At 41.2% G+C, this 140,114-nt stretch overlaps 2 protein-coding genes and 1 pseudogene across 4 annotated transcripts; all 3 read right to left on the bottom strand.

The window, feature by feature from the left end:
• Positions 1–18,492: 18,492 nt before the first annotated feature.
• Positions 18,493–63,629, bottom strand: LOC102908834 (mas-related G-protein coupled receptor member A). 3 transcript variants are annotated; one of them, XM_015986934.3, is made up of 3 exons: positions 63,526–63,629; positions 38,179–38,282; positions 18,493–20,469 (listed from the first exon to the last, which is right to left on the bottom strand). In XM_015986934.3, the coding sequence occupies exons 2-3, from the start codon at positions 38,187–38,189 to the stop codon at positions 19,464–19,466; spliced, it is 1,017 nt and encodes a 338-aa protein (XP_015842420.2). In that variant the 5' UTR covers positions 38,190–38,282; positions 63,526–63,629; the 3' UTR covers positions 18,493–19,463. The 3 variants fall into 3 exon arrangements, with proteins under 3 accessions (XP_015842420.2, XP_042125799.1, XP_076399656.1); XM_042269865.2 differs by having other exon boundaries at positions 18,493–20,466; XM_076543541.1 differs by lacking the exon at positions 38,179–38,282 and having other exon boundaries at positions 18,493–20,466; positions 63,526–63,621.
• On the bottom strand, positions 62,611–64,193 carry LOC102911349 (small ribosomal subunit protein uS3-like; annotated as a pseudogene).
• Positions 64,194–87,282: 23,089 nt separating this feature from the next.
• LOC102911651 (mas-related G-protein coupled receptor member X1-like) lies at positions 87,283–88,266 on the bottom strand. The gene has a single exon (XM_006993445.3). The coding sequence runs from the start codon at positions 88,264–88,266 to the stop codon at positions 87,283–87,285; it is 984 nt and encodes a 327-aa protein (XP_006993507.2).
• Positions 88,267–140,114: the final 51,848 nt, after the last annotated feature.

Here is a 140,114-nt window from a genome sequence, read left to right as displayed (position 1 = left end):
CAGACCCTTCACAAATCTCCTTTTCTTGCAGAGGTGATCTGTGGGCAGTGAACCATAACAGATGGTGCTTGGTTGCAATTAATCATCTTCTTTGAATTATATTCTCAGAGTGTAGAGCCGAGTTGACCTTTTTCTCTCTTCTCTTTAAAATATACCCCATTGCCATTTTCTCCATAGCTTTTTTGCTTTTGTTTCTCTGCACAATCATTGTGGATTCTCTGGCTGCCTTAAGGCTTTCTCTCTGATTTTTCAGTATAGAATATGCAGAGGAGTGACTCTTATGTTCCCAAAATGTACACGTGGACGCCTTAATCCTCAAGGGGAATGTTTTTAGAAATAAGGCTTTTAGGTCGCTCTTCAGGCTGAATGGTGTCCTAAGGGTAGGATTGGTGTCATCACAGGAGAATATGAGGGAGATAGCTCTTTTTCTGACTTGTGTACAAAGAAAGACCTTGCTGTCCACAAGCTGGCACATTGACAGTGGACATCCTGGCCCCCAGAAGTATGAGAAGGAAATTTCTCTTGTCAAAGCTGCTCAATCTGTGATATTTTGTTTGGCAGACTTGCTGACTAAGACTGGAAGAAATCATAGATGTTTTAAAATACATTTATTCTAATTTGAGTGTTGGGAGGTTTGGATGTTCATAGATGTTTTCTTTGACACTTCTATTTTTGGAACATCCTCAAGCATTATTTATTTTAATTATTCTCCTTCACTTCCTATGGGACTCCAGCTACACCTAGATTATATCTCTTACCTCTTAGGTGACCTGTCTTTTTTCCCCCTTACTCTTCAGTCTCTGAATGGTATTTTTGGGTAAATTCTATTGATCTGTTTTAAAATGGACTGCTTCATTCTTGCAGTGTGTCAAATCTACTGATGAGCCTGTTACAGGAATTCTTTACTTTTAATGTCTCTGTTTTGTTTCTAGCATTTTCATTTGCCTTTTCCTTTTATTTGTGTGTGTGTGTGTGTGTGTGTGTGTGTGTGTGTGTGTGTGTGTGTGTATGTGTGTGTGTGTTGAATATGTGTGTATACATGTGGAGGCCAACCTTGGGTTTAAGACATTATACACAGGGGATATCTCACCAGGCCCTACTCCTAGATGAGAAGTACATAATCAACGGCTGCTGAGAGAGGGAGAGTCAGTCTTCTTTGGGGATGAGCTCCCAAAGTGATCAGCCCGAAATACCACTAAATGATCTCAGCAGGTTATTTTTTAAATCTTATGTGTGTGGATGTTTTTGCTTGGATGTATGTCTGTGCACCTCCCAGGTACATGCCCCAAGAGGCCAGACGAGGGCATCAGATCCCCTGGGACTGAAGTTAAAGATGGTTGTGAGCTGCCATATGGGTGCTAGGAATTGAGCCCTGGTCCTCTGCAGCCAGTGCTCTTATCCTCTGAGCTGTCTCTCCAGCCCTCAGAAAAGTAGACTTTTATTTTAAGACTGGGAGATCAGAGTTATGCTGATCAAGATCTTTGAAGGGAGAAAAAGGAGAGTGTCTGCTCAGGACATCTTAATGGGTGACATTTGCAAATTCATTAAGTCACAGGTATCATCAAGGACTCCCTAGAAACTGCATCTTAAGCTGGGCGATGGTGGCGCATGCCTTTAATTTCAGCACTTGGGAGGCAGAGGTAGGTGGATCTCTGTGAGTTCGAGGCCAGCCTGGTCTACAAAGCGAGTTCCAGGAAAGGTGCAAAGCTACACAGAGAAACCCTGTCTTGAAAAACCAAAAAAAAAAAAAAAAAAAAAAAAAAAAAAAAAAAAAAAAAAAGGAAATTGCATCTTAAAAAAAAAGAAAACTATTCCAGGGCAGGCAAGCTGTACATCTGCAGAACCTCATTACTGCTAGGTTTGTAGGGGCTACCAGACCACAGAGCTTGAGAAAAAAAATTGTTTGTTTTGCTGTTTTTTAAAAGTATTTATGTATTTATTGCATGTTCTGTCTGCATGTATGCCTGTGCATGCATGGTGCGTGCCTGTGTAGAAGAACATTTCAGATCCTCTGGGACTGGAGTTATGATAGTTTTCAACCCAATTTCTGTTTATTGGCCTTGGTCTGCTCACCATATCTTCCACTGTTGTTTGTGTTTCTGGGGTTGATCATTCCCAGTGACCCACATTTCATTCTTACTGTGATAAGCTGGGTCTTCTTCCTACCATTCCTCCATCATTTAGTCACATGTTTATCAGTTTTATTGATGCTTAAAATTGTTTAGCTTGATTGGTTTTCTGTGTATCTGTTCTTAGTCCATTGACTTGTGAAGTTGTCTGAATAATTTCTTTTATTTCTTTCCTTTCCAGTAGAATAGCTTTAAAATGGTCTCAGTTTTCTTGCTACTTACTGTTAACATTGTTTGATTGATTACCCGCTTTACAAAGCTTCACCATGTAGCTCAGGCTGGGCTTGAACTCATGTTCTCCAGCCTCTGCCTTCTAAGTGCTAGGATACACAGCTGTACCTGCCTTACATTACTGCTTTTACATCCTTTTGTGCTTCTTAATGATTTAAAGCTGTAGCTTTCCCTGAAAGGTTGTGAATATACCCTCTACTATGGTTCTGGGTTCCGTCTTCTTTCCTAATCCCCAACCCTTCTGCTTTCATACACATAGCACTGAATATTATTCATTTGTAAAGAAGAACGAAATCATGACATTTTCAGGAAAAGAGATGGAGCTGAAAGTCATTAGTTAAGCAAAATAAGCCAGACACAGAGAGACAAATATCACGGTGTTGACTGTTAAGGACATATCCAATGGGGAAGGGTAGGGGCTCTTCACTGCTCCAATCTGCTTCTTGATGTTTCCTTGGTTCCCCAGTGATAACTCTCTCCACATTCATCCACCCCAGGAGTGTCCTGTTGAGCCCTCTGGGGAACTGCCTGGAAGGTCTGCCTGTTGCCACTCCTAAAGGAAGCAACAAGGAAGTGAATTCTGGGCTTTGTGCAGCTGTTAACTGAACAGAATGTGATTGGATGGAGCTGCTGGAAAGACACTGAAGCTAGTACAGTGCTAACCAGCAAATGTCAAAAGCAAGCCACAGATGAGGGAGACCAGCATTGCAGGGAATGGAATCCACTGGGAGCCACAGAGGGTCCTGACCAGCAGGCTAGGCTGGTCTGTTGCCAAAACCTTCCTGCAATAAGCACTCCAGCACCATTGAGAGAGGAAGAGAGATGTTACGGTGGCTGGAAGCCAGAACAGCTCCTGAAAGGCTTTGATGCTAGGTTCATTTTACACCCTAAAACCACAATATGGGCTGGGCAAGCAATCGAGATTTTACCGCAGCATGAGTGGTGGTCAGCAGGTTGTTATGGGCAACAACCCATTGTTTCAGCTATTTCTCCAGGTCGTTCTGTTCCAGGGAGCAAGAGAAGTCATGCTTGGCAAGTAGGCAGTATAAGTAGTGCATTAAGTAAAGAGCTAAATGAATCAATAAATCAATATTTAATAATTGGTCTTAGTTTACTTCACTCCCTTCTCTCCACCACCACCACCACCACCACCACCACCACCACCATCTTCTTCTTCTCCCCCCCCTTTTTTTTTGGTTTTTCAAGGGTTTCACTGTGTAGCCCTGGCTGTCCTGGAACTCACTCTGTAGACCAGGTTGGCCTCAAACTCACAGAGATCTGCTTGCCTCTGTCCCTCGGTCCCCCTAGCGATGGGACTAAAGGCATGCACCACCACCACCCGGCTGCTCGTCACCTTCCTAATACCTTATGAAACTGTCTTGAAATGGGTTGATGCTCCTGGTGTATCATCTGCATTGTGCTCCACTGACTCTTGTTTGTACTTTTAGTTTTAATCCTTTTAATAACTTCCTGGCATTTTCTTCATACTATTGTTGACTGATCAGCATAAAACCAGCATTTCTCATTTAAAACCATGGATGTGTCAGCCTTTCCTGCAGTAATCAAGTCTAACCTTCTAGGATTTCAGAGGACCATTGCTGTCAAGGAATCTATTTCACCCTGAAAGTTGGCTACGTTTTCCCTAACAATAGTTAAGTTTTTCTTGGACTGAGTAGAGATTCAACTATGTTGAACTTGTTGGATGCCTATTGAAGGGGCATCAGCCATGGACTCTGTCAGGGCCATTCCTAGAAGGACTGGTAAAAATGCAGGCATTCTCTCTCTCTCTCTCTCTTTTTCTTGAATCCAAGGGATGTAAGTATTGCTGGACCTCACTTTCTGGGAGCACATCTAAGTCCAGAGACAAGAATGCAATTCTGCAACTCTGTCCTGGGTAGCACATGCAAATATATACCCTTGGGGGATAGATGCGTGTACTGTTAGGAGCTATTGTTGTTTTAGCAGTAACTACTGCTAGTCTGGGATAGCCCTTTTCATCTCCCACACCTGATCAGGTGGTCCAGTAAAACACGCCCCTTTTGTGTTGTTAGTCAGGCTTTGGTTAGTTATTCCTACTCCAATATAAGTAAACTGCTTGCATGTAAACGTATCCAGAAATCCTGATCTGGGTAATGGAGCTCAGGGCTGGCATTTACTAAAGCCAGCATTTTAAGGCATGTCTTTTCCAGATGAAGGGCTTTTAAAAATGGTCAGTTCCCATAGGATTCCTCTCTGGTCTCCCCGACCCCACCTACCCAAGGCCCATTACAGCCTTAACTCCTTGCCTCTCTTAGAGCTCCCTTGCCAGCCCCGTTCATGGTAAAGTCCACACATGACTAGTATTTAAGACCAATAGGTTACCATACAATCCATAATCATTCTTTTGTCCTCTGACCGCTTGTCCATAGGCTGTCTCCATTCTGAGGTAGTTTTGAGCTGTTCAATTTCAGAGGCTGGTCTGAGTCAGCTGTCATAGTCCATTCCTGGCTTAGGTTCACAGCAGCCTTAGTGTGGGTATGGTGCATCTATCTACTGCTTGGGACCTGCAACTGTAAGAGCTGAGGGAGTGAACAGTTTTTGTTCAGTGTCAGCCACATCTTTCAAGAGTCATTGGAGGTAGATATGTCTACACTCTGGGAGGTCCTTTGAGTCCTTGGGGAAGCAGGAGGGCTGGGTAGTCAAACATGGAGAATAACCATATTTGAAGGGCAGCAATACACACTAGACAGTACAAGTGGCAGAATTTATGCCAAGGGAGGTCTGTTTCTTGGCCATGTTTGGTCAGTGCTGTTTTAAAGTCCTATTCATTCTCTCAAACTGGTCTGATGACTGGGGGGAGGTAACATGTATGAAAGTTCCAAGTAAATTATGTGTGTGAGGAAAAGCTTCTACCCAGTTTGGAAAAGCTCACATCACAACCAGCATGCATTGGCGCCCTCTGCTGGGTTGATGTTAGTAAAGTCCACTTCCAGATGTTCAAATGCGTAGGACCCCTGTTTTTGTGTCAGCATGGAGCCTTGGGCCCCTGTTCCAAGCACACTGCAGTTAGGCTTTGTTCACGTGGGTCCATGTTGGCAACCTCAGGATCACCATACATCTTTGCAACAATTCTTGTAGGGCAGTTTTCCCAGATGTGTTGTTCCATGAGATTTGTAGGACTAGGCTGGGAGCCGTCATCTCAGGAATTTTCCTACCTGTGGTAACCAGCCAGCCTTCCTGATTTTCAGTGACCTCTTCATCAGTTATTAAGATATATTTTGGGGGGGGGTAATGGGAGAGGACTGCTGGGCTGTGTCTTTATGGATCTTGGTTCTTTGTGTGAGCCTGGCAGTGTGCCACTACCACAGCCGGGCTGCCCGGACAGCCTCTAGGAGCTTTAGGATTTGGTCTTTGTTTTTAATTTCTTTGTCCCCTGAGGTAAGCCTTTTTCATTCTTGATAAATTGTTGCTTTGAGTCTCTTGAAGAAAGCGACTACTTCCCCCGTTGTAGGCTTTGGCTCCCATCTATAAATGGTTCCATATCTGGATTAGGGACTGGCTTGCCCTTTAAGTCCTGCTGAGAGGAGAAAATCTCTTTTTAAATTTCTCTGCTATTATGGAGGGGCTCTCCTTCTTCTTTAGGTAAGTATGTGGCTGCTATCTTTATGGGTGAAGGGAGGGCCTGGCATTTCCCTCAGTGGAATTCTGTTGGAATAGGCTCCTCACTGGAGCACAGCAAACCAGTGTCTAGCAGAGTTGGCTGGCCCAATGAGGTCGATGAGCATGGTGTCAGGGTGGGTACGGTTGGAGGGGCAGGATCAGGTGGTCTTGCCACTTCCTCAGAGCTGTGTAGCACTGGCAATTGGAGATGGTATGGAGGAGGCATAATGGGAAAATTTCATCCTCTAGAGAAGCTAATGGGCATGCTTCCTTGGTATCTTCAGGCTTAACAGTCTTTGCAGCTCATGTGACTTGGGGCTGAGAAGGTTCTGGTAGTGAAGCCATCCCAGAGGGTCTTGGGCCAACAGACACCATGAATGAACACATGGGAACTGGTCTGGGTGGCCAGGTGGTCCTATATAGACCTCTCAGACCCTGTTAATCAGAGTCACATCTAGAGTGACATCAAAGGAAGTCTGGCCAATTTCACAGAGAGTCTTGAATTTGGAGGGCTTAATCTATATTCTGTAGTCAGTGCTAAGTCCTTTTAAAGTTGTCAAGCATGGTTTGTAGGACAGTGCAAGTCTCACACTGGGACTGTGCAGACCCCCCATAACAAGAAGAGTTCCCTAACCAGGAGCTGGGGGAGTTTGTGCCTAGCCCCATGCAGTGTGTAGGGTGCAGGGGCCAAAAACCAGCTTCTCTCTCAAGCAAGTGCCTGCCTGTCCAGCCACCTCGCAGTGACTTAAGAGGTCCTACCTTAGAGCCACATGTACATCCCTGTGCTTGATCATCTCCTGGTACTAGGAGAGGAGTGCTGGTTCAGGTGAAAGGACTGCAGGGAGCCATAGGTTGGGGCTAACCAGATCCTGTAGCTACAGAGCTGAAGGAACATTACAAGCAGTCACACACTCATTCACCATTCTTTCGGAAATTATACATTCCCAGTCTGTCTGTGTCTCCAGAGACAAATCTACTTTTTCCTTGGAGACCAGTGCCATATCAGTATCCCATCAAGGCATCAGACTTGATCTCCTGTGGGGTGGTAAAGCCTGTCCCTGCTCTTCCTGCTTATCCTTCATGGGTCCTTACCTGGACTGAATGTCCAGCCTAATCTCATTTTCTTCTACTCTGAGACTCTGATCCTGGGTTTTATAGTCCCCCTGGCCACTGGAAGGGACTCCAGAACCGCATCAGGGGCCCATGCTTCCAAATTTCAGAGACCTTCAGTGGGTTGAGAGGCCCTGGAGTGGTAGCCTATCTGGACTAACTGGAAATCTGGTGAAGGAGATCTTGTTTGGAGGCATCCAGAAATGTGGGAATCTTTCTCTTATGAATATTCCAACACCAATGAGAGTGGAAGAGAAGGGATGTTATGGTGGACTGAAGCCAGGACAGCTCCTGAAAGGCTTTGACGCCATGTCCAGTCTGTATTCTCATTTTATACTCTAAAACCTCAAGGTGAATGGGCAAGCAAGCAAGATTTTATATAGGCATGTGTGGCAGTCAGCAGGTTGTTAAGGGGTGATGACCCATTGTTTTAGATATTTCTTCAAGTCATTCTGTTCTAGGTAGCAAGTGAAATCATGATTGTTAAATGCGCAGTAAAGCAGTGTTATAAGTAAATTACCAAAATAAATCAACAAGTCTAATAACAAGTATCTAATAATCAGTCTTTTCTATCTTATTCTATTTTGGTCCTCAAGAGAATCACAAATAAAACATTTAACCCCACAGTTATGATACAACTGAATTTTTAGAAAAATGCCAATCATTTTCAAAATTCCTGGCTAGAATATAACAGTTGCATCATTCCAGGAGGGTCAGTAACATTGACAGGGCCCAGAGCAGGGCACACAGGACAGCTGATGTGCACCCCAGGCAGCAGCAATGATAGCAGATGGGCCACAGGGCAAGTAGGCAATGTTTAGTGTTAATGGCACTGAGTCATGATGTAGGAACAACTGCCCCATTCTTGAAGATACGGTTTGGGGGTCACAGAAAGCTGATGACACCTGGCAGGAAACCAATGATGTGGCATCAGAGGAAGAAGGAGGCTATAGACAGGTTTAGGATATAAACCAGGGTGGTCTTCTGTCCATGCAGAAGACAAAGAGTCAGAGAATAACCTCAGTTCCTGCCAGGCCAATCAGGGCAGTGATGAGGATCAGCATGCCTGGGACCTGGTCTTTATATCAAAGAGGAAAGGCCAGGTAACGTTCATTCATTGATGTGACTTCCGTTCTTCTCTTTAGTGGTTGGATCTGTACTCAGCAATCCTCTACTTATTTCCCCCGGATCCTAAATAAGACCTGAGCATCTGCTGTAGAATGCCTGACTTTCAGTATTACCCTTCAGGATGGACACAGCTGTCTTCATTTTTAAGAGGAGAAAAAGGGGACTGTAGAGACTATGTAGCCCATCAAGACCGAGAATTCTAGGAAAGTTTGTGAAAACCAAGTACCCATCCCAACAGCCTGAGCTTCCTGTTCTAAACTTCAGGTCCTCTGAATGACACAAACACACTAAGATTCAAACACCTATACTTGATGGGACAGACCATGGACTCACAGACACTGGTATCAAGGTAGATATGGAGGTGATCATGGCATTGCCTTGGCTAAGAGGGGTCTATCCAACAAGAAAGAAGACCTTACTCTAAGGCTGTGTGGAGACTCTGACCTCTTGCCAGGAGAAAGGAGAGAGGAGCTGGCCTAGAAATGGTTTAACCCACCAGGGAGAGAAGACAGAAAACTTCATATTGGCAGCGCTTAGCTTGATGTGGGGCCCAGGTGGTCTCAGTCTTTGTTCAGTGAATAAATTCATGAGTGAGGAACAGCACAGTGTTAGATAATTTAGGTTAAAGGGAAAATGAAGATGGAATAAAAGACATTATTAGTACACACAGTGAGAGGGAGAGAATAAATTCATCAGTTTTCTTTGTGTGAGGCAGCTCTGCAGGTATTTAGACTTATTTATGAGTGCCCAAGTAACTGATGTTGATCAGGGAAATGGCTTCGAAGTGAGGGTTCAATACGGTGTTGTTCGCACTTAGAAGCATTTAGGTGCACAGTGAGCAAGACCTGTGTCTGAGTGAAGCACTTTGTGCATAAAGGAGGGTGAAGTCTGAGAGCCTTGACAAGATACATTTGAAGGTTAGGAACGCCCTGGAGGAGTCCCAAGCTCTGTGTTGTGGACTAATAGAGGCTGCTCCACCCTCTCTCTCAGAGGAGCCGTCACAGCGCTTTCTTCGTTGATGGAAGCTTTCTCTGTGATGAGGGTCTATGTGAAAAATGGAAGGTAAAGAGAGGCTCACTGATGCACATTCCCACAGAAGAAAGAGGATTAGTGCACAGTTAAGTGACCGCAGCAGCTGCTGTTTGCCAGGTTTGTTCTCCTTGAATCCTCTCAAGATCCCGTGGGGTGAGATTTAATACTGTCTCCATTCTGCAGAGTGCGGGGTGAGAGATTAGCTCCTGGTCTCACAGTGTGGATTTGAAAGCACCATGTTCCATCCTTTTGGCCAGTCCTTTGTCCTTCCTGTCTACTGTGTGCTGATTACAGGTGGTTGAGGGAAAACAAGACTGATATTTCCCACGTTATATCTAAGAGGACAATAAAAATATGAAATAAAACATAGCACTGAGTTCAGAAACAGAGGGAAGCAAAACCAATAACATAGGGAAGAAGAGGTGGGTGGAAGTCAGGTACAGACAGCAATAGCCCCCCAAAGCACTCACAGCTTTTCAGTGCAGAGGACTCTTGAGGACAGGAAGCCCTCAGGTGAAAGGGGAGCAAATCTCCCTTGGAGTGCAAAGAGAAGAAGCTCACAGGGAATGCACCCACCAGGAGCCCTCTCAGAGGCCAGCTCCAACAGCTCTGGTTGGCTAGGACATGGACACTGGAGGAAAATCATTCATGTGTTGTCTCTGCTCAAAGCCCTTCCCAGCTGGAACATATGCTTTTAGGGTGTGATGTATTTGGGGAAGACAATCTTTTCCTCAAACACGGACCTCTCAGGACCAAGACATGCCTGTTTTATCTACTACCGCATCCCAGTGTTTAGTATGTTTCTTAGAGAATGTTTCTTACAATGTCCTCACCCTGCTCAGGAGGACTTTGAGGTCCAACGAGACAAAAGGACTTTCCTGGGATTGATTTCAGGAGCGATCCCACTGCAGCTCCTTGTCTGCTGGAGCCTTGTCTCATATTTCCTCCTATCCCATTTTGGGAACTTAAAAAAAAAACTTTATGTGAACACAGAATGGAGAGACCATCTCTGAAGACTGCAAGTGCATCCCTGTACCCCCCATTTCCTCCTTCTTTTGTTGTGAGTGTACACATACCATAGCGCTTGTGTGGCAGCCATAGAGCAACTTGTGGGAGTCATTTGGTTTCTTCCTTCTACCACAGAGGTTCTGGGGATCAAACTTTTGTCATCAGGCTTGGTAGAAACTGCTTTTTACCCCACCTCAATGGCTCACTCTAACCTTCTTTGAGTGTGATATTTTTGAGTTTTAAGTTAGAAATGGATCCCTATATAGCCACGGATAACCCTGAATTACTGGTCCCTGCCCTTACCTCCATCCTAAGTACTGGGATCACAGGCATGTAACACCCAGTCCCCATTTTCCTCTTGATGTTGACATTATCATGTAATGAAACACTGAGAAGCTGTACAGTGATGTAACCAACGAGAAATGAGTTGTCCTGGGTCATGGGACTAACAAAGGAAATGTAGTTTCCCCATTCCTTCCTACTTTCCCCTAAGTCCATGATGTGTTGACAGGGCTGAGAGTTACAGAGAACCACAAAGATGCTGGCTCCTCTCTAGTACTGGGGAGCAGCAGTTCTGAGAAAGCCCATGGGTCTGAGGCTTTGGAGTTTCTAATCCAGGTCTAGTAATGTCATTATTATAATGAATATGTCTTTACCTTTAAAAGTGCATTTTTAAGACATTGGAACCCCTAGGGAACAAGAGAGTCAAAGACAGAAGATGTTGAGGGATAATCTCATGTGCCATGAGATTCTCTTGTTGTCATCTTTGGTATCCAAAGAGAGCAGACACCATGAACCCCAGCTCTCAGATCCTTTTGCTTCTGTTTATGCTTGGATTGAGCCACTGGTGACACTGTAGGGCTCTGGAAGGGAGGAGGAGAGGGATCTGGGTTTCTTATTCTCTACCTTTCTTCTGCAAGGCTCTTGTCCTGGCGGTGCTTCCCCACCAGCCTGGTTGTTCTCTTCTGCTACTGCAGCCACAGTCAGGTAAACCACTGACTGGGGACAGCTCTGCCCCATGCCTCACAGCCATGGTCCATGTGCTGCCTGGCTGCTGTTTCTTATGGTGATTTTGTGGGCACTGACATTACTCTTCAGCCTGCCTGTTCCTGTAAATAGTCCCCCTCTGAGGCATTTCTCTTCTATTTCGTCCTGGAGCCTTGAGAAATAAACAAGACAAAGTGTTTGAAAAGGCAGCAGGGCCATGAAACCCTCTTTGTAGCCTCTTACTCTGGGAAACAATAGCTGCACATCACCCTACTTCTTAGAGAATGCAAGAGGCAGCCATCTCCGTGGCCGTAGATCTGAATGGTGGGAATGGAGGGGAGGACAGAGGGACTTGCACAAGAGTGTCTGGGTAAGTCCATTTAGGACACCACAAAGGGTTCTGATAACACCCAGTGTTCGGAAGGCAGTGTCTATGTCCTGCCTTCCTCCTGGAGAAAGCTCCATGACTTTCTGCTTCTCGCACCCTGTGGTGGAGACACAGGGATGTGAACCCAGAGGAAACATCACAAGAGGACACCTGAAAGTTCTGGAAAGCACCCTTACCTTTTCCATTTTCCTGTCAAGGGTCGGGAGCTGACCCTCTCTAGAAGGGAAGATCCATTCTCAGCTTGAGTGACAGGAGAGTGCCCAGTTCTGTAAACTGTGAGATGCCTGGAGAGCCTGGAACAGAGGTGGGGGCTAGCTGGAGCCTATCAGTGCTTCTGATGGCTCATGCAATTTCTTGTGCACTATGTGGGAGCAAATCAGAGACCAGAGTTAACTGAGACACCATCCATCACTGAGGTATTTCTTGGCATCTGCCCTAATTCCACTCATACACAAGCCTCCTGATTTTGCTCTATTTCTCAAAAGTTATTGTGATTCTTCCCTTTAATTGCCAACTCACCTTAGCATCAAGTGAGGTGAGCTTGCACTATGGAGTTTTATAAGTGATGAGTAAAGAATTGAACTGTCCAAAGTTTATCAGGTAAAGGTTTATCTTGTCTTGGCAGCAAAGCATTCATTTTTGTTCCTAATGACAGTATGCAGATGGAGACTCCCCGAGTCTCACACTCTAGAGACCATTACTTCCTACTGTTTCCACTGCCAGCAATTCTTTTTTTGACAAGGTCTTACTATTTATTCTTAGCTGGCCTGGAATTTGTTATGTAGGCCAGGCTGGCCTCAAACTCACAGAGATCCACCTGAGTCTGCCTCCCAAGTGCTGGGATTAAAGGTGTGTACCACCACTGCCTGGCGCCATCATCTATTCTTATTTCTCTTATTGTAGTGGGTAGGGAGAAAACTCCAGCTACATTTATTATTATTGGCTCTGAAGAGCAAACTTATTTTATTATTCACTTATTTCTGTGATTCTGGGGATTGAACCCAGGACCCCACATGTGTGAAATAAACGTCTAACTAGCCTCTTTTACTTGTTTTTAATTCATCACTATGAATAAAAGGATCAGTTTGATTCCTTTATGAAATATAAAGGGTTCAAGCACACAAAGCATATTCTTCTTTCTCTTTCTTTCACTTGATAAAGTTTGTAATATTTATTTTCATGTAATGTAGATACTTAAAGTTTTAAATCTTTGATTCACCTTTTTGTTCTTCCTGCTATAAGTAGCCTAATATTATTGCTAAGTTTTAGGTATTGTATCCTCCTACCTCTCTGAGAGTTCATGTAATTGGCACTTGGTGTTGTGGATATCGCTCTGTATAAATAAAATGCTGGTTGGCCAACAGCCAGGCAGGAAGTATAGGCGAGACAAGGAGAGAAGAGAATTCTGGGAACAGGAAGGCTGGGTCAGAGAGACACTGCCAGCCGCCACCATGAAAAGTGAGATGTAAGGGTAAGCCATGAGTCATGTGGCAACTTATAGACTAATAAATTTGGGTTAATTTAAGATATAAGAACTAGATAACACAAAGCCTGCCATGGCCATACAGTTTGTAAGCAATATGTCTCTGTGTGTTTACTCAGTTGGGTCTGTGTGGCTGTGGGACTGGCGGGTGAGAGAGATTTGTCCTGACTGTGGGCCAGGCAGGACTGGAGAAAACTCCAGCTACACACCTGGTTCTCATGGTGACAGGCTCTGTGGAACTTTACAAAGTGCAGCCTATTGGGATATTCATAGGTGCTCTGGGAATCCCACTCGCAGGCAATCCCTGAAGTTCCTGAGACACAGCTGTAGAAGGGGCAGGCCTGGCCCTTCCCATGTCTTAGGGATTTCTGGCTGCATAAGGGATCCCTTCTCCATGCGCACTGCAAACATCCACTGTGAGACTCACCCCAGAGCCTGGATGATGTTTGAACTTTTAGTTTCCAGAATTATGATCTAAGTGAAGATCTCTATTTCATTAAGGAGGCCATGTCAAGCAACACAAATCTGACAAATAAAAAAAACCACACTCAGAACATTTCTTCAGTGGATTAATTCATCAAATACATAATAAAGACCTTGTTATGACTTAACCATGTCCCTCCAGTAGTTGTTTGCGGGAATCTCAGTCCCCCTTATCTCAGACTGTGACTATTTAGGGAGATCATATCCAGTAAGAGTTGTATACAGGGCCAGATGGGGATAAGAGAGGGTGATGGGAAGTGTGCTGTGGAATAATCCTTTTGTACACTGTAAATATCTATTGTTTTATAGAAATATTATTAACAAAAAGCTGATTGGCTGATAGCTGGGCAGGGAGAGATTGGGCATTACAGCCTGAGACAGACAGAATGCTGGGATGAGGAAGGATGGAGTCAGAGGAGTAGCCAGCCAGCTGGAGAATGAGTCTGACACACAAAATGGGATAGAAGTAAAAACCACAAGCCTCAGGGTAGCATGTAGATGAATAGAAATGGGTTAATTTAAGTTGTAAGAGCTAGTTAGTAATAAGCCTGAACTATTGGTGGAACATTTGTAATTAATATAATCCTCAGTGTGTTTATCTGAGAGTGGCTGCTGGACAGGAAAACTCTGCCTACAGAAGTGGATACAATTAAAGTCCAATATATGCATGAAATTGTAATGGTGTGACAAATTTTTCCTGGGGAGATGAAACACACATCTATTCCCTCCAGGTAGGGAGTAGATGACAGAGCAAAGTACAGATAACACCAAAGTACCTAGTCCAATTCAGTGAACCAATGACTTCTGTGGAATATGGATGAAGGGTGACTTACAGAAGCAGAAATGACTCAAAGACAGCTGCATCTCCAAAACCTACCCCAGCATGGGTCACAGCTCATAAAACCTGGGACCCTGGAACGCACTGCACAATCTGCAGGCATCTCCACAGGCCGGAGAGTGTTGTGTCCAGGTGCCCCAGGTGGGCTGAGCCCCTTCCAGGCAGCTGGTCTGGTCTCAGAGGCTCCTTTGCCTCTTGGCTTGTCTCACAGTCTTTCTCAACAGTCTTTACTCTTTATATGCTCTTGGGGACGAGGGGCCTAGAGAATCTTATCAGTTTTCAGGACTTCCTAAAGCTATTTTGAAACTATTGTTTACTTTCTTTCTTCTTTTAAAAAACATTTTCCCTTCCTTCCTTCCTTCCTTCCTTCCTTCCTTCCTTCCTTCCTTCCTTCCTTCCTTCCTTCCTTCCTTTTCTTCTTTTGGATAAGATTTGAGACAGGAATTTAAGACCTTTCTGTGGAGCCCTGGCTGTCCAAGAACTTGTTATATAGGCCAGGCTGGCCTTGAATTCCTAGTGATCCATCTACTTCTATCTCCCAAGTGCTGGGATTAAAGGTTTCTGTCACCAGGCTGGGCAACTTTCTTTCTTAATGAGCTTCCCTGAAGGATGGAATGTTTGAGTCTCTAGGAAAATGGTATACAATAATTGTGGAAGAATAAAATAAGAAGCACAATAAAAAGATGTGATTAGGCCAGAGAGACAGAAGTTGGTCCATGTGAAGAAGGTCCCATTTACAAGCTGTGGAGACAAGACTCGTAAGAAACTGTACAGCTCATAGAATGGCTAAATTACTCTGGCAAGGATCTGGAGAAAGCTGAGTTTTCACACACTGCCAATGGGAACATAATGCAATTTAGCACCATGGAAAGTACTTTTGCATTTCCTGGAAAATTAAACATGTACTTCTTATTCCACCCAACATTCCACTGTGGCACATATCCCAGGAAATGGAAAATGATGTTCACTTAAAAATCTGTACAAACACATTGGGCTCATCTTTATTTATGACAGCTAGTCAGGAAACAATCCAAATACCTACTTGGTTGTAGAATCTTGCTCTATCACTGAAAAAAAAAATCAGCAATGACCTATTGGTGCACACTACAGCTTGGATGACTCTGAAGGACTGTGCTGAGAGGAAGAGGACAAACTCAAAGTTAGTGTGGGAGTCCATTCACACAACACTTCTGAGACAATGAGAGCTAAAGTGGTGCTGGGAAGATAGATCAGCCGGGAAGGCAGTTGTCTGCAAGCCAGAAGACCTGAGTTCAAATCCCATCCATGTGTGATGATTAATATTCATTGTCTGACAGGGTCTAGAATCATCTAGAAGACATGGGTTATTTGGGTTAGGTTAATCTCTGGGAACGCCTGTGAGGGACTGTCTAGGTTACGTTAAGTGAACTAGGAAGTCCCACCCTGAACATGGGTGTCTCCATTCCATGGGCTGATGTCCAGGACTGAATAAAAAGTTGAAAGCCAGATGAGCATGGAGCATTCATTGCTCTCTGCCTCCTGACAGAGGGTGTGATGTAAGCAGCAGCTCAGGCCCCTGCTGCTGTGACTGCCTTGTCATGACAGCCCTCACTTTGAATGATGAGCCAACACAGCCCCTTCCCTCCTCAAGCTGCTCTGATCAGATATTTTGTCACAATGACAAGATAAGTAACTAATGCACCATATAAAAGGCAGGGTGTGGTGGTGCATATCTGCAATCAGTGCTGCAAGACAGGAGATAGTATGGGAGATAAGATCCCTGGAAGCTTGTAGCTGACCATCCTGGCCGGTGTGGTGAAATACCAAGCTAATGGGGGTGATGGTGTCTCAAACAAAAGGTGAAAAAGCACCACACACACACACACACACACACACACACACACACACACACACCCACCCACCTCTCATGCACACATGCATACACACACACATACACACACACACTCATGTGCGCACATCACTCATGCACACATCACTCATGCACACATGCATACATGCATGTATGCATGCACACATACATGCACGTACACACACCACACACACCTACAAGTAAACCAGAATACAGTGTTATAAAACAACCGACAGGGCAGTTTGTAGCTGGACTACCCATATGAATATCAGTCACCACTAAAGAGGACATTGGTCTTCTGGAGAAATGTTATAACCCAGACACCTAGGCAGGAAGAAAATGTTACAAGCATTTATGGTAATTAAGTAACATGTAAATTTATATCTTTTCTTCCAGTCGCTTTTGGAAAGGAAATAGATGAAAATGTATAGTGAGAGCATAAACATTGCCAAACCACGCCCCTTTCTCCCACTGTTCGGTCCAGAGCTTCTGAAGCTGATCTGCTCTGTTCTGTCACAATGTTGCAGGGGGTTACAAAGAGTTTAGCCTGGATGTCCAGGCAGTGGAAGGCTGGGGATGTAGCTCATTGCAGAGTCCTCATTCACTACACTGTCAAAGAAAAAAGTCTCTGTCCAAAGATCTTCAGGTGACTTTTTTTCAAATATGAGTTTTCTGTTAGGTCATTATCAACTTTCAAGCTGTTATCCATATTGAAGCAATGACAACATTTAGAGTTAAGGGTTAGTCAGGAAATGAAACACTCAATTTACTCCGAGGTCAGAGCTCTTTACTCTCAAGAAAGACTGTACTGGGAAAGTGGGTACATTCTGCTTGTCCCCCACATTTCCTAAATTCCCCCATTCTATTTTTATCTCTCTTTAATTCTGCAGCCTGTGAACCAGCAAGGGTGAGATATCCTTGGGAGGAGAGTTGGGACAAAAGGATCCTGTCTTTTGGCTAGTTCAGGGTTGATGGCTCTGTCTGATGTGACATTACTTTGGAGTTGATTCTGGCTGCTTTTGCAAGTCTATGCCAATACCTGTCTGTTCAGAGCCATTATGGACATTGCTCAGAGCTCATGGCACACTCTAGCTTATGATCCTTGTTGTAGTTAAGATCAACTATCTGGCAGAAGCCCAGGACAGTAAAGATGTGTGTGTGTGTGTGTGTGTGTGTGTGTGTGTGTGTGTGTGTGTGTGTGTGTGTATCTTGATAATCATTCCTTGAAGAATCTTAAAGTATTAAAATTATTATTATTAACAATGCCACAATGAATTCTTCCCCTCTCTCATTTTATTGTGTCTAGACTGTTTATTTTCCCACCCTGCCACAAAAACTTTATGTGGTGGCTAAAATTGTAGAACCATCAGTTTAGATTTCAAGCATCCCAGGAAAACTCCAACTTACCCACTTCAATTGCATAGTTACAAATGAGATATTCTCCTCTGTTGACACATCTGTATTTTATTCTGGATGGATTCAGAGTCAGTGACATCTGTAAGATAGATCTGTCAAAGAGATCTCTTCTTCACTGCTGGGAGCAGGAACTGAGACTAGGAGCAAAGTCACATCTATTTTTATGACCAATGGAGTCATGGTAATATTGATGCCTGACATGTACCATCTCTACATTCAGAAAGAACATGTCACAGCAGCCTCTCCAAATTCCAGTCAGCTGTCAGTCATGTACAAGGCATATGTGCTCATTTGTGTATGTGAGGAAACATTTCTCGGGCTTTCTTAATCAGTATGGTTCTTATAATCAGGTCACAATTACAATAAAGTCACATCCCACAGTGTGTACCCTAATAATGCTTGCCAGAGGATAGAGCCATCCACTAGATTAGACACAGAGGTCAGGCAGTGTTGGCACACACTCTTAATCCCAGTACTGGGAAGCACATTTGCCTTTAATCCCAGGAAGTGACAGCAGAGTGGAGAAAGGTATATAAAGCTTGAGGAAACAGGAACTAAAGCAGTTCAGCTGAGACCCTTTCGAGTGAGGACTCAGAGGCTTTAAGTACTCAGAGGATTCATGGAAACAGGATTGGTTAAGGAGTTGGTGAGGTAAGGTTGGCTGTGGCTTACTCTGCTTCTCTGATCTTTCAGCTTTTACCCCAATATCTGGCTCGGAGTTTCTTATAAGAACACTACTTAAGATTCATGTTACACCATAGCCTTGTTCAAAATACATTTCTTATGGAATAAGATCAGATCAGTGATATTTCCTAACTCCATTACCTGCTGTGTTTCCATGGATGGACATGAGATCTAAGGTGATCATGGAATCAGCTTGAGAATATAGCCCAGCTGCTCTTCCTAATCTAGAACTCACAGCATACACATTCCCAGTTATTTCAAGATTTCTGGCTGTTGGGATCAGCTGGCTGGAGACATAGGATTCTTCTGCTGGATCACAGGGTTGTGAGAGTGTGCAGTGTAGTGCAGTGTCTGAGCCTTGGTGGGCATCTGTCTTTGTAAATTGTACATTAGTCTTATGACTGAGGGCTATCTATTATCAGCATGATGAGCATTACAATTGCATAGGTGTAAAACATTTTTGCTGTTACTGAAGGTATTGTCTCATGAGAATGGTTCACAGGAAACCATGGGGCTCCTTTGTCTTTACTGTGCAGTGCAAACAGATGGTTCTTTCCCACCAGTTCCCAAAAACCACTCAGAGGCTTATATTAATTATAAATGCTTGGCTGATGGCTCAGGCTTATTACTAGCTAGCTCCTACATTTAAATTAACCCATATTTCTCATGTATGCTTTGCCACGTGGTTCATTGTGGCTTGCTACCTCATTTTTTTTTTTTTTTAACATGTCTTGCTTTCTCAGCAATCACAAACAAGAGAGTTGTGGTTTTGGACAGAGGCTATTTCCATGGCAACAAAAGTTGCAAAGAAAGAGCAAGAAAGCTTCAGAGGAAGTTAGAGTGAGAATTTTATTAATGTCAAGAAGGATGAAGACACGATACTTTCAGATAAATCCTTTTACTCAGGAAAAGTAGAAAAGCTAAGTCAGTGACGATCTGTTGGAGACGTTGGTGAACCACTGAGGTCAGAAGGCTCAGAGGAGAGCAGAAAGTTGTCAAGTACAGCAGAGTGTTGGTCACTCCAAAGCCACCTCTGAGGTCCCGGCAGAGGCTCTTCATCACGGTTCCACTCTGCTGCTTGACATCTCTGCCGTGTCCTGAGGAACACTGCTTCCATTTTCACCCGTGTCAGGGGAGTCCTGGAGAGCCCTCTGGAGAACCGTTCTGAGGGTCAGGTGCTTCAGCTGGTGCCTGAAGGAGCCCACGAAGAAGTAAATGATGGGGTTGGCACAGCTGTTAATGGCCGTCAGGACCAGTGACGCCAGATAAAGACCATAAGCAAACACACCATAATCAATCTTAATCCAGATTAACAGGAACCAGTGGATGCCAAAGGGCAAGCCGCAGAGGAGAAAAACCAGCACTGTGAGCATGATGGTTGCATACAGTCTGGTGAGCTTTATCCGGCCAGCGCCACAGAACAACTTGATCAGCAGGGCCAGGCTGGACAGGCAGAGGACCACAAACAAAAATATCAGGCACGCGGCAGTGAAGAAGTTCGATGCCAGACACCGGTTGTCATTTTCATATTTGGTATCTAAGAAGCCACAGAAATACCGGTTCAGAATACTGATCAATATGGACAGGACCCAGATCGTAGCACACATGACAGTTGATGTGTGTTTTGGACGGTGGCAGCGATACCAGATTGGGCACAAGACAGACAGGCAGCGCTCGGTGCTGATGGCACTGAGCATGCTCAGTCCTGCGATGTAGGGAACCATCATGACGGTGTTAAAGCATGGGAGGAAGATAATGTTGGGATAGGAAAACTTGAGGAGAAGCAGAATGGAGTCTATCATGTGGCAGAGGAGGAAGAGGAAGTCAGCCACAGCCAGGTTTAGGATGTAGACGGAGAAGGCGTTTCTGCGCAAGCGGAAGCCCAGGAGCCAGAAGACGATGGAGTTTCCTGTCAGCCCCACCAGTCCTGAGATGACGATCATCAAGTTTGGGATCAGGGTCCTGCTGTTGAAGCTTCCAGGCACGGTTTTGTCCATTGGGTTTGTTGTGACTGGTATCCCCGAGGCTGACGTGTTTAGGCTCAGAAACCCTGCACCAGTGCTGCTGGGAATACAAAGGAGACGTGAGGCCTGCCTTACCGTGTAGGGACAACAGTTCTTGTGTTTGGGGTGGTGGTGGTACAGGCTGGCAGAGTCACACAACTTATTAAAAACCCCAAAGCCCCAGAACCTGCCCCCTCCCCTTTGAGCAGTCCTTTAGAATCATCACCAAGGTGTATTGATTATATGTAGATGGGAGAAAAGCCAGAGAATTAGTGTCCAAATTAGGTTCCAGATGGCAATCAATATCGTGCGTTAAGAAACCATCAGGTTTAAATGAAGTACAGAAAGAGTGAGGAAAAGAAGCCAACAGCATGGAACAAAATAGTCATCTAGGAGGAAAATAAAAATCTGGAAGCTTGCTATCTCTCTCTCTCTCTCTCTCTCTCTCTCTCTCTCTCTCTCTCTCTCTCTCTCTCTGTCTCTCTCTGTCTCTTAAACTCACAAAAGCAGCCATTCTTACAGGAATCCACAGAGGCAGGGGGATACATATTTCTTCAGGGATGCAGACAGGCACCCAGCACTGAATGCACACCATTCTCCATGTTCTCTCTAACAGACACTGGCCACTGTGGTCCCTACTTCCAGTTAGGGAGCTTAGAAATTTGCACAGCTAATTTTAGGGTCTTTTCATCCAGCCAGGAGCTTCATATGAACAAGTTACTTATACCTAGTTTGTTCACTAACCTACTTGGGTCTGTAGAATTCTCACTTAACAGGGGGTGTGGGGATGACGACTAAGACTTAATCAGACAAAGGAATACTCATCTGATCATGTCATGCAAGCCATTTTTATACTCATCCTTGATCTCTTGCAGTGTTGCTTAAGGCTTTCTCTCCTTAGTCACTACACGGTCCTACCATGATGATCTTTACCACTATACACTCCCACCATGATGCTTGCTCTACATCACCATGTAATCCCACCATGATGCTCTACATGACTACACTCTTCTACCATGATGTTGTACCTCACTATATACTCCCACCATGATGCTCCACATCACTACATAATCCCACCATGATGCTCTCCTCACTATACACTCCCACTATGATGCTCCATACCATTGCACACTCCCACCATCACTGTGAACCTAGAAATGTATATACAAATGACCACAGATTGAACTCTAAAATCACATGGCAAAATAAATAATTCTTTACCTTTACTGGTTTGTGTCAGATATTTTGGTTCTAATAATGATAAAATCAACTAGTATAAATATCAATAATGAGATTGGGGTCACTGGTATGACTAAATCTGATGATGTGGGTATTAAGCCTTTTAAACAGGTTTATGGGAAGAATTGGGAAGAAATTGTTGAACTGTACTGTATAAGCCCTAGAATGCTGTAAGCAGAGACAGAAGACCAGATACTAAGCGAGGAAAGACTGAGATTACAAAGTTTTGATGGGAACATTGGACTAGAAGAAATTAATGCCACCTCAGGCAAAGAATTTGTCTACCTTTTTCAGTATCCTGAAACTGTGAACAAGCCTGAATTTGAGATCATAGGTAAACTATATTAGCAGAGGAAGTCTTGGAACAGCAATAGCATTGAGAATGTGGCATGGGTGTTGCTGGCAGCTTTGAGCTAGGTTTATAGTGAGAATTTGGAGACAAAAATAAAACAAAAAGATCAGGAAAATGTGTAGTTTGACCAGAAAAGTCAAGTTATAATCTGTGGTCAATGAGTGCATGGTTGTTAAAGAGATTAACACCATTAAAAAGAAGCCAAGCACTGCACTAGGACAATAGTGTCTTAGTGTTTCTATTGTGATAAAACATCATGACCAAAAGTAACTTGTGGAGGAAAGGATTTACTTCAAGTTTATAACTCTGAGGTCATACTTTATCACTAATCACTGAGTGAAATCAGGGCAGAAACTCAAGGCAGGAATGTGGAGGAAAGAACTGAAGTCATGGGGGAACCACTGTTAACTAGTTTGCTACTCAAGGATTGCTGAGCCTACAGTGGGTGAGGTCCTTCTACATCAATCATTAATCAAGAAAATGCCTACAGACTTGCCTACTAGCCAATCTGATGGAGGCAGACAAGTTGACAAAACTAGACCAAACCAAACCAACCAACCAAACAAACAAAAGATACAGTGGCCAATAGTAGAAAGTTTCCTGAGGGCATTTCAAGATTCTGTTCATTGGCCAGACTTTATCCATTGCAAGTTCAAGGGTGCTAACTAGTACATTAATTTGAAAGGCTTTTCTGTGAGATGAATGAGCCCCCAGAACATCTTGTCACCAGTGGTAGTGCTTTCCCAGGTTCATTTGCCAAGGTTCTCAGAGGCGATTGAAGTCATGGCCCTTGGGAGCCCAGATACAGCTTGAGCTGGTGTTAGACATAGCCGTTGTTTACAAGGTGCACCCAGAATAAAAAAAGTTTCTGGATCATAGAATTTTCCACTGTAATTCCAAAGGAAAGCTAGGAAGTCTGTAGCAGGGTTATATTCTCTATGGAGAACCTCTGAGAGTGTGATAAGTGAACTGTGAAGGTAAAGCCTAAGCTCTAATGGAATCCCATGGATACAGAATTCTGGCACAGTCATCAAGTAGAACCAACTTCAGAGAGAGGCCAAGTCAGCTACAAATGACAAGACTCTAGGAGCTCAGCTGCCCAAGCCTGTTGGTACTCATGTCATGATGCTATGCGTCCTAGATGTTGGACTTGCAGCTACCATGTGCTCCCTGCTGAGTTTTGTTCTTTTTGTGATCCAATCCTTTTTCTCTATTTCTACATTTATCCCCATTGGGATGGCAATGATTACTCTGTGTCACAATTTTATGGAATTGTATCCTTTATATATACGTATATATATTAATTTTTAATTGATTATTTATGGATTTCACATCATGCATCCCAATCCCATTCATTTTCCACCCCTTTATATCTGCCCTCTGCCCTTACAACTTCCCCCACCAAAATAAAATAAAATTTGAAAGAAAAATAAAACAAACAAACAAACTAAAGTCTCAGCGTGAAAGCTGTAGTGTGACACAGTGAGTCACAGCATACCCTTTAGTCTGTACATCTTTACTCATAAGTGTTCATTGCAATGAGCCACTGGTCTGGTTTGAGGCCTCTGGCTTCTGCTATACCCTTGATACTGGGCCCTCACCGGGACTCCTCTTGGATCTCCTGTTGTTGTCTTATGTCATGGAGTTCTTGCAGCTTTGGATCTGCAGGTCTAGCCCCTTCCAGCTGTTCATAGATGAAGTGGATATTGGGGTGAGCCAACTCATAACCCTGGTTTTGGAACTGAATGGTAGGTAGGTTGGTCAACCCACCAGTTTTCCCCCATCATCACCACCAGGGTGAGCTCTTCAGCACTGCCCAGGCTAGCTTACCCACTGCAGCAGGCAGCAAGGAGCAGGGCCAGTTCTCCTGCTCTCACGCCCTCAGGGCTGGTTCCCCAACACTCACACCACCAGGGCCAGCTCTACTGTGCTGCCCAGGCAAGGTGCAGGGCCTGCTCTCCCAATTGCTACAGTTAGTGAGGGACAGGGCCAGCTCTCCCACCCCATGCAGGTGGCAAGGCACGGTGAGGGTGGGAGGGCATCTTTCCCTCACCCATGCCACCACGTGGCAAATAAGGGGTGGGGTGGGGTCAACTTTCCTGCTCCCACACCCTCAGGGCTGGCTCACTTGAGCGCCTGCCAACAGGGTAATCTCTACTGTGTTGCCAGGGTGAGGTATAGGGCCTGATCTCCCGAGTGCTGCAGCTAGTGAAGGGCAGGACCAGCTCTCTTACTCTCACATACTTTTCATATTTTCATAGGTGTTCATAGCTTAAAGTTTGTCTTGAGTCTCAGAGGAGACTGAATTTATAATGTTGGAACTGCTAAGGCTTTGGGACTTTTGCAGTTGGACTGGGTGGAGGACTGGGAATATTTTTTGTGATGAGAGATACACAAGTCTTTTGAGGCCCAGAGGTGGAATATTGAAGTTTAAGGTGGTGTTTTTGGGTGTCAGATTTGGAAGGGGTGGCCGTTGTCATAGTTAACCTTGGCTGTAAACACGATTAGGTTAAAAAACACCTGGGAACCTCATGAAGCATATCTCTCAATATGTGTGTGAGGTCACCTCCAGAGATCAGCTCATGAGAACTGATGCAATAAATATATTCAACCACTGATGGACTCACTATGAAGATTGTGTTGCTGGGAGGTGGGGCCTAGTTGGATAAAATAGGTCAGTGGCAGTGTGTTCCTTGGGGTCACAGCTTTCTCTGGCATCCTCTCTATGTCCCCCTTTTTGCTTTCCACACACCAAAGTTTGAATCTCCTCTGCCATGAACTTCCACCACCACGGTGTTGGTTCTGCTCATAGTGGGCCCAGAAACACAAGGCCAAGTAACCAGGGACGGAGCCCTCTGAAATCATGAAGCGGCACAGATAAATCTTCCACTTACATTATGTCAGGGACTCGCCATAGCAGGGAAAAGTAACACAGGGAGTCATCATTAATGGTTTTGTCTTCTCACTTTTGTGTTGGGCTTACCGTCATTTACCACAAAATTTTAGTTCCAGGGAATTTTCAGTGTTGATTTGTATGCCGGCTCCTTTCATCTCTGCTGTGATAAGAGCACTTGACAAAGCAGTTTGAAAAAGGAAGGGTTTGTTTGGGTTCATCATTTGAGATGACACATCGTGGCAGGGAAGGTGTACTGACGGGACCACGAGGCGGCTTGTCATAGGCGTCTTAATCAGGAAGCAAAGAAAGATGAATGCTTTATTCTTTCCTTTTTGTTCGGTCTCAGATCTCATTCAAACCATCGGGTGATGTCAGCACATTCAGGCCACATCTCCCCTCCTTAATTAAACTGCTCTGGAAATGTCCTCACAGACACGCCCAGAGATGCATCTCCTAGGCTTCTGTAAATCCAGTTAAGTTGCCAATGAAGAGCAACGCACTGTGACAGCCTGTGTTATTTGAATAATTGGGCTTTGTAGTCTGTCCTTTTATGAGTCTTGTGTTATCAATAACGGCCCATTTTTTTTTTCCAGTTTAAAGAACTTCCCTTTCACATTTTCTGTGAAGTCAGTCAAGAGGTTATGAACTGTGTCTTGTTTATCCAGGAAAGTTTTATATTTCTACATCACTTATGGGTGACAGATATGGTTGGTATGGTATTCTTACTCTGCAGTTATTTTTTTAACTACAGTAATTTAAATATTTTATTCTGTGTTCTGGTCTGTAGGGTTTCTGCCAAGAAGTCCACAGATGGTTTTATTGGGATTTCTTCATTTGTAATATGTTAAAAAAAATCCTGGTGCTCCCTGAATTTTTCTTTGATTGTTGATGGGCATGCATTGGTAACCCACTCTTGGTATTGAAATTCACTGGAGACCTCTGACTTTTTGTACATTGCTATGTCCTATTTCACTTGACCAGGGGAGGTTTTACCAATAATTTCTGTAAATATGCTTTCTAGCTTTTTTTTTTTGAGGCCAACTCATTGTAGCCCAGGTTGGCCTTGACCTCATAATCTTTCTGTCTCAGTCTCTCATATTGTGATTATATTATGTGTCACTACACTTGGTCTTCTTTCTTTTAACAATTTATGTTTATTTTTAATTCTGTGTATGTTATGTGTCTCTGTGGGGTATGTGCACATGGGTACAGTTGCTTACTGAGGTCAAGTGATGGTGTTGGATCACCTGGCCCTGGAGTTATAGTCATTTTTTAGCTTCCTGACTTGGATGCTAGAAACTGAATCTGGGTCCTCTGCAAGAACAGTGTGCACTCTTAACAGCAGAGCCACCTTCCTGTGCCATACCTCCTGCATTCAGTAGGTATCTTGATGATAATTCACAACAATTCCCTACACCCTAGTAAAGATTACACTGAATTTTCAGACAGTTTTTGAGCAGTAGGAATATTTTGTACATGCCCTAACACTGAGCTGCATCCAATCCCTAGCATGGACATTTAAACAATACTAGTTTTTCTAATCCAGACTGCCTTTCTAGTTTTTAAATGTCCCTTCCAATTTACTTACTCAAGTCTTCCATTTTAAAGACCTTTCATTTCATTGAATATGTTCCTAGGCATTTTTGATGGATATAGCAGAGGACTGGTCTTGTCTTTTCTACAAAGCACAGCATGCAGCAATACTACTGATTCACTGATTTATGTTTGGATTTTATACTTTGCTGAGTTCGTTTATTAGTTCTAATGACTCTTGGATTTGTTAGAGCTGTGGATATAAGACCTTGTCACCTGCAAAAGTCAGGATTTGGCTTTCTCCTTTCTAATTAGTATTTTTTAAAAAATCTTTTATCTTGTCCAAATTCACCAGCAAGGACTTTCAGTACTATGTTGAAGTAAATGGTGAAAGTGAGCATTCGTGACTTTTTAAAATTTTGTATGGGATCTTAAAGAGAAGGTTTCCAACTTTTCCTATATCATTAGCTGGGGCTTATTGTGTACGGTATTTATTATGTTGAGACACACTTCTTTTGTACTGATCTGTTCAGAGTTTCATGTTTTTGGTATTTTGAAAAGAATGAATTTTAAGAAGTGGTCATTCCTGCATCTGCTTGGATGACTGTACTTGGGTTTTTGTGTGTATGTGTGGCAATGTGAGTGCAGTTGTGTGTGTGTGTGTGTGTGTGTGTGTGTGTGTGTGTGTGTGTGCATGTGAGTGCATAGGGGCGGGGTAGAGATTGATGTCTGTTTTCCCAATCAAGTTTTTAAGACATGCTATCTCACTGAGCCTAGAGCTCACTAATTGGCCAACAATCCCCAAGGACTCCCCTGTTCTGCTTTCTTGGTGCTAGCATTACCGGTATGTGCCACACCTGGCTTTTATGGGCGATGCTGGGAGTTTGAATTCGGGGCCTCATGCTTATTTAGAAAGCACATTACCATCTGAACAATCTTCCCAGAACCTCTCTTCCTTTATTTTGCTCATTAGGGAAGGTCATGATCTCTTGTTTTTTGGTGCTGAGGACTGAAGCTGAGGTTTGCGGATGCTTAATACACATACCACACTTAGGCCTCCTTGAAACCTTCAGCCTGTTGGCAAAGCACACCATCCGCATAGTCAAGGAATGGTGTGTAGATTTAGCGTTCATAATCTGATCTTGTGCACCTAGAGATTCTAAGCAACTTGCTCATTTACTCTGAGCTCCCAAACTTGAGGTTTGCAGTGATTTAGCTGTAGGGGGGTGTCGTCACTGTTTCACCACTAGAGGGCGTTCCAAGCCCGTTTGTATTAAATACACAGGTTGGGAATTGGAGGAACGCCTAAAAGGGGAAATTTGTTTACCGAAGTCTCAGGTTGGTTCTGTGTCAGACACAGGCACCTTATCACCAACATGTGCTCAGGCACTATGTCCTTCGTTCTAGCTCTGGGTGTCCTCACAGAGTAACTAGCTCTCACGCAATGGTTGGATGTCTATTTCATTTTTCTTTCCTCAGTCAATCGCCCCCTATTTTGTACTGCCGGTGGGGGAGGGGGGGTTGGGCGGAGGGTATAGTGGGCTTTGTGGTGGGAAATACTGAGATCTCTAAGCCCACAGAGACCAATGTAGCACTTGCGAGGAACACGATCTTTCTGTCGCAGGCTTCCTTTTGCTGTGGTAAGTTCATGGTTAAAGAGAGCATACTCAGATACAGGTGATGCAGGCCAGCATCGGACTCAACCAACTGGGGCCACTCTTCTTCCCAACTGGCATGTGGATAGGTCCAGAGGCTCTGTGATGGTCACTCTCCTGGGAACAGAGCTCTGTATGGCTCTGGTCCCCACCAGGTTTTCTGGCTCACACTGAATTCCAAGGCAACACTCTGAGGATTCTGCTTTGTCTTATCTCCAGTGGCTGGAATTTTAGTCAGTGGTGTGTTGTCTGAGGTTGGGAGATGGATGGTTGGCATATATTGAAGTCAGTTACACCCGAGTCTAACGGATGAAGGAACCTGCCCTATCTCAGGGGTCCACCAAATTCCAGACTAAGGATGATGATAATGCAGGTGAAACCCAAGTTGGTTCTCTTAGGGGACAGGTATCTGTGGCATGAGAGGGCTGGGATAGAGAATCATTATGAAAATGCTGGCCAGTGGTTGAGGCATTTTAGCTCTGCATAGTGTTGGATCTCATTGTAGTGAATCTAGTATTATGATCCTTGGAACTCACAAGAACTGTAAGGCAAAGTCATGTTCACTTCCCTGCCCCACCTCCCAGCAGGTGGAGTCTTCTTTCATGATGTGGTGTCTAAAGTTGTATAGAGGTGGTGGAGACAGACACTAGCCCTGGGCTGGTGAGTTATAGAGGTTCAGTTCTTGGGTATTTGCTTAGGGGAGGGAGTGACAGGGTTCTGACTGGCACTAGGTATCATAATGAAACACCTGGTACAAGAATTTAAATGGACTCAATCCACTTTCCTTTCTTGAAGTGGCAGGCATCTTTCTCTGCTTTGCTGTATGTGGACTTTGGGGAGAAGTGATGCAGGCAACTTTTTCTCTTTCTGCTTCTATAAGGTGTCTTAAAACATATACTAAAACTAGGCACCCTCGTCTCTTGCCTAGTTTTTCAGCTCTCGTGAAGGTGCTGGGCTGAGTGAATAGGTGTTCCAGAATGAGGACAGATCGGGGAGATGGTGAGTCAGAGATGCTCACACCTGCCTGCATGGCTGCAGGGAGAAGTGGGTTGTATGGAGAGGCAGGAAGGACAACACTCAAGAGTGGACCAAGACAAAGAGACGCCTGGAAATACCGAACTTGAGACTTATAGAAGAAACAGTCAACCCTAACACAGGATGATAAACAAAGGAGGAAGGAAGTGGGACCGGAGTGGGCTGCAATGAAAGGAGAAGAGCTCACAAGCTGCGTCTCTGAACTAATAAGGTGTAAGGCTGTGTTTGTACCCTGGACGCATCTCCTGGAGGAAGGGGCCAAAGCACTTCCTAGTTTGCTCACTATTGCCAAGAAGAGGGTAAAATTGTAAGAGAGGTTGCAAAGACAAACATTTTGGTTTAGGAGAAAACATCACACAGTTTTTATATAGCAAGACCCCATATGTACCTAACCCCCCACCAATGGATGTGAATGTCCAGTCTGAGAAGCAGCATGGGTCTAGGAAGTTGGTTATAATCATGGACCTGGATCTACTTGGGTGAGACGTATTAACTGCTGAAGAAGTAATAAAGGCAAACATATAGGGCAACTAGAGTCTATATTGTGGAGCACAAATTCAGGGTACAAATGCAAGGGATATGGAAAGTAAGGCAGTGTGTGTGATATATTAAAGAACTCAGAAGTCCTCTATAACTGAGTATAAACATGTCAAAATTCTTGGAATGTTGGATAAATAATTCAAAAGTCTACTGTTAAAAATGACCAACAACCTCAAGGCATATTTGAACAAACTGATAAATGAAGTGAGGGTGTCAGTTGAAACCTACATGAGTGTAGTAGAATATTATTATAAGGTGTGTTACTTTTGTTTATGTTGCATTTGTTTAACTCTGTGAGCTGTGTTACTGTGCCTGTCTAAAACACCCGATGGTCTAATAAAGAACTGAATGGCCAATAGCAAGGCAGGAGAAAGGATAGGCAGGGTTGTCAGGCAGAAATAGAATAAATAAAAAGAGATAACTGTGAGGAAAAAAGAAGGAAGTAGCCAGAGAAGGAGGGGACTCCAGGGGCCAGTCATCCAGCTACACAGCAAGCCACAGAGTAAGAGTAAGAGAATGGGAAAAGCCTAGAGGCAAAAGATAGATAGGGCTACTTTAAAGTTAAGGAAAACTGGCAAGAAACAAGTCAAGAGAAGGCCAGGTGTTTGTAATTAAGAATAAGCCTCCATGTATGATTTATTTGGGAGCTGAGTGGCAGGCCCCCAAAGAGCCAAAAAAGCAAGAGAGTAAAAAAACAAACAACAACACGTGAGGCTGGGTGTGGTAACATCCACTTTTAGTCTCAGGAAGGAGAGGCAGGTGGAACTCTGTGAGTTCACGACCAACCTGGTCTATAAAGCAAGTTCTAGGCCAGCCACAGCCACACAGTAAGACCCTGTCTTAATCAAACCAAACCAAACCAATGACAACAACAACAACAACAACAACAACAACAACAACAACAACACTTGATGAGAAAATCAGAAACAGGGATGAGAAACTCAGCAAGAAAATTGAGATTCCAAAAAATTGAGAAAAACAAAAAATCAAATCCAAACCCAAACAAAATGTTGAAATTGAAAAAACTCAGTAAGTTAAATAAAAACCCAGTGGAAAGGATGACTAGCAGGTTACACCAAGTAGAAGAAAATCAGGAACTTAAGACAAGGTCAAAGGCACATTACATTCATGAAGCAATAAAGGAAAGACAAACGGATATGACTACAACTCTCAAGAACTCTGGGCCATAATTAAGAGACCAAACCCAAGAATCCAAGAGCTCAACCTACCTACAAAGCAAAACTCATCAAAATTACACCTGGAATTCTAAAGTGCAGAAACACGTGGCCCTGCAGCCATCACTTGATGAGAAGAAATGCAGGAGGGTGCTGGATGTCTCTTATGTCAACAAAGATTTCTATCTGTGACAATACTATTATTTAAAAAGTGACAGAGAGGTAAATACCCCCAGAGACAAGTACAACTAAGAAATTCATGGCCACTAAGTGAGCACCACAAACTCTAAAGAGATCCTACACATACAAGGAAGAAAGATGGGTACAAACACCAGAGCCTATGAAGGAAGGAATTTCACAAGAGGAAGAGATTAACAGTTAGTTGGAAGCTAGAAAGAGTAACATGTTAAGGTCAGTAAACCAGAAAGCTTGAAAGATGAACAAGAGAAAGAATCAAGTATTCAAACCAACCAATAAAATAGTGCCAACCAATTTACAGGTTTCAGAAAATACCCTTCAATAATAACCCAGTACTGTAAACAGTCTTAACTCTTCCTTTGAAAGATGCAGAATGGCTGATTGGGTTAAAAACAAGATAGCTTGTTGACTACCAAAAACATCCCTCAATGGCAAAAGCATACAGTGTTAGAGGATGAAGACAAAGTGCCAAGCAAGTGGAGGAGAGGAGGCAGGAGCAGCTGTACCCATTTCCAACAGAAGAGGCATAAGTCAAAATGAGTCAGGAGAGATGAAGACTTTCATCACATGTTAGTAAAGGGAATGATCCATAAGGAAGACACAGGATTGAAAAGAGACTAGCTGGGTAGAGGAAGAGGATCAGCAGGAGTTGGGGGATGAGAGAATGTAAGGGAGGTGAATATGATGTAACATATTATATATGTCAAAAATGGCATAATAAAGCACATTATATATAGTTAACATATATTAATAAAAACTGAAAAAAGAGGATTTAAGGATTGAAAAAAATATATATGCACTAAATGTTGTCACATACAATTTGCAAAGCAAATAATGACATAAAATGACAGATAGGTTCAGAACAAAAATAGTGGCTGACATCAACACCCTACTCTCACCCATAGATACATTATCCGGACAAAGTATTAACAAATATACTTTAGACCTAAACTAGACCATAGATCAAAAAGATTTACATCTAGAGAATATTCCATACAATAGCTGTGGAATACACTTTCTTCTCAACAGACAATGGGACTTTCTCTAAGAGAGATCACATTTTAGGTGACACACAAAATCTCAACAATATGGTTGCTTAAGCAAAACCTGTGTAATGACAGCATCAGTTGACATGCCAATGTGGATGGGAGAAATCTCACAAGATCCAAGCCTAGATGAAGAGCTATAGACAATCAATGACTCTTAAGAGAGGAGAGAATCAATTTTCTTTAGGGATAAGATCAATTATCCAATCCCAAGTCATTTGCCCTAAACACATATCCATAAAAGCAACACTAAAGTGATCTTAGTATGGTGTGTGTGTGTGTGTGTGTGTGTGTGTGTGTGTGTGTGTGTGTGTATATGTGTGTATGCAGGTTGTATGGTTTGAAAGAAAATGGCCCCTAAAGGGAGTGGCACTTTTAGGAAGTGTGGTCTTGTGGAATAGGTGTGGTCTTGTTGGAGAAAGTGTGTCACTGTGGAGGCAGGCTTTGAGGTCTCATATACACTCACGATTCTACCCGGTGTCACAGTCCACTTCCTGTTACCTTCTGATCAGGATGTAGCCAGCACCATGTCTGCCTGCACACTGCCATGCTCCCTGCCATGATAACAATGGACTGAATCTCTGGACTATAAGCTGCTATCTCAATTCAATGTTTTCCTTTATAAGAGTTATCATGGTCATGGTGTCTCTCCACAGCAATAGAAACCCTAACTAAGACACATACATACATACATACATACATACATACATTTCAGTGTGTATGTGTATATATCTGTGTGACAATAATAATTAAAGAAGAGATTATGGATTTTAGAGGGAGGACCACATGGGAGTAAGGACACAGAGGAGTTGGAGTGAGGAGAAGAAGAGATAGGAATGATGTAAATACAGCACTCAAGTATTCAATTCTCAAAAAAATAAAAAAACTAAGTAACCCAATTCTTTGCAAATAGAAATCAATGAAAGAATTTCTTTTCTCTTACAAGATCATAGTAGAATAAACCAAGAAATCAATAGCAAAGAAACTATGAAAACTTACAAAAATGGAGGTAGAAACTTTTCTTGGATGAAGAAAGCAGAGAGGAAATAAAAAAAGTACCAAATGGTCAGCCCTGAAAACATATACACAAGTAACATTATATGGATGGAACAGGTTATATTTAGGAAAATGTATATATATATATATATATATATATATATATATATATATATATACTTATATGCATGAAATGACAATTAGTGAAAAAAGAGCAGAGTGGGGAGGGATATATGAGAGTGTTTGGAGAGAGGGAAAGGAAAGGAGATATGTAATTAAATTATAATCTCAAATATAAAAATACTTGGAAAAAAATGACAAAACTTTCTGTTTTGAAAAAAAAAATCCTAGAATCCTGTGAAAATCAGAACAGAACTTACATAAGTTTCATAGACCATGAAAGCAGTGCCAAGTGGTAGTTTATAGCTATGAGTGCTTTTGTTCCAAAATCAGAGCAAACCAAAACTACTTAATGATGGGCCTCCAAAGTCGTAGAAAACCAAGAGCATGACAAACCCCAGTTGGGAGACAGAAGCAATAAAAATCAGGGCACTAAAGGAACAATACACTGAACCACACTAAAACAACTGGTTCTCTGAAAAGCAAAACAGTGTTAATAAACCACCAGCCAAACTAAGCCACCGTGACAGAGGGAAGGTCCAAACAAAATTAGAGATTAAAAATGGGGCGTTATGACAGAGGATTACTAGGGTGTATCAAACAGGTGAAGGAAGCAGTTCAAGACTTGAAAATTGAAATAGAGGCAATAAAGAGAACACAAACTGAGAGAATTCAGGAAAGAAAAACCTGAGTAAGCAAACAGAAACTACAGAGGCAAGCATAACCAACAGAATACAAGAAATGCTATTATCTAACAAATGGAAAATCTATAAGAAACTGATACATTTCCAGGTAAATATGACTCACTAAAGCACAAATTCAATATTAATAATGTAGTAGTTTTTTTAATATGTAATAAGAAACATACTGAAGAAGAAATCAGGGGAATGAAAACAGTTAATGATGGTGGTTTGAATAGGAAATCCCCCATAGACTCATGTGTTTGAATGATTGGCCCATAGGGAATAAGACTATTGTGAGGAGTGACTTTGTTGGAGTGGGTGTGGCCTTGTTGAAGGAAGTGTGTCACTGTGGGGGTGGGCTTTGAGGTCTCAGATGCTTTAGCTCAGGCTCAGTGGCACACAATGCTTTTCCTGCTACCTGCAGATCAAGATGTAGAAGTCTCAGCTCCTTCTCCAGCATTTTTCTGCCTGTGCACTACCATGCTCTCCACCATGACGATAATGGGCTGAACCTCTGAAACTGTAAGCCAGCCCCAATTAAATGTTTTATTTATAAGAGTTGCTGTGGTCATGGTGTCTCTTCACAGCAATAGAAACCTTAACTAAGACAATGACCTAAGAAATTCTTGGAACAGTGAAAATAGTAAGGATCAGAAGAAAAAAGTTAAAGAAGACAGTTAAAAATTTGGAAAGACGAAAGTCAGGTGTGGTAATGCATGCCTTTAATCCCAGAACTTGGGAAGCAGAGGCAGGTGATCTCTGTGAGTTCAAGGCCAGCCTAGTTTGAAAATCAAGTACCCCCCAAAAGCTCCCCCTGCAAAAAAAAAAAAAAAAGATTTGGAAAGACTCAGATCTTTTTTTTGTCCATACTAATAGTGTGAAAATGGCTATGTCCAAACCCTGCACCTTTCCTGGGCAGCACAATAGAACCAATCCTGTTGGTGGAGGTGTGGGTGAGCCAGCCCTGAAGCTGTGAACATTGGAGAGCTCTCCCCATTATTCATCTGTCATGTGGCAGCATGAGTTGGGGAAAGATCTGCACCCCAATCAATGCCTGAGGCAGGTGAGAGAGTCGGCCCTGAGACCATAAAGGTGGGAGAGCTGTTCCTGCCCCATCAGCGGCAGCACTCAGGAGCGTGGCCCCTACCCCCATGCCTGGGCAACTGGGCAACACAGTAGAGCTGGCCCTGAAGGTGTAGGTGTGGGAGAACCTGAGGACATGAAAGCAGGAGAACTGGCCCCGCCCCTTGCTTATCACCTCAAGGGGTGAACTAGCCAGGCCAATGCAGGAGAGCTCATCCTGGTGGTGAGGACAAAGGAGAGTTGGTGGGCTGACCAACTCTGCAACTAGCCAGGCCCAGAACCAGGATTATGTGTTGGTTCACCCCAACATCCGCCCCATCTGTGATCTGCTGGAGCACGTGAAGAGACTGGTTCTGCAGATCCAAAGCTGCAGGACCTCCATGACACAGGGCAACAACAGGATATCCAAGAGGAAGTTCAGTGAGGGCTCGGCATCAATTGTGTAGCAGAAACCAGAGGCCTCGAATCAGTCAATCACTCTTTACAATGATCACTTGCAAGTAAAGATATGGATAAATGGATAAAGGGGTTTGCTGCATCACACTACAGCTTCCATTGACAAGACTGATTTTTCTTTGTTTTTTTTCTCTTAAATTTTATTTTATTTTGGGGGGAGGCTGGAAGGGCAGAGAGCAGATATGAAGGGATGGGGAAATGAATGGGATGGAGATGCATGATGTGAAAGACACAAAAAAGAAAAAAAGGAAGTTTAAAAAAGGAAAATGGCTATGTCACTCAAAGTAATCTGTGGATTCAGTGGAGTCCCCATAAAATTCCAATTACATTCTCATACAAATAGAAAGACCCCAAGATTCACACAGAAGCACAGAAGACCACAAACGATGACAGAAACACTGAGCAAGAACAGTGCTAGAAGCATCACAACTTCTGATTTCAAATGATAACACTGATCTGCACAGTAAAAAAGAGTGATACTGGCACAAGAAGAGATAATGGAGGCTAGTGCAATAGAACAGAGGACCCAGATGTGAACCCCCAGCTGCCTCCATTTGATCTTCGACAAAGCTAAGAGAGCCCATGGGGGAATGATATTAAAACAAGAAGAGATAATGGAGGCCAGTGTAGTAGAATAGAGGACCTGAATGTGAACCCGAAGCTGCCTCCATCTGATCCTCAACAAAGCTAAGAAAGCCCCTGCAGGAATGATGCTGTTAAAACAAGAAATCCACAGGTAGATGGCAGAAACAATGCCAATCTTTCATGCTATACAAAATCAGTTCAAATGATCATCCCAGACGATAAACACCGCTAAAGCAGTAAACAGTAATGGATGCTGGTGAGGACATGGTGAGATGGGATCCCTTGACTACTGGAGGGAATATAAGTTATTGCAGCCAGAAAGGAAATCAGTATAGATATCATTCAAACACCAGAGCTAAAACTGCCTTAGGTTCCATGTAGGCTGCTTTTGGGCATATAGCTCAAGAAATCAGTCAGTGCATAGTAGAGATAATTATATATCTGTGTTTATCATGGTCTTATTCACAATAGTCAAGTTATGGAACTAATTTACATGTACATAAAATGATGGCTGGGCAAAGAAAACATAACCCCCATACACACGTGTACACACACACACACACACACACACACACACACACACACACACACGATAGTTTTATTCAGCTATAGAGAAAAAAGATCAGGGCTGGGGATATGGTTCAGTGGGTCAAGTGCTTGGGTGCAAATCTCCAGCACCATTGTAAAAAGCCATGCGTGGTTGTGAGTGCCTATAATCTCCAATCTTGGAGGTGAAGACAGAGAATCCCCGTGAGCTTGCTTGTGAGACAGTTTGGCCAATCTGTGAGTTCCATATTCATCGGGAGACACTGTCTCACAATGTGTGGTGGAGGCTGGGAAAATGGTTCAGTGCACAATGCCTTTGTCATGCAAACATGACGATTGGAGTTCAGATCTCCAGAATCTGCTTCAAACTTGGGTAGGTGTGGTAGCTACCTGTAATCCAAGCACTTAGGGGGCAGAAACAGGGTGTGATGGCAATTTTATGTCAACTTGACACAATCTAGAGTTATCTGAAAGGAAGGAACCTCAAAAAATGCCTCTATAAGATCCAGTTGTAGGGCATTTTCTTAATTAATGATTGATGTTGGAGGACCCAACCTAATTTAGTGGTGCCATCCCTGGCCTGGTGGTCCCGGGTTCTATAAAAAAGCAGGCTGAGCAAACCATGGGAAGCAAGCCAATAAGCAGCACTCCTCCAGGACATCTGCATCAAGTTCTATCTCCAGGTTCCTGCTCTGCTTGAGTTCCTGCCCTACCTGAGTTCCTGCCCTTACTGTTTTTGATACTGAACTGTTCTATGGAACTGTGAGTGTAATAAACCCTTTCCTACCCAAGTTGCTTTTGGTCATGGTGTTTCATCATAGCAATAGCCACCCTAACAAGACATGGGGAATCCCTAGAGCAAGCTACCATGTTGCTCCCATACCTTAATTAATTTCTTATCCTCATATCCTTGAACTTCATTGACAGTTTTAAAGAGGATGGGCTGGTCTGGGTTTTCTGTCATTTCTGTCCTTGTTTAATATCTGCTGTTGTAGCTTTGTTAGTGTCTTTCAGAAGGCTCACAATTTCTTTTTTTCTCTCTGATTTTGAGCACTTGTGGAGACAATCATTTCTTTTTCACTCTTCATGGTGTTCTTTGGCACCCCCAAGTGTCTAATCTGTGATGCTGAATGGACAGCTGCTGCTGGCCCTGAGCAGTCGGAACATGCTTTCAGTTTCTCTAGATAGCTGGGCAAGGCCCTTTGCTCTGAATTTGGGTGGGGCAGTTGACTGGGCTTTGCTGTTTGGCAAGACCACTGGCTGACATCTGCAACTAGGCTGCGCAAGAGGATGTGCACTAAAGTTGCCTCAGGGCTGGTGGCACACTGAGTGTGCTCTCTGGTTACAAGGTTCTGTGATTTGAGCTAATCTGTGGGGCAGGTTAGCAGCAAAAGCTTTAGTGGCCAGGAGATCAGGATGGAGTCTAATGAATATCAATTAGCAGCTTCTAACCCCTCACTGTCCAGCCTGCCAGCACCAAACTCACCAAAAGGGAGTTGTATGTTTCTCATCTTTTCCTGCTGTGGTCCTCATGACTACTTGAATATTCAGCCCCAGTATGGAGTTATATGGATATATACACAGAGAAGATATAGCAATAGATTTGGAGATAAGTTGTAGATAGAATCTTACCTTTCCCCCATTCTTCTTGCTGGATGTGGCAAGCAGGCTTGTGTAGAAGGGAAGATACAGTCACCAAAGGACACTTCTCTGCTCTGGAGAAGTGCATTTAAAAGCTGGAAGGAAGTAAAGTTTATCAATACACCAGACAGCCCTGTGGTTTCCTGCTCAGAGTCCTTTTGACAAATGGGAACGTAGGGTCTGTTACATCATGTTCCTCCTGAGACATTTCTCAATCTCTGGTTTTGCTATGGTTTTATCTCTCAACTTGTACTCATCCCAACCCCTCTGTGTCCTCCTTTCTGTGGTTGTTGTTTTGGCAGGTGGAGTTTCCTGCCACCAAGATGATAATGCCAAGCAAGGTGAGCTGTGCTGGCGAGCGCTCAGTAAGGATGGAGCAAAGTCTCTCTAGTTACACTGCACTCCCCATACCCTGGCTTCTTCTTTTCTCTGTTAAAGCAGTGATGTCAGCACATTTCCAGCTTCTTGCAAATAGCACAGAAGTGTATCAAACAAAAGGTGAATGTGTTATAAAACATTGTTCTTTGGAAGCAATTGCTTGTTAAAGTGTTTATTCCTAAATATTTTATTAGTTGAGATTATAGTTTTGATTAGCAAACATTCATTTTTATTTTTTAGAATTTGTCTCTGTTAATGATTATATAATCCAACTCCCTTCATGAGATGTAAAGATGTTGTTACACATACTAGACACATTGAGGAGTGACTAAGAGATCATTTATTTATTTATTTGAGACGTGATCTCATGTATTCCAAGATAGCCTTGAACTTGCTATACACCTGAGAATGACCTTGAACTTCTGATTTTCTTGTCTTTTTCTTTTAATAGGAGGATTATAGGCATGTTCCACCATAACTAACTGTATATGGTACTGGGGACCAAACCAGGGATTTGTGCATGCTAGAGAAGTGCTTTACATGCTGAGACACATCCTCATCCCCAGCCAGGAGTGAGAGATTTAAACAGGTAGTCTGTGTCTGGTTAGTAAGTAGCAGTGAATGGAACAAGGGCACCAAGAATGTGTGCAAAGTTGTGATTATAACAACACATTGTGGGATCTGAGTTAGCAAACGTGGATGTGATGGTCAGTGTGCTATGTTGGCAAGAGACTGGATTTCATGTGGGAAGGCCATGGGAGCCGAGGCTCTAGGGAAAACAGCTTATCGGAGGAGGCAGGCAGATGCTGTGGTAATGAGGACTCTGGTAGTCCTATTGATGTAGAAGATGACAAGATACAGAGCTGGTGGTTGTATGGAGTGAATGACAAGGTTAAAGAAAGTTTGAATATAGAGAAGTTAGGACTGACTATCTAGATGGATATGGTAGTTACTGTAAGTGGGGACAGGGCTGGTGCTCAAAAAGTCTGTAAACCAGACAGGTCATAAAATAATATAGTAAACACACACCCACTAGTGATATTAAGAATGTAATACTTTTATTATTTTCTACAGATTTCCTTTAAAAAACGACTACGTGTCTAACTAGTGGCCCAACTGTACATCACCTTTCGAAATCATCTGAGCCAATGACATCACACCATGACACCTTGCCTGGGCCTGGACTTACAGCACTATAGGATTTCCTAATAGCTGGTGGGTGTTCTAAAGGTGTCTTCTATAGCATTTAGACACATGCTGGCTAGTTTTTGTCAACTTGACACACAAAACCTAGACATATTTGGGAAGAGGGAATATCAACTGAGAATTGGCCTTTATCAGAATGTCCTGTGGACATGTCTATGGGGAATTTTCTTAATGAATAATGGGAAGTTTTCTTGAGAAATGGTGATAACGTGTGAGGGCCTTGTCTGAAGTGGGTAGTGTCTGGGCAGGTGAACAAGCTGAGCAACCTAGGGAGAACAAGCCAGTAAGTAATGTTCCTCATGGTCTTCGCTTCAGGTCCTGACACCAGGTTCCTGCCTTGGCTTCCCCTGTGATGAACTGTAACCTGTAAGCCAAATAAACCTCTGCCTCCCCAAGTTTGTGTTGGTCAGTGTTTTATCATAGCAGCAAAGAAAACTAGGACAGAAACATATAGTGTTTGGAATCAGCAGAGTCCTGGACTAAGGAGAGCTTTGAATCTAGAGTCAAGGAACCTGAATTTGCAGCATTGAACCATGTTATAAGAGCCATCAAGTGGGGGGTGGTGGTGGAGAGATGGTTCAGCAGTTAAAAGCACTGGCTGCTCTTCCAGGAGACTTGGGTTCAATTCTCAGCATCCACATGGCAGCTCACAACTGTCTGTAACTCCAGTTTCTGGGGATCTGACACCCTCACACAAATACACATAGAATAAAATTAAATTTAAAAAGAGCCATCAAGTATGGGAAGGGCAGAGGTGTGTGTGTGTGTGTGTGTGTGTGTGTGTGTGTGTGTGTGTGTGTGTGTGGTGAATATATAGGCTATATGATTTTTTTATATGAAAATATCTTTATGATACCCATTACTATGTCTAATGAACATATACCAATTAAAAAAAAACCATCAGTATATTTGGTTGGGAAATTTGAAAACTAGATGGTATAATTTTATAGCTATTTTTAAAAGACTTTATTTTTACTTATGTGTATGTGTGTGCTTTGTGTCTGTGTACATGCACATGTGTGCAGGTACCTATGGAGGCCAGAACATGGCACTGGGTCCCCAGAAGCCAGAGATATAGGCAGCTGTGAGTTGCCTGATGGGGGGGCTGGGAACTAAATTCTTTGGATGGGCACCAAGCATTCTTAATTACAGAACTGTTTTTCCAGATCCTCATAGCTATTAAAAAATTGTGTTCTGAATATTCACAGTCTAGTTGTTAATAAGTAGACTCCTGGCTACAGAGATTCTGCATTGTTTTAGCGTTTCACAGTGGTCCCTTCAGTATGCATGGGTTCTTTGTGGGATGATTTACCACTAGTATCAAATAGTCCTAAACTCTTTGAACTAATTTTTACCTGTATAATTGACACAACTATGGGAGGATTGATTGCTCTAAAATCATTCCCCAAGAAGACTGACCATTCAGACTGAGCAAAAGTCATAGAACAATTGATATAAAGTCTTGAAATATCCATGGTTTCCAACCACGTAATAAACTTGTAAACTGTTAATAAATGGTTTCTAGGATATGTTTTATTTTGAAATAAACACTGAGATTAGAATGTTAAATTGAGATTGGCCTTAAATATTTCTAGAATTCACATTATTCTGGGTGAAAACTAAATAAATACCAATTTTCAAGGGTACAGGAACAGTCTCTACAGGGCTTATGCCAGCTTCTTGGGTATTCATACTGCAGGCAGTGAGGCCATCCTTAACACACTGTATTCTGAAGACTTGATGATAAAATGAGACTCTGGAACTCATTCACTCAGAACCAAGCCACCCACCTGCAGCAACACCCAGTCAGAGAACAGAGTCTGAGAGAAAAAATAAGGGATTGTAGTTTCTAACTGTCATGTACACAACAACTACAAATAGAACTTTTGGGGTTTGGTAAGGGAATTTCCATTGTGGTGAAAGTAAAAAGTGCTCAATAAGAAATGATTTAGAAAGCACAACTAAGATTCTTCCTTTATTTGTATAGGGGAACCCAAGCATTCTATTTTCAGACTAATGCTGTCTCAAAGAAAATCATGAGAAGCCAGAATAAAGTAAATCCATGTTGGGGAACCCCAAGGCATTTTATGTACATGAGGCAGAGAGAAGATCAGAAAGCTGTCAAGTGTGCCAGGGCAGTGCTCACTTCAAAGCTAGGCTGTAAGGCTCCTCATCACTGCTTCACTCTGCAGCCTGGCATCTCCAAAATTCTCTGAGGAAGGCTTCCTCCACATTCATCACCCCCAGGAATGCCCTGCAGAGCCTTTTGGGGAATGGCCTGAGGGTCTGTTGACTCAGCTTCTGCTTCAAGTTCCAGTAAAATAAGTTATGATGTCTGAGCAGTGTTCATCAGGGCAGGACACACAATGCAATGACCTTACAGAGGAATGATCTATAAGAAGTTTGAACCTATAATCTAAAGAACCCTGGATGCCACTTTGTGAGCTGCAAGACAGGAATATGAGGACCAGAGACAGGATAGTCACATGGATCCTGGCCAGTTGCATACTCTGTGATATACAGTTGGAATTGTAGCTACAAAAAACCTCAAGTAAGAATGTTAGCAATGGGCTGATACCGAAATAAAGTGCTTCAAGACCTGCAGAAGACTGCATCAGTCAATACTCCAGCAGGAATGAGGGAAGATACACCCACCCCTAGCTGGAGAACGATAGAAAGTCAATGCTGCTGAGTCATGGGGGTAGGGTTTCCACAGAGACAAGACCCCTGACATGTTGCCCATGTCCAAGTGGTCAGCATAAATACATAAGAGCAACACTTAATGGACTCAGTAGACTATATATGTATGAAAACACAACCAAAGTGTGTAGTTTCTGTTCTGTTCTATTGCTAGAAGATATACCAAGACAAAGGCATTTTTTTTTTTCAAGACAGGGTTTCTCTGTGTAGCTTTTTGCCTTTCCTGGAACTCACTTTGTAGACCAGACTGGCCTCAAACTCACAAAGATCCGCCTGGCTCTGTCTCCTGAGTGCTGGGATTAAAGGTGTGTGCCACCACCGCCCGGCTAGGCAATTTTTTTAAATTAAACTTTTTAATTTATTTTATATACCAACCACAGTCTTCCCTCCCTCCTCTCTTCCTGTTTCCTCCCCTACCTTGAATCTATCTCCCCAACTCCACTCCTTCACCATTCAGAAAGGGCAAGGCCTCTCATGGGAGTCAACAAAGCATGTTGTATCACCTTGAGGCAGGACCAAGCTCCTCCCCCTGCATCAAGGCTGGGCAAGGCATCCAGGCATGGGGAACAGTTTAAAAAAATACAGCTCATGCCAGGGACAGGTCCGGATCTCACTGCTAGGGGTCTCACAAACAGACCAAGCTACACAACTGTCATCCACACGGGGCCTAGGTTGGTCCCATGCAGGCTCCCTAGCTGTCCGTCCAGAGTCTGTGAGCTCCCACAATCTCAGGTCAGCTATCTCTGTGGGTTTCCCCATCAGAGACCTTGACTCATCTTGCTCATACAATTCCTCCTCCCTCTCATCAACTGGACTCCCAGAGCTTGGCCCAGTGCTTGGCTGTGGATCTCTTCATCTGCCTCCATCAGTTACTGGATGAAGGCTCTCTATTGACAATTAGGGTAGTCACCAATCTTATTATAGGAGAAGGCCAGCTCAGGCACCCTCTCCACTGTTGCTAGGAGTCTTAGCTGGGGTCAACCTTGTGGATTCCTGGGAGTTTCCTTGGCAGCAGGCACAAAGGCAAGTCTTACAAAAATATTTAATTAGGGGGTTTGTCCATGATTATCATATGGGAAGCAGATAGGCATTGTGCTGGAACAGTAGCTGGGAGCTTTACACTCCTGATCTGTAGGCAGCAGAGGGAGGGAGGGAAGGGTGGAGAGAGAGAGAGAGACAGACAGACAGATACACAGACACACAGACACACACACAGAGACACAGAGAGACAGAGACAGAAACAAAAACAGACAGACAGAGGCAGAGACAAAGACAGATGGGGGGAGAGAGACAGAGAGAGAGAGAGAGACAGACACACACACACACACACACACAGACACAGAGAGACAGAGACAGAAACAAAAACAGACAGACAGAGGCAGAGACAAAGACAGATGGGGAGAAAGAGAGAGAGAGAGAGAGAGAGAGAGAGAGAGAGAGAGAGAGAGAGAGAGAGAGAGAGAGAGAGAGATAGAGACAGAAACAAAAACAGACAGACAGAGGCAGAGACAAAGACAGATGGGGAGAGAAGAGAGACAGACAGACACACAGACACACACACACACACAGACATAGAGAGACAGAGACAGAAACAAAAACAGACAGACAGAGGCAGAGACAAAGACAGATGGGGGGAGAGAGAGAGAGGGAGAGAGAGAGACGGAGAGAGAGAGACACGGAGAGAGAGAGGGAGAGAGGGAGAGGGAGAGAGGGAGAGGGAGAGGGAGAGGGAGAGAGAACCTGGTGAGGGCTTTTGAAACATCAAAATCTTACCCAAGTAACACACTTCCTCCCGAAAGGCCACAACTCCTAATTCTTCTCAAATAGTTTCACTCCCTGTTGACTAAGCATTAAAATATATGAATCTATGGTGATCATTCTTATTTAAACCATCACATAAAAAAGATGGCATGAATTAATGAGGGGGAATGTGTGTGTGTGTGTGGGGGGATACAGTAGGGGAGGGAGGTGTTTAATAATGAAAATACAGTGTACTCATACATGAAATTCTCACCCTTGCCCCTGCAAAGAAATGAAGTACCAAATACCAAACAAAATTACAATACTCAAATAGGAAGCCATAATAGTTCCCTTACAAGATGTTCAGCAATAGGGATGTGAGTCAGAGCAGGTCACACCAGTTGATGTGTGTCTAGTACCATGGATGGAGAGAGAACTGAAATGGTACTGAGGATGGATGTGAAAATGGAGATGGGACAGAAAAAGTTGAAAAATTTCTCCGGGAAGTTTATGCTTTGAAATCACAAGGTTAGGAAGTCAGCCCTGGCCAAGGCTAGAGTGCATACGGAGAAAGCATTGCTGAGTATTCAGAAGCCCCACAGCCAGAGCGCAACTGCAGTTCTTGCTAGCCCACTCCAGGCAGTGATGCCCAGCAAGCCCAGATCGGCGTCTCCATTTCTGCTGATTCAGTGACTAGTAGGTATCCCTTTTCATTTTAATTAGTCATGTGCTATTATTGTTGTTCCCATCTTACCTATAGGAAAGTGGAGAGGCAAGACAGTTCAGAAGTTGTTCCTGGCCTCACCTTAAAAGTGACAGAGTCTGAATTCAACCTGTGAGTCTGCATCAGGTTCCTTATCCTTCATCATTACAGTAGCTACACTGCCAGGGTGGTGTCCACTGTATTGAGCACAGCAGAGGTAGATGAGGAGATCTTTACACTCAGTGATTTAGAAATTGCAGTTCAGTTGTATTAAAAGAGAGCAGGTCAATTTGGAACCCATCAGGAAGATTAATGCAGGAAATAGGAACAAAGTGGTTGGGCGCAGGGAAACAGAGGCAAACTCCAGAACCCAGGATGCCTTCCTGCCTCTGAAAAGGCTCTAGTCAGTTCAGACTGCCCAGATCTCAACAGGACAGGAGGATCTGAGTGAGAGGTGACGGGAACCTCTATGTATCAAGACTGAAAGCATGCATGCATCATGTGCTCTCCTAGTTTTTGCAACCCTGGTTAGCTTGAGGAGGATGTGGAGGAAAAACCACTTCTGTTATTGTCCCACAGGGAACACTTTTTTTCCTTTGAGGTATTTTTATTAGAAACTTTTCTTGTTACTATGACCATATTCCTGACAAAAAGTAACTTGCAGGTGGAAGGATTTTTTTCTTTTGGCTCGCAGTTTGAGAGAGTACGATCCACCATGGCATAGAGCATGTGATTGGGAAGCCTTACATCTTCTCAGGGATCCCTCACACCTTAGGGGATCAGGAAGCAGGAAGAGGGAAGTGCTAGCATTCAGCTGACTTTATCACATTTCCCCTTTCATTTAGTCCAGGACTCCAACTTATGGGATGATACCATCCACATTCACGGTAGATTTCCCCTCCTCCATTAGACCTTTCTGGAAATGCCCTCAAAGACATGCCATAGGAGAGTCAGTCAGATTGGTAGTAAAGATTAACCATCGCAGCACTGAACATAGGCTGCAGCTTGTTCATGGTGCTGATGTGTGTATTTACTGTACATAGTACTGGCTTTCCTAAGGATAGTTTCTTATAAATTTGAGCATATCCCTCCATACAACAGATGGGGTATGGAGGGATATGTTCAATTTTTATTTTTATTTTTGAAATAGGGTTTCTTTGTGTAGTCTTGGCTGTCCTGGAACTAGCTTTGTAGACCAGTTTGGCCTTGAACTCAGAGATCCACCTGCTTCTGCCTCCAAATTGCTGGGATTAAAGGTGTGTGCTACCATTGTCTGGCACACACACACACACACACACACACACACACATACACACACACACAAAGTGTATGTATTTTTATATTATATAACAAAGTTTCTAGATGATCACAAGGCAAGTGACAGCTGAGTTTAAGATGAAGCCTAGCACTGCTCAGAGCTCTCATTCTCTTATTCCATTGTTCCCTAGGCTAAGGGACCCCAGGCTTGTTCTATTTCAGACAGGTCACTCTGTGTAGCCCTGACTTGTCTGAAACTTTCTTTGTACATGAGGCTGGCCTCCATCTCACAGAGATCTGCCTGCCCCTGTTTTCCAAGTGCTGGGATTTAAGGTGTGCACTACCATGCCCAGCCCTCAGAGCTGTTCTATTTGGACTACCATCAATTTAAATTACTTGCTATCCTTAAAACACTGGGCCATTTCAACCCCAACTCTGTATTGTAAGAACAAAGAGAAAAATCTGGCAATGCTGAGTTCATATCCCATACAACTGATCAAATGGAGCTGAGCAGCACTGGCGCTCAGGGCAGGGTACTTACAGTTCACCATGGTCCTGCCTGTTATCTTCCTTACTAAGCGCCATGGTCACTTGTCAGTTATCTGTGTGTTTTTCACTGCTGTTGTTTTCAAAGGGGAAACTCTAGTTCTGGAAGCCGGCATCTGAACCCCCTCTCATTTGATCCAGCTTGCTTCATTTCTGTGGCCTTTGTGAGCATATGGGCGTGGTCCACCGCTGCTTTTCCGTACTACTCTATATTTGCATTTGCAAAGCAAGCTTTCTGGAGGAGGGCCTGCCTAGTTCGGGCTTCCAGTGCTCTCCAGGTCCGTGCTTCAGAAAAGGAAGAGTTGTGCTGTTGACAATGTGTAATTGTTCCGCAGAGGAGTCTTGAGGGCTTGCTCACCTGAGCCCCTCTGTTCACGACTCTTGATTTAGTCTGTTCCTTGGAAGCAAAGTGTCTTTGGTAGGTTCATCCTTCATCTTTGATTTTTAACAAAACTAGCAGTTTCAAACAATGTAGCAGCTCCAGCTGCTAGAGGGAGACAGACAGTTTGCTTGTGTACCAGGTGAGAACAATATGCATTTATTTTTCCTTTTGTTCTCTTCTCTTTCCTTCATTTTTCTCTTTCCCTAGTTTGGGCAAAGATATTATAATCAACAATTCTTTCCACAAAGACCAGTTTTAGTCCCAATAGAGTTTAGGTTATTTATTTATTTTTTGTTTTTTTGATTTCTCTGTAGTCCTGGGTGTCCTGGCACTTGCTCTGTAACCAGGCTAGCCTTGAACTCACAGAGCTCCACCTGCCTTTGCTTCCTGAGTGCTGGGATTAGAGGGGTGCACCACCACCACCCCTTTTAAAAGAAAGAGCACTTCTAACCAGTCAACAGTTAAATAATCAATGAAATGACTTCTGAAATACAAGGTGGCTCTGAAGCTATGAAGTCACTTGGCCTTGGGCAAGTAATTCAGTTCTTTTCTGGGCATCATTTTCCACACTTGTAAAAGTGGGCAAAGGAGAAAGGTTTGGGGTTACTCCTGTTTCCTTCCAGCCAGAGCCATAGCGTGTCATGTAGCACTGAGGGAGGACTTACACACGACTCTGAGTCTACATCAGCAAGGCCCACTGACCCCTTAACCTTGAAGCAGCAATATTCAGATTTCTTCTGGGTCTCCTCTGGCTGTATGAACTGAAGTTACCAGGAAAAAGCTGTGGCTGTGTTAGATTCCATTAGGTTGATTGACTGGTTAGAACCGGTCAGTGATTGTGGAGAGTAGAAATGTTGCAGGTCTGGAGCCAAATTATGTTGAGTTACATTTATCTTTCTTATTAGCCATTCATTGCCCATCTCTGTACTTAACATATGTAACCCTAGAGCTTAATAGGCCGTTAGTTCTCATTAACCTAAAGGCTAAGAATGCTATGAGAGAACTTCTGAGGCCTATAGCAGAGATTTCCCTGCTTGGCTACAACCTGTCTACTTGATGTTTCCATCAGTGTGTTTAAAATTTTTGTGACTTTTTTTTGTTATGTTGCTATAGACATCTCATTAAGCTGTTTCTAAATTGGAACATGGTGTTTGAGGAGATTTTAACCTTTGTTCCTGGGCCATGACCCTCATAGTTGGCTCAGAATAAACTCTCTCTTGTTTCTTTTAGGTGAGAGTGGTGTTTTGTGTGAATGATGGAAAAAGAACTTTTTTTTCCTCTTTAAATCTTTGTTGTCTTTGTAATTTTTCTTTTAGAATAGTTTGTTGTAGCCGGGCAGTGGTGGCATACACCTTTAATCCCAGCACTCGGGAGGCAGAGGCAGGTGGATCTCTGTGAGTTTGAGGCCAGCCTGGACTACATAGTGAGTTCCAGGAAAGGCACAAAGCTACACAGAGAAAGCCTGTCTTTAAAAACTGAAAAAAAAAGGAGGAAAAGAAAAGAAAAGAAAGGGCTTGTACTGGGGCCTAAATATCTTAAAATTGCCTTCCAATGCTACAGGCTCTAGCAGGAAGGATGCCCCGATGTAGGAAGCACTTATACTTTCTGTGGTCCACGTAAAAACTGAAGGGATTTTCTGCCATTAGTAAATGCATTTGTGATGTCCATATAGTCAGTATGGTCCAAGTATGGTCAAACACCTGGTAGCCAGCACCTTAAAGAAAAGTGAGCCTTTCCCAACTCGCAAGTAGCCCTCTATTGCAGAGAGCTGTACTTCAGCATCCTTATCAAATTTTTAAGAGTTTTATTCAATGGCTTCCTGTCTAGGTTGTTACTTTGTTTGGGGAAGGGTAGGGGTTGTCACAGAAGCCTTCTGTGTCTCTCTTTCTCAACTGTGAACCTGAAGTCATTGATACTACTGCAGAAGAAGCTTCATCATCCTTTACAGCCATCAGGAGCACAGACGATAGATTTCCACATGGTATCTGGCAACAGCCCAGCCTCAGACCCAGACATGGCCCCTGATGGCAGCACTGACTATGGACATTAATGTGGCCCTCAGCATGGTCTCTGATGGCAGTATAGACCACATACATCAACACTGTGTCCCAGGGCAACACAGGCCATAGACACCAACAACAGCCCAACTCAAGGATATCAATATGGCTTCAGGAATCAGTACAAACCATGGACATCTGCATGACCTTCAGTGGTAACATAGCCATGGACAGCTGGTGGCAGCATGGCCCAGGGACATCAACATGTCCTCCACTGGCAGCTCAGGCCTTGGACCTTGACATGGTTCATCTTTTCTCCACAGCATAAGCACCACTTCATCCTTCTATCCTTCTCAACCCTCCATCGAAAATTCATTCATTGCATTGGCATTGGAAACCATAGTGTATCACTCAGTGTACACACACACACACACACACACACACACACACACACACACACACACACACACACTTTGCCCACATAGCTCTACATGCAAATACTCATCACCATGAATCATGTTCTTGCTCAAGGGCTTTGGGCTCTGAAGTACCACAAATCCCAGACCATCACTGAGATTTCTCTGATCACAGCCACACTTCAGGTTTTTATCTTCATTGGTGATGATGTGCTCCCAGATCTGGTTCTGCAGCACCAACTCTTCCTTGAGGTCTAGCAGCTTGTAGATGGAGTAGATGTTGTGGTTGACTGACTTGAAATGCTGAATCTGGGCCCAGATAGCAGCTGAGTTGGTCAGGCCACCATTGCAGCAGACTGTTCTGGGCCAGTCTGAGTATCTTTATTACAGATGATATGATAGTATAAATAAGTGACCCTAAAAATTCCAGCTGATAAACACAGCAAAGTAGCTGAATACAAAATTAACACAAAATCAGTAGTCCTCCTATATACAAAGGACAAATGGACTGAGAAAAAAGAGGGAAACCTCACTCTTCACAGTAGCCTTAAATAATATAAAATATTTTGAGGTAACTCTAACCAAGCAAGTAAAAGACTTGTATGATAAAAACTATAAGACATTGAAGAAATAAATTTAATGAGATATCAGGATATGGAAGGATATCCATGTTCATGGATTAATAGGATTAATATAGTAAAAATGGTCATCCTACCAAAAGCAATCTACAGATTTAATGCAATACCCACCAAAATTCCAACACAGTTCTTCACAGATCTTGATAGGACAATTTTCAGCTTCATATCAAAACACAAAAAAAACCCAGCATAGCTAAAACAATCCTGAATAATCCAAGAATTGCTGGAGGTATCATCATTCCTCACCTCAAACTGTTCTACAGAGCTATCGTAATAAAAATAGCATGGTATCAGCACAAAAACAGACACATTGATCAAAGGAATTGAACTGAAAACCCAAACATAAGTCCACACATCTATAGACACCTCAGTTTTGGTAATCTAGAACCATAAACTGGAAAAAATAGCATCTTAACCAAATGGAGCTGGTCAAACTGGATATCTGTAAATAGAAGAGTGCAAATAGATCCATACTTACTACACTGCACAAGACTCAACTCCAAATGGATCAAAGACCTCAATATAAACCTGGATACACTGAATCTGATAGAAGAGAAAGTGGGGAGTAGCCTGGAACTCATTAGCACAGGAGAAGACTTTCTGAACAGAACACCAATAGTACAGGTATTTAAGATCAATAATTAATAAATCAGACCTCATGAAACTGAAAAGCTTCTGCACAGCAAAGAATACTATCATTTAGGTAAAGTGACAGCCTACAGAATGGGAAAAGACTTTTTTCAACTACACATCTGATAGAGGGCTAATATCCAAAATGTATAAAGAACCAAAAAAATATAGAGATCAAGAAAATGTAACCCAAGTTAAAGAATGGGGTACATATCTAAGCAGAAGAAATTCAAGTGGCTGAGAAACACTTAAAGAAATATTCACATTCTTAGCTATCAGGGAAATGGAAAGTCAAAACTACTTTGAGATTCCATCTTACACCTGTCAGAATGGCTATGATCAACAACACAAGTGACAGCTCATTACTTGTGGGAGTACAGACTCACACAGTCTCTAGAGAAATCAATGTGGCAATTCCTCAGGAAGATAGGAATTGCTCTACCTCAAGATCTAGCTATACCACTCTTGAGCATGTACCCAAAGGATGCTTAATTCTACCACAGAGATGCTGGGTCAACCATGTATTGCTGCTCTGTTCATTAATAGACAGAAGCTGAAAACAACCTGGATGTCACATCCCTAAAACAGATGAATTGGTAAAGAAAATGTGTTACATTTATACAACAGACTATTACTCAGCCATTAAAAAATAAAATCATCTAATTCTCAGGTAAATTGATGTAACCCAGAAAAATACTCCTGAGTCAGGTAACTCAGACCCAGAAAGACAATATGGTATATACTCATTTACATGTATATATTAGCAGTTAAGTCAATGATAATCAAGTTACAAACCATAGAACCATAGAGGTTAGGTATGGAGTAAGAGATAGAGGAGACAGATAGCTCTCTTTAGGGGGAAGTAGAATAGATAATTATGGATGGACACTGGTGCTGGGAAAGGAGGATCAAGTGGGAAAGACAATATAGTATATACTTAGTTACATGTGGGAATTAGCTGTTACGTCAATGATAACCAGGTTACAATTCCATTTAGCACCATGATTTTCTTTAAACTTTTTATCTCTTTACATACTGGACTCCATTACACTTCCTAGTATTTATTTTCTCCTCAAAATTGTACAATTTGTAATTCTCTTGTCCTTATATTCCCGATCTCTCCTAGACCTTTATAATGAAGGGGTGTTGAATGTTGTCAAAGGCTTTTTCAGTATCTAATGAGATGATCATGTGGTTTTTTTCTTTCAGTTTGTTTATAAGATGGATTACAGTGATAGATTTTCATATGTTGAACAATCCCTACATCTCTGGAATGAAGCTTACCTGATCATGGTGGATGATTTTATCAATGTGTTTTTGGATTCGGTTTGCCAGTACTTTATTGAGTATTTTTGCATCAATGTTCGTGAAGGAGATTGGTCTGTAATTCTTTCTTTGTTGCATCTTTGTGTGGTTTGGGTATCAGGGTAAATATAGCCTCATAGAAAGAATTTGACAATGTTCCTTCTGTTTCTATTGCGTGGAACAATTTGAGTAGCATTGGTATTAGCCCTTCTTTGAAATTCTGGTAGAACTCTGTGTTGAAACTATCTGGCCCTGGGCTTTTTTTTTTAATTTTTTTTATTTTTATTTTTTGATTGGGAGACTTTTAATGACTGTTTATATTTCCTTAGGGGTTATAGGTCCATTTAAACTGTTTATCTGGTCTTGATTTAATTTTGGTATGTGATACCTATCCAGAAAATTGTTCATTTGTTTTAGATTTTCCAATTTTGTGGAGAACAGGTTTTTGAAGTATGACTTTATGATTCTCTGATTTCTTCATTGCCTGTTGTTATGTCTCTCTTTTCATTTCTGATTTTGTTAATTTGGATATTCTCTCTGCCTTTTGGTTAGTTCAGATAAGGGTTTGTCTATCTTGTTGATTTTCTCAAAGAATCAAGCTTTGTTTCATTGATTCTTTTTGTACTGTTCTCTTTGTTTCTATTTTATTGATTTCAGCCCTAAACTTGGTTATTTCCTGGCATCTACTCCTCCTGGGTGAGTTTGCATCTTTTTGTTCTAGAGCTTTTAGGTGTGCTGTTAAGTCACTAGTGCTTCTCCAACTTCTTTATGTGGGCTTGAGAGCTGTGAACTTTCCTATTAGTACTGCTTTCATAGTGCCCCATAAGTGTGGGTATGTTGTATATTCATTTTCATTGAACTCTAAAAAGTTTTTAATTTCTTTATTTCTTCCTTGACCCAGTGGTGAGTCAGTTGAGCATTATTCAGTTTCCATGAGTTTGTAGGCCTTCTGTAATTTTTGTTGTTGAATTCTAAGTTTAAGCCCTGTGGTATGATAAAATACAGGAGGTTGTTCCAATTTTTTGTATCTTTTGATATTTTCTTTGTGATTGAGCATGTGGTTGATTTTAGAGAAGGTTCTATTGGGTTTTGAGAAGAAAATAGATTCTTTTGTGTTTGGGTGGAATATTCTATAGATGTCTATTAGGTCCATTTGAGTTATAACATCTGTTAGTTTCCTTATTTCTCTGTTAAGTTTCAGTTTGGCAGACCTGTCCATTGGTGAGAGTGGGGTGCTGAAGTCTCCCACTATTAGTGTGTGGGGTTGATGTGTGATTTAAGCTTTAGTAATGTTTCTTTTTTATACGTGGGTGCCCTTGTATTTGAGGCATAAATGTTCAGGATTGAGACTTCATCTTGATGGATTTTTCCTTTGATGAATATGTAATATCCTTCTCAATCTCTTTACATTAATTTTAGTTTGAAATCTATTTTGCTAGATATTAGGATAGCTACACCAGCTTGCCTCTTAAGTCCATTTGATTGAAAAGTCTTTTCCCAACCCTTTACTCTGAGGTAGTGTCTGTCTTTGAAGCTGATGTGTGTTTCTTCTATGTAGCAGATGGATGAATCCTGCTTTTGTATCCATTCTGTTAGTCTGTGTCTTGTTGTAGGTAAATTGAGTACATTGATATTAAAGGATATTAATAACCAGTGATTGTTTAATTTCTGTTAATTTTTGGTAGTTGTGTGCTGGGGGATGTCTTTCTGCATGCATGCTGTGAATATATGTTGTTCTCAATGGCTAATGAATAAGCTGCTTTGGCCTGTGGCAAGGCAGCACAGGCAGGCAGGAAACCCAAAGAGAGAGACAGGAAAGGGAAAGGCAGAGTCTGGAGAGATGCCAGCCTGCTACCCCGAGGAGCAACTTGCCAGTAGACCAATAACACCATGGAACATGTGGTAAAACACAGATTAATAGAAATGGGTTAATTTAAGATATAAGAGCTAGCTAGCAAGAGGCCTACCATAGGCCATGTAGTTTGTAAATATTATAAGCCTCTGTGTGTTTGCTTGGGTCCTAGTGGCTGAGGGACTGCACGTGAGAGAGATTTGTCTGGACTGTGGGGGGCTGGGTGGGACCCAAGAGACGTACAGCTACAGTTGTGTGCATGTGTTTTTCCCTTCTTTGGGATTTGTTGGTATGGGATGATCTATTGCCTGTGCTTTTGTGGGTGCATCTAACTTCCTTAGGTTGGAATTTTCTTTCTAGTGCTTTCTGTAGGGCTGGATTTGTGGATAGATAATATTTAAATCTGGTTTTGTCATGGAATATCTTGTTTACTCTGTCTATGGTGATTAAGAGTTTTGCTGGGGCCGGGTGGTGGTGGCGCACGCCTTTAATCCCAGCACTCGGGAGGCAGAGGCAGGCGGATCTCTGTGAGTTCGAGGCCAGCCTGGGCTACCAAGTGAGATCCAGGAAAGGCGCAAAGCTACACAAGAGAAACCCTGTCTCGGAAAACCAAAAAAAAAAAAAAAAAAAAAAAAAGAGTTTTGCTGGGTATAATAGTCTGGGCTGGCATCTGTGGTCTCTTAGTGTCTGCATAACATCTGTCCAGGACCCTCTGGCTTTCGGAGTCTCCATTGAGAAGTTGAGTGTTATTCTGATGGGTCTGCCTTTATAAGTTACTTGGCCTTTTCCCTTTGCAGCTCTTAATATGCTTTCTTTATTCTGTATGTTTAGTGGTTTGAAGATTACATGGCAAGGGGACTTTTTTGAGGGTCTAGTCTATTTGGTGTTCTGTAAGCTTTTTATATCTTCATGGGCATTTCCTTCTTTATTTTGGGAATGTTTTCTTCTATGATTTTGTTGAATATATTTTCTGTGCCTTTGAGCTGGTATTGTTCTTCTATTCCTATTATTCTTAGATTTAGTCTTTTCATGGTGTCCCAGAGTTCTTGGACATTTTGTGTTATGACTTTTTTTGGCTTTAGTGTTTTCTTTGACTGATGAATCTATTTCCTCTATTGTATCTTCAACATCAGAGATTCTCTCTTCCATTGCTTGCATTCTGTTGGTTATGCTTGTATCTGTAGTTCATCTTTGTTTACTCAGATTTTCCATTTCCAGAATTCCCTCAGTTTGTGTCTTTTTTATTGCTTCTATTTCAATTTTCAAGTCTTGAACTGTCTCCTTCACCTGTTTGATTGCTTTTCTTGGTTTTCTTGACTTTCTTTAAGGGATTCATTGATTTCTTCCAATTTTTTGTTTGTCTTTTCCTTGATTTCTTTAAGGGAATTTTTCATTTCCTCTTTAAAGACCTCTATCATCTTCATAAAGTCATTTTTAAGGTCACTTTGTTCTGCTTCTTCTACGTTGGGATGTTCAGGTCTTGTTTTAGTAGAACTGCTAGGTTCTGGTTATGCCATATTGCTCTTTATGTTGTTGAATGTATTCCTGCACTGGTGTCTACCCATCACTTCCTCTAATCAGTGCTGTGTCTAAAGAGTCCTCTTTTGGTCTAATCTGCACAGAGAGTGTTTGTATCTCAGGGAGCTCTTATTTTAATAGGAGCTCTTGGTCCAATAGAAGCTGGTGGAGTCTGTGTCTCAAGAAGCAGCTGCAGTCTCCGGGGATGGGTGGGTTTGGGGGATAATGGAATGGAGCTTGTAGGTCACAGGTTTCAATGGGGGTGAGTGGGAGTGGTAGTCAGGCCTGCCTGCAGGATTCTTGCCTGCTGGCCTGCAACTGGGGCTGCAATGGGGGGGGGTATGGGAGCACTGGTTGTGCCTCTGGGACTAAGGCCTAGAGATTGGGGTGACTGGCTGTGCAACAGTGACTTACCTCTTGGTCCAATAGGAGCTGGCTGAGTCTGTGTCTCAGGGAGCAGCTACTATCTTGGGGGATAGGTGGGCTTTTGGGATGGAGTGGGGCTTGTAGATTGCAGGGTCTGATGGTGGGGTGGTGGTGGTCAGGCCTGCCTGCAGGAGTCTTGCCTTCTGGGGCTACAATGGATGGGAGTAAGGGATGATGTGTTTGTTTTTATGCCAATACCATGCTGTCTTCATTACTATAGCTTTATTGTACAGCTTGAAATCAGAAATCGTGATACCTCCAGCAATTCTTCTATGGTTCAGAATTGTTTTAGCTATCCTTTGTGTGTGTGTGTGTGTGTGTGTGTGTGTGTGTGTGTGTGTGTGTGTGTGTGTGTGTTTCCCTATGAAGCTGAGAATTTTGTCCTCTCAAGATCTGTGAAGAGCTGTCTTGGAATTTTGATGGGTATGTGTTTTCTTGGGTGTGACTAATCTGTTTAAATTGAAGCTTTCCTTCTAGCACTGTTTGTAGGGCTGGAGTTGTAGATAGATATTGCTTAAATTTGGTTTTATCATGGAATGTTTCATTTTCTACATCTTTTGTTATTGAAAGTTTTGCTGGTTATAGCAGTCCTGGCTGGTATCTTTGGTCTCTTAGAGTTGTAGAAAATATTGATACCAGTCCTTTTGACTTTTAGGGTCTCCACTGAGAAGTCAGGTATTATTCTAATAGGTCTGTGTATATATATATATATATATATATATATATATATATATATATATATATATATATATATATATATATGTGTGTGTGTGTGTGTGTGTGTGTGTGTGCGCGCATGTATATTATTGATATGTGCTGAGAGGACTTTCTTTTCTGGTCCAATCTATTTGGTATTCTGTATGTTTTTTGTACACTTATAGGCATGTCTTTCTCTAGGTTAAGGAAATTTTCTTCCTTGATTTTGTTGAAAATATTTTCTGTGTGTTTGACCTGAGTTTCTTCTTCCTCTATTCCTATTATTCTTAGATTTGATCTTTTCATAGTATCCTAGATTTCCTGGATGTTTTGTGCCAGGAATTTTTCAATTTAACATTTTCTTTGTCTGGGTATCCATTTCTTTTACTGTGTCTTCAATGCCTGAGATTCTGTCATCCATCTCTCGTATCCTGTTGGTGAAACTTGTCTTTGAGGCTCCTGTTTAAATTCCTAAAATTTTCATTTCTGGATTTCTCTCAGTTTGAGTTTTCTTTATTGATTCTGTTTCCACTTTCAGGTCTTGAACTGTTTTGTGTATCTCCTCCACAATCTGGAGGTTTCACAGATTTCCTCAAGAGGTTTATTCATTTCCTGTTAAGGGCCTCTTTCCTATCCATAAAGGCTATTTTAAGGTCTTTGTCTTGTGTTTCACTTATGCTCCAATTCTTAGCACCTACTGTGGTAGGGTTTCTGAGCTTTACTTGTGACATGTTGTCTTAGTTGTTATTGGCTGTATTTTTTAAATGTATTTTTTAAAGGCATCTAGGTGCTGATATCTGTGTGGTCTTGTATTTGTTCAGTGGGTATATTTTTTTCTTTGACTTCTGTTCCCCTCTCTGGTTCTTAGAAGGGTGTGGCAGCTGTGTGTTTCCTGGTAGGAAATTCTTCTGGGATCCTCTTAGGTGTGGCCACTAGGGGTTCTGGATAAAGTGTGTTTTGGAGTATTAGGAGCTGACACTTAGGAATGGGAATGGTATAGGAGAGAGAGAGGCTGGGTGGGTCCACAAGAGGAAGTAAAGCACGGTGTTAGGAATGGGTAGAGAGTAAGGAGAAGCCACAAGAAGCAGTCTGCTACAGAGCTGGGGAAGAGAGGAGGGAAAGCGAAGATCTGTAGTTAGCCTACTTACATCCTTGGCCAGAGTGGCCTGAGGGTTCCCAGGAAATGCATGCTGGAGTTAGGGGCTGAGATAAAGCAATGAGTGGGAGAAGGAAGGTTGGAGTGGAATGTCTGTTTGATTCACAGGAGATGAAGATCTTCAGCTGGCCAACCTGCCTTCCTGGCTGACATGGCTTATGAAGTCCTGGGGAATAATTTTCTTATCTTATATAAATTATCCCGTATTGAGATACTGTGCTGTGACTTCACTTATTTTATCTTATTTTGCTTCATTTAGTTTGGGTTTTAGAATGTGTAGTGTACAGCTTTCTCCTCCTCCCTCCAATCTTCCTTCTCTTCATTTTAAAGCCTGACTAGTATTTTATATAATTAATTTATGCTATTTTCCCATGATAAATAATGTCACATGAGTGGCACTGTGAGCATTGACTATCTGCTTGTATAGCTGTGTCTCTGGGATAGATGCCCAGAAGTTAGGATTGTGAGTCAAAAGCTTAGCATGTATTAACGCCCATTTAGATATTGCCAATTTGTGATTTACAGAGGTCATGGCCCTCTTTCTAGTGATGATTCACATGAGAATGCCCATTTCTCTGGTTTCACCAACAGAAAGCATTGTACAGTTTATGAATTTTTACCACTATAAAAAGCAGTGGCATTTCAAGGCAATTATAGAACAATTGCATTTACCATGCTGAGATTAAGTTAGTCATGTTCTTTTTCAAAGGACTTTACATTGATATAAACTCATTGTGCTGGGTCTCATAAAGACAGTTTCTTTCAATTATATCATGAAAGTTGACCACACTCACCGCAGTCAATGCTTCCCCTGACTTCTCCTTCCCCCTTCTTAGCAACCTCTTTCCTTCCTGCAGTCTCCCTTCTGCTTTTATGCTGCGTGTGTGTGTGTGTGTGTGTGTGTGTGTGTGTGTGTGTGTGTGTGTGTTAGTTATAGAATTCCAGTACTTAAGCATAAGAGAAATCATGCAATATTTGTCTTTCTGTATCTGGATCACTTGGCTTAATATGATGACCTTCAGTCACATACTTTTTCCTGAAAAGGACACAATTTCACTTTTCCTTATGGCTGAATAAAACTGCATTATGTATCTACACTATGTTTTCTTTATCTATTCATCTGTTAATGGACACCAGTCTGGCTAATGTGAATACTGTTGCAATACATAGGGTATGCAGGTATTTCTGTGTTCTGCTGACTCAGAGTCCTTTGAATGTGTAAAAGAAGTTTTACAGCTGGGTTACATGATAGTTTTCTTTCTTTCTTTCTTTCTTTCTTTCTTTCTTTTTTTTTTTTTTGAGGAAGCTGCATGCTGATTTCCATAGTGGCTGATCAAATTTACATTCCTCCCAGCAGTTGATAAAGGTTCCCTTTACTCTACACTTTGGTCAGCATTTGTTGCTTTGGCTTCTCAGTTAACTGGACTAAGACAGAATCTCATGTGGTTATAATTTGCATTACCCTGATGGCTAAGAACATTGAACATTTTTCAAATGTTTATTGACCCCTGTACTTCATCATTTGAGAACTGTCTCTTCAATTCATTGGCTCATTAATTGATTGGGTTGTTGGATTTTTTGTTGTTTAGTTTTTTTCGTTTCTTTATGTATTTTCAATACTAATCCTCAATCAGATGTACAGTTAGCAGAGACTTTCTCTTACTTTATAGCCTGCCTCTTTACTCAGTCATTTCCTTTGCTGTGCAGAGGCCTTCTAACTTCATGTAATCCTCCCCTACTATTATTTTCTGAGGTATTAATGTCTTGTTTAGAAATTCTGTTCCTATGTCTACAACTTAAAATGTTTTCCTCTAGTAGTTTCAAGTCCTACTTGAAAGTCTCTGATTCATTTTAAGTTGACTTTTGTATGGAAAAAGAGTGAGCTTTAGCCTCATTATTTCATGTGTAGACATCCAGTTTTCACAGTATAGTTTGTTAATTTTTTTGTTTGAATTTCCAATCTATGCCCATTTTACTCATGTGACTCCCCTTAACCCTCAGAATATAAATAGTCTGATGCTCTGATTAATGTAAACTATTGAAAGAGGCTTTAGCCTTCCTTGTTAATCAGCTCCTGCTGTGGGATGGTCTTTCCATATGCTGTGAATATGTGTTGCTACCATTGGTTAATAAAGGAGCTGCTTTGGCCTATGCCAAGACAGATTAGAGCCAGGTGAGAAATCCAAACAAAGATACAGGGAGAAGAAAGACAGAGTCAGAAAAGACTCTGCAGCTGCGGTGGGGGGGGGGGGGCGAGGGAGGGAGGGGGCGCGCAAGATGTAATGAAACACAGATAAAGCCATGAGACATGTGGTGATACATAGATTAATAGAAATAGGTTAATTTAAGAGAAAAGAGCTAGTTAGCAATAAACCTGAGCCATAAACCAAATAGTTTGTGATTAATATAAGCCTCTATATGTTTACGTGGAACCAAGGGGCTGTGGGACACAGGAAAACTTTGGGCTACAAGCTCCATTTCTCCCATGTCCTACCACTTCCAGAGCAGACAACAGGCTTTGGATTCAAATTACTGAAATTACTGCAACTATGATGAAATAACATGTGGCTCAATCTTTGAAACACTGAGATGATTGTGTTGAGTCCTGAGCACTAGCTTAAGTGAGGAAGTGTTAGAGCGATTGACTAAGAGCTCCAGCTGCACAATACTAGATTGTTTATTAGTAGCATCTGATGAGGAGTTATATTGACCTCTATGATTCATTATAATAGAGCCATCAAAAGAACTGAGCAGAGGGATAGAGTTGAATTTTCTGTTTTAAAAGAATCACTGTGACTGCTGAATTGAACATTTAGTGGTAGAAAAATGTAATGCAGAAACCAGATAAAAGGCTGCTTAATGATTATAGGTTATGGACAATTATGACTTTATCACCAGGAAATGGGTTTATGGAGAAAAATGTGGTAATATCTTATATATATTTCAATAATGTACATTATAGAGTACAAGAGATTTGGAAGATGTCACCACCTCTATAATTGTGTCATGTGATTGGCATCATCTACATCTATGTTTTCATTTACTAACTAAATCACTAATTTAAATTTTAATTGAGCTCCTTGCAGAATGGAAATGCTACTGACTAAGATTTATAAAAAATACTAATTTAGTGGACAGTAAACAAGTAGAGGATTGGGTTGACAATAAATTAACTTTTAAGATAGCTAGCATTCTTCTAAGTAATGAGGTAGACAACTGATACAGTGGTTAGGGAGAGGAATGTTTTAGAGAGATTAATATTGCAATCATAAGGATACAGAATTTTGTTTATCACATCCTGAGCTAGGTATGGTTCAAGGGAAGTAATGTTGAGTGCATATATTCAAAGATAAGGCTCAGGAGATATTACTGTATAAAGATTTAAAGATTGAGGAGGAACAAAAAAAATTAGATTAAAAATGCCAAAATTAAGAAACAAACCTGCAAAAATAAACAAAGAATAACATAAAAAATAAAGCAAGCAAGCAAACAACAATAAATAACATGGTTTCTGTTCTGTGTTGGCCAACTACTGGGCATGGGGCCTAGCATGGAGTGTGATTGAAATGTCCAGTGATAATCCATTAGAGAAAACTGATTTTCTCATTACCAACAGGCATCAAATGCAAATAGTTTCTTGGTTCCAGTGGTTGTTTATTTTGACTTTTCTTTTAATTTTGTTTTGTTTTAATTGAGGGAGAGAGAGAGAGAGAGAGAGAGAGAGAGAGAGAGAGAGAGAGAGAGAGAGAGAGAGAGAACTTGAATTTGGGTGCATATAGGGAGATAAGGAGGATCTGGGAGGACTTTAGGAGGGAAAAGAATATGATCAAAATATACCATATGAAAATAATTTTTTAAAAAGGGGTGGGGAGGAAGTATATAAGGAGATTGAGAAGAGGTAACAGATGGAATTTGAGGAAGTCAGACAAGTGAAATGCTTCAGTCCGGAGTGGAAATTATTGGTCCCTATTCATTGATTTTGTATTTCACATACACTATGATTTAAACAGTGAGAAGCAAATTGTCTCATTTTAAAGGCCACTGGGCATAGCAATAAATGTTGGTAAAATTCCATCAAAGGGCAATACCACATTAAGCCATCACATAAGGGTCCCTAAAGTGAAAGGGAATATAAAATTACCTGATACACCACGACTAGGGCAAAGCAATGTGGGAGAAAAGATCGTCAGAAAATCAAATCATGTCTGGCTCCTCTAAAGTCTATTATATCAAGATGAGTATATTGTAAGCCACCATAGAAGGAGCTTTAAACTTAGCTATGACATGATCCTTGATGTTCTTTATAAAGACCTGCCATAGTTCTGGAGAGTTGGTTGATTCATTATCTTGGGAATAAATATCAATGAAGGCTGCTGTTTGGCATCATGAAGACAACATAACTGATTGATTGACTATTTCACATTTTCAGCTCATAATTTTGACATATATATGTATATATATAAAACCTCTAAATAAAAATGGTATTTTTTAGCATAAAAATTTCCAATCTAACTTAATTACCCACAAAATACACATCAATAGCAAATGCTTTCAAGACATTTTATCAAATAAGTGTCATATAATTTCTGATTTTTTTCTTATATTTCAAAACATAATGGCTAAGTATAGGACTTAGAAATGTGGATTCTAACAACTTTACATTTCGGATTTCTAAGCTTTAAGCTCAAATGACATCAGAAAGTTCCTTTTTTACTGTAGGGATGCTGAGAATAAAACTTAGCACAGCATTGCAAAACACAGAGGCCAATTTACTTTCTATGTGCAGGGTGAGTGCATACCACAGTGCACAGGCTTTCAGAGCAAGCATCTTTGGCCACTGAGCCATCTTGCTGGCCCACCAAAGTAAAGAAACACACACACACACACACACACACACACACACACACACACACACACACACACACACACACACACACACACACCTCTCCAGGCTGGGGACATAGCTCAATAACAGAATGTACACTTACTATGCAAGGACCTAGGTTGCATCCTGAGCACCAAAACCAAATTGCTCTTCTAACCCTGATCTGTTCAACACAGGGTCAAGATGCTGCCCTGTAGCGACCAGCCTTCACAGGCCCAAGACTTCTCTGGTCAGCTCTGCTCAAGCCCTCCAGCTTAAACCAACAGGATAAACTGTGCTCCATAGGCCAACATAACTGAGTCAGTTCAACACTGGACGAAATCCAGTCAGGCCTCTAGATGTGTCTGCCAAAATCCTCTTATGCTGCAGTCACTGGATGGCGCATGGCAGGTGGCTCTGGCTTCTCACCCTTCTGTTCTGAGATGGGGGCGGTGGGCAAGATTTCATGTTTAGGGTCCACAATGCTCACATGATCAGGCAGAGTCTTCTTAGGGTCAGTCTTACCACTTGGGTCCGAGGGCAGCATGATCCTCACTTTGATATCCATCATACCCTGTCTGAGGAGTTCATGGCCCATGGCAGTATCAGCATAGTAGTTAACAGGGTCTCCACTGTGGACCATCAGACCATCTGCAAACTTCATGGACTTGGCCCTCTGTCCTCAGAGCTTTCCAGATACCACAATCTCGCAGCCCTTGGCCTCTCTCACTCTCCACAGTGAACTGAAGCACACCATAGCAGGCCCTTCACAGAGCAAGCCCTCCTAGGAGTTTGTAGCATAGAGACTCTACTTGGGCAATTGTAGCACGAATCTTAAATGGTCTTATTAATAAAAACAAACCCAGGGCCTGGTATTGGGGTGACCACTGGAAGATCAGAGAAGCAGAATAAGCCACAGTCACCTCACCTTGCTAATTCCTCCGCTGATCCTGTTTCCTCAGACTGGAGGCCTCTGAATCCTCATCCAAATGGTTCTCAGCTGAACTGCTACTCAAAAGCCTAAAAGCTTAACCAGCCTAGTTCCTGGTTTTCACGACTTATATACCCTTCTGCTTTCTGCCATCACTTCCTGGGATTAAAGGCGTGAGTCACCATTCCTGGCTGTTTCCAATGTGGCCTTGAACTCACAGAGATGCGAATGTCTCCCAAGCGATAGGATTAAAGGTGTGTGTGCCACCATTTTCTGGCCTCTGTATCTAGTGACTGTTCTGTTCTCTGACCCCAGATAAGTTTATTAGGGTGCACAATATTTTGTGGAACACAATATCACCACAGGCAATGGCACAGAGACCTCTTGTGGCCACCTTTTCTTTATAAAGCTCTACGCTGCTCATAGGGAAGCCGAACCTCTTCTGGACTACTGCAGTCAGCTCTCTGACCAGACGACCCTTCTCACCAAGAACACTCTGTGTTTTGGTGGCTGAGATAATGATTTCCGTTCTGGCTGGTGTAACTTGGACTTCGACTCCGGAGTAGCCATCTTCAGCCAGCTCCCCCGAGTGGGAAACTCATTCTGTTCAGCTCTGGAGATGCACCAGCCACAAACTTCCTTTTCTTGGAAGTCTGCACCTCCATCTTGCCGCAGCGCTTCTCTGGAAGGAAAGGAAGTGGCTTACAGGCAGAAGTGGGTACATCCTGTGTTTCCCTTTAGTGTAGGTTTTTGGCATCTTTGTAAACAATCCTGGGGCTGTCTGGTTGTGAGCTTTCTTGTGGAAGATCTGTCTGACCTATATGGCTGACTTCGTGTCAGCACTACACTGTTTTTGCTGCTGTGACGAAGTTGAATGATTGAAATCAGGTATTCTGCTGTCTCCAACATTATTGATTTTGCTCAGGATTTCTTTGAGTAGCCAAAGTCTTTTATGCTTCTATAGGAATTTTAGGGTTGGTTTTTCTACATGAATTGAATTTTGATGGATAGTGCTTTGAACTTGTATATAATTTTTGGTAATATAGACCAGTCACAATATTAATTCTGCCTGTCCCATGGATGGTCATTCCATCTTACAGTGTTTTTTTCAATTTCTTTAAGTGTTTTAATATTTCCAGTTTCTTTCTCAGCATGTTCCTTTTAGATACACAGAAAATTAGTATTTTTTTGTATGTCGACTCTGTATCTTGACACTTGGCTGAAAATGTTTATCAGTTCTAAGAAGTGTCTAGTCTTTTGTGTCTCTTATACATCAGACATATCTACAAGTAGGAATACTTTAACTTTTTCCTTCCTTATTTGTAACCACTTTATTCCTCTTGCCTTATTTCTCCAGCTAAGATTTCAATATAGTCAGGTTGAATAAGACGGGAGAAAGTAGACACCCTTGTCTTATTCCTGATTTAATGGAAAGCTTTTGAGTTTTCTTCATTTAGTATAAAATTTGATTATAATTTTGGTATACATAGATTTTATTGTGTTGTGATATATTCCTTCTATTACTAGTTTCTTCATGTACTTTAAAATGAAAGGGTCTTGGACATTATCAGTTTCTACATTTATTAGGTTAATTATGTGATTTCTGGCCTTGAGCTGATTAATGTGATATATATATATATATTTGATTTGTATGTGTTCAATCATCCTTGCATTCCTTGAAAGAAGTCTACTTGGTCATAGTGAATGAACTTTTGATGTTTAGTTGAAGTTGGTTTGCAAATATTTTATTGAGAATTGTTTGCATCTATGTTTGCCAGTGAGATTGTCCTATAAATTAATTTGTTGTGTCCTTGTCTGGCTTTGGTATAAAACTAACTTCATAAAATGAGTTTGTCCATTTTTCTCCCCATTTTGAGTAGTTTGAGAAGTATTGGTGTTAATTTTTTAAGGGACTGGGAAAAATTAGCACTGAATTCCTTTGACCTAGCCTCTTTTTTGTGGGGGGAGGGGGGCATTTGAGACAGGGTTTCTCTGTGTAGCTTTGAGCCTTTCCTGGAACTCACTTGGTAGCCCAGGCTGGCCTCGAACTCACAGAGATCTGCCTGGCTCTGCCTCCCGAGTGCTGGGATTAAAGGCGTGCGCCACCACTGGCCGGCACCATCTCTCTTAATTGGGAAACTTTTATTATTGCTTCAGTCTTGTTGCTTGTTAAAGGGCTAATTAAGTTGATTATGTCTTCTTGGTTTAATTTTGGTAGGTCATATATGTCTAGAAATAATAATTTCTTCTAGATTTTTCAAATTTCTCAGGATATGGGTTTTTAAAGCATTCTGTAAAAATCTGAATTTCACTGGTGTTAATTGCCATGTCTCCCACTGAGGTGACTTGGGCAAAAATGGCCTCTATGGCCTTGTGTATTTGAATGCTCAGTCATCAGGGAGTAACACTATTTGAAAAATATCAGGAGGCTGGAGGACATGTGTCATTAGGGGTGGGCTTTGAGGTTTCTAAAAGTGTCTTTCTGTCTAAGCCAGTGGATCAGGATGTAGCTCTCAGCTACTTCCCCTGTGCAGTACATGCTGCCATGATGATAACGGACTAGATCTCTGAAACTGTAGGCAAACCCCCAGTTAAATGCTTTCTTTCATGACAGTTGCATTGGTCATTGCATCACACAACAGAACAGTGACCAAGACATCCTCCTCATTTCTAATTTTATGAATTTGGTGTTCTCCATCCTCCTTTTAAAAAATACAATGTCTGTTGTATCTCAAACTGGTTTCAAACTCACCATGTAACTAAGGCTGGTATTGAACTCTTTACAGTTTTGCCTCCTGGTGATGTAGGGTCACTTTGTATATTGGGACCATGATTTATTTGGAATTATTACCAGAATATCAGAATTCATGGTACCCATGAACACTAACACTGTGGGAAGAGAGAAATTAAATCTTTAAGTTGTGTTATATTAGAGAGCTGGCAATCTGAGAAGGCAATGGGTTAACATACTAGAAAGTAAGCTTTTTACATTGTCTTTCGTGTAGTGGGATTTATAGGGATAGAGATAAAGATAGTTAATCATTGTGGAGTTCAGTCTTGCCCCTCTGGTGAGCTAGTCAGCCACATTCTTAAAACTTGTAAAATGTGTGTTCTTTCATTATTGTCCATTACACTCTTCACTTCTTCTCTGGACATTTGGGCTTAGCAACTCCTTGGAATACTGAGTCTAGTTATTGTCTGCCAGTATCACCCTGTGCTCCTCCAGGCGATACCTGGGCTAGAGTTAACTAAGAAGAAACAGGCCATCAAAAGTACATACACTTTAAGATATCAATAACATGTGTACTGGCTGGTTTTGTGTCAATCTGACACAGGCTAGAGTTGTCAGAGATGAAGGAGCCTCAGCTGAGGAAATGCCCCGTGAGATCCAGCTGTACGGCATTTTCTCAATGAGCGATCAATGGGAGAGGGCCCAGCCCATGGTGGGTGGTGCTGTCTCTGGGCTGGTGGTCTTGGGTTCTATAAGAAAGCAGACCGAGCAAGCAAAGGGAAGCAAGTCAGTAAGCAGCACTCTTCTATGGCCTGTGCATCAGCTCCTGCCTCCAGGTTCCTGCCCTGTTTGTGTTCCTGTCCTGACTTCTTTTGGTCATGAACAGTGCTGTGGGAGTGTAAGCCAAACAAAGCCTTCTTTTTGGTTATGTTTTTTGGCTAAGCAATAGACAAACCCTAAGACAGCATGGGAGTGCAGATTCCTTCCCATAGTAAAGTACAAAAGTCTTCCCAGAGCATGGAATGGAACAGTATCCTTATCTATCCTGTCACTCCCCATGGTTAGCAACAAATCTTCAATCATAAGATCAGTTTCATTTGGAAGATGGCATCCTGCTGCCATGACTCTTGTTGATTGTTAGCATCACTTCTTACCAGCAAGGGAATTCTCTACCATGTAGTTTTGCACATTGGAACACACTATATGCACAAACAAACTGGTACTGTTACCCAGCCTTGATGCAGAGGGAGGAGCTTGGTCCCACCTCAACTTGATGTGCCATGCCTTGTTGACTCCCACGGGAGGCCTGCCCCTTTCTCAATGGAGGAGGAGTGGATGGGGGGGCTCGGCAGGAGGTGTGGGGAGGGAACAGGAAGAGAGGAGGGAGGGGGAATTGTGGTTAGTATGTAAAATAAATAAAAAAAATTTAAAAAAGCATAAAGAGTAGGAATCTCAGGAAAGCTTTGTTGAGGCAGGAAAAGATCAAAACTGAAGAAACCCTCTCTCTTCATTACACTAGAGACAATCTTATGAATTATCTTAACTTATTGCTAGATATAAACAATTTTTAGAACATACTGTGAAGAATAGAGTGTAGCTAGAGTTTTCCTGCCTTGCCCACAGTCAGGACAAATCTTTGTCACCCGCCAGTCCCACAACCGCTCAGACCCAACCAAGTAAGCACAGGGATTTATATTGCTTCAAATTGTATGGCCGTGGCAGGCTTCTTGCTAACTGTTCTTATAGCTTAAATTAATCCATTACCACAAATCTATACCCTGCCACGTGGCATGTGGCTTACCAGCATTTTCACATGCTGCTTGTCCTGGCAGTGGCTGGCAGTCAGTCCTTCTGCCTTCTTGTTCTTTTATTTCCCCTCTCTGTTAGTCCTGCCTATACTTCCTGCCTAGCCATGGCCAATCAGGTTTTATTTATTGACCAATCAGAGCAACACATTTTCCATACAGACCATCCCCCAGCACAGCCAAGTATAGGCCATCTCAGATACCTGCACTCAGGCCCGTGGTCCTAATCATCCTCTATGTGGACCTGCTGGGTAAAGCCACGAGGAACCCGAGAACGGGCTCCCACAAGACATTCAGAACATCCCACAGCAATAGAGTCTTTGGCAGGGTAGATAATTCATCTCCCCAGTGGGTAACAATGCCCCTACTTTGTTTTTGGAACTACAATTTGAGGGATTGGGGCTGATGTTTTAGACTTGGTATGAACATTCTCAAATTATGCTTGTGTCTGAAACAAATGTCATAAGTAGAATACAAATAAGAGCCAATGTTAAGGAGCTATGCAGTTATTGCTAGGTAACCATAACCATGCATAAGAAAGATTTCTCCTTATCGCTCAGCTCTAATTGCTTTGCAAGGGCAGGCATGAAAGATTCCATTTTTATTGTTGGTTTTGGGTCTTGGTATGTAGCTCAGGCTGGCCTCAAACTCAGAGTTCCCCTGCTTTAGATAGCACACACACACCACTATGCCCAGGGTGAGTTCCCTCTGGGTTTTGTGACTTCCCTCCTTGTCTCAGGAAGCTCTCTTTGAAGACATCACAGATGAAGCATCTGATGATTTGGTTTTAACTGTTCCTCATTGTTGAGATGACAGCTGTTCTGGCTGATCTGACACCACACTGGGGTGTGTGTAAGTGACAGACGTCAAGGAGTTAGTGGCAGTAAATCCATTTATGACCAAACGAGCAACTAAGAAGTATGAGAATGGTGCTTAGTACAACTCCATCTGGTGTTCATTCTAAACTTCATTTGGTGTGTCGTGTGGGTGATGCCCTCGAATCTAAAAAATTGTAGCCCAGGCCCTTTGTTAGAAGCTGCACTCTAAAGCATGTCAGTAGACAACATTTACTAGAATTATAAGGAGCATTTACTCCTTTGAAGAACCGTGGAGCTAGCCAATGCTTTTCCCTCACCATGGAGGATTAAGGGGAAGAAAACAGAGAGTGGTTCAGAAGTGGTTGTTAGACAAGACTCACTTTTGGCATAAATGATGGTAGGCTGGCCCCAGACAATTTATATCTTCATTAAGAACCCCAACATATCTGAAAACAATGAAGACTAAGAAAAATTTTAATGACATAACATTGCATCTATTTATAACATATATTAAGGGTTAATGAATAAAGCTATATCAATATGTGTGTGTGCTTGTGTACATGTATCTCACAAGGATATTTTCTGTTTCAGTCAGAAATTTTGAATGCAAGGAGTCAATGAACATAGAGACCTAGATTTAATATTATCTTTTTTATGAATAATTCAAGTTTTATCTTGGTAAGTTTGTAATGTACATAATACCTAGTTATATACTAAAATACCTCATCTCATCACTTATAATAGATTATAGTATTTATTAAGAATGGATAAATGTTGAGTGACAACTTCATCTTCCCTTCTTAGCAATGACAAAGTTTATGTACAATTCATGTGGGACAAAGTCTAGAAACAATGCAAAAGTGTCTCAAAATGTCAGTCAGTCCTTTATTTTTAAAAATCTTTTATACCTACATTTTATGTTTGCCTTGAAAAATATCAGTTCAGAAATTTTTTGAGCATTTAACAAATGGGTATCTTAATATAATGAATGTTTAAATGCAAGATATTATTTTTCTCATTTGTAAGCCTGTAGCAAGTTTTCTTTTATTTTGCAGTCTGTTTCCAGAACTGACATTTGATGGCAAAGTCCTTGCATGACCAGTTTTTTTCCCTTTGTCCCAAACATTAGTTAACCTTTAATGCAACTCTAGTACACACATGCATGCATGCACACACGCATGCACGCATACACCACATCTCTGTTATCCATTCACTCCTTTATGGAACCCAGGCTGATTCCATGAATGTGCTATAGTGACCATTAAAGCAATCAACATGTAGTTTTCAGAGAACTCTACTGTATCCTGACATTGATTTCTTCCAGTGTGCACTCAGCAATACTATAGCTGGCCCCTAAGATAGATCTATTTTAGGTTTTGAGGAAGTGTTTTACTGATTTACATAGTGACCACACTAGTTTGAACTTTTAACCAAAGGCTACAAAGGTTCCTGTTTCTTTACATCTTTGCCAACATTTATGTGTTTTGGTTTTCTTTCTTTTTTTTTGTTTTCCTTTTATTCTATTTTACAATATCATTCAGTTCTACATATCAGCCACAGGTTCCCCTGTTCTCCCCCCTCCCTTTCCCCCCAGACCACCCCCCCCATTCCTATCTCCTCCAGGGCAAAACCTCCCCCAAGGACTGAGATCAACCTGGTAGACTCAGTCCAGGCAGGTCCAGTCCCCTCCTCCCAGACTGAGCCAAGCGTCCCTGCATAAGCCCCAGGTTTCAAACAGCCAACTCATGCAATAAGCACAGGACTTGGTCCCACTGCCTAGATGCCTCCCAAACAGATCAAGCCAATCAACTGTCTCACCTATCCAGAAGGCCTGATCCAGCTTGGGGCCATAGTTTTGGTTTTCTTGATGGTGACCATTCTTGATGAAATCTCAATGTAGTTGTAATGTACATTTCCATGATGGCTATGGGTATTGAACACTTTTCCACCACCATTTGTGCTTCTTTTGAAAAATGCTTGTTCTAATCAATTGTCCATTGTCTTAGTTACTTCTTTATTGCTGTGACAAAACATCATGGTCAAGGCAACTTATAAAATAAAGCATTTAATCGGGCTTACAGTTTCAGAGGGTTAAAGTCCACAGTGAAAGGGCAAAGGCATGGTGGTAGAACAGCTGAGAGGTCACATCCTAATCCACAAGTTGGAGAAAGAGAGAACTCAAAATTGTGTCTTTTGAAACCTCAAAGCCCACACTCAGTGACATACTTCTTCTAGCAAGGCTACACCTCCTAATGCTCTCCCAGAAGTTACTAACTGGAGACCAAGTATCCAAACATATGAGCTTATGGAGGCTGTTTTCATTTAAACCACCACACTCATGCTGATTGGATTATTTTTTTCTCTTGGTGTCTATTTTTTTTAGTTCTTTGTGTATTCTGCAAACTAATCACCTGTATGATGAACATCTGGCTAAGCCTTTGTTCCATTATGTAGTGTGCCTCATCAGTTTCTTGTTTCTTTGTCTATGTGGGCACTTTGTAGTTTGATGCTGTACCATTTGTCAATTCCAGCACTTGAGTGGTGCAGGCAGGGAGACGAAGCCTGAGGTCAGCTTGGGTCCCCTGTGGCAAGAAGGAGTCTAGAAAGAAAAACAGAAAAAAAGAAAGGAAGATATAGAAATTAGGTGTTAAAAAGAGGAAAAATGAGAGGGTATTATTAAAGACAAAGAAAAAAGTTGCATGAATAAGAATTTATATCTAAATATTTATATCTGATTAAAAGTTTATATAGAAAAAATGTACATGCTCCAAAATAAGACAGAAAAGAGAGAAATAAAAATAAAAAAATAAAAATAAATAAAAAAGAAAACAGGTTTGTGATTCTTTAAGGTCAGTCAATTGGCAGCTATGAAAGATTTTGACCTAGCCTGTCTCTTCCTTTTGTGACCACTCAAGTGTGTTTTACTTGGTGAGAACAAATTTGTTTAATATTTGGCTCCCTCTCTCTCTCTTTCTTTCTTCTTTTTTTGTGGTACTTGCCCAACAACCACAAGGTGCAGTTTGTGGGCAGAGACAACTGTAATTAGCTCTTCATGAACAGGTACAGTAGACAAGTTTCCACTGACTGGTCCTAGCCTCTCACACGTTTTGATATCTTCATGGGTGAAGGTGCCTATCAGAGTGCAGTGCTTTCCACCATCGGAGACTGCTCAGTGTCTGTGTTTTCACACCTTGGCTACTACGGGTAATTACTGGCAACTGCTTCCCCTTACTCCTTACCTCTCCTTGTTAGCTTCTGTAATTGATGGCCTCAAACAGGAAACATTATTATGTCTCTCATGACTACATCTGATTTCCCACCATGTTCAGTTCATATCTCTGACTCAAAATCTTTCCCTTGTAGTTAACTTGAGACAAGGACTCAATGGATTAAAACAAGACCTTTCCTGAGAATTCTCAGAGATATGACAGTGCAGGGAACTTGGACTTCTTAAGCTGGAGACTCAAGAATCTTTCCAAATGGATTACTACTGCCACCCAGCAATGGAATAGGAGGAATAGTGGAGAACTTTGCTAGTGCCATTACATCATACAGTCTACAGGACCCTTGTCTGGTTATAATGCAATTTTGGTTGGCATTGGGAACAATGCTACTTTTGTTTTTTCAGTCTTTCCTTTCTTTTCCCCTCTGCTTATTCCTTTTATTCCAGCACTTCTGTGACTTCCGTGTGCTAGAGCAGTCTAGTCTGATCTCTATTTTCTCTTTTTAAAAGAGATTATTTCTATTCACAGCTTAAAATGTGTTTTTTTTTTTTTAGGCTTATTTTCTTTATTTCTTGTATATCAGTCCCTGCTTTCAGTTGCACACTCCAGGCATCATTATCTTTTCTTGCTAATGTTATTGAATAGTTTAAGTCATAATTTTTAAAATAAATAAACTTACTTATTTAACATCCCAGTTATGGTTTCCCCTCTCTTCTCTCCTCCCAGTCCCTCATCCTCATCCCTACTCTGTTCCTATCCTCCAATACACTCTCCCTCCACTTATGTTCAGAAATGGGCAGGTCTCCCATGAGTGCTGTGGGATGTTCTGTATGCTGTGAATATGTGTTGTTCTGATTGGTTGATAAATAAAATGCTGATTGGCCAGTAGCCAGGCAGGAAATATAGGTGGGATAAATAGACAAGAAGAATTCTGGGAAGACGAAGGCTGTGTGAGGAGACACCAGCCTGCTGTCCAAGGAGCATCATGTAGTGGCACACAGGTAAAGCCACGGAACATGTGGTGACATATAGATTAACAGAAATGGGCCGAGTTTAAGTGTAAGAGCTAGTCAGTGGTAGGTAGGCCTGAGCTAATGACTGAGTAGTTTTAATTAATATAAGCCTCTGTGTGTTTACTTAGGTATGCAGGACCAGGCAAGACACGGGAATTTTATAAATGGCTATGGGACCTTGGTGCCGGGCGAGCACAGGAAAACTTCAGCTACACATGAGTATCAACAAAATATGGTATATCAAGTTGCAGTAAGACTAAGCACCTCCCCATGTATTAAGACTGGGCAAGGTGACCCAGTATGAGGAATAGGTTCTCAAAAGCCAGTAAAAGAGTTGGAGACAGCCCCTGTTCCCAAGGTTAGGAGCCCCACAAGAGGACAAGCTACACAACCATAACAGTCAGTCCTACGCTGGCTTCCTGGCTGTCAGTTCGGTCTCTGTGAGCCCCTGTGAGCCCACATTAGTTGATTCTGTGAGTTTTCTTGTGGTGTCCTTGATCTCTCTGACTCCTACAATCCTTTATCCTCCTCTTCTCCAGGATTACCTGAACTCAGCCTAATGTTTGGCTGTGGGCCTGCATCTGTTTCCATCAGTTGCCAGATGAAGCCTCTCTGATGACAATTGGCTAGGCATCAATCTGGTCACAGGAGATGGCCAGTTCAGGCTACATATCCATTGTTGCCAGGAGTCTTAGCTGGGATCATCCTGGTAGATTCCCTTGTACCAGGTTTTTACCTGACCCCCAAATGCCCCCATCCCTTTCCAGCAGTTTCTTTCAATATTCTCCCTCTGTATCCCCATCCCCCAACCCGATTGCTTGTGTTCCCATCATCACCCACTCACAGGCCACTCTCGAAATCTTTTCTAGTTCCCCTTCTCAGGGAGATCCGGGTGTCCTCCCATGAACCCTCCTTATTACCTAGTCTCTCTGGGTCTTTGGATTGTAGCATAGTTATTCTTTATTTTACAGCTAATAGCCACTTACGTTAAGTCATAATTGTCATCCCTAAACTGTAGCAGACTATAATACCAAGGGTCAAGAAACAAAAACTTCTGTCCAGGTGTACTTGGAGAGATGGGAAAAAGGAAGGGGAGGAAGAAAAAAGAAAAACTTGGTCAACTTTTCGGGAACCAAATTTTTCTAAACTGCTGTGCTAGTTAGCTTTTGTGAACTTGACATAAACTGGCATCACCTATGAAGAGGGACCCTCAATTGAGGCGCTGCCTCCATCAGACTGGTGTGCGGCATGTTTCTGATGGATTTTCTGATTGTAATTGCACACTGTGAGCTGTGTGGGGGAACCTGGGCTGTATAAGAAAGGAGGCTGAGCAAGCCAGTAAGCAGAGTTCCTCTATCGCCTCTGCTTTAGTTTCTTCCTCAGGTTCCTGTCTTGGCTCCCTTCAGTGATGGAAGCTAAGCTGTAAGATGAAATAAGCTCCCTTCCTCGCTAATTTGTTTTTAGTCAGTGTTTTACCACAGCAGAAACTAAACTAGGAGAGCCGACGAAATAAAGGCCTTCAGGAGAAATTCAGAGTTTCATATTACGATTGAAGTGTAGACTAAAACTCAGCCAACATCTACTCATTCCTTGAACACTGCCCCATTTTAGAAGTGTGACACCAATGATCCTTTTTTCGTATAAGCACCAGATCACAGTGGTGAAATCGAGGCATTTTATTTTCCCACTTTGCGAGGCCAGCATCAGCTGGGAATGGCAGGTGCACTGGTTTCAGTCCAGAAAACAGTTTTAAACCGTGAAGCAAGTCACCTCCCCTCCTTCCTCTTTGGGTGACTAGTCAAGAGGATTGTCTCAGTCACTTAGGTTTTATTCCTTCTGCCAATTATGTTTGTCTTTTTCTTGACAAAACCATGTTTTATATTTTGTTTGCTGTAAAGCTTGTCAGGTAGGTACATGACCTTGCAGGCAAGTATCTTAATAGTACCTTTCTACTTTAAACCTTTACTTTGGGGGGCCTAGAAGGATTTGGGTGGGGGCTGCTAATTGATCAGGCTGCCGGCCCTAGAGATCCACTGTGTCCTGTTCATTTATAGTTGGATATAGGCTGACTCAAGATGTTTTTATTTTGAAAAAGAACTCTCAGACTTTCTCTCTTTCTCTCTTTCTCTCTTTCTCTCTTTCTCTCTTTCTCTCTTTCTTTCTTTCTTTCTTGTTTTGTTTTGTTTTATGAGACAGGGTTTCTCTGTGTAGCTTTGCGCCTTTCCTGGCGCTCCCTCTGTAGACCAGGCTGGCCTCGAACTCAAAAGATCTGCCTGCCTCTGCCTCCCGAGTGCTGGGATTAAAGGCGTGCGCCACCACCGACCGGCCAGATTTTCTTTCTTATGGCAAGTGTGATACTTGCTTCCCACGTGTGAAAGGAGAACAGCAAACATGGTAGATGAAGGTATCAGACATATTTAATTGGATTTTACCGAGTCAGACCCATGGCCATAGTAGCTAATTCTTAAGTTATTTCAAACTTCCTTTTGCAATACACTGTCAGTGCTTGCTAATGGTTACACTCGGCAAGAAAAGTACAAAATCAGCAGAGAAAAGAAGGGGGAGAGGTACAGGGTTCTCCCGAAACAAACCACAATGTATAACGGGAAGGCCAGCTCTTGCCCAAAGGAACCGCCACTACCTTTAAAAGAACCTGACCAAAGCAAAGCAACAAAAACCAATGAAGTGCTAGATTCTGAGTTCGCCATTCCGCCCACGGACCAGGCTTTCAGAATTCCAGAGGGAGCCTTGGGTGTTGCCAGATGAAGTGTAAGCTGCCACGGAGGCTGGGTGACAGAAAAGCCCCTTCCTCTATCCCTTAGAGGACTTCCACACAGACGCGAGCAGGGCTGACGCCCTCTGGCAGCCCATTGCTCACCCACGGGCCCCGCCTGCGGCGGAAGTGGCGGCGGCGGCAGGGCTCGCAGAAGCAGCAAGGGGTGCCGATGAGGAGGGCTGGTGTCCGGGTGAAACCCATCTGCTGGCGGGGTGATCCCAGGGCGAGAAGGAAGCTGCGACGGGGAGGAAAAGTGAGGAGAAAAGGCAGGATGGAGCGTGGAAGCCTGAGGAGAAGGAGCGGCGTCACCGCCTGCGCTCACCGGTCTGTTGTTAGCAAGTAACCTCTCAAATCCTTAGTTCCAGCGTCTGCTCTAGAGTCTTTCATTGCTCAGATGTCCGGGTCTGGCTCTGGAAGGATGATCCAGGCTACCTGGAGTTGGGGAGAAGCCACTGCGGAGGCCTCACAGCTGGTTCCTGCCCGGGATCAGGAACAGAGTTTTACCTTTGAGGACGTTACAGCATTCTTTTCGTCAGGTTTCTGGTTAGGGTGGGCTTTACTATTTAGCAGCTGGAAACAGAACAGTAATTATCTAAGTCTGGTAGGTTGGGGCAAAGGTACTTGGATGACCAGGTTTTGTTGCTTCCGTGGCGGCTACAACACTGTGATGAACTGGAAACTGGGCTTTCAGCTGCTCCAACTTCCGTTGTATACTTCATCTTTTTCTGAGCCCTGGACCAGGTATTTGTTTAGTTCCCCGGGAAGGGACACAACTTCTGTAAAGCACAACTCTTTGCAGGCATTGAGAAAGACCACAAAGGGTACTAGTTTTTATGAGCTTTAGCTCATGCTCCTGGGGTCTTGCTGGCCCTGTAGACATCATGTGTGAGACAAACTCAAGTCTCATAGACATTTTAGCCAGAAGTTAACAATGGGGTAAGGTTTTCCCTTTACACGATAAATACACAGTTTTCTAGAGAAACTAGTTCTTTGCAACTTGGTTGATCCAGTCACTTTGCAAAATGCCTCAAGAAATCAGGATCTCTGTGTTCAAGTTTTATCAAGGACCTCTCGCTTCCATTCGTTGATATGAATTCCATCTCCTGGGCCAAAACGATGAATTCTGCTGCTCAGAATCCTCACTGATGTTGCAAGGGAGCAAAAACAATGCTTCAACCTCTTATTCAACCTTTAATTCTCAGGACCATACTGCGGTGTGAGAATGTCCCTTACGTTACAGAAGAGGAGACAGGCTGTCACAGAATCAAGAAAACTATCCAAAATCGGGGAGCCTTGGTGCTTCACATCCAGCTTTTCCTGATTCCAGTGCTTAGGGGCGGCACAGGTCCTCTACTGAAGTGTGGATATTTTGCAGCCTAGTCACAAAGCATGTCCCCACACCATTCCACATCTATATGTTATGTCATGCCCCTAGAATTTCTTGAAGAAGGAAAAGTAAGCCTGAGATAGGATCTGAGAGTCTTTGAGGAGAGAGAGTAGACTTTGTTCAGTATTATTCTCTATTGTGACAGATTTCTCTGAAGTTCAGGAATCAAAAAGAGATGATCTCAGACAATACTGGCCACTAAAATCAGTCCATCATGGAAGAGATCATGATTTAAGGCCAAGAGGACAGTGTGACCTCTTGGAAAAATAGGAATGAGGATTACTGTTCCTGGTGTCCTGGAAATGTCTCAGTATTTCAACTACTAAAGACATAAACCCTGGAATTTAGGAGATGGCTCAGGGGGCCTGAATGCTTTCCACGTAAGCATAAGGAACCGAGTTCAAAGCTCTAGCATCCATGTAAAAGGAAGGCATGGTTGTGTGTGTGCCTTTAATCCCTATTGAAGGGTGGAGACAGGCAGATAGAACCCAGGAGCTCTCTGGCTATCCCACCCAGCTAAAGTAGCAAGTTTCAGCTTTAGTGAGCAATTCTCTTTCAAGAGAATAACGTGGAGAGTGATAGAAGCAGACATCTGACATCCTCCTCTGGCTCCTTTATGTGTACATTTATGCATGTATTACCATCATAAATAAATGACATAAATGGTTTAAAAAAACTAAAGGACATAAATGCTCTCTCTCTCTCTCTCTCTCTCTCTCTCTCTCTCTCTCTCTCTCTCTCTCTCTCTCTCTCTGAGAGTGTCTAGCTCTACAGATCAGATGAATCTCAAGTTTATGATCCTGTTTCAGCATTCTGAATGCTGGAGTTGCAGGCCAGTACTAACACACAAACAAGTTTGAAAATACTCTTGACATCAAGAGTATTTTCTATATGTGTGTGTGTGTGTGTGTGTGTGCGTGCAGAGCACAGTGCTCTCATTTATTTAAAAGAAAAAACAAATACAAAGATGAACAGGCTAATTTTAATAGATTGGTTTAAATGGGAAGTAAAAATGAAAACACATTTAAGGCTTTTAGAACATGTATTTTAAAATGAAATGAAGAAAATGTCATTAATTGTTTTGAGGGAAGCTCTCTGTGCAGAAGTATTACTTATATATGCCCAAATAATGGAAGTTGATCACAGATATGTCTTTTTTTTTTTTTGAGACAGGGTTTCTCTGTGTAGTTTTGCACCTGCCCTAGAACTCACTTTGTAGACCAGGCTGGCCTCGAACTTACAGAGATCTGCCAGCCTCTGCCTCCTGAGTGCTGGGAGTAAAGGCGTGAGCCACCACTGCCCGGCTCACAGATATGTCTTTAAAGAGAGGAATCAGTTTAGTTTTGCTGAGCACCCAGAAACAATTTGGTGCACTGTGTGGGACTAAACTTGCCTGTGCTGAATCTCTCAGCAGTGTATAGAAGGAGGGGAAAGGGGCTGGGGACTGACACTGAGAAGAGGCATTTGAAGTAGGAGAATAATTCTGAAATGGTTGGCTCCATGTACAACACACACCTGTTTCATTTTCTTTCACTGGATATACTTAGTGGAATTTGGTTTATAGATGAATACTCATGTGAGGGGATTCCATGAGGGGAAGATGAAGCAGTTTGAGGCTTGGAATGTGAAGAGATGCTTATGCCTGTATCAACTGGAGAAAGAACCATTGTAGACTTAGGTGACTAACAGCTGCTGATTGAAAGTTTACCAGATGTCTCTCCCTCAAGAACCCTCCAGAACCTAGGAGATCAAAAATGAATATTTCCCCCATTTAACAGTAGGTGGAATGGGAGGAAAATCAGAATGAATGTTTAACTGCTGGTCCCACAGTATGATTTGAACCCAGCAGGACTGCTTGAAAACCCCACTTTACTCCTTCTGAAAAATTTTAGATAAGTCTCATTGTATAGCCCTGCTGACCTGATACTTGTTATGAAGACCTTTCTGGCCTCAAACTCACAGAGATGTACCTGCCCCTGCCTCCAGAGTGCTTATTAAACACATGTACTACTATGTCTGGCCTACTGTATTTTTTTTTTTTAAATAATCCCTTATGACCCACTGCTTCTGTGTGTAGACTAAATGGGGATGGGAAAAGCAGAGATGTAGTTTTCAAGTTACAGCAAAATTGGCAGTCAGAATTGTGGAGAAAATAAAATCCCTGCAAACAAGGAGAAAAGTCAAGTTTTCAGGACAAAAGAAGTTGGAAGCTAGTTAGAACAGATAAGCATTAGGGAGCTTTTTCTTGGATTCACAAAGGCAGCCATGACTGTGATATCTAGAGAACTTGCTTGGGAAGGTCTGAAATTGAAGAGGAAATGTCTTCCAGGAGTTCGGAGAGACATCCAGCAGTGGATGCATCCATTTTGTACTGTCAGACAAGCTCCCACAGTCTTGATTGACCAGCAAAGGAAGCTGAAGGAAACCAAGAAGCTCTGTACACAGTGCCCTTTGTATTATTTTTTCTTATCAAACCTGATGGTCCACAAGCACCAACATTCCTACTTCTAATGACGGCTTTACCCCAACATCTCAACCATTTGTTGTAATCTCACATAACACGGGAAAAACTGGGGGTTAAGTAATGAAGGAGATTTCTCTGGAGGTCTTATCAGGAGCAGGTCTATTACCAATCCTGGTTACCTCGAGGCCTAGGTAAGTTGTTGTCACTGTTTTCTACTCCATCCCTTTTTATTTCCGAGGAGCTTCTGACAAATGTTCTTGTACTCTCCATCAGGGGCTGTAGAGACTGCTGGTTCCGCTCAGAATCCATTCTCCTTTTTCTGTCAGATAGTGGCTCTCAAAATTTTAATCCAGAAAAAAAGCATGCAATGAATGTTCTAGTCCCTCTTGTCAGATGACACCATGTAGCCAATGGGATGTGAGCAGAAACCGTGCAACCAATTCGTGGGTCATGGGATTAATGGTAGCGTCTGTGATGGTTATTACTCTCGGCTGTCAACTTGACAGGGTCCAGAATCAGTGTGAGGGGGCGATAAGCCACTGGTAATGCCAGTGAGATTATCTAGGTTAAGTTAATTGTGGTGGAAAGATCTATTCTCTAGGGACACCATCTCATGGACTGGTGTGGTTTGAATGAGGATGTCTCCTATAGGCTCATATATTTGAACACTTGGCTCCCACAGTGGCATTGTTCGAGGAGGCTTCGGAAGTGTGGCTTTGTTAGGGGAAGTGTGCCACTGGGGGTGGGCTTGGAGAGTTTAAAAAGTCATGTCATTCCTAGTTTGCTCTCTCTGCTTACATGCTTATGGATGTGACTTCCAATCCTGTTCCAGCCACCATGCCTCCTGCCACTGTGGACTTATATCCCTCTGAAACTGTAAGCCCAAATAAACTCCCTTCAATTTCCTTGGTAGTGATGTTGTCACAGAAAGAGAAAGTATCTGAAATAGCTGGGCTCCCAGACTGACTGAAATGGAGGGAGCGTGCTGAGCATGACGATTCACCGCTCTCCGCTTCCAGAGCGCAGGTGTAATGTGACCAGTTGGGGCAAGTGTCTGCTGCTCATGTCTTCCCTGCCATCATGGGCTGTACCCTCAAAGTTTGGTCAGGTGTTTGTCACAGTAATGAGGCATGTAATCATGCTCCTCCCATTCCCCCCACCTTTTCTAGGACAGACTGTTGATGTTCCTCGTAGTGTGCCATTTTTATAGTGTAGCCAATTAGTCAGATGTTTCCATTTCCTTATTTTATTTTATTTTATTTTATTTTATTTTATTTTATTTTGGTTTTTCGAGACAGGGTTTCTCTGTGTAGCTTTGTGCCTCTCCTGGAACTCACTTGGTAGCCCAGGCTGGCCTCGAACTCACAGAGATCCGCCTGGCTGTGCCTCCCAAGTGCTGGGATTAAAGGCGTGCACCACCACCACCCGGCCGAGTATTTTTTTTTTTTAAACATGGATCACCAGGCAAATAATTAAAAAGTCAGTGAAATAATCACCCAGATTTAAGTCACAGTCCTTCCACTATAAAGTCATTTAGTCTTGTGGAAGAAATTTAGTTTTTTTGAGCTTTAGTTTCCCTATCTGTGAGAAGGATTGAGAAATGTCCCTGTTGTTCTGACTAGATCTAATATTTCGCAAGATTACCATGGATATGGGGAGTACTGCAGCATCAACATGTAACTTCTGTTTGGCTCTGATTCTAGATCAGGAAGTTCCTGAGACCCTGGAATTTTGAAACCATGACATTTTCCTGCAGGTTTTGGCTTTCCCCTGGGTCTCTGTTGGCTGTCCAATATGTGACTTAAAGAAGGGTTTATTTTAAAAAATGTGATTTTTCAAAATTCTTTGTGAATTTCATACTATGTATACAATGTGTTTTGATCATATTTGCCTCCAACTACTCCTAGGTCCTCCTCACCCCACTCCCAACTTCATGTTCTCCTTTAAAAAATAATTCATTGAGTCTAATTAGGATTGAGTCTAATTAGTGCTTCCCATATGTGCCTGGGTATGGGATTATCCAGTGGGGTCTGGTCAACCTACCAGGGGTTACACCCCTAAAGAAAACTGACTCTCTTAGTATCTAGCAATTGTCAATAGTTTCTCAAATAGGCGTGGGAGTCATGTACTCTTCCCTCATCCACACAGGAATGTTGACTGGTTTGATTTTATGCAGGTCTTGTATAGGCTAAAGAGGGATTTCTAGTCACTCTTCTCACTAGATGGCATGTACCAAGTGTTTGCCACATTTGGGAACTTCCCTTTGAGAACAGTTGCTTTCTTTAAAGAAAGGTCTAGTGACAAGATTTAAACATCTCTGATGATTGAGTAGTGTGTGTGTGTGTGCGCGCGCGTGCGTGCGTGCTCGCGCGCCCACGCACGTGTGTGTGTGTGTGTGTGTGTGTGTGTGTGTGTGTGTGTGTGTGGTTGTTGTTGCTTGAGAATTCTATACCTGTGTATTATGTGTTTTGATGAAATATGTCTCCTTCATTCCCCTCCATCACTTTTCCTCCTAACTTCATGTGTCTTTTTTTTTTTTTTTTTAAAGAACAAAACACCGCATCCACATAGTGCTGCCTATATGTGCATGGGGATAGGGCAATATACAGGGACCTGGGTAGCCTCTCAGGGGACATATCTCAGAGGAAAACAGGCTCTTTCTTGTCCAGAAGCCGTCAATTGCCCATATCAAGAGTGTGAGACTTTATGATCCCCTGCCCTACCCAGGATGGTATTTTTGTTGGCTTAATTTTGCACAGATTTCAAGCATGCAGTCACAGCCACTGTGAGTCCATGTGTACAATGGTCCTGTCATGTCTGACAAATACTGTTTTACTGTAGGCTTCCATTAGTTTTGTCTCTTGAAAATTTTGCCCCCTCTTCTTTGATGATTCCTGAGTCTTAAGGAGGTGTGATAAAGATTGTAGCTGGAAGTTTTCCTGTGTCCCTCCTGGCCTGTGGTCGGGACAAATCTCTCATCCACAGTCCTGCAACCTTTTATAAAATAATCACACAGAGGCTTAATATTTATAACTGCTTGGCCATTTACTCAGGCTTATTACTGACTAGCTTTCACACTTAAATCAACCCATAATTCTTATCTATGTTTAGCCATGTGGCTTGGTACCTTTTTTCAGTTTTGCCCCACATCTTGCTTCCTCTGTGTCTGGCTGGCGACTCCTGACTCTGCTCTTCCTCTTCCCAGCATTCCTTTAGTCTGCTCACCCTGCCTATACTTCCTGCCTGGCTACTGGCCAATCAGTGTTTTATTAAACCAGTGTACAATAGCATTATCCCACAGCAATAGATGTTCTATTTAGAACAAAGCCCACTGTACTATTGTATTCTCTGCATGTTTACCAGTTGTGAGTCTCTGTATTAATCACCATCTATCTACTCTAGGACATGGAGAAATCAAGTTAGCACCAAGTTGGGATCTTCAGCTTTCATAGTATTAAAAGGTTCTAGTCATGATACTGGGGGAAGAAAGTTATCAACACTCTCACCCAACTATGAATCCTGCAAGCTACAATGATGTCTAGCCTGGAAGGATATGTACCTTGGTGCAATAGTGGCATAAATTCTATGGGAGTAACCAAACACTTTCTGATTTCAAGACCATTTAATAAGATGGAACTTATGCCTGGTCCTATTAATTGAGCCAACCCGCTGTGGTAGGCCCCAGAGGAGAACTTATTACAATTCTGCTAAATGGACATAGTAATAAACTTTCCCTAAGTTCTTGTCTATATACCTACAGATTATTGTATCTCTCATTCCTCATCTGATGCTTAATTCTGTAAGCTTAGTCTTCATGTTCTTTGCTAGTTCCCATTAGCAGAGATGCAACCATTTAAGGGATACGTCAACCTCCTGGTAACTTGTTTAAAAGTTTAAGAAAATGTACTGACACTGACATCAGTATAGTGGAATAAATCCTTTATCTCAATCACAAGGAGGACAAAAACCAACCAACCAACCAACCAACCAACCAACCAACCAACCAAACAAACAAACAAAAAAGTATGTCTTGTAAAGCAAGATATAATTACAACTTGGGAAGAAATTGCCTCTAAGTCTCTGTTATCTGACTCAGAGCTGAGCTTTTCTCATTATCTATTCCTTTCTGTCCTCAGATGTTGATTTATCAGTTGTGGTATATGTAGATTCCACATGGATTTCCTCTAGCTATACATGTCTCCTAGTGAAATATTGGGCTGGAGTAGTCCAGTAGGCAATATGCTCTTCATAAGCTCTCAGATGCTAGATATATAGAAGCAGATAAGGTTTGAGTGCTTCTTAATAATGCTCCAACTTGGAGTGGTGAGGCTAGCTAGACTCATTCATTAAAATGGCAGCTATTCCCAGAGTATCTGCTGATTCTGAAACTGTCCTAAGTGACAGGATATATAATCATTAGCCAAGTGAAGCCCTTGTTTTATAAAGTTACATTTTATTATTGAAAATGACCTTTAATATTCTTTTTTAACCAGAAACTGTGATTCATCATTTCCATTTGATGAAACCAGCTCGGCCAGAATTTTTAACAATACTGATGGCAATCTCTGGTCTCTAAGGACATTTGTTCATCACAGTGAAAGCAGCTGTGAGAAAGGAGCTGACTTACTGGGAGCTGTTCTGCATCCTGAAAGTAGCCTGTGAAGAAGGCTGCTGGTTCAAGATCTTTATTCTTGAACAAAGACATGTGACTCTCATTCTTTTCTTTCTTTTTGATCATTTTTATCTATTTTATTGTGTCCTCTGTCACTATTATATACTTTTCTAAAAGTAAAATGGTTCTAAACGTAAGATGGAGTATCTGTACCCATATCTGACACAGTAGACTTCAAGCCAAACTTAAGCAGAAAGAACTCTACTATATACTAATAAAGAGAAAGCTCAACAAGAAGACATAATAGTTGTAAACATGTGTGTACTGAGTATTGGTATACTTACTTTTATGAAGCAAACTTGAAGGGATAGGCTGGTCCAGAGATAATAATAGGACTTCAGTAACCCATTATCATCAACAAATAGGTAGATCATCCAGACAAAAAGTTCACAAAGGAACCTTAGAATTAGATTATACTATAGATCAAATGAGCTTAACAGACTTCTATAGAATATGCTAGCAAATCTCTGTAGAATGACTATCTTCTCAGAAGCCTAAGCCCAAGAAACATTCTTCAAAATAGCTCACAATTTAGACCACAAAACAAATCTTAAGAAACCCTAAACTGAAATAATTTCTTCTGTTGTATCATGTCATAATGGAATAAAACTAGAAATAAACAGCAAGAGAAATGTATAGAATGTGTATAGAAATATATAAACACACTGAGACTGAAAATATAACTTTGAATGATCAAGTAAAGGAAGAAATCAAGGAACAGTTAAAAGTTTCTAAGAATCTAATGAAAAGTGAAAACCCCATAGTCTAAGTGTGTGATAGGCTCATGTAAATACTCTATGTTCACATAAGAATGTATTTCTTGGAATCTTTCCCCATCCATAAGTAAGGAATGTTATTATAATAAAATCAACATACCCACCACTAAAATGGACAATATACTACAAATTTTATCATATATTTTCCCAATTTCCATGAACAAACAATGCTACAGAAATAAAATGAATGCATAATATGTTAAAGGCTCAGACCTGCATTTATTGTCATCTATACTCTTTGGAACATCTGAAATGGGTATGCATTAGTCTGTCTTAAGTGTTCACAACATGTTATATGTTAAATATCAAGTGCTGCAGACATCAAATTTCAAAAGAGGGACAAGGTTATATGCAAATGGTGACCATGAGATTTTTGGTAATTGGTGGCCAACTCTTAAACTATCATGGATAACAAGGGTATTAATATGTCAAGAATAAATATGTTCATTTTAATTAAAAATGCTTTCTCTTCAGTTCCCAATTTTGGAACTATTGTTTACAGAGAGACTTGACTCAAGGAAAGAGGGCATTTCACTATTTCTCACCTTTTTCCTCGACTCTATTTCTTGTTCCACCTCCCTATTGTTTGGATCATTGTCAATCAGTTTGTCCTTGGGAAGAGGGTCAAGAATACAGGATTTTGTTTTTCAGTTGTTCTGCTGGTTGACCTGGATAGCTCTCTTGAGCTTGCAGAGATTACAGAGTTTGCTACAACCGATTTTACAAAATTCATGCCAGTCATTTTTTTTTACTTCAAGATCTTGATAGACAGTGTTCTCTATGCTCCTGTCTTAGAATTTGTCTTAAGAGGTATCTTGTCTGATAACAAAATCCTTGAAATATGAGAATAGTATTCATTTACATACTGCTTACCATTCTCTGAGGTACTTGGTTTTATTAACAATGTCAGTATGAATTATCTCTTCTCCCATCTTCATCTGTCTCTAAGTTCCTTAATGTTTCTTTGATAGTGTAATTATATTCTAATTAAAATATATTGAAAAAAGAAAAATAAATAGAATTAAAAATGGAAAAAATTAATGTGGCTCACAAAAGTGAATTAGGTAAATTGTGAAGTTATCAGTTCAAATTCTAAACATTTTAGGGAGCCTTAAGCTAATATGCTGGTCATTGTACACACACACACACACACACACACACACACACACACACACACAAATTTTTCTCCAGTCCCTATCACGCTCATAAAGAACAGTATCATCAATTTTATAATCAGCATCGCTATATTGACATTATCAATATGGTATACACCATAGCATCTTATAGAAAGAGCATTACATTAACAGACTGCTGCCCAGAGATGGGAGGAGATTGTGATCAAGGTGTTTGTACTCACAGTGCACAAATAGACTCTTCTGGTTCTGCTTAGCTTATGATGCCTTCAGTTCATGTCAATGGCATAGTCAAATTTTGATATCTTATTCTAAAACAGACTCCAGACCACTGCTTGATCTTTCCAATCCAACTTCCAGGTTCTACACTTTTTTTTTTTTAGTTTTTCCAGCATTCAATGGATTGATCATATTTCTGTATTATGATTGAGAAGTAAATGTCTGTTTACCATTCTCAAGGACAAAGGCCTTGATTTTTCACCCAAAACACAAGAAAAAAGCTGCCAAAATACTTCTCAGAAATCTGACTTCCTACATTGTTCTTAGACAGAGCATGTCTTGAGGAAGCTATTCTCCTTAGATTGGAGATGTCAGTGATCCTTAGATGTAAATTTTTTTCAGGTCTGAGCTTACTATCTCCAGTGCTGGGAGAATCATGGAGAATAAATTTCTCTGGGAAATGGCCCATAGGAAAAACATTTTATACCTTAATGTTCTCAGTTTCAGATTTATGGTTTAAATAAGAACTTTCACATTATAAAACTGCAAGAAAAAAACTTTCAATGAGAAACACACAGAGGATACTTGAGAAATTCATTGAAAATGCAAAGAAAGTTGGAGAAATTATTTCTGACTACTTTAAGAATTATAAGAAATTTAGATTTAAAAAAACCATTTGAAAGCACTTCAATCACTGGGACATTTCTGTCTGACTAAAGGAAGGACTGATTGATGTTCACCATTCTCTGCTTTCTGACATCTCAATGGTTTTCTGAAGATGGCTTTTTGTGCATTCATCCTCCTCAGGCGTGTCCTCCAGAGCCCTCTGAAGAACCATCCTGAGGGACCGATGACGCCTATGCTGCCTAAAGGAGCCAACGAAGAAGTAAATGATGGGGTTGGCACAGCTGTTCACACAGGACAGGACAGTAGTAATTCGGTAAAGATGACAAAAGGGATAATGCAAATGAAAGTCAAGCCAGAAAAACAGGAACAGGTAAAGCCCAAGAGGCAGGCCACAGATGAGGAAGACCACCACTGTGAGTGAGATGGTAACATACAGCCTGGTCAGTGGATTCCGCCTGGATCCACAGAGGATCCTGACTACTAGGGCCACACTGGACCCAAAGAGAAGCATAAATAAAAAGATCAGAAATGCAGTTACAATAAAGTTAACATTTTTCCACAAATGATGACAAACATCACTCAGGAATCCTGAGAAGTACCACTCGAGGATGCCCATCAGAAAGGACAGGGCCCAGATTAGGGCACATATGATAGCTGACATGTTTTTTGGGCGGTGACAGTGGTACCAGATTGGCCACAATACAGACAGGCAGCGCTCTGTGCTGATAGCACTGAGTATGCTCAAGCCTGAGAAATAGGGAATGATTGCTGCATTGCCTAAGATTTTTTTGCCTAATTTATGGACATAGATGCCATAGAAATCAATGACCCGTAACAGAGAGTCAATAAAGTGGCAGCAGAGGAAGAAGGAGTCTGCCAAAGCCAAGTTTAGGATGTAGACTGAGATGGCTTTCCTGCGCATATGAAATCCCAAGAGCCAGAGCACAATGGCATTTCCTGCCAGTCCAATCAGGGCAATGATGAGGGCCAGGAAGTTCAGGGTCAGGATTGGATCGCAATTTGGATTCTTGGGCTGGTCAGTTTCATTCGTTGGTGTAGATTCTGTGTTGTGGGATGAGATGGTTGGATCCATGCTCATAAGTCTTCCAGTAGTGTCCCTGAGAACATAAACCATGTTTGAGCATCTTAATATAGTCCCTTCTCCTCAGGACCACAATGTTATACTGTTGTTAGCATTTCTAAATAAATTCATTTATAAATAAAAGAACAACATGACTGCATGGATTAAGTCACCAAGAAAGAGCTGGAGAGTTCTGGACTGTGGATTCAAACCCAGAGTTTGTTGACTATAGCCTGAGTCATTCTTCCTATGTATAACTCAGGACCTCCAAATCATGTGGAAATAATCCATACTTTTCTATGTCATATCCACATATTCTGTGAGACAAACTTCTCCTTTCAGGGGCTACATAGACCAAGCACTACTCCTTTCTGGACCATAATTTTTTTCTTGTGTGAAAGGATTGAGAAAAATACAGAGATGATTATAACGTCCCCATGATGAGATGGTTCCGTCATCCATGGAGAATTACTACCTTGTTTTAGGGTACTGTGGACCTTTTCTAGGACATTTGTTAGGATGGCTGTGTCTGGTGATCTAAATAGGACCCAGAGGGAGTAGTTTAAAGACAAGAATGCTTTCTATATTTTCCAGGGCTTAGCTTTTTCTATATTTTGTATATCATAGTTTGTTTTTTTATTTTTTAAAAGCACATAAATTTAAAAATCACATTGAAAAAGTGTGTGTGTGTGTGTGTGTGTGTGTGTGTGTGTGTGTGTGTCTGTGCATGCGCAAGCATGTGCACATGCATGCATTCTTGTAGAGATCACAGTTGAAAGATTTGGTTCTCTCCTCTAATTTTGTTTTTCCTGGGGATTGAATTTAGGCCATTAGGTTTGGCAGCAAGTACTTCTGCCCACTAAGTCATCTCATTGGCTTACATTGTGGCGTTGATATTTCCTCAATGAGTGAAAGAACAAACAAATGAGATTCTCTCTAGTAGTAGGTAATTTGGATTAAGTAATAAAGTGTAAATTAAAATAAATGAAAAGAATTACACCACACACATGCAGGCATGCATGCGTGCGTGCACACACACACACACACACACACACACATACACACACACAATTTAGTTATAAAGAAAAAATCTCATTCATTGTAATTACTTTTGTAGATAGGTCTGTATATTTTGGAATGATGTCTATGCCCAGATAATTGAATGTCTTTGTTATGAGAATTCAGGATAACTTTGACTAGCATCTAGAAGCATTTTGTTGCACAACATGAATTCAGGATTTGGGCTGGAGCTGCATTTGTTCATCATCAGTACAGACAATGAAGTAATAAGTTAGAATAAGGTCTATGTAATATTATAAGGGGATATGAAAATAATGATGGAGGAGTATCAAGAGTATGTTGTGGAGTGCATGATATAATCTAATTCCTGTCTCTCTAAAGATATCTTTAGTAGAGTTCATTTGCCAAAGAAAGTTTTTGTATAAAATAGTTCTTTGATTGAGAGGTACAGAGAGGCACACACAGACATTAAATAGAGAAAAGAACAGCTCACATCTGGGGGACTAATACCAGGTCCCAAGAGGAGAGAAACTGAGGGACAAAGTCACAAATACAAAACCTACTGCTTGTGGCATGTGGTGAGGTTAAACATCATGACAGGAGCACATTGTGTAGCAAAGAGGCTCATCTAGTGGAGAGGGGGAGATGGAGATGGGGGTGCCTGTGTTAGCTTTTCCCCTCTTCCTGTTTTGTTACATTTGGGCACTCAGCTTCTTGGATGAGGCCACCCACATTCCTTCTTGGACTCCCTGCTTGTCTCAGACATATTAAGAAGTGTGATTTAGTAATTTTGTAGAATTTTCTTAATCCATATCAACTTGACACCCAAATACACCTCCTAAAACCATTCAGAATTTCCAAATAAAAACAATAGCATGGTCATAATTCTACTTAACACAGATGTCCTGTATACAAACTAAAGATGCCGTAATCCACTCCTTTAATCTCAGCAGTTTTACCTTGCTCAGCAGCCAGCATTCACAAATATCTTTTGAGACTCAGACTAATTTCTTAGCTGCCATTCCCTATAAAAACAATATAAAAAGTCAAATATAGAAACTCCCAACATACCATTGCATAGAGAAAACATTCTCATTCTAAAGTAGAGGACCAGGAGAATGTCAAGAAAGTATGGGCCCAAGGAAACCCACTGGTGTACACATTAAATCTTGCGTCTTCGTATCCATCAACAAGATCACATGGTACTGTGATGTGACCTCAAAGGGCTTGGGAGGCCCTGCCTTTGTGGATTTTCCAATTGCAACCTATGTAGCCTTTCTGATGAGCTGTCTGTGTTCTATACCTGCAGCAGTTTCCAGCAGATGTTCCATGTTTCTGGCATCTCCAGTTTCCTTGGATTTTCATCTTGCCTTAAGCTTCATTCTTACAGCAATTTAATCAATAGATTTAATATGTGCACATCAAAATACCATCAGATATTTCTGTAGTAGTTTAAAATGTTTATTATATAATTTATGAGCAAATGCAAAAGATCTAGACAGTTAAAATCATTTCAAAAGTAAAAAACCAAGTTGAGGACACAAACTACTGGACGTAGACTTCCCACTAAGCTCCGGTCATCATAGCAGTAGGTGTGGGTGTAACTAGACCAGAGACTAATGTAAATGTTTTGATGAAGTGAAAGGCAGTATTTTAGTACTTATAGCTAGATGGTTTCTGTCACAAATACTTAACTTTGCTGATGTGTGACGGTAGCCACAGATAATTCATAGATAAATGTTTCTTTCTCTTCCTTCTTGTTCCCTCTTATATTTGTTTTTCTCCTCTCTCTTCACTCATTATCTACTTACTTACATACACAAACTCACATACATACACAAACACACATCATATATGTCTATATATGCTATTATATACAATTTTCATGAACTGATATTTCAAACTAACCTTGGTAGACAAAAGATCACATTAGCTTGATTCGAACTTTTCCATAGTTTCTTAAGAAAAGCTTTTCTCCATCTAAGACATGTTGTTTAAGATCTGGAGAGTCAGCTTTGAAGACTGCCACTGTTTTCACTGATGCTCTTCCTGGACAGAGGATTCAAAAGGAAGCAGAAGATGACTTGATGCTGATAATAGTAGACAGGATATGAGCAACACTAAGGTAACTTCAAATCATAAAGTTAATCTGAATATAGAGTGACAGAAACCATGTTAGATGGCAGGATGCAGAGGAAGAACATCAACACTGTGAGCTCAGGAGTCATATGCGGCTTGTTCAGTAGTAGCATCTGTTGGGAATCCAGTCCAGGAAGGCAGGATTGACTCAGAGAACACAACAAACAAAAATACAGTAGTGATGAAATGCATTGCGCAACTCCAGTCGCAGTCAAAATCTCTAAACAGAAAGCCACAGTGGTGCTTTTGCAGGTTGCTCAGCAGCAGAGACATTAGCCAGAGCAGGGCCCACAGGACACCTAATGCATGTCTTGTGTCAGTAGTGTCAACACAGATAGGTCCTGCATAGTGCTAACGGTGCTGAGTGTGTTCAGGCCTACTATAGCCTACCTACCATGTAGGAACAGCTAGTCACAATGAGCAAGTCACTCGGGACCGGGAGAGAGGCAGGATAAAATATGTAGGTGAGTTAAACCAGGGAACCTACAATGAAGCAGCACAGGGAGAGGAAGATGGTCCTTCTGGGTTGCAGATATTGATAAAGAATGTGTTCCTGTGCATTCTGAAACTCAAGGTTTAGAACACTACGGTCTTTCCTGCCAGCCTAAACAGGGCAATTATGAAGGCTTATAAGCTCCTTAGCAGAGGAGCCTTATAGAAACACGAATGTCTTAGTTAAGGTTTCTATTGCTGTGATGAAACACCATGACCAAAAGCAACTTGGAGAGGAAGGGTTTGTTTCAGCTTACTACACACAGGTTCCACTCCATCACTGAGGGAAGTCAGGGCAAGAATTCAAAGGAACCTGGAGGCAGGAACTGAAGCAGAAGCCATGGAGCGGTGCTGCTTACTGGCTTGCTCCTTATGACTTGCTCAGCCTACTTTTTTGTAGCACCCAGGACCACTGGCCCAGGGGTGGCACCACTCACAATGGGCTGGGCCCTCCCCCATCAATCATTAATCAAGAAAATGTCCTACAGACTTGCCCACAGGCCAATCTGGTGGAGTCATTTTTCTGAACTTAGGTTCCCTTTTCCCAAATGACTCTAGCTTGTGTTAGGTTAACGTAAAATAAGACAGCACAATAGAGAATGTTCTTAGTTCCAGTCATTGCTATAGTTTGGGTTTCCCCTATTGAGTTTATTGGAACCTCCAGTAGTGCCCCTGGGAACCCAACTAAGACACTAACACCTACAAAGCATGATCTCTCATTCTTAAGACCATCATGTGGTATTGGAATTACTAACTTTGTGTCACAGGGGAGGAAACAGGTACAAAATTATTTTTAAAAGATGGGATGCCTACAGTTGGCGTTAAATACCATATTTTCTCTCCTTGACTGACAGAGGAATATTCTCTAGGCTAGACATTCATATAGACTCCAAGAGTCCTTGCCAGACACCACACCATGTCTCCAGAATTTCTTAACATAAGAAAAATTAGTCCTGGATAGATTTTGAGAAAACATGACTGTGGACACAGGCATTGCTTTGTCCTGGGCTAAAAAATTTCTCTCAGCTACTGAAATTAAAAATGACAAAGAAGACCTCTGGCCACAGTCATGACTACTGATGTAGGAGATGCTTTGGGGATGTAAGGGAGTCTGACTTTTAGGACAGATAGTGAGGATGGCTGTCTGTCATGTATCCCTTTGAAGACAGGAACATGTCTGTTTCTGAGGGTCTAGCTGTGTGTGTGTGGCATTCTGTGTTTTTGATATTTGTCCATCAAATGAGTGAGTGGAAGAGGAGCATGACAGTAGTGGACGATTTGGGTTGAATGCAAAAGTAAAAATGAAACACAATTATAGGTAATAGGATATTTAAGTAAAGCAAGGCGAATAATAGTTTATTCTTCATGACTCTCTTGGACAGCTCTGTGTGTTTAGAAGAATTTCCTGAGTATTACAAGGATGGACCCCTCTCCTATGGTCAGCTTTGGATTCACTTTCTGCTCCTAGAAAGGGAAGCATCACATTTGCCTCCCCAAGACTTAAAATATCACAGAAAAGGTGGAGATATCAGGGTTTTGTTGAGGTCCATTGAAAGAGAAGTCCTTCCTCTTGGTCAAAAGAATGGATTCTGAGTTCTCCCTCTAACCTTGTGTAGAGATACGACACAGATCTGCTCAACAGATTAAAACATTGCATACTTTTAATCTCCTCCCTTAAGAGCTGACCACGCTGTGCTTGCGAGTCGCCTGGCTAGGAGATTGCTAAGGTGGTGTAAGGAGTGGCAATTCACTTATCCCTCACAGAAGCACCATCCTTACTGCAGCCGTCTCTGAGCTTCTCTCACACGGTACAGTTCAGCTTGTCTGCTTCTCCGAGTGTACTCTAACACAGAAAAGCGTTACCTCCCCACCCCATGGGACAAAAGCCCAAGCATGCTTTTCCTGACACTCTGGACTTTCTCACTCATCTCTAAAACCCCACCCCCTTCTCCCATGGAGTTTCTTTCCAGCTTCTGTTGCTGGACATGCCAGCTTGCTTGGAATCTAACTCAAAAGGCATGTGTTTTTCTTGTCCCCTTCTCCATCTTCCTCCTGTGGCAGCTGCCCAGATTTACAGCTTGCCTACTTTGTTGTTTTGCTCTGAAATTCTAATAACACTGAGCTTCCTTCCGAATCTGTTTTTATAATCTTTCCTGGGGGAGGGGTTGTTTCAAAATTCTTTTATTACTGAGGGAACCCTGATTTTTCCCACAACACAAGGACTCATTATGACTTGGCTGAGCATGGAGACCTATTTTTGCACACAGATTGTGTGTGTCTGGGTGGGCTGGGGTGGGAAAGAGGGACAATGTAGGCTGAATTGCCCAGCAACATAAAGAACGAAGAAAGGAGGGTGAAGTCTGAGTGCCAGGAAAAGATGTAGTGGAATTAAAACCAAACAACAAAAGGAAGACTTAGTTGGTGTGTGAGTGAGTCACAGGAATGCATTCCATTCCTTCTCCCAGGAAGTCCTTAGTGGTGTTTCCTTTGCATTTGATTAAGAGGAGCCTTTGAAGAGAAGCAGAAGTATAGGACTTAGAATAGAAAGAAATCCCGCCCCCAGCTGTAGAACTAACAATTGATCTGAAATCAGCAGGTACTTTCTCTTTTGGGGTCTTTCAACAGTTGGAGAGGTAGGGATTAACATTCTTCTCAGCTTTTAGAAGATGGCTTTGGAGCAGAGAGGGTGACTGATTTGCTCTTAACATTGTGGGTGGAGTCCAGTGATGTAGCCTCCTTCACTGTTCTCTCTTCTGCACAGGCCTACAATCCTAGCTTCCTAGAACTATTTATTATACATAGAGGAAGTAAAATCCTGTGGTTAATTTTCATGTTAAACCCACGTTTGACATAAATGTTGTGGGTTAAATAAAATACAGCAGAAACAAACTCCAGAGGTGAGGAAGGGAAGCCAGTGAAGTAGAAGAGAGATATGGGTAGAAGCCAATTAAGGACAAATGTCTCACTCCAGCATCTCTCTCCTGCCTCACAAAGTAGACGGGACTCCCTTCAGAGGACACACCTAGAAAGGAGCTGTCCAAGTGGACAGAAGACACACCCTCCTCCTATAGGATGCAGAGAGGCACCGGGAAGTGAATGTAGCCTTTTTAGATAATCATTCAAAGCCTTAGATGGCTGGAGGGTGTGGGGAGGAAATTAGCATCTTTGTTGTCTGGACATAGTACCCTTTAGTTTGAACATGTGGCTTTAGAGTCTCTGGGAGACATCACCAGGAGAGTAGAGGGAGGGAGGGGAGAGTTGAGTTTTTGGCTCCTAGCTCTGGACCTGTGAGGCTGTGAGTTAGTAACAGCAGTGACTTTCTGCTTGCATGGGCATCCTTTTCTACAACTATAGCTAGGTCTAATTTTCTCTCTGGGAACTGCTTCTTCCCTGGCTGCATATAGGGATGGACACAGTGCCTTACTAGACCTGCCTTAAGGTGATTGAGTATGCATCGTCAGTGTCCCTCAATCCTGTCAATCATTGTAAACAGTCAACTCAAGGAATATTCCTCAAACATTTCAATTTGGGCTAACATTTTTCTTCTGGTACCTTCTCAGGTTTCAGATATACAAAGGAGAATAACTTGAAAAGCAAATAAACAATGAAATCTGGTTTATAGCAGTAAGTCTGAGAAGCAATGTCTGAATGTCATCTTGACCCATTCTTCCCTTTTAATTATTTATTTTTGAGACAGAGTCTCTCCATGTAGCCCAGGCTGGGCTGCAACTTACTTTGTAGCCCAGTCTGACTTCAAGATCATTCTCCCACACACTGAGATTAATGGGGTGTGCAATCATATCAGCTTTCGCCTTGAAATGAATGTAAGATGCATTATTCTCCATATAGCAACATATCTAAATAACCAGAATAAAAGAAATGTCAATGGCCTTGGTAATCTTATTGAGATCCCCCTATTCAAGGTTGCCAACACTGTTTTCAGAAGGAAGCCTCATGTCTCTTTCCTTTCCCTGAAGAAAGTCCCATGGTCCCTGCATGCAGCTTCTTAGCATAGAAGCAGAAGGATATGAATATATCCTTGACAAACAAAATTTTTAACAAACCCTGGAAACAAATGTATCTTGACACAAATCCTTACCTTTCTTCCAATCTTCTGTCAGGAGTCGGACGGAGAGCTATTTGTCCTGAATACAGAGAATCTTCTGGGGTCGACGATGTGGAATATCCTTTATGTCTGCTAAGAAATGCTTGTAGGAGCTTTAGTAAGACCTAGTGACCAAGTGAGACTTACTTAGATGCTGGGCAGCCCATGTGATTTCTTGTACAAGGGCTGTGGGTTAATAAGAGGCCAAATCAATGTGAGACACAATTCCTCACAGAGATATTTCTGGATGACTTCCCAGTTTCCACTCATATATGAGCCTCTCCCATCCCACCTTATGTGGTATCCCCCTATCTCCGTTAGTAAGTGCCATTCTGAAGCTTTAATTGCCAATTGTGAGCCTAGGCAGTAACAATTTAGGTAAATTGAGCTGCTTGAGAGATTTATAACTAAAGTAGATTCTAGTGTCTCTAAAGAATCCTTATTGCTCAACTCTCTTTTTTGTTCTTCCCTGTGTTCTTCACCTAATGATAATTGACTGGTAGGTGTTTTTTTTTTTTATTGTAACTGACAAACAAGTACAAGCAAAGTGAATTTATCCTTTATTCCCATTCTCCAGATGACACACTTGCTGTCCTTTCTATTTCCATTGTGTTTGTTATCTCTGAATAGTAAAGTTATATTTCTGTTTTTAGTTAATCGTGTTGAAAGGTGAACCAACTGAATTCCCTTTTAAACGAGTCTAACTTACCTAGTGTATACTCATTTTTCACTCCATACATGCAATTTATTATTCTCTACTTTTGTTCAGCATAGATAGCAGCATTTGCAAGGGTTACGTCCTGTGGTATGTTTTCTTATGCCACACTTTATAGGCAGATTCAACTATTTGCCATTTAAAAATGTCTTTTAAAATTGCTTTAAGTACTTAGAAAATTACTCAGTGGATTTCTTCTACATAATGCAAAACACCAATCTGTGTTCTTTTCAGACTTGCATGTAGAAGCCTTAATCTCCAGTACCTCTGAACGGGATGGTATTTTAAGATGGGGCCATAAAGAAATGATTGAATAAAGATACATTCACCAGTGTGCATCCCAACTCAATATGCCTGGTGGTTAGTACGTAGACACCCAGTATTGAAACAGGAAGAGTCACTGTGTCACCTCAGGAGTCACTAAAATTCCTCAGGAAAGCCATCATTGCCAACTCCTTTCCCTGAGATATCTAGTGCTCAGAAAATTGAGAAAATAAAATCCTGTTCTTTAAGGCATCCAGTCAAGGAGACTATTTTAGCATCCCAACTAGACCTACAGTGTGGCAGGCAGTTTTTTTTTTCTTTTTGCAAGCCTTTGGAGTTACAGTGTGAAAAAAACTAGATGATGGTTTATGTGTTTATACATTTATTCATTTGCTTAATTTTAATGATTCTTCTAAAATATTAAATGTTTTTAATTGAAATAGAATTATATTACTTCCCTTTCTCATTCTACCTCCAGCCCCCCCAGAAATCCTCCCATAAACCCCATTTGTACTTCTTCACTCTCAATTTTACAGTCTTTTATCTTTATTACTCTTATGTGTAAGTGTGTGTATCTACGCACAAATTTACATAAATACAACCTGCTGAGTGTGTTTTTATTGTTGGTGTATGTACGATATCAGGGCCGACCACCTTTCATTGGAAAGCCAAAAATGGGGTTTATCCCTGAGAGAAGCTAATTCTCCTCCCAGTAAGCATTAGTTACCCATAGGTCTTTTTAGGGGCGGGACCTCATGAAATTTCCCCTTCCACACTAGCATGTCCATTGATATGGCCATTGTCCCCATCTTGTTTATGCAGCCATTTCTAGGAGAGACGCCCCACAGCGGATTTTTTGGGATTTTGGCTCTTACAATCTTTATGCCCTTCTTCCATTATATTTCCTGAGCCATAGACGCAGGAGCTATGATGTAGATGTATCCATTGGTGCTGGGCTCCCCCATGATCTGTTGATCTCTGCATTGTGTCCAGTTGTGGGTTTCTGCGACAGTGTCCCTTTGCTGTAAAGGCAGGCTTCTTTATTTTTTTTATTACAGTTTTCTTTTTTTCATTTTACATACCAACCACTGTTCTTCCTCCCTCCCCTTCTTCTGCTCCTCCCCACCTCCCCCCAATCCCACCTCCACCCACTCCTCATAGGGGCTAAGGTCTCCCTTGGGTATTCAACACAGGCTAGCTAGCATACCAAGTTGGGGCAGGACCAAGCCTCTCTTCCCTGTAGCAAGTCTGAGTAAGGCACTGCACCACAGGGAATGGGGTCTAAAAAGCCAGTTCATGTACCTGGGATAAGTCCTGGTCCTATTGCCAGGGGACCCACAAACAGATCAAGCCACACAACTGTCACCCTCATTCAGAGGGCCTAGTGTGGTCCCATGCAGGCTCCCCAGCTGTCAGTCTAGAGTCCATGAGTTCCCACTAGCTTGAGCCAGCTGTCTCTGTGGTTTTTCCCATCATGATCTTGACTCCCCTTGCTCCTATAATCCCTCCTCCCTCTCTTCAACTGAACTCCAGGAGCTTGGCCAAGTGCTTGGCTGTTGATCTCTGCATCTGCTTCCATCAGTCACTGGATGTAGGTTCTATGATGACTATTAGGGTATTCACTAATCTGAGTACAGGGGAAGGCTAGTTCAAGCACCCTCTTCACCATTGCTATGAGTCTTAGTTGGGGACATTTTTGTGGGTTCCTGGGGATTTCCCTTTCACCAGATTTCTCCCTAAACCCATAATGGCTCACTCTGTCAAGATATCTCTTTCATTGCTCTCCCTCTCTGTCCCTCACCCAATTCTGCCATCTCAAACCCTCATGTTCCCATTCCCCTCCCCTCCCCTCTACTCTTCCCTCCCAGTTTACCCAGGAGGTCTTACCCCTTTCCCCTTCCTGGGGCAATCCCTCTTAGAGTTCGCCTCGTTATCTAGCTTTTCTAGTGTTGTGGATCGTAGCCTGTTTATCCTTTGCTTTGCGTCTAATATTCACTTATGAGTGAGTACATACTGTGTTTGTCTTTCTTCATTGATGAGGGGTTGTAACTACATTTATCTGTGGGTATAAGAATGGATAGAATTTAGAATGTAGTAAGTAATTATGCTGGTCTAGGAAGGGGTCAGAGTAGATTCTTTTTAAAAAATATGTATACACAATTTGTTTTAAGTAAGCTATAGAAATGTCAAATAAGGGTAATCTGATCACAAAGTTCACTAGAAGAACTCTAAAAGGTGGAGTTTTGTGAAGTGAATACAAAAATTTGGTCACATATGAGAATGGGTTTGGAAAAGCCATTTTTGATTGCATTAGCAATTTATGAGAGATTTGAGACTCTTCTCTAATTATAAATGTTCCAGTTTCTTTAAAGATACTTCATACAAGTTCAAGATCACTTTGAAAACAAGGAGAAATGCCAATAAATACTTATAATGATACACTGTAAAAAATAATTAAACTCTTTAAGTTAAATCACTGTAAAGTGCTTAGAGTATTATCAGTTTATCAAATAAGAATGAAATCCATGTACACACTAATGATATTTAATAGTGATATAATCAACATAAATTACAATAAGAAACATAAATTTATGCAATGAAAAGCATAAAAAAGAGTTCTAATACATTTAGGGACCCATTGAAAGGAGAAACCACACAAAATAAAGGAATATGGAAAAGGATACAAGTAAAGTTCTGGTATAAGTTACCAAGATATCACAAAACACACATCTAAGCATTTCAACAAAAATAAACCCATGAGACAGAGGGATAGTTCATGAGGCAAAAAAGTAATACTATTAGAAGGGTCAGAAATGAAAGACAAAGTAACAAAATAAAATGAAGCAAACAATAGGTGCCTATAGCTCAGTGCTTTAAAACTCAGCAACAGGCATGTTCTAGAATGCAGGATCAAGAGGATACTGCACTGGAAAGGAGACCCTGAGAGAAAACAGTTGCTTTTGCAATTACAAGGTAGGATGCTGCCAGAACAAGAAACATGTCAATGTCATTTTTAGCATGAATCTTTTTATTTCATTTTCCCTATAGCCATCTCAGTTTTACTTTCAAAATCCAGTGATGTATTGTGATCCTCCAATGGAGAGGCAGCTTTGCTGGCAAGGAACATCACCACCATGTTTCCAGTCCTACAACTGGATTCATTATTCTGACCCACAATTGGAAAAGAGCAAACAGGCTCTGAGTGTGACTGTTCTGTGAGCAGTGTCCCTTCTTCAAAGTGCATTTTGTTCTTGTTCTCTTTCATTAAAAAAAAAAATCAATTCTTTACATAGACTGCCACCCTTGTTGCTACCGTAGGTAGCTAGATGATTTCTCTAATCCAATTGTACAATCTTCTTCCTCTTTCTCCTCTTCCTCTTCTTTTTTCTCTTCTTCCTCTTCCTCTCCTCCTTCTCCTCCTCCTCCTTCTATTCTTCCTCCTTCAAAGAGGTTTTGTTTTTAATTTTTCACGAATCAACAAAATCCTACACTATAGAATAGAAACAGTTGCAGTGTGTTGGGGAGCCAACTTCTTGTGGGTTAGCTATGCATTCTGGGTAGCAATTTGCAGATACTTCTCCTTGGACCTCAGAACTGGCTCTGTAATGAACAAGGCCCACAAAAGTCACAAGCAAAGTAAGTGTGGTCTCAGGCACACTCTGCGGGGCAGCATGGGGCAGAAAAGAGTTCATTTGTTACAATGACAACAAGGCTCTTTCTCAGGAGACTGCCTTTACAAGCTGGTGTCAGGTTAGGCACAAAAAAAATTATTGAGATCTAAATACAGGAAACACGTACTTTAAAAAATATTTATTATTTAAAACAATTTTTAAATTTAAGTATATTTTGATCTTATTCCTCCCTTCCTCCAACTTCATTCAGATCCTTTCCTCCTCTCTACTCACCTAACCTTAAGTTCTTTCTCAAAAAAAAAAAAACTGAAAACCCAACACAACAAAATACCCAAAACTTAGAAAATGAAATACAGTATCACCCAAAGAGAAAAAAAAAAGCAAACCTCCCCAAAACAAAAAAAAAAAAACAAAAACAAAACCCACTCTCACCAAACCATAACCAAATAAAAGTGCACACACAAAACTGTGGAGTATATTATTTGTTAGTCAACTACTCCTGAACATGAGATCTGCCCTGGAGTGGTTGATATACCCAGTGTCATTCCATTGGAGAATACTGATTTTCTTTCTCCCAGCCCATATAAATGATAGTTCCACCGCTAATCTTTACCCTAGTGGCTAGGCTTATTTTCATTCATTCATTCTTTTAAAAATATAACAAAATAAAATATAATAGGATGAACAAAAACTATGCCATCAAAGTCAGATAAAACAGACCAGAAGAAGGAAAAGGGCCCAAGAGAGGGCACAAGGGTCAGAGACCCACATGTTTCCATGCTAAGGAATGCCATAAAAACACCAAGCTGAACACCATAATAAGTGCAGAGGACTTAGTGCAGACCTGTGCAGGCCCTGTGCATGCTGCCTCAATCTCTCTGAGTTCATATGAGCTTTGCTCATGTTGATTTAGAGGACCTTGTTTTCTTGGTGTCCTCTATCCCCTCTGGTTTTGACATTTTTCTGCGTCCTCTTCCACAGGGTTCCCTGAGCTTTGAAGGGAGGAAGTAGATTCTTTTTTTAAGGTCCATGACCTCATTAGCCCCAGGAAGATGACTGGGTGCCCAGTGCTAGTCCTGATTTCCCTCCTGTTGACTGGGCCTTAAATCCAGTTAGACAGCTGGTAGTTGCCACTAACATGTGAGTACCAGTTCTTGCACATTGATTCCTTTATTGCCATGCTAGTAATTGTCATGGTCATAGGTATTATAGCTGGGTAGGACTGTCTAATCCATCCCTGATAATTTTCATAGAATTTTCTGAAACCGCTTGTGTGGTGGTGACGCACATCTTTAATCCCAGCAGATTAAAAGAGGCAGAGGCAGGCGGATCTCTATGAGTTTGAGGCCAGCCTGGTCAACAGAGTTCCAGGACAGGCTCCAAAGCTACACAGAGGAACCCTGTCTTAAAAACAACGACAACAACAACCCAACCCAACCCAACCCAACCCAAACCAAACCAAACCAAACCAAACCAAACCAAACCAAACCAAACCAAACCAAACCAAACCAAAACAACAAAAAAAGATTTGTCTGAAACCATGAAAGCTAGACTGTAGAACGGAAGCTTTTAGGTCAAATGTAACTTTAATCATAGATGATATCTTTCTCTCCTTTTTTTCTGAGCTCATTCTTAAAGGGGTAGGATGAGATCTCTGAAAAATTAAATAGACTTAAAAAAGTCCGAATTGCTGTCCATCTCCTAGATGGGTAAAGAAGAATGCTGTTCTAGGGCCCCAAGTGATGGAGTTGTAGGAAATACAGTATCAGTTTAACTATAGGCTTAGGAATGTGAAGTTACTTCTGATCCAGATAAGAGGGTTGCAGAGGAAGGGTAGTCTGTCTCTTCTGTGAAATTATATAGTCACTCTGAAAACATCTCTTTAATTTTCTCAAACAATTAAGCATACATTTACCATATAGTAAAAAAAAATGCATCTCATTTTTGAAATGCTTATTCATACAATAAGCATTTTGAAATGGCTTATTCATACAATAGAATATTATTAAGACATAAAAATGAATGAGAAACTGACAGATTAAATGACTTTGGTGAACCTTCATAATTTCATTTGTAGATCTTTCCGTTTCTAATTTATAAATACATTTGGGGTTATAAATTATAAATGTACTGCCTCCTGTCAACATTGTATACTTCTATTTGATGATTTCTGTGTCAAACATTATATGGAAATGTTTCCAAGTATTTTCTGTATTAACTGTGAATGAATAGAACAAAATAAATTGCCTGTGATGGAAAAAAAAAATGCATCTCTAACATTTATTTAGGAGAATGTTAAGTCAAATTAGTCTGGTACATAAAGACAAATAGCATTATGATCTCACATATGAAATATAATAAAGTTGAACTCAAAAAGTAGAAAATAGAGTGGGAAGTGTAGAGAGAAGAAATAGGTAGTTTCTGATCAAAGGGCACAAAGCTTCAGTGAGGAAGAGTGAATTTTTTCTTTTTTTTTCCCTATGGACCTTATTTTATTTTATTTTTTTCATTTTTTAAATTTATTTAAATTCCCTTGTTCTTCCCCCTCACACCCTCCACCCCGCCTTACCCCCAACCCACCCCCCCATTCCCATCTCCACCAGGGCAAAGACTCCCCCGAGGACTGAGTTCAACCTGGTAGATTCAGTCCAGGCAGGTACAGTCCCCTCCTCCCAGGCAGAACCAAGTGTCCCTGTATAAGCCCCAGGTTCATGCACTGAGGACAGGACCTGGTCCCACTGTCTGGATACCTCCCAAGCAGATCAAGCTAATCAACTGTCTTATTTATCCAGAGGGCCTGATCCAGTTGGGGGCTCCTCAGCTATTGGTTCATAGTTCATGTGTTTCCTTTCGTTTGTATATTTGTCCCTGTGCTTTTTCCAACCTTGGTCTCAACAGTTCTCACTCATACAAACCTTCCTTTTTCTCACCAATTGGACTCCTGGAGCTCCACCTGGGGCTTGACCTTGGATCTCTGCATTAGATTCCCTCAGTCATTGGATGGGGTTTCTAGCATGACAATTAGGATGTTTGGCCAGGTGGCCTTCAAATACTTCAGAGATCTATTCAGAGGGCCTGATCCAGTTGGGGGCCCCTCAGCCTTTGGTTCATAGTTCATGTGTTTCCATTCGTTTGGCTATTTGTCCCTGTGCTTTATCCAACCTTGGATTCAACAATTCTCGCTCATGTAAACCCTCCTCTTTCTCACTAATTGGACTCCCGGAGCTCCACCCAGGGCCTAGCTGTGGATCTCTGCATCCAGATTCCTCAGGCCTTGGATGGGGTTTCTGGCATGACTATTAGGTTGTTTGGCCATCCCATCACCAGAGTAGGTCAGTTCGGGCTGTCTCTCGACCATTGCCAGCTGTCTATTGTGGGGGTATCTTTGTGGATTTCTGTGGGCCTCTCTAGCACTTTGTTTCTTCCTTTTCTCATGTGGTTTTCATTTACCATGATCTCCTATTCTGTGTTTTCCCTCTATGTTCTTGATCCAGCTGGGATCTCCCGCTCTCACAGGCTCTCTTTCCCTCGACCCTCACCCTTCATTACTCCCACTCATGTCCAGGTTGTTCATGTAGATCTCATCCATTTCTCCGTCATTGGGCGACCCCCTTGTCTTTCTTGGGGTCCTGTTTTCCAGGTAGCCTCCCTGGTGATGTGAGTAGCACTCCAGTTATCCTTGTTCCACCTCTAGTATGGGTTCACTCTCCTATGAGTGAGTACATACCATATTTGTCTTTCTGAGTCTGGGTTACCTCACTCAGGATGATTTTTTTCTAGATCAATCCATTTGCCTGCAAACCTCATGATGTCATTGTTTTTCTCTGCTGAGCAGTATTCCATTGTGTATATGTGCCATACTTTATTTATCCATTCTTCAGTTGAAGGGCATCTAGGTTGTTTTCAGGTTCTGGCTATTACAAACAATGCTGATATGAACATAGCTGAGCAAGTGCTCTTGTGGTATGATTGAGCATTTCTTGGGTATATGCCCAAGAGTGGTATAGCTGGATCTTGGGGGAGACTGATTCCCAATTTTCTAAGAAAGCACCATATTGATTTCCAAAGTGGTTGTACAAGCTTGCATTCCCACCTTCAGTGGAGGAGAGTTCCCCTAGTTCCACATCCTCTCCAACATAAAGTGTCTTCAGTGTTTTTGATCTTAGCCATTCTGACAGGCGAAAGGTGGTATCTCAGAGTTGTTTTGATTTGCATTTCCCTGATGATTAGGGATGTTGAGCAATCCCTTAAATGTCTTTCAGCCATTTGAGTTTCTTCTGTTGAGAATTCTCTGTTTAGTTCTAAAGCCCATTTCTTAATTGGACTGTTGGTCGTTTTGATGTCTAATTTCTTGAGTTCCTTATGCATTCTGGATATCAGTCCTCTGTCAGATGTGGGGTTGGTGAAGATCTTTTCCCATTCTGTAGGCTGTTGCTTTGCCTTGTTGACCGTATCCTTTGCTCTACAAAAGCTTCTCAGTTTCTAGAGGTCCCATTGATTGTTTGTCTCAGTGTCTGTGCTACTGGTGTTATATTTAGGAAGTGATCTCCTATGCCAATGCGTGCAAGACTAATTCCTACTTTCTCTTCTAGCAGGTTCAGAGTAGCTGGATTTATGTTGAGGTCCTTGATCCACTTAGACTTAAGTTTTGTGTAGGGTGACAGATATGGATCTATTTGCAGCCTTCTACACGTTGATATCCAGTTATGCCAGCACCATTTGTTGAAGATGCTTTCTTTTTTCCATTGTATCCTTTTGGCTTCTTTGTCAAAAATTATATGTTCATAGGTGTGCGGGTTAATGTCAGGGTCTTCAATTCGGTTCCATTGGCCCACATGTTGGTTTTTATGCCAATACCAAGCTGTTTTTATTACGGTAGCTCTATAGTAGAGCTTGAAGTCAGGGATCGTGATGCCTCTAGAGGTTGCTTTATTGTCCAGGATTCTTTTGGCTATCCTGTTTTTTTTTGTTTTTCCATATGAAGTTGAGTATTATTCTTTCCAGGTCTGTGAAGAATTGTGTTGGTATTTTGATGGGGATTGCATTGAATCTGTAGATTGCTTTTGGTAAAATTGCCATTTTTACTATGTTGGTCCTACCTATCCATGAGCATGGGAGATCTTTCCATTTTCTGATATCTTCTTCAATTTCTTTTTTCAGGGACTTAAAGTTCTTGTCATATAGGTCCTTCACTTGCTTGGTTAGTGTTACTCCAAGGTATTTTATGTCATTTGTGGCTATTGTAAAGGGTGATGTATCTTTGATTTCCTTCTCAGCTTCTTTGTCCATTGTATATAGGAGGGCTACTGATTTTTTTTTGAGTTGATCTTGTATCCTGCTATGTTGCTGAAGGTGTTTATAAGCTTTATCAATTCCTGGGTGGAATCTTTGGGGCCACTCAAGTATACTATCATGTCATCTGCAAATAGGGAAAGCTTGACTTCTTCCTTTCCAATTGCTATCCCCTTAATCTCCTTATGTTGTCTTATTGCTCTGGCTAGAACTTGAAGTACTATATTGAGTAAATATGGGGAGAGCGGACAGCCTTGACTCATTCCTGATTTTAGTGGAATTGCTTTGAGTTTCTCTCCATTTAATTTGATGTTGCCTGTTGGCTTGCTGTAAATTGCCTTTATTATGTTTAGGAATGTTCCCTGTATTCCTGATTGCTCCAAGACCTTTATCATGAAGGGGTGTTGGATTTTGTCAAATGCCTTTCCTTCATCTAGTGAGATGATCATGTGGATTTTTCTTTGAGTTTGTTTATATGGTGTATTACATTGATGGACTTTCATATGTTGAACCACCCTTGCATCCCTGGGATGAAGCCTACTTGATCATGGTGGATAATTGTTTTGATGTGTTCTTGGTGTCTGTTTGCCAGTATTTTATTGAGTATTTTTGCATCAATGTTCATGAGGGAGATCGGTCTGTAGTTCTCTTTCTTTGTTGTATCCTTGTTTGGTTTAGGAATCAGGGTAATTGTAGCCTCATAGAAGGAGTTTGGTAATGTTCCTTCTGTTTCTATTGTGTGGAACAATTTAGAAAGTATTGGTATTAACTCTTCTTTGAAGATCTGGTAGAATTCTGTGCTGAAACTGTCTGGTCCTGGGCTTTTTTTGGTTGGGAGACTTTTAATGACTGTTTCTATTTCCTTAGGGGTTATTGGACTATTTACATAGTTTATCTGGTCTTGATTTAACTTAGGTATGTGGTACCTATCCAGAAAATTGTCCATTTCTTTTAGGTTTTCCAGTTTTGTGGAGTAGAGGTTTTTGAAATATGACCTGATGATTCTCTGGATTTCTTCATTGTCTGTTGTTTTCATTTCTGATTTTGTTGATTTGGATTCTCTCTTTCTGTCTTTTGGTTAGTTTGGATAAGGGCTTGTCTATCTTGTTGATTTTCTCAAAGAACCAACTCTTTGTTTCATTAATTTTTTGTATTGTTCTCTTTGTTTCTGTTTTATTGATTTCACCTCTCACTTTGATAATTTCCTGGCGTCTATTCTTCCTGGGAGACTTTGCTTCTTCTTGTTCTAGAACTTTCAGGTGTGCTGTTAAGCCACTAGTGTGAGATTTTTCCAACTTCTTTATGTGGGCATTTAGTGCTATGAATTTCTGTCTTAGCACTGCTTTCATAGTGTCCCATAAGTTTGGGTATGTGGTGTCTTCATTTTCGTTGATCTCTAGGAAGTCTTTAATTTCTTTCTTTATTTCTTCCTTAACCCATTGGTGATTCAGTTGAGCATTATTCAGTTTCCATGAGATTGTATGTTTTCTGTAGTTTTTGTTGTTATTGAAATCTAACTTTAAACCATGGTGGTCTGATAGAACACAGGAGGTTATTGTTTTGTATCTGTTGAGATTTGCTTTGTGGCCAAGTATGTAGTTAATTTTAGAGAAAGTTCCATGGGGTGCTGAGAAGAAGGTATATTCTTTCTTGTTAGGATGGAATGGTCTGTATATATCTATTAGGTCCATTTGGGTCATGACATCAGTTAAGTCCTTTATTTCTCTGTTAAGTTTCGATTTGGGAGATCTGTCCAGTGGTGAAAGTGGGGTGTTGAGATCTCCCACTATTAATGTGTGGGGTTTTATATGTGGTTTAAGCTTTAGTAATGTTTCTTTTACATATGTGGGTGCCCTTGTGTTTGGGGCATAAATGTTCAGAATTGAAATTTCATCTTGGTGGATCTTTCCTGTGATGAGTATGTAATGCCCTTCTTGATCTCTTTTGATTGATTTTAGTTTGAAGTCTTTTTTGCTGGATATCAGGATGGCTACACCCGCATGTTTCTTAAGACCATTTGATTGGAAAGTCTTTTCCCAGCCTTTTATTCTTAGGTAGTGTCTGTCTTTGAATTTGAGATGTGTATCTTGTATGCAGCAGAAAGATGGTTCCTGCTTTCGTATCCATTCTGTAAGCCTATGTCTTTTTATAGGTGAATTAAGTCCATTGATATTAAAGGATATTAATGACCAGTGGTTGTTCATCCCTGTTATTTTTTGGTGGTTGTGTATGTGTACTTTTCTTCTTTGGGGTTTACTGCTGTGGCTTTATCTATTGCCTGTGTTTTCGAGTATGTATCTGACTTCCTTCGGTTGGAATTTTCCTTCTAGTGCTTTCTGTAGGGCTGGGTTTGTGGATAAGTATTGTTTAAATCTGGCTTTGTCTTGGAATGTCTTGTTCACTCCATCTATGATGATTGAAAGTTTTGCTGGGTATATTAGTCTGGGCTGACATCCATTGTTTCTTAGTGTCTGCATTACATCTGTCCAGGTCCTTCTGGCTTTCAAAGTTGAGGAAGTTGAGAAATTACACCTTTTGAGAAATCGGGTGTTATTCTGATGGGTTTGCCTTTATAGGTTACTTGGCCCTTTTCCTTTGCTGCTCTTAATATTCTTTCTTTATTCTGTATGTTTAGTTGTTTAATTATTATGTGTCCAGGGGACTTTTTTGGGGGGTGTAGTCTGCTGTTCTATAGGCTTCTTGTATCTTCATAGGCATTTCCTTCTTTAAGTTGGGAAAGTTTTCTTCTATGATTATGTTGAATATATTTTCTGTGCCTTTGAGTTGGTATTCTTCTCCTTCCTCTATCCCTATTCTACATAGGTTTGGTCTTTTCATGGTGTCCCAAATTTCTTGGACATTTTTGGTCATGACTTTGTTGGCTTTAGTGTTTTCTTTGACTGATGAATCTATTTCTTCTACTGTATCTTCAACGCCAGAGATCCTCTCTTCCATTTCTTGTATTCTGTTGGTTATACTTGCATCTGAAGTTCCCGATCTTTTACTAAGATTTTCTATTTCCAGCATTCCCTCTGTTTGTGTCTTCTTCATTTTTTCTATTTCCCTTTTCAGGTCTTGGACTGTTTCCTTTATTTGTTTCATTGTTTTTTTCATGATTTTCTTTCAGTACTTTATTGTTTTCTTCCAGGACTTTATTGTTTTCTTCTAATTTGTTTGCCCTTTCCTCTAGTTGTTTATAGCGTTCTTCCCATTTTTTTTGTCTTTTCCTCTACCTAAGCCTCTACCTTTTTCATGATGTTATTCATAAGGCTGTTTTATTCTGCTTCTTCCAATTTTTGATGTTCAGGTCTAGATGTTGGAGGCAGGCTAGGTTCTGGTGTTGCTGTATTGCTCTTCATTTTGTTGTATGTACTTCTGCCTTGACGTCTGCCCATCTCCTTGTGGTTCCTTCTTGGTCTTATCAGTGTACTTAGTCCAGACAGAGCTGACAGATTCAGGAAGTCTCTTTTTCTTGTCCAGAAGGGAGCTCTCTTGTCCAAATGGGAACTCTGGGGCAGGATGGGAGCTCTTGTCCAGAAGTGAAGTCCTGGGCAGGATGGGAGCCCTTTCTGTTCCAGAAGGGAAGTCCAGGGCAGGATGGGAGCTGGGGGCTGGTCTCTAAGTCTCAGGAAGTGGCTGGGGCCTCAGGCAGATGTGCATGGGGGCAGGATGTGGAGATTGCAGGGTCTGCTGGAGGTCTTGGAGAAGGGGATCCTTCCCGGTGGGGCTAGAAGTGAACCTGCCCGGTGGCCAGAACCTGGGGCCAAGTTGGGCAGGTCTCCCCCGGAGTGCCTGGTGCCCAGGGATGGGGTCCTGGCTAAGCTAGGACACTCACCTCTGGTCCAGAAGGGAAGTCCAGGGCAGGATCGAGTGCATTTTTTCTACTGCATATTAAGTTTAGTGAAGTCAATAATAATTTGTAACATGTTTTGCATCTAATCATAAAGATGATTGAGTGGTAGTTATCATAATTAGCTTGATTTAATTATTCTCTATTGTCTACATACATATTACAAATTCACATCAAACCATAGTAATGTATATGAGTTATAAATCAAATTGATAATAATAAAAATTGAAAATATATACAGAAGAGATTATAGTAGCTTTGGAAATGAGGCAAATGTCATTCTACTTCTGAATAGCCAATAAAAAGCTCATCCTTACAGTTGACAACTAATAAGTAATTGAAAATACTCAACAATAAACTATTGATTTTGGGGGCATCTTGAGACCAGTATACTGATTGAAAAAAGCCAAGTTTAAAAGGTTAGACCTTGTCTTAGTTAGTTTTCTTTTGCTGTGATAGAACATTGACTAAAAATAATTTGGTAAAGAAAATGAAAAGAACTTGAGTTAAGAACTCAAGGCAGGAACTTGGAGGCACAAAATGAAGTAGAAGCTTTTGAGGCATACTATTTACTAACTTGATCATTATGATTAGCTCAGCCTACTTTTTAATATCATCCAGGATTACCTGGCCACAGGTGACACTGTCCCCAGTAAGCTAGATCCTCCTACATTAATTGATAATCAACAAAATGCCCTATAGGCTTACCTACAGGCCAATCTACTGGAGGCATTTTCTCAATTAAGTTTTCCGCTTCCTGGATATGTCTAGGTATGTTTTAAGTTGACAAAAAACCAACCAGTAGAATTGACTCCTTGTCAGCTTGACACACAAACATACCACTGATTAAATCATAACCTTTTCTTTCTTGTTCATTCCCAAGATTTCATATTATCATAAGTAAGCACAATATAACTTTTAAAGTGTCACAGTCTTTAAATTCAAAGTTCTCTTTAAAAACCCAATATCTCTTTAAGTCTAAAGTCTTTTAACTGTAGATTTCTGTAAAATAAAAAATAAGTTAAATGCTATCTTAATGTATTAGGGAAGAACCAGGGCAAAATCACAATAAAATCAAAGCAAAACTAAAGTTTCATAAAGCTCAGTGTCAGACATCTGGGACTCAATCTTTTGGGCTCCAAAGGGCTTGAGCAGCTCTACCTCTCTGGCTATGCAATGCACAGCATACATCGTGTGTCTCATGGGCTCATGCTGGCTCACTCCACAACTACTGCTGTCCTTGTCAGTCATGCCATGGTCCTGGTATCTCCACTGCATCTGAGGCTGCATCCTTGCCAATAGCCTCTCTTCAGGAACTCCAGATCTACCACACAGTGCCAAGCCTCAACTGCTGTCCAAAACACATTCATGCTTTCAAAATTAGTACCACTCAGTAGCTCTCAACATATAAAAGTTTGACTGCTAGTGTGAGATGACACCTTGGGACCCTCTGGACTACAGCTCTTGTGTGCCAACCTTGAGGAAATACTTCCAAAAGATTTCACCTTAGTAAAGTTGGACACTTCTTCATCACCACTAATTTCTGTGGTTGTGTGTTTTTGCTCTCTTTTTGGGGGCCCACCACCCAGCTCCCAAATAAATCACACACAGAGGCTTATTCTTAATTATGAATGCCCAGCCTTAGCTTGGCTTAGTTTCGAGCCATCTTTCCTAAAATTAACCTGTCTATCTTTTGCCTCTGTTTTTTTTCCCCCAATTCTCTTACTTCTGTAAATCTTACTTTTACTCTGTGGCTTGCTTTGTAGCTTGGTGGCTGGCCTCTGGAGTCCTCCTGCTCCTCTGGCTGCTAGAACTATCTCTCCCCAGGTTTCTCCCTCTATATATTCTCTCAGCTTGCCAGCCCCACCTATCCTTTCTCCTGTTTTGCTATTGGCCAGTTCTTTATTAGACCAACAGGTATTTTACACAGGCACAGTAACACAGCTTCACAGAGTTAAACAAATGCAACATAAACAAAAGCAACACACCTTAAAATATTCTATTACAAATTTCTCAGCTACAGTATCACCAAAGCAATGGCTTTGCTACAGTGGTGCTCTCTCTTGTTAATCACTACAGACTCTTCATGCCCAGCTGCCTGGAACCCAGGTTAATACAAGACCCCACCCAAGTAGCCCTTACAGTCTTCACTTCCCACTGAATGTTATGGACCAGGTTGCCATCATCTTTACTGTTCCAAGCATTATCTTCCAAGTTCCCATAATAGTTCATTAATCTCTCAGCACTAAGCCATTTTTCTGGTTCGAAGTTCCAAACTCTTTACACAATCTTCCCCAAAACAACATGGTCACACTTCTCATAGCAATATCCCATGAAACTGGTACGAATTTCTGTCTTAGGTTTCTATTGTTGTGTTAATACATAGACCAAAATCAACTCGGGGGAAGAAAAGATTTATTTAAAATTACAGTTGTAGCCCATCGTGAAATCACGAAGGGTATTGATAGGAACTCAAAGCAAGAACCTGGAGGTGGGAAGTGATGCAGAGGCCATGGAGGAATACTGTTTTCTGTCTTTCTCCTCAGGGCTTGCTCAGCTTGCTTTCTTATACCATCTAGGACCACCTGCCCATGAGTGACCCTTCTCCTAGTGAGTTGGCTCCCCTTTATCAATCATTGATCAAGAAAGTGTCTTACATACTTGCCTAGAGGCCAATCTTACAGAAACATTTTCTCAATTAAAATTCTCTCTTCCCTAATATGTCTAGGTTGTGTCAAGCTGACAAAAAACAACCAGCAAGACCCTGTATAACTCTACTTAATATTTTTTATAAAATTAAAGATTTGTGTAAGGGGTAAGTAGCAATCAGAGTGGCTAAGAGAGCTTTTTAGTGAAGGGACATTTCTATATCTCGAATGTAGTAGTAGTCATTATAAATCTATACATGATAAAATAAATGTCAGCAACTATACAAAAATTGATGAAATTGAAATATGTTTGCATGACAGGAGTCTCAAATTCTAACATTTTATTGTCCTTAGTTTAGCTAGACAGTGATACTTTCTATTATAATGAAATTACTGAAAAGAAAATAACTCAGACAAAGGAAAAAATCAAATAAAACTTATTGATAATACCAAGAAATGCAGAGATCCTTATTTTATTTTTAGAATAGAAATTTTTATTAAGGAAGCCTAGGAAAATCAGGTTGAAAAAATTCACAAAATCCTGTCTTTGATATCTGCTACTGGAGAATAATGGATAAAGGGTTTTGTCTGTAGATATAGTTCAATGGTAGATATAATGCTTGTTTGTCATGTGTGATTCCTATATTTGATTCCTAGCATTGAAAAAAGTTACAAAATGCATAGGAAGACATTGGGATATTTCTTATTTATTTCAGAGGTACAGGTTGACAAGATCAGATAACTGTCAATGGTGGCAGGGCAGTGATGATCACTCTAATAGTCCCATCTGACTAGCCAGGCAGGAGGCTTTTCATAGGGGCTCAATATTGCTTCCCAACACCTCCAGGGTCTCATTAGCAAGGCTAACTCCATGTTCATTCCCTTAGGAGGACCACTGAGATCCCCTGGAGAAGCAGCTTGAGGCCCTGCCCTAGTACTGAGTAAAGAAGCCAACTACTGGAATGACACATCTCTTCCCAGAAGACAGGATAATTGTAATCAGATAAAATGACAGGAAAATGTCCCAGATCCAGATTCATAGGAAAGGATTGATGCTTAAGGCAGGCCAGAGAGGAGGAAAACCAGAACACTGTAAGCAGGATGGTCACAAGCAGCCCTATCAGTGGAATCTTCAGAGTTCTGTCCAGTAGGTCCAAGCTAGAGCTAGACAGACAGAGAAACAGAGAGGCAGACAGACATTCAAACAGACACACAGACACAAGCCATACAGTATTGACAACAATGAGGTGCCTATCACCAGTCAACCATCCCTAAATTAGCATATAGAATGCCACCACAATTCTTTTGTAGGATATTCAACAGCAAGGAAAAGGCCCAGGATAAGGTACACATGAGAGGTAATATTTTTCTTGGTGTCAGCAATGGTACTAGATGGTCATAAGTTCATCTGGTAGTGCTTGATGCTAATGCTGAGCATCCTTGATTCTGTGATGTCTGAGAAGGTTGAAATTGTGGTTAAGAAACTGGAAACAAGTGTGGAAGGTTGGAGAATGTTGGTGTTTTCTGGCTGGGAACTTATAATGTGGTGGCACTGGAAGAAGCTAACTCAGGTAAGACTGAGAATTTAGACAGAGCCATTCCTGAACATGCAGAAGGTTGAGTTCCAATATCCACCCATATTTGCTGCCAGATGAACTGGGGCAGTGATGGACTCATGCAGACTTGGGAATCAGGGTCTCCAAGTCACAAAGCTAGGAAGCTTGGTTTTAGTTCCACTCATTGATGTGTTTCTTCCTGTGAGCCGAGATAATTGAAATCCTTTTGGGAATACTAGTAAGTCTCAACATGCTATGTGTGACTACTCATTCTCAGGACTACACTGGTATGTCAAAATTACTGAACCTATGTTACAGGAGAGGGAAGCAGATGAATGCAGAGAACAGATAACTTAGCAAGATCCAAAGAGTTCATAGACAGAGATTCAAATCAAAGTCATGTTGACCATAAGACAGTGCTTGCTGTTGCAACATAGATTCACTGCTGATGTGAGACAGGCTTGTGCTACAGACCCAAGGATTGCTGTGCCCAGGGATAGACATTTTCTCTTGATTGCAGAAATTCAGGAAAATGAGAGATGATGTTGATACCTTGATGAGTACACATATCAAGAAGAGAAGGAAAATCAAGCTCTAAGGGTTTGAGATGCTTATGACAGATGAGAGGATGAATGAGCCTGATGACCTACAAATGGCTCACTGTGTCAGTGACTGAAGCCAGAAGCCAAGGTGTCTAGCTCTAAGTACTGCACACTATGATCTCACTATTCAATAAATGAATGAACGCATGAACAAGGAGCCTGATGGTAATAGGATATTTGGATTAATTGGAAAAATAAAAAGAAAAATACAATTAAAGCCACAAGAACACATATCTGGGATGAGATGAAGGAAATTGCATTAAATATAATTCTTTTTGTGATCATTTCCTTCTGTCTTTGGAGCAATTACTTACACGTTTCTAAGTAACTGAGTTTGACCATTATGTGCTTTTAAAGTAAATGATTGGTGAGACTTTTCTGATTACTTTAGAAACATTTTAGTGTCTACTGTGTGTGGGTTTGTGTTTGTATTTGAGCCAATTTACCCAGAAATATCAGGAAGGAGGGGTCAGTGAAGAGAAGTCTGGGTGCCCCTGAAAGGGTGCCATTTGAAGAGAAACATCTATGGGAGACTGCTGAGTGAGATGTGCAATGTAAACATCCATTCTCTCCATCTCTCTGTCTCTGTCTCTCTCTCTCAGGACATCCTCAGGAGAATTAGTCTTCAGATGAATTTTGTGTATGTGTATGTGTGAGAGGAGCCTAAGGAGAACACAGGTAAAGTGCAGGGTTTGGAATGTAGAGAAATGTTTATTAAGCTTTCTACTCAGAAAACATGACCAGCTCACATTTAGGAAGATGATCAAGTTTAGCAGCTATTTTCCCTTTCAGTCTCATTATGAGCTTATGATGTAAAAACACTTTCATACCTTTATACAGAATGGGATTATATCTCAGAAGATGAGTTATTAGCCCATTATGGGGCGTTTACCCACCAACCCCACAGCTTCCCAGAGTTTTCTTGAGTGCGAGCAGCAGGAAATATTAGATAGAAGAATTTATAGCGGAGAATCTTGCGGAGATAAACAGATAGAAAATAAAGGATAGCCTTGAGAGGGCCTGGAACCTATTCCAACGGCCCGGACTGTCTCTGGCCCAGGGTTTTTATAGAGACACCAAGGGGTGGAGCAAAAGACCTCCTCCCCCAGCACAGCCAAGTGCAGACCATCTCAGACACCTGCACTCAGGCCCGTGGTCCTGATCATCCTCTATTCGGACCTGCTGGGTAAAGCCACGAGGAACCCGAGAACGGACTCCCACAGCCCATGGCCTCACATGTTGTGAACTTGAACTCAGCATGGCAGCCTCAGGGCCTTTTGATGTTTTTCTATTTTAAAATTTTAATCAAAATATAATTACATCATTTCCTCCCTCTCTTTCCTCTCTTCAACCCCTCCGGTGCCTTGTATCTTCAGCTTCCCCCAAGCCCCTTTTACTCCCTTTCAAACTGATGGCCTCATTTTCTTTAGTTATTATTGTTATATACTTGTATGAATACATGTATAGTTACAACCTATTGGCTCCATTTAGTAGGTTGCTTGTATGTACTTCAAGCCCCAAAACTTGATATTGTATAACCAATCAGGGGTTCATACCTGGGGAAAATGAATGCTCTCTCAGCAGGCCTTAATTGCCTATAGTTCTTTTTCTAGCAGCTGGTCCCTATGAGATTTCCGCCTTCCCTGTTAGCATGCCCATTGTCATTTGGATTTTATTTAGGCATCTGCACTGTTGCAGTATCATGGGTGTAGCTTTCCTGTCATTTTAGCAGGCACAATCTTGAAGTAGACTTTCTGAACCTCCGGTTCTTACAATCTTTCCACCTCTTTACAAATGTTCCCTGAGCCTTAGGTGCAGAAGCTGTGTTGTAGATGTATTTGTTGGAGGTGGTTAACCCATGATCAGTTGTTCTCCACATTGCAATTCGTCTTGATTGTCTGTGATGGTCTCCCACTGCTGTCAAAAAGCTTTGATGAAGAGTGAGATACTTAGTGTGGATATAAGCTTATGTATTTAGAATATAATTAGGAATTATGTTGGTCTAGTAAGGTGACAATAATAGGTTCTTCTCTAATATCTATGGCCTCACCAGGTTTGGGTGGTTGTGTAGGCTTCTAGTACTAGGCGTACTTTTCTTTTTGAGCAGGTCTTAAATCTAATTAGAGAATTGTTGGTTACTGCCAAGATATGAGTACCATTCTTGTACCTTTAAGAGTATCTTGCCATGCTGGTAATTGTGGTTCATAGGTATCACAGCTGTGATTGCTTCCCTCCCTTTGGTGACATGCACGCACCTTCTGGTACTATGAAAGTTAGTACTCAGGGTGGAGATCTTCAGGTCAGATAGTTTGATTCCACTGAGTACTGTACATGACACCTTAGTAATAGGGACTTCAACATTTGGGAGGCAACCAAGGGCAACAGCAATATATAGTCTATACTGTTTTGGGAGCCACTTTGACTTCTCTGATGAACAACTTAAAGAGATGTTTCTTATGCCTGGTTCTGGGATTTTTGTTAGATGGTCTACGGATCTTGCAGGGAGCACTCTCAGCCCAAATGTCATAACTTCATTTTCTATCTATCTATCTATCTATCTATCTATCTATCTATCTATCTATCTATCATCTATCTATATCATCTATCTATAATCTATCTATCCATGCATCTATATCTATCTATCTATCTATCTATCTATCTATCTATCTATCTATCTATCTATCTATCTATCTATCTATCTATCATCTATCTATCATCATCTATCTATCTAATGTATTATATGCAATTTTAAGTAAATGTAAACTAATATGTTTCCTTATACATTTTTCAAATATCTTTACTGTTATTTACCCCTCCTCCCTCCCTCTTTTGTTGTATTGACCATCCCCCTCACTTAAGGCCCCCTTTTCCATTTTCCTATTTCTCCCTTCATATCACCATATTCTGCTATTCCTCTCTGTAGGGTTGCCCTCTCATGGTCTTATTTTTCTTTCTTTGTTTTTTTGGTGACTTCAGGTTATATATATTTTTTTTTTTTTTTTTTTTTTTTTTTTTTTTTTTTTTTTTTTTTGGTTTTTCGAGACAGGGTTTCTCTGTGTAGCTTTGCGCCTTTCCTGGAACTCACTTGGTAGCCCAGGCTGGCCTCGAACTCACAGAGATCCGCCTGGCTCTGCCTCCCGAGTGCTGGGATTAAAGGCGTGCGCCACCACCGCCCGGCAGGTTATATATTTTAACATGAATATATATAGCTGGAGACCACAGATGAAAGAGAACACATGGTATTTGTCTTTCTGGGTTTGGGTTACTTCACTCAATATAATCCTTTCTAGTTCCATCTACTTGCCTGCAAATTTCATGATTTTATATTTTTACATTTAAATAGTATTCCATAGTGTCCATACAACACAGTTTCAGGGTCTGTTTATCGGTCAGTTGAAGGATATTTAGGTTGTTTCTATTTCCTAGCTATTGTGAATAAAGCATCAACAAATATGGCTGACAAATATCTGTGGATTACAATGTCAAGTCCTTTGGCATATGCCAAGCAGTGGGTACAGCTAGGTCATGTAGTTGATTTATCTTTAGCTTTTTGAGAATTGTTCACATTGAATTCCAGAGTGGTAGCATTGGTTTGCAATCTCACCAACAGGGATTGAGGGTTCCTTTACCCCTATACCCCCTCCAACATTCATTATCAGTTGTAAGATAAAATCTCAAAGTTGTTTTGATTTGTATTTTCCTAACTACTAAGGATGATGAACATTTTTTTTAGGTATTTCTTAGCCATTTCAATTTCTTCTTTTGGTAATTCTCTGTTGAGATCATAGCTCATCTTTTGAATGGGTTGTTTTTTCCCCCTGAATTCTTTATATTCTGGCTACTAAATATCTGTCAGATATATAATGGCAAAGATTCTCTCCCATTCTGGGAGCTTCCACTTCATTTGATTGATTATTTGCTTAGCTATACAGAAGCTTTTTAGTTTTATGAATTCCCATTTGTCAGTTGTTGGTCTTAATTTTTGGGCAAATGGAGTCGTATTCAGAAAGTCCTTTCCTACATCTATAGCCTGTACGGTACTGCCTATATTTTCTTCTGACAGTTTCAATTCTCACATTTAGGTCTTCGATTAATTTGGAGTTAGTTTTTTGCAAAGTGATATATACAGGTCCAATTTCATTTTTCTACATAAACTGGATATCCAGTTTACCAATTACCCTTTGTTGAGGATGCTGTTTTTTCTCTACTGAATGTTTTTGGCATCTCTGTCAAATATCAGATAGCTCTAGTCATGTGTACTCATGTTTGGGCATTTTATTTTGTTTCATTGGTCTACATAGGGCCTGCTGTTTTCACAATCTCTTTGAATATATCTGTTTTTGAGATATCTATCATACATGATTGAAGAAAAGCAGAGGGTTAAGTCCCAAGTTAAATTTAAGTTGAAAAATGAGAATTATTGACAAATACACAATGTAGGAGAATCAAACCTCAGAAACAGAAGAGATGCCAAAAGATAGTGAATAATCAGGAGTGAAAGCTGCTTATGATTTGGAAGCAGAATCAGGAGCCTTTCATGACTTAAAAGAGGCTGCCATTGTTGCAAAAATCAGAGCAGTCATGGAAATAGAAGGCACCCGAACAGAACAGGATACTCTAGCTTCCAATGCAGAAAGGCAAAAAGGGATGAATGTATCCACCACAAGCTCTCTTAGGGGAGACAAGCTCCCACAGCCTGGGCTGCCTGACAGAATGTGGAAGGAAAGCTGGAACCTCTGTTTTCCCACTAGGACCTTAATTGTTTATAAACCTCTTTTTATGCTGTGATATATTTGTTTTCATAATCAAAACTGGACCTCCACAAGGATTAAGTCCTATCTGCTGTAGTTCAGAATTGTATTCCCAACATCTAGAGTGTGTTCGGTACAGTGTATACATTATAACAGTTTTGTTAGACATAGAAAGAGACAATGACTTTGGGAGTCAGCAGGGTTTTCCCAGGATCATGTCATGAGTACGTGAGCAGCACTATTTAAAGCTTTTAGAACGTTTTTGTGTAAGGGTTGGAGGAGGTGATGGTGGGCAGGTTCACATTCTTGTGGCAGCTGGAGGACAACCTCAGGTATCATCTACAGGAAGACCATCCTTTGAAACAGAGTCTCTCATTGGCCTGTAGCCTGTCAGTTAGGCTAGACTGCTGGCCAGCAAGCCCCAGGGCTCCTCTTGTTTCCACTTTTCCAGTGTTGGGATGGCAAGTGTGTGTCACCATGTCCCTTTTTATGTGGGTTCTGGGGGCAAACCCATGTCCTCATATGTAAGATACCGGTAAGTCATGAGTCACATAGCAACTTATAGATGAATAGAAATGGGTTAATTTAAGATATAAGAACAGATAGCAAGAAGCCTGCCACGGCTGTACAGTTTATAAGTAATATAAGTCTCTGTGTGTTTAATTGGGCCTGAGGGGCTACAGGAGCCAGGTAGACACAACAATACTCCAGTTACAAATGGTGCCCAAAGTGGGGCAAGAGTTTCCACCTAAAACCTGAAAAAAAATATTCTAAAATGGAGCTAAAAACAGCTTTTAGTTGTCTCTCTCTAATTAGTGGCAGCCCGTGGGTTTGAGCTACTCTATGGTAGGTTTGTGGTGTGCGGGCTTGACCTACTCTATGTTACACAGAGATGTCTCCAAGCTACACACCATGCTGTGTGTTGAATATAGTTTTTGCTAGTTAAAAAAAAAAAGAGGTTTCTGGGCTACACGCTGCTGGATGGAATCATAGACCCACTGCTTCCCAGAGTCTGTGGGAGCATGGTTCCCAGAGCTAGTGGTAAATGTACCACCACCATGTTGAAAAGCTGAGGTGGGCGGAGCCAGCAGCCATAGCTGCTGTTTCAGTCTTAGAATGCTGCAGTTTAAAGCAATAGATTCACAATAAGACAGAGTCAGATGGGATAAACCTCTAAACAGTTTACAATGTATGTAAAAATGTATGTAGGCTTGAAAGAGACAAAAAGTATATTCAGTTATATAAACAAATAGATAGTTTTTAAAAATAAAGTCTTTAAAGAGATAGTAAAGGTAATATAAAAAATAAGCCATGTAAAGATAGATATTACACAGAGAATCTGGATTGTGTTGTCTTTGGGATTTTTAACTACAGAAAGACATTTGATTGTAAAAGCTGTTGAGTTAAGCCATATATATATTTTAAAGATATCTTGACTTCAAAATTTGGATCTAAAGATATGTTGCTTTGGAAAAAAGGCTTTGTTTTTGTTTCCACAGGAAGCAAGAGGCTATGGATTTGTTCCAGATTAAGATACATCAGGTTTGACCAGCCAATAGCCCCTGAAAGGTCTCCTAGGACACCATGGCCCAGATGATCCAACATCCAAAATGGTTTCAAGGCAACTGGCTCAGACAATACACCCTCACCCTCCATAATCCTAAAATATTCTTTATGGCCCCATAAGAATACAGCTCCCTCATCCAACAGAAAGTAGTATGAGAAACTATGTCCAAATTCCCAAATATTCCAAGCTGGCTTTGGAGATAAAATTGGCTTACTCCTTCTCTAAACCCAAACATATTCAAAAAAAAAAAAAAAAGGTTGAGAGATTCTTGTGTCCCATATCAGAAGAGCCCTCTGGTATAGGACAGAGAAAAACCAATATTTTTATTTAACACAGTTGATTATAAATATAATCTCTTTCTAAAGAAGTAAAGGGGATATAGTGTATGTAATGATAGGATGAAAGGGTAGATTATTGAACCTAGTTTTAAAGAGCAACTTGTTTAAAATGTTTTACATTGTTATAGATTTTAGTTTATTGATACAAATTTAGAGTTGGCTTTGTTCTACTATATTTACATTTCTACTCTTGTTTAAGATATCATGTTTATATAACTCATTTAGATTGTAATGGATAATTAAGAAATACAGATTAATAATTAGTCTTCTATGATAGTCAAACTTATAGTCATGTTAAGTTTTTTTGGTATACATAGATATAATTTAGTTAGGTAGGTAATCTTCAAACACTCCAAAGACCTACAAAATATGGCATTTAAAATGTTTTAAAAATTTAGACTTTCTGGACAGTGAGACATGTCTGCTCCTGGCAACACCAATTTACTTAAGAGAGGAGGATAGGCATTGAAGACACTCCATATGGAGTTTATCTTCTTCTTGGCAAAAATAGCCCTTTGGGCAAGAAACTGTTCTTGCCTGGACTGCTTGATCAACTGGACATGCAGGACCCATAGAAAGGTGATCACTGAACTTTGCTTGGCAAAATGGTCCGTCAGGTTCCTGTTATGCCCAGATTGTGACCCCCCAAAGAGACCACCGGAGACCTTGGATGTCCAGAATGCAACAGCAAGGTTTATTCTGCAGATACAAGTCTAGACAGGGACTCATTCCTACACCCAATACAGTGAGGCAGGGAGGAGTACCTCTTTCTTGGGGAAGTTAGTTTTTATAGACAAAACCCATAAAATTTCTTAGAGGGGAGGGGGTTAGTACGGGTCCATCCTTGATTGGTCAAGTTTTTCCCGGGCCTGGACTTTATTTTATTTTATCTTATCTGTTTGCCCTGTCAGGAGTTTTACAACTCATCTCCGGGGTCTGGTCTTGTTATCTCTGGAGAGGGGCATCTCGTGGTTAATTGGTTACCATCAGACATCCTGACTCTGTTCTTTTGTTCCTGGGGCTGGCGCCATCATTTCTGGGGACTTGAAACTGGCCTGGCCTAGATCACAGTCCCCAAAGCTGCCACTGAAGACTTTAGGTACAGAATGCAAAAGTAAGGTGTTTTCTAAGTTTACAAGTCTCCAGGGAGGCTCTTCTAAATCTCTCACTCACAGCAGGGAGGTTGGAAGGAGCTCTCCCCTTTCTTTGTGAGGCTAGTTCTTAAAGGCACAGACCATATAATTTATTTTAACCCGCCTCCCTTTTTAGTCTTTTGGTCGAATATCCTGACTGTTTTCCAAAGTCCCTGTAGCAGATACAGCCACCTGGGGAAAAGGGGTCTAAGTTCTTATCTACACTTAGGAATCCTGGTTTAAGCTTCTCTTTGTCTGTAGGGGATAGAGTGGGGGGTTTTACTGAGGTATCACATTTCCCCCTTTCTTTGTTCCTAGAGGGGCTCAATCATGGGCCCCTAACTTGCTCTAATTCAAGAGATTCCCATGTTCTCACTTCGGGGTCTACATATGACTCATATTCGGTGGTCCTGACTTGTGTATAACTCCGTTGTACCATGAGTTATATGCTGCCTAGCCTCTGTTTTATAAATTGTACTAGTCTGTTAAGGATATAGGGCCTGAGTAAGATAATGAGGATCACAGTGGGCCCTATTAGACTTGCCTCTATGTTAGGGAGCTTTTTTGACCCAGCATTTTAGCCTTACTGAAGAGGGAACATGGACGATGTGTTTTCTTCTGGAACTGCTTCGAGCTGGCACTGAGGCGCAGCTGTCGGGCGGGGGGGTGGGGGCAGAAAGCTGAAATGCTGGTCAAAGACTGGGCAAGGGGCATTTGTCAGAAGCATGTAGCTGCCTGACCCCATAGGGACAGGGAAGAATCATGTTAGCTGGGCTGGTCCACATGAGCTTTTAGCAAGTCCGGAGCTCACAGTCCTCTGGAGCAGTGTAGTCAGCAACTGAAGCTTGGAGGTGACTGCCAGCCAAATGGAGATCTTTTGAGACAAATTTAAACTAGAAACAGAAGTTAAAATTTATGAACTTATTTGGAACTCTTAGGTCCATATCCTTAGTAATGGGAAAAGCACTAGTCCCAAAACCATGAGAGAGGAAAATATTATCTTTAGGAATACTTATCTGGGGTCTTTCTGACCTCTGTGAAGTGGGTCTAGGTTTTATGACTCTTTTGATCCTTTGAGGCCTATTTACAAAATGACATAAAAGTTTTAGATACGTTAGTATTACTAATCTGTACTGAAATCCATATTGTAAACAAAGCAGGTAATGGGTATCTGTAAAACAGCAGAAGTGGACTCATACCTTTGAGTCCCAACAAGAACTACAGATTTGGGCATTTTTTTTTTTTTTGTCCAGAAAGCCAGGTATAAGTTGGACAGAGATTTTTGGCCTCATGAGAAGCACTTTTAGGTTTATATTTACATATATTTAGATGACATCTAAAACAAATTCAAAATGTTGAGCTTGTAACTGAACAATAAGTAGTCATTGCTCTACCAGCTCATCAGGGCTCCTAAATGTTAAGCTCTGAACCATAGAACAAGAGAGTAATCTGAAACATATTTTATCTTAAATCATTTTTTTGAGATCGTCAAAGCTTAGAAGTTTTTTTTTTTATCCTAAAAGTGAACTAACAAGCTAGCTATCTCCTTGCAGAAGGATCTGGTTGTCTGATGCTGCCACGCTGACATAGTTAGAGCTAGCCTGGCCATCAGTACTATCAGAAATCTGAGAAGGATAATATCTGAGTGCAGACCAAGAAGCTTCCAATCCTATAAATTACAGGGACCAATCCCTACCCAGGTCTCCAGAGCGATGGAGGCACCCGTCAGAACAGCATCAATCTTCTTTCACCATCCGGCCCATTGCGATCTTGTTTCCTGACTTCAGCACCAGCGGCTCTGTCACAAGCTTCCCATCAGCTCCTTTACCAGGCTCTAATGTGACCATCATTTCTCCATCAGGCTGGGGGATGCTTCGGAAGAGACAATGTTGCTCCCAGATGAACTGTCCAGTCAACTTGATATCTACATCTACCTGGCCAACCCTGGTGACATTATCTTTGATGTGGTAGGGAAGACATTCAGATATCAAGGGGTCCTCATTTAGATTTACCAGGTAGGGAGTCTTTTACAGTACAGTACCATCCTCTCGGACAGCTATGTCCATCTTAGCCAGCAATGTTTCTCTCTCCATTCTGAGGGCTTTTGTCTTAGGAGGCTTTTTTTTCCAAGTCTCATTTATCTTGGCAATAATCTTTTTCGTCTCCTGTAGCCTCTCTATGGCCTCCTCAGGCCCAATCTGGGGCTCAGCACTGGGGGAGAAGGAGGGCTCCAGTTCCCCATTGTGTGGAGGAGGAGACTAGGGTGAAGCTGGGGTGGGAGGAGATGATACCACTGACAGAGCATCTCCAGGACTGTTCTCTTTTACCTTTAGACCTCTTAGGGCAGAGGCTGAGAGTCCCTGAGCCATCAGCAGCTTCCGTAAATATGCCACCTCCTTCTGCAGCTCTCGGGTAAGCCAGGCATTGGGGCATCTTGCCCTGTGATCAGTGTAGCCATGATCCAGGCAGAGACGTTGTGGTGCCTTGTATGTAATCTTCTTTGGAGACCTTGGGTCACTGCTAGGATCTGGAAGCCTGTCTGATATAATAAGCTTTTAGATCAACATTTAAATGCCATATTCTGCAGATCTCTGAAGTATGAGGGCTGTCCAAGTGTATCTGAATAGACAAACTTTGATTCTAGTTACTTGTTTCAAGCTCAACCCTGAAAACATATGCAAGGGACTGAGTAAATAAGTAAACATATCCCTGTGATATTATATCAGTATTTATTTACCCTGATTATGATTAAAAAAAACTTGATTATTTATGACTGATTATTTATGTTCTTTAATAGTCTATAATAAGTAGCCTAAAAACAATGCTTTTAAGTTGAAGCTCTTCTAGCATCAAATATGGGTTCAGTAAAGAAACCAAAATAAAATATCAATATAAAACATATATATGTATCATTTTATCTAAATAACTTGAGCTTAACAAACTTAGCAAATACAAGGAGGCTAGACAACATTTTAAAACATTTTTAAGTCATTGGTTTTTAACTATAAAAACTGTTTTTAAAAGATTAAGATCTCTCAAATGTCTTTTGTAATATCAGCAATAAAATATTATTATAATTTTTTTAAGGGGGAGAAAACATGGCATAAATTACAAAGTTTAGCTGCCAGAGCAAGGTATATTCCTGTGTAAAAAAGCATTTAGGTGTAGCTTTAATATTCATTAAATATCTTATTTATTAAACATATGTTGTTATCTTGTAAGATGAAAACCAACCAGAATTAAATTTAGTATTTGCAGGTATAAGAAGCCATAACAAACAGTTTATATTTTTTTGACCTTTTATAACCTTTTATGTACCCTCAGTCCGTTTCTTTGATCCTTTAAACATTTATTTTAGACAAATTTTTTTTTCTTTAAAAAAACAGAAAGTCTTACCAAAATCTTTTTTGTGATTTTCTTTAGTAATCAAGAATATATTGTAAAGTTGCAATATTTTAAACAAGAACAGAAATACATGCATATACCATAACAAGAATAACTCTGAATTTGTATCAGCACTATACCATAAACAAGAAACTGTTAGTTAAACTTATAACATAGCCATGGTAGCTTATCAATCATAGGCAGTGACATTTTATTCTTGGAGGCAGACCTTTATAACTTATTTTAATAGCTTGCATTTTATATAAAATCTTTATATCTTAGACCCTATATAAATTTTATTTAAATCTTATAATTTATTTAAACTTTAAAGTTAAACTTTAAAGTTTCATATTTTTATATCTCTAATTATTTATTTAGACCCAAAATATCATATATTTAAACCCTCATGACATGTTTAAGCCTTTAAATTTTTACATCTTAAACTGCTTTCTCAAACCAAAAATCATTTATTTAAACTTTTATCTTAACCAACAATAATTTGAAACCAATTTTTTTAAATGATGGCAAGTATTTGTAACACATTGAACTCAAATGACCAAAACCCATGTAAATTTTTGTTTTTCCTGTGGAAACAAAAGCATAATTTTGCTAGTATCTTGAACTGGTAATTTAACATTTTTTTTTAAGCAATATCAGGACAGAGAAGGGTTAACAAGAGAAATTCCTGGCTGGCAGAAGAGACCTGAATTTATCACAGTAAAGGAAGGGAGGGGGAGCAGTGGTCATAAAGTATGTCCTTGGCTGCTAGTGTTCCTGAAAAAAAAGTTTTTGTTAACTCCTCTGACTGAAGTCAGATTCTCTGTTCAATGTTCACACAGTTTTGCCAATTGCAGGCAGTCCCCATCGCCCTGCCCAGAGCTCTCATCTTAGCCCGCCTGTACCGAGAGCACGCACCCCCACCCTCGTGAGAGCAGCCAGCTGCCTGCAGTCTTGATAGCAAGAGAGCTAGGGAGGGAGGGAGGTGGCCCTCGCTGTGCCGCTCTCTCCTTCTCCCCAGGAAAATAAGGGAGGTGAGTAGCAGAAACAGATGACCTTTACACAGACAATTCAAGTACCGGCACATCAGCACTGAGATGATGATGGCCTCACTCACAGCTAGCAAGCCCCTCGATTGTGGCTCGCACATCCCTCCAGTGGGCTAGGCAAAGGTCTAGTGGAGAAGAAGGGGTCTGTCCCATAGCGTCCGTCACAGTCAAGTCAACAATGAGAACAGTTAACACACTACACACAAGACAAAGGGCACACGGAAAAAAAAAACTTTGCCCCAATGAGACAACCAACAAAACTCTAAGAACAATGACAGCCTGATGTTCTCTGGGGAGAGTGACCCTCCAGGCTCAATCACAGCAAAAACAATCCAGATTTCTGTCCTTGATCAAACAGACATCGGGGGCTTTCACATCCCTGTCAGTCAGACATGCACCTTTTTTCTTGGAAGAGAAACAGAGTGTAAAGTAACAATGACCACAATAAAACATACAAAAAACCCCACAAAATGGCTCTAACAATTTCCTGGGACAAAATACAAAGTGGCACTTCCTCCCACCATGGGGGAAGGTACCCAAAGATGCTCCTCTCCTGAGCACCCCCTGGAAGAGACTCCTAAAACCAAATGGTCACCTCTGAGGTGGCCCCAAATGGCTCTGGACTAGGGGGTCCCTTGCCCAAATCAGGGAATGAGACGTCTCTCTTTCCCTCCCAGGATCACTGTCCGGACACGTCTGTCCCAGTGAGAGCCTGCAAAGTACAAATTGAGCCTACAAAGTACAAATCCTTCAAAGTACAAATCAGTCGACCGACGCAAAACATAACGAGACAAGACAGAGACAGAGACAAGACAGAGAGCGCTCTTACCGGTAGATGTCAATAAACCTCTGGACCCTTGAGGGTCCCGGTGGGGTCTCTGGGGTTCCCGGCCAACGCACCAAATGTTATGCCCAGATTGTGACCCCCCAAAGAGACCACCGGAGACCTTGGATGTCCAGAATGCAACAGCAAGGTTTATTCTGCAGATACAAGTCTAGACAGGGACTCATTCCTACACCCAATACAGTGAGGCAGGGAGGAGTACCTCTTTCTTGGGGAAGTTAGTTTTTATAGGCAAAACTCATAAAATTTCTTCTAAATCTCTCACTCACAGCAGGGAGGTTTGAAGGAGCGCTCCCCTTTCTTTGTGAGGCTAGTTCTTAAAGGCACAGACCATATAATTTATTTTAACCTGCCTCCCTTTTTAGTCTTTTGGTTGAATATCCTGACTGTTTTCCAAAGTCCCTGTAGCAGATACAGCCACCTGGGGGAAAGGGGTCTAAGTTCTTATCTACACTTAGGAATCCTGGTTTAAGCTTCTCTTTGTCTGTAGGGGATAGAGTCGGGGGTTTTACTGAGGTATCACAGTTCCTGCTTTGCAGAGGAAACTGCCAGACATTCTACAGGACAGAGAGAAGTGACTGAGAGACTCTAGACCTGTGGGCTAAAGACAGATGCCCCAACTTTACAGAGAAACTTTGGATGACTGTCCAGGCTGCCAGCTGTCTCTGTCTACTCTCACAAGGCTCCCAAAAGTTTCTTGCATCCTTCTGTTTCTCAGATAATATTATTTCCTTCTGAGGTCTTTAATGTAGGTGAAGACTAGATAGTTATAATTTCCTTAGTTATAATAAAAGATAAGTTAGATATAAAACCTTAGGCTCACAAATATAGGATAGATAGGATATCTTCTTTAATTCTGCCAAATACAAATAGACTGGATATTATAAATAGACTAGATATTGTAACTGTAGTTCTTGCTTAATAATTGTTTGTTATATGTAATTTTACTATGTTAAAGTTAAAATCTTCCTTTTAAAAAAACAAAAAAGGAAAAATGCTGTGGGATGTCCTGTATACTGTAAATATATGTTACCATGATTGATTGATAAATAAAACACTGATTGGCCAGTAGCCAGACAGGAAAGATAATGTAGGCTAGACAAAGAAAGAAGAAAAGGTTGAGTGAAAAAAAGGGCTGGGTCAGGAGATGCTGCCAGCCACCATGAGGAGAAACATGACGTAAGATACCAGTAAGCCACCAGCCACATGGCAACTTATAGATTAATAGAAGTGGACCAATTTAAGATATAAGAACAGATAACAAGAAGCCTGCCATGGCCATACAGTTTATAAGTAATATAAGTCTCTATATGTTAATTGGGCCTGAGTGGCTACAGGAGCCAGATAAACACAAAAATACTCTCGGTACACTCATATGTGAAACACCATTCCTCTTATCCCCTTCTTTATTTTTCTCAAGCTATATTATTAATTTTGCAGGGCTCCTAAAATGTTCACATGAGCACAGAATCTAAGAGACATCCTGGGGCTGTATTCATTAGTATGATCTCCATTTGATTTATATTATGTAATGACTCTGAAAGTTTTATACCAGAAAAGCCCATATTTCTTGGCTTCCCTTGGTGCTCCAAGGCACCAAGTATTTAGCACTGACCAATGGCATAAAAGCAGAAGTGATGTGATCAACTCCAGGGACTTGAGATTGACTGAGAGTTCATAGTCACCATTTCCCATATTTTCTCATCTGGGCTCTAATGTAGATGTTCTTAGGAGACATTAATGGCTATGAGAATGATGTCACATTTGGGTTTGGGGAACCGCAATTTGGAATGAATTCTGTTGACCCAGAGTACCTAGCTGAAGTCTAAGTTGCTTCCTTATTTATGTTATTATTTTAATGGGTCTCCATTAGAGTGTTGAAACTTACATTCAAATAAAAAGTATTACACTTTAACTTTTAAAGTTACATTCCATTTGCGAGATGCTTTTTATTGCTTTTTAAAAGTTAGAGAAAGGAATTGAGATTCTGCAAAAGGGAAAACTGATGGAGATAAGAACTAACTTAGTGAGATTCAGATAGAGGCAACACCAGGATGTATGACGATGTGAGAAGAATATGGTAAAGTGTGAGGAATAGGCTCGTTTGCCAAGAGGATTTTTATCTTATCCATTTCTGACTTCCTTCGACTCCATGAACAAGGCACATGTTTCCCCACAGGCTACTTGTGGGCAATGGCAGTACCGCTCCTGTCTGGCCTAATACTGCTGCAGCTAGAGCTAGGGTGGCTTTCTCTTTGACACCAGTGTCCTTGCCTAAGGGCAGAGACAGGGTTACACTACTGGTTGCCTTAGGGTTTTTCAATTGTACTACAAACTTTCCTTAATCCAGTCCAACTTTGAAAACAGTCTCTTCATGAGTTAGTCCTTCCCTTTTCCAGCGTGGTTCCTTGTTTCATCTTTCATACCTTACAGATATATAGTGCAGCATAATTTTGGAAAGCAAGAAAAACAATGGATCCCCATTCTGTGACAGCTCATGACTAAAATGAAGGGACTGCCCGCCTGTCATCTTGTTCCTTATGTGAATGTAAAAACCAGTATTGTCCATGAAAGCAGATTTCATTAACGACTATGGGGAGACACACGAGAAAGGAGAAAATTCTGGCACTGTTCAATAAGACTTGGACATGAGGCTGACCATCTAATATAAAGCTGAAAATATATTCCCATCTTATGCTCAGCTTTATTTAAATATACTAGGTCTTAAAGTTTATTCAATGAATGGATGATTATACTAAGGAAATATAATTTTAACTTGGAATGTAAAAGACTTTATAGTCTACCACAAGCTTGGGCTCCTGTGCCTATTTTTGACCACATTGTTTTCTTAAGTATTTTGGATATTACTCTTACTGGATGTGTGGCCTGCAAATGCTTTCTCCCAAGGTAGGCTGTCTCTTCACCATTAGCTGCTTCCTTTGCTGTGCAGAAGCCAGTGTGATGTGATATCTGTCTGTCTGTCTGTCTCCCTCCCCCTGTGTGTATATATGTATGGATATATAATTTTAGGTTAACACATAAAGAAATTGCTGTCACGGTGACATTTTCCTGTATGTATATCATGTACTTATATACAATGCCTCTTCCACTTCCCCTTGCTTGTCCTCTTCATTTCTTCAAATATTTTTCCTCCTTTCATTTGCACACACACACACACACACACACACACACACACACACACACACACACACACACACACACACATTCCATTACTCTATGTGGACCTCACTTCTTAATTTAGATCTCTTTCAAAAGACCCTTGCAATACTGTTATTCATGGGAATGTAAATTAGAACAGCCGCTATGGAAGCAAGTATAGATTTTCCAAAATATCTAAACACAGAATTGCTTAAGTACAGCATAATATTAATCTTTTTCAGAACCCCTGCAGGGAGATGACCATTTCAGCAACACTTGCGCCCCCTGGTGGCTTGTGTTGAAGTTACAGATACTGTAGTCAATAGATTCTTTTAAACATATGTATCTAAATCATAAGACAGAACAAAAACAAGTGTCAATGTCTTGTAAAGAAAGATACAGTTGTACAGTGGAGGGAAATTATGAGCATCTGCTTCTTGTCCCAGAACTGACCTTGTTCAGATGCCTTGCCCTCTCTGTCCCCCAATTGTTGCTGAGTTGTGGTGGGGAATGTACAGACCTCCACACTCCTTTCTCTAGGTATACGTAGCTCCTAATTAAACAGTGGACAGGGGTATCAAGGAGGCAATCAGATCTTAGTTGCTACAAGCAGAGTGTGTATTAAGACTGCTTCAACATGGAGAGGTAAGGTTAGACTCATTCAAATGGCTGTTAGTCTCTGAGTATATGCCATGTTCTAGAAAGTTTCCCTGGTTGACATAGTTGTGAACAACACAAAGTCCCTGATTTAGAAGATTGCAAATTTGGGAAAAATGACCTTTTTTTTGTTTTGTTTTGTTTTGTTCTGGGTTCTGAAAGTGGATTTGGAGGGAGGCTGATTCAAAGTCTGTTCTAGAATGTTTCAGTGACCCTGGCTTCAACCTATTGGAGAAAGGAGAGATGCAGACACGAGGAATCCCCAAGCTTACAACTCCTTGGAACTGGAAACCATTCTAGTGTAAGTTCTTCTAATATCTTCATTTAGAGATGGAACAACTGGACACCATAGTGAGTTTGTAGTCAGTCATTAATAGCAAATTGACATTAACCTTATGTTTTCCATGTGTTGGTAAGGAGAACAAACATATTTCAAATAAGTGCACCCTGAGTAAAGTCATTATGGGTTTCTTTTGGAGGTGAGTTTACAAGGTTTTACCTTTTCTTCTGTAAACATTGCTGTATTTTTAAATGTTCTACAGTGAGGATGTATAACTACCAAACAAAAATAGATGTTTTTAAAAGAACTCATCTTCAAAGATTCAGTGAAACAAACAAAACACAGTAAGATTGGTTCCATAAATATTTTTGTTTTTCTGCTTTCTTGAATTTTCACAGTTTATTTGGTAAGTATTGTAGACATTGTAAGCTTCCAAATGTGCAGTTAGGTTCTCATCCTTAAAATATAGCAGCATTGCCTGACTTTGGTTCCTGCTCTTGCTTTAGGGTAACAGAACTACTTCTGGCATACTGGAATGTGGTCAGTGGAAGTGAACTAAGTTGCCCGGTGGCAATAGCAGTTAATATCCATCGTTAGTCTCTCTAGAGACACAGAACTCTAAGCTTTCTTTGGAGATAGAAGTGCTCAGGATAGCAGCTGTCTGAACTTCTTGTGATGGACTTCCCCCATATATCCCCATAAGAACCTATGTAAAAAACAAAGTGGTTATAGGTATGTGGGTTTGTTCCCAGCACTCTATTCCATGGTGTACATGTCTATTTCTGTGTCAATAATACACAGTTTTTGTTACTAAGGATCAGTGATTTTTTTTTGAGTTTAGATATTGTCACATCTCCAGCATTGTTCCTTATTGGAATTGCTTGGGTATATGAAATCTTTTGTGGTTTCATATGAATTTTTTCTATTATCAAGGCTTTATTAATCAAATGGTTCTTGAACAGAATGAATAATTTGACATTTTTTGTACATGGATTTATATTGTTCAAGTATTTACCCTTTAAAAATATAAAAATATATATCTATGTGTATTTCTCATGAATTTTCTTTCGCTTTTTCTTCTGTTTGTTTGTTTTGTCCTATTCTTATTTTGTTTAATTTATTATTATTATTATTCCTTAGAAGCCCATTTCTCTTCTCTTTTTAACAAAATAACATATAAGGTAAAACAAAAACCATTACATCAAAGTTGGACAAAGCAAACCAACAGAAGGAAGAGTATTGTTGGTTGTTTTTATTCTTTTGGATCTTTGGGGGGCCCACCACCCAGCTCCCAAATATCCATCACGGATGCCATTCTTACTTATAAATACCCAGACTTAGCTTGGCTTGTTTCTTGCCAGCTTTTCTCAATTTTAAATTATCCCATCTACCTTCTGCCTCTGGGCTTTTACCTTTTTCTTACTTCTGTATCTCTTACTTTCACTCTTACGCCATGGCTTACTGTGTGGCTGTGTGGCTGGCCCCCAGTGTCTTCCTCTCCTTGTTCTCTTGTTTCTTCTTTTTTTCTCCCAGATTTCTCCTTCTATTTATTCTCTTTGCCTGCCAGCCCTGCCTGTCCTTTCTCCTGCCTCATTATTGACTGTTCAGCTCTCTATTAGACCATCAGGTGTTTTAGACAGGCACAGTAACACAGCTTCACAGAGTTAAACAAATGCAACATAAAAGAATGCAACATATCTTTGCATCATTAAAGCAAATGTTTCACAGCATAAACAAATGTAACACATCTTAAAATGATATTCCACAACAGAAGAGAGCTTAAGAGAAGGCATAAGAATCAGAGACTCACTTATTCACACACCAATGATCCCAGAAAATGACTAAAGTGAAAGCAATAATATATACACAGCAGACCTGGGACTAACCCATGCAGGCCCTGTGCTTGCTGCTTCTGTTTCTGTGAGTTGATACGAGCTTTGTTCAGTTGATTTAGCAGGCCTTGCCTTGTTTTCCTGATGTTGCCCATCCCTTCTGGCTCTTACACTCTTTCTACCTCTTCTTTCACTGGGTTTCCTGAGCTCTGAGGGGAAGAATTTGATAGAAATATCCTATTTCAATATAAGTGATCCAGACTGTCTCTCCCTATGCATAATGTTTAGCTGTGGGTATTTGATCCTGTTTGCTGCACTAGGAAGCTTCTCTGATGGTGGCTGAATAAGGCTCTGATCCATGAGTATAGCAGAATATCATTAAGAGTCAGTTTATCACTAATTTTTTTTTAAGATGGAGTGTGGATGTGGATGGTGGTGAGGTAGGGAGGAACTGGCATGAGTTTGTGGAGGGGAAACTATAATCAGAATATATTGTATGAAAAAATATTTTCAAGATAATAAGAAATATAACCATATTTAAAATTAAAATATCCCTTTCCATGAAATGGAGATCCTTCATGTCACATCTTTTTTTCCCCAATAATTTCAGCTGAATACTTATTCAATAAGTATTATGCAACTGAATTGTTTTCTAGTGCATAAATAAGAAAATTATCAGAAATTTACTAGTTTGGAGTGATACAACTAATGATTTTTTCTACTTAAGCTTATAAAAGTAGACTTTTATGGGTATTACATTAGATCTGTAGATAATTTTCAGTGTGGGGGCTGCACCAACGTCATGACTTTCTTCTTTCTTGATCACCTTAGTTAACACTGTTATGGTTCTCCAGAGGGTACTGCTGGGCTGGAGTGTGGGCTACAGATGGAGCAGAGGCAAGGCGGTCTTCCCCTGGAAACAAATATGTAGGTATGTAGTCTAAACGGTGATTATAGTTGGATTTTAGAGTAATTTAGACGTGGACCTGAGACAGGCTCTGTGACTTATGCTTGGGTTACTTAAGGAAATATTTAATTTTTTCTTCATATCAGCATCTCATTTTGACCTTATACTGCTAGTATGGTCACCAAATAATATAGTGCTTTAAGGAAACACACAGAGTACATGGACCATAGAAAGTGACCAAGAAATGCTATTGAGGGTGAGAATAGTGATATTGGTCATGATGACAGCAATATCAGCCTACACTGTAGAAACTCTCTTGAACAAACTCTAGCAGTAAGAAGCCTTCCTTAAAGTTTATCCACGTTTTCATCTAAAAGTTACCTGTTTTGGTATTGAATCAATTCAAATCAATTGGCTTGTCCGTAGATATGGGTCCATATTTCCTGATTTGTATTTCTCAAACTGTGAAAAAGTTGTTTTGCTAAATTTGATACTCCAATTTTCCTACAGTCGCCCTGGGGAGTAGGTTCTGCACCCCGCCCCCCATTGTACCATAACACTGTTTGAAGCTCTTATACTTCTTGTGTTGTATTATTTATTAGTACTGAAGAGTTCCTAAAGCATCTTCATGTGAACATGTAATCTCAGAGATGAGTAGGGACTGCAGACACTGGCACTCTGCCACCTGTGGTGGTATTGTGTTCCCTAAAATATTGTGCATGCTAATAAACTTATCTGGGGTCAGAGAACAGGACAGCCACAATATTAAACATAGAGGATAGGCAGTGGTAGCACATGCCTTTAATCCTAGCATTCCAGAGGCAGAAATCCATCTGTTCAAGGATACAGCCAAGCATGGTGACTCACGCCTTTAATCCCAGAAAGTGAGCCTTTAATCCCAGGGAGTGATGGTAGAAGGCAGAAAGATATATAAGGCATGAGGACCAGAAACTAGAAGCATTTGGCTGGTTAAGCATTTGGCTGGTTAAGCATTTGGCTGGTTAAGCATTTGGCTGGTTAAGCTATTAGGCTTTGGAGCAGCACAGCTCAGCTGAGAGGCATTCAGTCTGAGGACACAGGATCAGTTGAGGAACTGGCGAGTGTGAAGTAGCTGTGGTTTATTCTGCTTCTCTGATCTTCCAGCATTCAATATCTGGCTTCAAGTTTGTTTTTATTAATAAGACTCTTTGAGATTCCTGCTACAGCTGCCTTTGTTTCATTCGCCCCTAGTAATAATTCTGAGATTTTTGTATCAGAAAAGGTTCCAATTATCAGCTTCCCTTGGTTCTAGAACGGATCATGTACCCAGCACTGACCAAAGGCATGGAAGCACAAATGTGACCAACCCTGGGGTGTTGAGATTGATTGAAGGTGGGTAGCTTGTATTTCCCATCTCTTTTCTCCAGGGTCAGAATTCTGATTTGCTTGAGAGCCATTAGTGACTGTGAGAATGAGTTCACACATCTAGGTCTGGGGAATTGCAATTTGGAATAGATTCTGTTGACTGATACCACAGAGCATCTAGCCTAGATCTAAATTGCTCCTTAATTAAGTCATTATTTTTATGGGTTTCTACTAGAGTTCCAAAAGCTCTATCTCAAGCAAAAGCATTTTGCCTTGCCCTTTAAAGTTACATCCCATTTACAAGGCACTTCCATCCACTTCTTGAAAGTTAGAGAAAGAAACTGAAAATACCACTCCCCAAAAGGGGGAAACCTGCTGGAGAGGAAGTAAAAATCCATAGCTGTCAAGACAGAGAGTATTCCAGGATGCAGGGAATATGAGTGTGAAGGCTAGTTCTGTTTGCCAAGGGATTTCTGTTTTCCTGCTCCTGTGCTGCTTGACATACCCTTCATGTCTTAAGTATTTTCCCTTTGGCTTCTGGTTGAATTGCACCACAAGGAGACTAGAAGACAGAAGGCAAGACACTTGTGTTTCTCATATTCTGGCTGTCCACAGGGCTCGGTTCTGTCAGTGCCCATACCTCCCTACCTCTCTGCCCATCCTCTCCTTAACTATACAACTACAGCTACCTTCTCTCTTGTCACTGTTGCTTAAATGGTTCCTTCAGGTCCGAGGTAGGAATAGTGCTCATTAGCCTTAAAGTCATTGCCTACTCCCTGTCCTTCCCCTTCAACTCTGCTGACTAGTATTTCCCCCATGAGACACTCTTGATCCCTTCCAGTTCAGGCTGTCTCTTTCTTTCTAGAAAAGAAATTTTGAGAGAGCAAAATGAGAATGTCTTTGGAAAACAACTAAAACAATGAAAACTGCTCCCATCAACTCAGCTCTTCCAATTCTCTAAATTTCCTCAGTGTCTATTGTAATATCTCCTCATCTCCAATTTTGTTAATCTGAGATCCTCTCCCTTTTTATTAATATGATAAAGAGTTGTTACTTCTTCATTGATTCATTCAACAAAATCAGTAGCCCTCTTATATGCAAATGATAAACAGGCTGACAAAGAAATCAGGAAGACATCACTTTTCACAATAGCCACAATAATATAAAATATCTTGGGGTGACTCTAACTAAACAAGTGAAAGATATGTATGACCAGAACTTTAAGTCTTTGACAAAAGAAATTTTGTAGAAGATATCAGAAGATGGAAAGATCTCCCATGCTCATGGATCAGTAGGATTAACATAGTAAAAATGGCCATCTTACCCTAATCAATCTATAGATTCAACTCAATCCCCATCAAAATTCTAACACAATTCTTCACAGACCTCAGAAGAACAATATTCAATTTTATATGGAAAAACCCAGGACAGCTAAAACAAGCTTGTACAATAAAGGATCGTCTAGATGTATCACCATCCCTCATTTCAAGCTCTACTATAGAGCTATAGTAATAAAAACAGCATGATATTGGCATAAAATCCAATATGCAGATCAATGGAATTGAATTGAAGACCCTGACATAAATCCACACACCTATGAACACCTGATTTTTGACAAAGAATGTAAGATCCTACAATGAAAAAAAAAAAAAAAAAGAAAACATCTTGAACAAATAGTGCTGGCATAACTGGATGTTGCATATAGAAGAATGCAAATAGATCCATATCTATCATTCTGTACAAAACTAAGGTCCAAGTGGATCAAAGACCTCAACATAAATCCAGTTGTACTGAACCCAGTAGGAAAGAAAGTGGGAAGTAGCCTTGAATGCACTGGCACAGGAGACTACTTCCTGAATATTATACCAGTAGCACAGACACTGAGATTGACAATTAATAAATGGGACCTCCTGAAAATGAAAAGCTTCTGTAAGGCAAGTGACATGGTCAATAAGACAAAATTGCAGCCTACAGAGTAGGAAAAGACCTTTACCAACCCCACATCTGACAGAGGACTGATCTCCAAAATACATAAAGAATTCAATAAACTAGACATCAAAATACTGAACAATCCAATTAAAAAAATGGGCTACAGACCTAAACAGAGAATTCTCAACAGAAGAATCTCAAATGGCCAAAATACACTTAAAGGATTATCAATATCTTTAGCCATTAGGGAAACGCAAATCAAAACGACTCTGAGAGACCATCTTACACCTGTCAGAATGGCTAAGATAAAACCACTAATGACAGCTTACATTAGAGAGGATGTGGAGTAAGGAGAACACTTCTCTACTGCTGTTGGGAGTGCAAACCTTGTACAGCTACTTTGGAAATTTATATGGCAGTTTCTCAGAAAATTGGGAAGCAATCTACCTCAAGACGAAGTTATATCAATCTCAGGCTCAGTCGTACCACAAGGACATTTGCTCAACTATTTTCATAGCAGCGTTATTTGTAATAGCCAGAACATGGAAAAAACCTTGGTGCCCCTCAAGCAAAAAATGGATAAAGAAAATGTGGTACATTTACACAATGGAGTATTATTCAACTGTAAAAATCAATGACATCATGAAATTTGCAGGCAAATGGATGGAAGTAGAAAAAAAAATCATTCTGAGTGAGATAACCCAGACCCAGAAAAACAGATATATTATGTACTCACTCATAAGTAGATTTTAGGTATAAAGTAAAGGATAACCAAGCTACAATCCACAGCCCAAGTGAGGCTAGGTAACAAAGAGGGCCCAAAGAGAGAAGCATGGATTTCCCTTGGAAAGAGAAATAGAAAAGATCTCCTGGGTAAACTGGGGTAGCAGGGGATAGAAACGAGGGATTTGATTGGACAGGTTGGAGGTAGGACAGGGGAGGGATGGAGTGGGAGAGTAATCAAAGCGATGTCTTGATGGGGGCCATTTTAGGGTTAGAGAGAAACCTGGTACCAGGGAAACTCCCAGGAACCCACAAGGATGACCCCAGCTAAAACTTCTAGCAATAGTCACAGAATGTGGCTGAACTGGCCTTCTCCTATAATGAGATTAGTGACTACCCTAATTGTCATCACAGAACCTTCATCCAGTAACTGATGGAAACAAATGCAGAGATCTCACCCAAGCACTGGGTGGAGCTCTGGGACTCCTGTTGAAAAGAGGGAGGAGGGATTGTACAAGCTATGGGTCAAGGTCATCATAAGGAAACCTACAGAAACAACTCATCTTGGCTCATAAGAGCTTACAGATTCTTGATCGCCAGCTAGGGAGCGTGCATCAGACTGACTTAGGCCCTCTACATATGTGTGACAGTTGTGTAGATTGGTCTATTTGTGGGACTTCTAGCAATGGGATCACAGTGTCCTATAGGTGGAAGTTTCTGTGTCTGGGCCCCAACTCCCAAATACCCAGTAGCTGCTTCCCAAATAATTGACTTAGAGGTTTAATATTACTTATAAATGCTTAGCCAGTAGCTCTGGCTTATTACTAAGTAGCTCTTACACTTAAATTGACCCTAATTCTTATCTATGTTTAGCCACGTGGCTTAGTACCTTTTCTCAATATGATATTCCCGTCTTGCTTTCTCTGCATCTGGCTGGTGACTTCTGACTCTGCCCTTCCTCTTCCTAGCATTCTTAGTTTGGTCGCCCTGCCTACACTTCCTGCCTGACTACTGGCCGATCATGTTCTGTTAAACCAATCTGAGTGACAAATCTTTACAGTGTACAAGAGAATTATTCCACAGCATTGTCCCTAATGCTTTAGCTGGCTTTTGGGAACCTATTCCCCATACTGGGTTGCCTTGCCCAAAGCCTTAATACAAAGGGAGGAGCTTAGTCCTATCTCAATTTGATATATCACTCTTTGTTGACACTTATTGGAGGCCTTCCCCCTTTAAACAGAAACAGAGGAAGAGCAGATGGGAATAGGGGAAGGTGAGGGAAGGAAATGGGAGAGGAGGGAGGGGAAACTGTGGTTGGGATGTAAAATAAATAAAAAAATTAATTAATAAAAAGTCTTTAATTTATTTTCCTCATTTCTGTCTTTACCCATTTTTTAAAACATAAGTCTTTATTGATTCATTGGGAATTTCACATTATGCACCCCAATCCTACTCATCTCCCAGTCCCTCCATATTTGTCCCTCACCCCTGCACCAAGCCCCTCCCCAATTAATTAAAAACAAAAGAATACAAACAAATACCGTGTGCTTCCATCTTTCCAACACCTCTTCATTCATACTAGTGGCACTGAGAGCTGCGGTGTTTCATGCAGTATACTCTTTTGTCCAATTAGTTCTACTCGCTAAATGTT

The sequence above is a fragment of the Peromyscus maniculatus genome, chromosome 1 (assembly GCF_049852395.1).
Source record: "Peromyscus maniculatus bairdii isolate BWxNUB_F1_BW_parent chromosome 1, HU_Pman_BW_mat_3.1, whole genome shotgun sequence".
NCBI lineage: Eukaryota > Metazoa > Chordata > Mammalia > Rodentia > Cricetidae > Peromyscus > Peromyscus maniculatus.
This window is presented reverse-complemented; position numbering and strand designations above follow the sequence as displayed.

Excerpts from the sequence above, each read along its gene's own strand:
- LOC102911651 (XM_006993445.3), bottom strand. The coding sequence starts at position 88,266 with ATGGATCCAACCATCTCATCCCACAACACAGAATCTACACCAACGAAT.